The following is a 113,083-nucleotide window of genomic DNA, read 5'->3' as shown; positions in this document are numbered from 1 at the left end:
GTTAAACAAGCGCAGATGATCTCTATTACCTGAGATGCACCATTTCTGGTAAGAGGCGAGTGTTTGTTGCGAAGGGATATAGCAGAACACCATTTTTATCTGGATTGCATTAGGAATAATAATTCATCACAGGTTTTTTTCCATTCACTGGATTGGGTGTTGTCAATTTTGACTCTTTTTAGAAGTCTCTTTGGACCTATGTATGGACACATTTTTATTGAAAGATTATTTTCCTTTTTTCACATTATATATATATATATATATATATATATATATATATATATATATATATATATATATATATATATATATATATATATATATATCATAATGACCAATAGTTTATTCATGTGTGGTTAAGCTAAAATTCATAGATTTTTTGATTATCGCTATTACCATTGTTTTGGTATCAGATTAGCGCACCTATTTTCTAAAATAAAAAAAAAAAGGATTTCCAACTTCCCCTAAATATTTTTCTTAATGTACATTCCAGGAAACCAAATGCGTATTCAGGTGCATATGGCTATGCTGCTGCCTTCAGGAGATTGGCAAACGAGCTGTAAGGACAGCCAAGTGTAAACTCTCCCGTCCCCAGCCCAACTAGGTAGGTAACACAGCAAATGAAAGGCTAACATACCCAACAGGTTAACCGAGTTGCCTGAAAAACCTTACAACTGAAGCTGGTATTAGTTGAGGCCTGAATATCCCCCTGGTAGAACTGAACAAATGTGTGAACAGAGGGCCAGAAGGCAGCCTTGCAAATCCAAAAAAAAGATACTTGATGCAGAAAAAATGCAGTGCATTTGCAGGAACCATTTGATTTCCCTGCAGCTGCATTTTTTGAAAAGGTGCATGCACTTTTTTTTGCAGAAATGAAGGCACAGCAGCCCATTCATTTGAATGGGCTCCTGTACCCACGCAAATGTGGCCCACACGAAGTGCAGAAATGTGAACCTAGAGATTGGCTTGCAAAATAAGTTGGTGGTGGTGGAACATGAAGTCATGGCCTTTTTTTTTTTTCGGGGCAGGAGAGAGATTTGTTAGGATAATGTCCCAATTAAAGGTGGAAGGGAGAAACCACCTTGGGAAGAGAAGCAGTTTTTCCAGAAAACCTTACTCTTGCGTAGCACAAGAAAAGGTTCTTTAACCACTTCCAGCCGAAGGGCATCATATGACGTCCTTGATTTTCAGTGGGGGATATGTGAATGATGCCTGCAGCTACAGAATAATTCAGATATCCTCTTTTTCAGCCGGCAATTCTGTGCGCCATAAGAATGATCATAGTGCCAGTTCTCGCCAGTTGATCTTTCTTACAGGTGACGGGAGGGGACAGGAGGGGACATCGCTCCCTCCTGCCACCATCCGATGCTTCTCCGGGCTTCTACCGTGCCATCTGGGACCCGGAGAAAGAATCGGCTGCCGCCGGATAATGACCATAGTGATTTCCGGCGACCAGATGGTCACCAGTCATCTCTATGACCCTCGGAGAAAGAATCGGCTGCCGCCGGATAATGACCATAGTGATTTCCGGCGACCAGATGGTCACCAGTCATCTCTATGGCATGACGTTATGACGTCACGTCCGGGCCACGATTGTAAACAAAGCCGCAATCGCAGCTGGTAAGCATGATATTGTGAATTTTTTTTTTTTCGATCTCATGCTTTCCAGCCTGGAGGAGAGATGTGGGGTCTTATTGACCCCGCCTCTCTCCATAAAGAGGACCTGTAACGAACAATTCCTATTACAAGGGATGTTTACATTTCTTGTAATAGAATTAAAAGTGATCAAAAAAAACGTTTTTTTAAAAAGTGTAAACATTTTAAAACAAAGTAAAATTAAATAATAATTAAAAAAAAAAATGTAAAAAAAAAAAAAAAAAACTTTAAAAAAGTCAGATATTACCTTTTATGCAAGCACAAAAAAAAAAAAGTGTTTTTGTGTGACCATCTAGAAAACATGCTTGTGTCAAGCATAATGCAAATTAAGTGAGTTGGCAGATTCAAGTAAAGGTAAAATCCAAATCCATTTTTCATTAAGTCTGGCATCATGCCTCAGCAGGGGAGATTTACTGAAACTAAAGCACTCAGAATCTAGTGTAACTGTGTATGGTAGCCAGTTTCAAAGTTCAGCTTGTTCAATTAAAGTGGTTGTAAAGGCTCAAGTCTTTTTTTACCTTCATGAATTCTATAAAACTAATCTGAGCCCCATCTCAGCGATGTGTCCACCAAAGCTTTGGCCCTCTCCCTCCTTTTTGGCTGAAGCAGCAGTGGTAGCCATTGGTTCCCATTACTGTCTATCACAGTCAGTGAGCAAATGAGGAGAGTGGGGGTTGAACCATGCTCTGAGTAAATACACAAAGCAGTGGCTCAGGAGGGAACCTGTACTAAGCAGGAGAGACGGGCCTAGAGCCCCAGCGGGGGACCTGGGAAGAAGAGGAACGGGGCTGCTCGGTGCAAAACCTCAAAATTACACAGGCATGGCTTCAAGTCGCGGTCAAAAACGTGGCAAAACCGCGCGACTTTCAGGTCGCACAAGTGTGAAAGGGGCCTGTTACTTCAAGCTTTGACAATAAAACCTGGAAGCTGATTGCATTCTCCAGTGTTACTAAACCCTCCACTGTGTCCAGTTTTCTTAAAGTGTAATTAAAGTCTGCATTTTGGTGGGTGACTTGCGATTATGTGCAAGCATGCTACTTGTACATTATGGCATACCTGCCTACCAAAGCCCCTCCTCCAATGATGTGACTTTTGCAATCTCATTCATCTCAAATGCTGATAGCTTTGGCAGGTCCCTTCTGGATTTGGCATCTTCGGCCATTTTAATTCCACAGAATAGAATTATGTAATTCCCATGCACGAGCAAGAGAAATGCATCGACCAAGCACCCACTGTATGCAGAGATTGTACACTGAATTGCACATGCACAAACTAGCCGTCAAGTAGAAAATAATCTTATTACAGAGGAGACATATGAAGGGGGGAGGTTACGAGACCTGGAGTAGCTGTGAACAGTAGCCAATCAGCTTTGAAAATAAAGCAGAAGTTGATAGGTTGCCATGTACAGCTGCAAAAATAATTATTTTACCTTAACTGATAATCGTGATACTAAAACAAAAATGACAATACCCATGAAGAGTTAACAAATCATTCAGTGTATTTACTTTTAGCCTCTTTCCAGAACTCAGTTTTATTTTAATTGGAGAAAAAAAAGTAACAAAGATACATAAAACACAAGGCTTTTTATAACGGGTTCCATGGCAAAGTACATTCCTCATTCCTGTAAGTTTATAACAATCCAGGGTTGTTTTGCCAATGGTTCCCTTTTTAAAAACAATTGAAATATTGCACACAGTTCTCATTTATAGTAAAATACAGGTAACTTCTTAGCATGTTTGCTAGGGATCAGGGATTTGCATCAACCCCAGACTGTCCTTTACAACCCACTAGCTCTATGTAGATCAAGCATTGAATGTAATCTCATTATGTGGGAAATAAGTTTGCATTGAGAACCCCATAAGCATGGGAACTTCAGCTTTAGGCGGAGGACAATTACAGCATTTGGCTCATGAAGCTATACTATGAATCTAACAGAAAAATCCACCAGTATGAAGTTTCTTTGTCAACTTGCGGCTCTTTCAGTTCATCCTGCCTTTAATTCATTCTGAATGCCCAAATGTCAAAAGGGCAATCTGCAAGACTGAAAGCAATGCAGTACGAGCAAGCAAGGGAAGCAGATCCAATGAAGAAGTGTAGTGATGTGTTGAGGTGGTGCTTGCTACTAGTAAAAAGTGACACGACACTTCCAAGTGTCCTAATCGCCCTGCAAACGAATCAACTGTTTTGAGTGGCGCTATCGTCTAATGTGCCATTGTTTTTGATGGAGGCAAATGTAAAAACAATGCATTCTTCCTTTTCCCCTGGTCTCTCTAGAAACATCTATGAATATTGTATCTTAGAGTGTGGAGACACAACCAGACTGATATCTTGCATATATCATGTACCGCTTTCAGAAGGTGAAGGTCTTGAATAATACAACATTCAGTTATATAGCCATGGGGCAGTTTGTGTAACAACAGAAAACAGTAATAACAAACTGGAAGAAAAGAGCAGAGAAAGACTTATGCTGAATAGAATTATCAAAACATTTCCGCAAAAAGCACAATGCTTGAAAATAAGATTTCAAGTTTTAGAAAACAATTCTACCCCTACATGCCCCAAAATAAAATCATCTCTTAAAAGCACCCACAGTTTGCAGCAGAAACCACAGATAAATGTATGCCAAAAGCATCATTGTTTTCTAATTATCCTTGAAAATCATGCAGAAATGAAAGAGAAACTTTAGAGGGGTCTCTCTGATACAGAAGTGTAACTCTTCACACGGGAAAACATCAGTGGGGTGTACATCTTATTCATGTCAAATGATGTAACCGACGTCTCTCCAGTGGATCTGTAAGAGAAACGCAATTGAAACCAGAAAACGGACAATAAAATAACATGAACATACTAAGATGACAGTATGCAACTCTGTAAATTTATACTGCACAAAGAATTTATAATTTGTAGCTGCTTTCCCTAAATTCACACAATCCCTGCTATTTCATACATTTGAAGCCATCATACAGGCAATACTTACTGAAGATAAATAGATAGATAGATAGATAGATAGATACCGTATTTATCGGCGTATACCGCGCACTATTTTGCCCTGAAAATCAGGGCAAAATCGTGGGTGCGCAGTATACGCCGATACCCGCTTTCCTGCCATGAGTTTGAATACTGCGCCCGCATATAGCGAGCGCAGTACACTCGTGAATCTTCGGCCAGTCTCGGCGCCTCTCGTACTGACGTCCTGAGCGTACAGGACGTCAGTGCGAGAGGCGCCCGAGCCTGCCCGAAGATTCACGAGTGTACTGCGCTCGCTATATGCGGGCGCAGTATTCAAAGTCGTGGCGGGAAACGAGCGGGAGGACGCCGCCGAAGGACGCCGGACCCGCCGAAGATGGACACCGGACCCGCCGAAGATGGACACCGGACCCGCCGAAGATGGACGCCCGACCCGCCGAAGATGGACGCCCGACCCGCCGAAGATGGACGCCCGACCCGCCGAAGAGGACACCCGACGAGGCCGCAGAAGGACGCCGGACCCGACGAGGCCGCAGATGGACGCCGCGCAAGACATCAAAACTGTAAGTACAAAACAACAAAAAATCTTTTTTTCCCACAGGATTGGGGGCTATATGTAATGTGCTGGGATGTGATCTAAGTGCTGGGATGTGATCTATATGTAATGTGCTGGGATGTGATCTATATGTAATGTGCTGGGATGTGATCTATATGTAATGTGCTTTTTTTCCTAAAACTTCCCTCCTAAAATTAGGGTGCGCGTTATACGCCGGTGCGCGTTATACGCCGATAAATACGGTAGATAGATAGATACATAGATAGATAGATAGATAGATAGAAAAAAGAAGATCCAAATCTATATGTTAGGCAGGCCATACATGGAGCCAATTTCTTTCCTGTAGTCACATGTTGCAGGAATGAAATTCACTTGATTTCCCCATCAACACAAACATTGTTGACAGAGGAATTCCTACCGCCAAGCCATTGTATTCCTCCTGACGGGGACGGGGGGTTGTGAAAGGAGGAAGCTGTCCCCACTGGTAGAACACAGTGATTGTCACTAGCAGCTGGTATAGCCGCTACCAATAATCGTATGTAAATTCCTGCAGGCTGGTTGCACCCAAGTTGATTGAGCAACTTGATACATTCAGGCTGCCTATATACATGGTTTAAAATGTGTCTGGTTTCTGCTGAACCGCCTGAGATTCAAACAGTCTAGGGCTGGCCTTAGGCGTTTGCTCTATCTTCAGCATTCTCTTGTTTTCCCTTCTCACAAAGGAACTGCAGAATATAATGTATTTACTTCAGAGTCTATGCACAAAAAAAAAATATTTTAAATGATACTAAACAAACAGAGAAGTGTTAAAGCTATTGCAAACCTTACATTTTTTTTATCATTAACACAACATACCTTCTCTATGCAATGGTTTTGCACAAAGCAGCCCCCTTTTGTGTCCCCAGGCGGTGATTTTGGTTCCTCCCCCTTGCCAAGTGCCCCCATAGGAAGCGACTCGTGCAGGCTCGCTCCTGAGCCAGGCTGTTTGCATCTGCACAGACACACAGCCCAGCTCCGCCCCAACCCCCCGCTCTTTGTTCACACGTTTTAAATGGGAGCAGCAGGAACCACTGGCTCCTGCTTTCAGCCAAGCCTGTGAGAGAAGGGAGAAGAGCACTGTGACATGCACTGTGCTGGACTAAGATCGGTATAAGGGGAGTATTTAGGGGGGGGGGGGGCAGCTGAATGTTTTAATGCAGAGAATGCTTTAAGGTAAAAAATCTTTTACATTTACAACCATTTTAAGCCTAGGTTCACACGGACAGTGGGAATGAAATTGTGCGAGTTCAGCCAAACTCGCACAATTTCATTCCTGATTTCGGAAGCGATTTCACAACCTGAAGTCACCAAAAGTAGTACAGAAACTACTTTGGTAATCAGTGGGGCATCGATCGGTGCCATTGCCGGCAATCGCTACCGATTTGCCATGGAATTTGAACCAGGGCTTATTGCCATAATTCATTCACATAAAATCATTTGCATCATGCCACTGTATTCATTTTAGTTTTACTTCCCTACAACTAAGAGATTTCAGTTTGTTGTTCAACTGAATTGTACAATTTATAGGTCACATTAAAGGTGGAAAAAGTTATGAAATGATTTATCTTTGTCTCTTTTTTTTACATCACAGAAACCGGACATTAACAGGGGTGTGCAGACTTTTATATCCACTGTATGGTGTAGGCAAAGTGAAAGATGATTAACATTGGCATCTGTATCCAAAGCTTTTTTTTTTTCTACTTTACATGTATTAGCAATTACATTTGATATATTTAATACAGATTTATTTTAAAACTAAGCGTTTGAGTGAATGTAAATCAATCATCATTTTATATCCTGCCCCCATAGTGTTTAGCAATAGGAGAACATGGGGAGTGTCATTTACCACTATGTATACGTCCACATGTGTGACTATAGTCATGTGGGCTGCACAGATAAGAAAAAAAGGAGGAAAAGAAAAAGGGAGGAGGAAATGAAGAGCTTAGAAGTAAACTGAAATTGAGCATGCTCCATAGAGGACACCAGCTGATCCAAACAATATTAACCTGCAGCGGGAACACAGAGAAGATGAGAGGAACATCTGGAGGGGAAACACCCAGGTATATGTCACTTTACACAAAACAAATGCTTTGGTGGCTTTGTGAATATGCACTCTCTAAAAAATAGCATGTAATAAAAGTTTAAAAGTCTGTGTTTAATGACACTTTGATATGCAGATATGAAGAGTCAGTTGTGCAGGGTGTCTAAATATTAATGAACAGCACCAGAATGAGACTCTCTCGCATTCAGCAATCAACTCAAAAGGCACACACAAATCATTTATTTTCCCATGAGCCCTGTTTACACCACAACACTGCATTCAAGTGCAATGTGCTGCATACAAATGCATTGTGTCTACAATTGAAAGTAGAGCAACTCGCTGCACAACAATGTAATGCATTGCACAGGCTTTAATAATGGCTGCACCACAGTGCACATGCATTGAAGTGCCAATAAACCCAGGCATTAAAAAAAACCACAGCTCTCATTACATGCTATATAACAGAGTGTGCATGCGCACAATGCCACAAAAGCATTCATTTTGTGTAGAGTGAAATACAGGTGATACTCGAAAAATGTGAATATTGTACAAAAGTTCATTTATTTCACTAATGCAACTTAAAAGGTGAAACTAATATATGAGAGAGACTCATTACATGCAAAGCAAGATAGTTCAAGCCGTGATTTGTCACAATTGTGATGATTATGGCTTGAACTATCTTGCTTTGCATGTAATGAGTCTATCTCATATATTAGTTTCACCTTTTAAGTTGCATTAGTGAAATAAATGAACTTTTGCACGATATTCTAACTTTTCAAGTATCACATGTATACCTGGTTGATCCAGCTTTCAGCTGTCCCTTCCATCTTCTCTCTGTGTCCCCGTTGCAGCCTGAGATTGTGTAGTCCTTGATGAAGCATGCTCCAATTTCAGATTTCCTAAGCTCTTCATTTCCTACTTTTTCTTATTTGTGCAGCCCACATGACTATAGAGTCACACATGTGAGCTTATATACAGTGGTAAATTACACTCCCCTTCCTCCTCCATGTCCTTTTTATTGCTCAACACTATGGGGGTGGGATATAGCATGCTTATTGATTGCATCAACTCACAAAAGCTTAGTTTTTTTTATAGATTAATATTAAATATATCAAATATAAATTGAAAAATACCTGTAAAGTAAAAAAAAAAAAAAGAAGGAAAATGCAGATGCTGTCTGAACAAAATGAAAGCTAGTGTCAATCATCTTTGACTCACACGTACACATCTGAAGTTTAATAAAGATTTATAGGGAGCGGTCAAACAGTTATTTGATATTTATAATTGCATTTAATTGCTTTTTTTTTTTTAGTTATGCGACTAGCACAGCGCCATTCAGGGCTGGCCAGACTCCGACTGACACTGTGGAGAGCATGCTTTAGAACATTAATAGAAGCCCCTCCCAAAGATCTTTCCCTGCAGATGCCAAACAACAGAGAAAGTTCACTGGACCACACGACAGTGCTGAAGGAATAAGGTACTTGGAGGATTAAAAAAATAATAATACTGTGGCATGATAGATATTATTTACGTGAATGAATTTCAACAAACACTTCTCTGTTTAACATCACTTTAATGAAGTGTCAGTTTGTGACACGTCAATAAAGTAAAAAAAAATAATAATACTAACAATGCTCTGAAGCGTACACCAGTGCGCATAGGCGCCTCTTTAATTAGGCGGTCGCCTAAGGCCTCGCACTCACAGGGATCTCGCTCCTGCCTAATTAATCCAATGCATTACCCCAGTTTTGAGGGACAGGGGACCTTAACACTGCTGTGCTCAGGCAACGTTAATAGCCCTGACTCAGGAGTGGGGCCGCCAGCGTCCCTAACAAGTGAATATCGGTGACACCACCCCTTGTGACGTCAATGACCCAGCATGCCTTCAGTAAATGACATCACAAGGGGGCGTTTTCACCAGGTGACATAACTGGGTGGCCCCTGCCCCTTAGTTATTAAAGAGCAGGATCTGGGGGCCGCCTTGTAAAAGGGGGCTTCCAGTTTCCGATGAGCCCCCTGCCCCCCACAACCACTGGCCAGGGTTGTGGGAAAGAGGCTCTTGTCCTTGAATTATTTTTCCCATCATTGGGTGTGAGTGGGGCCCCATGTCAAGTTTTGCCTAAGGCCTCACAAAGCCTAGAGCCGCTTCTGCCAGTGCACACACATTTTAGTGGTTTGAATGATCCTTAACAGACCTGGCTTAACATACCCCCTCTCCTGCTCTAGAAATCGATTTAAAAAAGGTTGTTTTGATGGGTATGGCTATTATTCTAGTAGAGAACACGGCAAGGTTAGGATAGAAATCTACAAGAAAGGTATTTTAAGGCATTCTGTAGCAAAAAGTAACAATATTTGACCTTTAGAACAGACAATACACTTCCACTGAAGTTTTGTGGCAAGTGCTCACACTCACCACATTCCAAAACTTACTTGTAATTAATATGACAAGAATGATGAATCCAAACCAGCTTGTTAAATTTGTGACGACCACTCGAGCACAGCTGAAGCCCCACATGAAAGCTGTGGTCAGTTTCCTGCACTGGGGCATGGCGGAAGTAACGATATTTTTGGTACTCTGTAGGTTTCTGTATAAAGGATAGGTGTGAAAGGAAAAGGCATGCATGTATATGCTTGTAACCATACATCAGCTCATAATTCTATTATCTCTAATATTGGAAGATCTGGACACCAGACTCTTTTACTACTACTTTTGTGCACCATGCACCACTTTTGGGCTACTGTACAAAATATTTTGCTTTTTACATTTTGAATAAAACTCCCTGGAATTTGACTTCTTGCTAATACATTTTGCAGCCTATGTTTTTGTGACACGCTCCACTTTCATGTGACATCAGTTTGTTTTGCACTGATGGTTATACTCAGTACGCCTATTAGTGTCCTCTGTCAATCTAGACAATGTTCTTTTTTTTTTTAGGGCTGATTTGAACTTGTCCTGATCTGTATTGTACTGTCAAATTCCTTGACATCAATTTTTTAAAAATTTTGGATAGAGAGAGTGGAGAGGGTTTAGAGCACCTATTAGATTAGAAATGTAATAGAGGAGAAATCTTCAAATGGGGGACACTAGTTCTGGTGACCTGGGGGTTCCAAGGGATTCCCCTAATTTGCAGGAATTTCCTCTCACTTCCTGTTTTGGCAATGGGACAGGAAGTGAAGGTAAACTCCCAATGGGATCCAGAGGGTAAAAAAACACACACACACACACACACACACACACACACACACATAATCCTCCTTTACTCTATCCAAGATGAATAGAAAAAAAAAAAAAAAGTGTTGCCTATCGTTATACTTCAAAGCTAAATTTAATCTCCTTAATTTATTACCATAATAAAGGCCACATATACAGTAATAAAGGATTATTTTTTTATCAAGTGCTGCAGCAAGGTTAAAAACAAAACAAAAAACACAACATGTGCTGCCACACGCATAGGAATGTTGGACTGTGGCGCACACACACACACACACGTGGTCTCATATGCCCAGTGAACACTGGTCTAATCAACATTGCTGTCGCTCCTTAACCACTTAAGGACCACCTCCTGCAGGTATACGTCGGCAGAATGGCACGGCTGGGCACAAGCACGTACCTGTACATCCTCTTTAAGTGCCCAGCCGTGGCTCCGTGACCACAGCACCTGCGGACCCGATCGCCGCCGGAGGCCCACCATCGGTCCCCGGAGCTGAAGAACGGGGAGAGCTGTGTGTAAACACAGCTTCCCCGTTCTTCACAGTGGCAGCTTCATTGATCGTGTGTTCCCTAATATAGGGAAACACGATCAATGACGTCACAAGTCCAGCCCCGCCCCCCTACAGTTAGAAAAACATATGAGGTCACACATAACCCCTACAGCGCCACCTAGTGGTTAACTCCCAAACTGCAATTGTCATTTTCACAGTAAACAATGCATTTTTATAGCATTTTTTGAGGTGAAAATGACAATGGTCCCAAAAATGTGTCAAAATTGTCCGATGTGTCTGCCATAATGTCGCAGTCACGAAAAAAAAAAAAATCGCTGATCGCCGCCATTAGTAGTAAAACATTTTTTTTATAAGAATGCAATAAAACTATCTCCTATTTTATAAACGCTATAAATTTTGCGCAAACCAAATCGATAAACGCTTATTGTGATTTTTTTTACCAAAAATAGGTAGAAGAATTTGTATCGGCTAAACTGAGGAAAAAAATTGTTTTTTTTATATCTTTTTGGGGGATATTTATTGTAGCAAAAAGTACAAAATATTGAATTTTTTTCAAAATTGTTGCTCTATTTTTGTTTATAGCGCAAGAATTAAAAACCGCAGAGGTGATCAAATACCACCAAAAGAAAGCTCCATTTGTGGGAAAAAAAGGACGCCAATTTTGTTTGGAAGCCACATCGCACGACCGCACAATTGTCAGTTAAAGCGACGCAGTGCAGAATCGCAAAAACTGGCCAGGTCCTTTACCTGCATAAAGGTCCGGGTCTTAAGTGGTAAAGTGATTGTAAAGTCTTGTTTAAAAAAAAAAAAAAAAATGCTATACTCACCTGCCCTGTGCAGTGGATTTGCATAGGGCAGCTAGCTATGGGGGCACCCGAGACAAGCTGCAGCTCCGTGTGTCCATTCAGACATGGAGCTGCCGTTTGGGCCCACCCCCTCTCTCTCCTTAATGGCTAAATGACTGATTGACAGCCAATGGCACCACTGCTGTTTCTCAGCCAATCAGGAGGGAGAGTCCCGGACTGCCAAGGGATTCGTGGACATCACTGGGGCTCAGGTAAGTATTAGGGGGGCTGGGGAGGCTGCTACACACAGAAGGCTTATCTTAAATGCATTAAGATAACAAAAACCTTCTGCATGTACAACTCTTTTAAATGCGAGCCTCCCATGTGCTGCCAGTAAATTTTTTAACCTTTGCTACAGGTAATAAAAAGTAGAGAGAGACATATTTATTATTGCATAGTCAATGTAGCATGACTGCATTACAGTAATACATTAAAAGGGTTCTAACAAATGTGACACAAACAAGTATAATTTACAGAAAATGTGCAACCCATAGTAAATAACTAGTTTTCATGTTTATAGTGTTTTATTTATACATTATTTACATTTCATGATTAGGCCTAAAAAAAATGTAGTCATGTAAATGTTTGCATGTCACATTGACCAACCATATTAATGATTTCTATCTGTGACCCCTATTGGGGGAGATTTTTTCTCACCTTTGTCCCTCTGGTGCCAGTAGAAATATGAAATAAAGTTTTATATGGGGTTAAATTTAATTAGCTTTTCTGAAAAAGTCTGCTGTTAATAGAGCTCAAAAGCTCAAATTGCATGCACACCTGAATGACGCAGAAAAGGGATTCACCCCCTACTTTCCTAAATTGTACAGACTTAGTGAGACAGTCTGAAAGTACATATTCTGCTATATTCTTTTTAGAAAACCCATAATGCTCTGGAACAGTAGTGCTATAGATATACCATGTGCTAAATCTTTGCAGATGAAATTAAGTCACATGTGCTTTTAGGATTGTCAGTATATGAGAAATTTTACCAGCAACACATACCTCTTCCTTCTTGGTGGTTACAACTGCAAAAACTTTGGTTTGATTATCTGTATCTTGAGTCAGACGATAATGGCCAAGCAGCATAGCATCAATCCTAAGGAACAGCAAATATTTCAAAATAAATAACCACAAGTATTGTTTTCTGTGTGTACATTGTTTTTACTGAAAAACAGTAGCGGCGCTGTTGGCAGGGCATACACCTTACAATTACTGATAACTAGATCCTATAAACCTTAGGGCACATTCACAACAGAAACTGCACAGAACTGTGTGTTTTTGACTGAATGTTTATATGCATTTAAAGCGCATTTGAATACATGTTATGCTGCGCATAGCACTGCATTTTTCTATACGTTTTTTGGGCTTTGCTTTCTTGGTTTAAAGCACATTTTTGTAGCGCGTTCCCTGCATTTGTGGTAGGGAAAAATGCAGCATGATCCAGTTTTTTTTTTAACTGCAGTCAACTGCACTGCAATGATGTGAACTGTGCCTATAAAATTACCTTGGATTTGGGCTATGCAATTCAAAATGCACCCCACTGCATTAGGTGTGAAAGAGCCCTTAAAAAAAAAAAAGAAAATTACATTTAAAAAAAAAAAAAGGGGGAAGAAGAGGGGACTAAAAGAAAGATCAGAAATTCAGAGCTCATTTTTTTTATAGTCGCCAATCAAAATGGGAGGTACCAATAATATGATTTAAAAAGGTGCTTGCAGCTAGGAGTAAGGTAGGGCAAATATACTGTACAAAGCAAAGAACAGAGATCCTGATAATATCATTTTTGCCTTGAGTCATTATCGAGTAAAATATTTAGTTATATTAAAAATGCTTGACAGGGCCCTCTTGAATATCACTTAACAGAATGTAAAGAACAGCCAGCACTCAAAGGAATTCCCTGACAGAGCAGCCTCCTGGAGAAATAAGGATGATGCATCTTCAAGTGCTCATGAAAAATTTGTGATGTGGAAAAATGCAGCATGCTCTCAGTGGGTTAAAAATGAGAGACCCTTTTCATGTGTTTGTCGTTTCTGGTAAATTTACCTCTTTTCGAAAACTGTAATTTTATCTCTTTTGCACTTGAAGATTGACAAATTTCAGGGGATGCACTAGAGTTCCACCGATTAATGCCTAGCATCCCAAGTCCTTCAGCATTGTTAGCTTTTTTTCATCTAAAGGAAAACCTAGCAACATGCCTATGAAAACACATTGCTGGACATGACTTCGTAAAATTAGAAAGTGCTTTACATTTAAAAATTAGTTTGAGAATTAATGCAAAGAATTAACATGGTGATACATACTAAGGATGAAGTCAGGAATTTTTCACCCTGAGAAAGTTTGAGCGTACCAACCCCACTATGTAAAATCCTTTACACTGAATCTGTGGGACAGAGGCAGCACATCACATAATATCGGTCTACAAGTTGAAGTCCAACAGAGATCAAATAATGAACTTCGCCGATTAGAAAATTATAGATAATTTAGAGGGCCTTTGGGTTTTTATCAGATAGATGATATTTTTTGTCTGGGTCTGAAGCTCGTTACAAGAGCAGCTTCGCTGTAAGCATGGCTGCTTGTGTGCACTGGAAGGAACAGTGCCGTTGCGCAGATCATGATGCACCAAGCCATTTTTTTTGCAAACTTTTATTAAATGTCACAAAGTGACATTTTGTTAAATTACATCAGCTGCAATGCAGTGCATTCCAGTTAACCATGATGTGCTGGAAAAAAAAATGGGATTTTAGTACTCACCGTAAAATCCTTTTCTCTGAGTTCATGGACGGACACAGCATCTTATTCTTGACATTAGGGTATTAGCATTCTATTAGGAGAGAACTAGGCAGAAAAGCATGTTAAGTGTTAAACATACATCTAAACTGTACAGTACCGCCCTGGGGGTGGTCCCTCTAGATACAACCCCTCTCCCTCCATCATGCAGCCTCAGTTCGTCATAAAGCAGTACAAACACATAAAAGGAGGGGTGGGTGCTGTGTCCGTCCATGAACTCAGAGAAAAGGATTTTACGGTGAGTACAAAAATCCCATTTTCTCTTCCGTTCATGGACGGACACAGCATCTTATTCTAGACATTAGGGACGTCCCCATGCAGTGTCAAAATAGAGGGGTGGGAACAGCAAATAAACCAACATCACCCCAAACAAACAGAGCTCCTCAACCGAGAAGTTGCAACCTTAAAAACAACCGCCTGCAAACCCTTGCGGCCGAAGCAGGCATCCGCAGACGCATGCTGGTCAACCTAGTAAAACTAAGTGAAAGTGTGAATGGATGACCAGGACGCCACAGTACACACCTGTGAGACCGACGCGTGATGTCGGAAAACCCAGGAGGCACCTATTGCCGTGGGTGAATGCGCCATGACAGGAAAGGGAGGCGCCCGCCCTTTAAGGGCATAGCCCGATTACAATCTGTCTGATCCACCGAGACACGGTGGCCGACGAGACCGCCAGGCCTTCCTATGGGCCAGTCACTGACACAAACAGTGAGTCCGACCTCTGAAAACGGAGTCGTAGCAGACAGATACACCTGTAGAGCTTGTACCAAGTCCAAGGAAAGCAAGCAACCTCTTGGAATGCAACGGCCGAGGACACAAGGATGAAACACAATGTCCACATTTTGATAAAAAGGCCGAAACAAACCTCAGGTAGAGACAAAAGCTGCGAACGCAGCACCGCCTGATCCTTTAGGAAGAGTAAGTAGGGAGACTTGCAAGACAAGGCCGCCACTCAAAGACCCCCTGGTAGAGGCAACATCCACCCGAAAGCTACTTACCAAGAGAGTGCCACCAGCACTTCTGTAAACACCCAGGGTACCAGATTCAATCCACAAGGCAGCAGTGATTGAACCGGAGGGGCACACGTGGAACCCCTTGGACAACGTACCCACCAGTGAATGAGTCGCCAAGGGTCGCAGAAGAACCCAGCCAAGGCTAACATCCGCCCCTCAATGGAGCGAAAAGCAAGTCTTTCAACCACTCCACGCTGTAAAAAACAGCAGGATCCTGGTAGCCGAATATGTACGTAAACGCCACTCCATCTCCACACCTAGAGAAGTAGGCCCTTCAAGTGTGACGAGAATTCATCCGAAAGATAACTTCCGTGCCCTCAGCACGGTGGAAGCACCTAAATGACGGGCAATGGTCACTTAGTATCCGACTGACAACAGCCCTGTCGTGAAGGCCATCAACTGCAAGCAGGATGAAATGTATGACCTTGCGATAAAAGGTCCTATCGCATAGGCAACCGCTAAAGAACATCCGCCACCAGTCGCACCAAGCGGCATACCAGGGACGCGGGAAACAAACTGGGGCAAGAAGAGTACTCGGATGCCCTCGGCCACTACTCTGAGCAGACAAGAAAGTATTTTCAGGAGGAAGTCATACATAGCCGAGACTGTCCCCACAGGACTACAAAAAACGTGTCTGACGTGTCCTCCCAGGAACCTTTGATCCTGGCCACAACCTCAAAACCTTCTGATGGGGATCTCCTGGCTTTTCGATCCAATCAGGGGATCCCCATTTCCAGTAGAGGAGTCGAAACACCTCCGGGTGTAGAGACCATAGTCCATGGCCCAGCAACTGCCGACTCAGGGAGTCCGCCTGCTAGAGCTCTACGCCCAGACTGTATGCGGGTGATAGGGCCAGCACAACCTTGCCCCGCTCTCGCAGGACGTGAGCGGCAGCTTGCAGCAGCCAAGTGACTTATTCCCCCTCGATGGGTGACATATGCCTCTGCCGTAGCATTGTCCAAACGGATCCTGACTGGACGGTAACGCAGCCTCCGTGACCAAGTGGAGGGGCACCGCCTGAACGCTCAAAGAAGCACCCCGATCGGCAGGTGGGGTTCTTCCTGCGTCCAGCGACCCTGTGTCGTCCAACAAAAAAGGCAACGACTTCCCGGACTGAAAGGCTGCAGACCTCGGCCACCGGATCAGGGATCCCAGACTAGCCGGCTTACCCGGCTTTGACAATCCAAGGACAATGGAGCCGCGTTCCATGTCGACAGGATCTCCGTTCTGCAAGACTTGAGAGTGGAATTAAAACACACAGCACCACCTCGAAGGTGGCTACCGGAAAAAAACAGGATATGCATGTAAAAGCGCAGTGACCACCACCAGTGTGATGCCCCCCGCTGTACCGCAGCCTGAAGAGACTGCAACTTGCGAAGGGAGAAAAAAAAAAAACTCTCGCCTTTGAGGAGTCCAGATCGAACCCAGGTATTCCAGGCATGAAGTCGGCACCAACACCGACTTCTGGGGGTTCAGTACCCAACCAAAAACTCCCGAAGAGTCAGACTGGCAAACGCCACATCCACCCCGAATTCCGAGACGGAATCTCCACTCAGACGGAGATTGACCAAAAAGCCCATGATTGCGATCCTTCGCTTCCTCAGCAAGGCCAGGATCGGGGCGAGCACCATGAAGAAACCCCCTGTGCCGACACCAGGCCAAAAGGGGAAAGCCACCATTTAGCTGTGCTCATCCCAGACTGCAAACCGCAGAAAACTCTGATGCCTGACGCAATTGGGGGCTGTCCAAGGAAGGCAGCAAAAAAAAAAAAAATCCCCCGGATGTAGTGCAGTGACCACAAAATAACAAAACTGCCATCCTGAACCTTTGTGCCATCACAAAGCTGTTGAGGGTCTTGAGATCCAGGACCAGACCGACATCTCCCTTCTCTGGAACTACAAACAGATTGTAAATTCCTTGAAAAAAAACTGTTCGGCACCGGCACAGGTACTATCCCCTGCGCGTGAGCAGGTCCTGCACTGCCCCAAACAAGGCAGCCCGGCAAGCCAGAAGGGGATGAAGGTTGGAGGACAAAATAATGTATTTATTTTTTAGTGGAGAAGAGAAGAAAAAACTCCATCTTGTACCCAGAAGCATCTGCGGTAGCCCCACCGCAGATACTGATGGTACTTGACAGCCAGGAAGCTGTATCTAAGACCGCATTGCAGACATATGTAATGCCATGCACCACCTGGTCCGCTATCAAGCAGACCGGGGAAGCCATTTGCAATCCAAATCACGGTGCAGCAAATCTTGTCCATTTAAGACGTATCAGTGACTCCAGGGTCGTGGCCAACAGTGGCCGCCATGCTGACCCCCATACCCTGAACAAGGGCCGGGCCTTGTATACCAGGGGGCCCCATCGGGGGAGATGTTCCTTATCAGGAAACATACTGCAAAAGGGACAACGGACAGCCATGCGATTTATTGAAACGCTGGGGCCGTTCCCATTTTGAGCATGTAAACGTATACAATAAGCTTGTAGGGAAAACCTCCCAGCGTTGTGGGCCAGCTTGTAGGACCCAGAAGGGATTGACACCATAATAGATGCACTCGCCGTAACCCCCATTTTATTGGGGAGCCCGCACGCAGTGATAAGTGCTCCAACGAGCGCATTCTAGCGCTAACCTGGACACGGAAGCAAGCGAGAACGCAGTTCCGTGCAGTCCGAAGGTCCTGGGTTGCATCCTCTGACAGGTCAGAGCAGCGGACATCTGCCACAGCAAGGCCCAAGTCTGAATCAGAACTTTACCCCGAAGATGGTGGGGGAAGGGGGCGTTTTTACCCCCTTGCATCCGCACACCGCTTCTACCCTGGTAATAAAGGGACTCCAGGACCACCGACAAGGCATCCATACGCACCCCAGGTACAGGGCACCGGTTGCCACCACAAAAATATTAGGGAAAGAAAATGCCAGCTTCTGACGCCATGCAACCCGCATTTGCCTGACACCTAAAGGGACTAGGCAAGACAGCAAAAACAAAATCCACCCCCCTGGCTGCTCAGAGTGAGGGACCCCAGGGGACTCACCGCTATGATCCAGGTGCTGCCAGCGCCGCTGTCCGCATATGCCTCCTAACAGGCATGGCCGTGGTGTATTCCAGTGCTTAAGGTGTTCTGCACCGTTCGCGCCACTCAGGAGGGACATTTTCACCGCTAAAGGCAAAAGCCGAGCCGGGACTACAAGAAAATGGCCGCCAGCCGCCCCAATACAAAGCATGCGGTACTACAAAAAAATGGCGCCGGACGCTGCCAAAATGGCTGCCGAGCACTTCTGAGGAAAAGCGAACACGCTAGGCCTCAGCGCGGAGGCCCTCCTATGGAACGACCAAAGCACCCCCCACAGAGAGCACAGCCCCCAGCCAGGACATGGAACCCCCCCCGGAGGACCCCCGGTCAGTACAGCAGGCCCAGCTCCACAGAGCATGGAAAGGGGGAAAGGACAGGGAGAGAGGAAAGGAAGGGTGGGAACCCCCTAATCGACCTCCCCAGGAATGCCCAGCCACACCACCCTGCCGGAGCAGAGGAACTGCTACTTACCCGTCCTGCGACGACCGGCTGACGGCATCCCAGACAGAACCAACGTCCGCGCAGTTACGGCATGGCTGTCGGCCCAGCACACTGTGACACGGACATAGAGCCCGGTCATATGTGTGCCCTGGAGCATATAGCTCACCGGCCACCCCTGGAGCAACGGGGCATGTTGTGGACGGCCCAGCGGGTAGCTAAAAGGCTGGCACACGCTCGATGGCCGAACTGGGGGGACTACAAGGATCGAGGATCCAGCCTGTCACCCAGTCGGCTGTTGATAGTAGATCTCAGGATCAAAAGTGCAGAAAAAATAAAATAAAACATGAAAAATCTTTAAAAATCCCCAGGCCCAAAGGGAGCCATGTCATTCTCCTATGCTAGGCAGAAAAAAACTGAGGCTGCATGATGCAGGGAGAGGGGTTGTACATAGAGGGACCGCCCCCAGGGCGGTACTGTACAGTTTAGATGTATGTTTAACACTTAACATGATTTTCTGCCTAGTCCTCTCCTAATAGAAGGCTAATACCCTAATGTCAAGAATAAGATGCTGTGTCCGTCCATGAACGGAAGAGAAAAGTACTGCATCCTGTGAATTTTTTTCAGCATACACCACAGCGATGTGAACTGGCATGATGGGTAACAAGATCCTTTGCTCAGTCTAGCATTGGGACTGCCCAGCACAGTCCCAATGCACCTAATGTGATTAGGTCCTAAAGCTTTTCTCTGTAAACCTGCATGCTTTCATGTATGTTCTCTATAGATGACTCTAGTGACAGCAAACTATACAAGTTCTGGTATATATATTATATTCAGGGCTCAAAATTTCAAGTTCTAAGCTACTAGCCAGGCCTCAAGGGTTACTCACTACCAGTTGCCCCACCCAGCTCCTAATTCCACCCCTAAGCACACCCTCATAAAATGACACTTAAATGCAGAATTAAGTTATAAAAATAAATATTAACAACAACTGTATCCATACCCACCAATGCAGGCTGCCTGTGCCCACCAATGCAGGCTGCGTGTTCACCAATGCAGCCATGTGCCGCCCACCAATGCAGCAATGTGCCGCCCTCAAAATTTACACTCGCCTGCTCGCATTTTGCGAGTAAATTTGTGTGGGCTGCCTGGGAGCAGGAGGGGCGAGCAAGGAGAGGAGCTGCCGTTGTCTGGTTGTTCAAAGCGCGGGGAACATAACAGCTTTCAATTCAATAGCTGTGTTCCCCGCCGCGCTGTCATATACAGCCCCTCCCCCTTGTCCGGGCACTTTGATAGACAGATCACCCATCCCAGGATTGGACGAGTGATCTGTCTATCAGTTTCCCAGACAAGGGGGGAGGGGCTGTATATGAGGGCTCGCGGCGGGGAACACAGCTATTGAATTGAAAGCTGTTATGTTCCTCGCACTTTGAACAACCAGGTGGTGGCGGCGGCTCCGGCTCCTCTCACCCAGCACAGGTAGGCTGCAATGGGGACACTGGCTGCTATGAGTACAATGGCTGCTATGGGGACACGTGGCTGCACTGGGGACACGTGGCTGCATTGGTAGACATGGACAGGCTGCATTTTTGGGCACAAATAAAGTTGTTGTTAATATTTATTTTTATAACTTAATTCTGCATAAAACATTTAAGTGTAATTTCATGAGATAATTTATGAGGGTGTGTCTAGGGGAGAGATTAGGGGGCGGGAAATGGTAGGGGTTGGGTGGGGCAACTGGTGGCGAGTACGCCTTGAGGCCTGGCTAGTAGCTCAGGACTTGACATTTTGAGCCCTGCTTGTGCCCACCACTGGGATTAGACGGGGAATCTGTCTATCAAAGTCCCGGGACCAGGGGGTGGGGCTGTATCTGACAGCGAGCTTCGGGGAACATGGCTATTGAAATGAAAGCGGTTATCGCTGTGTTCCCTGCTCTGCGCTCTGAACACATGTGTGCGGCTCTCTCTCTCTCATCCATTCCATGACATAATTATAAAACATGTACACAATGACCCAATTAAAGAAAAACTAAAAATAAATAGGTTTGGTACAACTACTTTCCACATTCCAAAGCTTTTAGAGACTTACACCAATTTGACTGTACCAATCATTTTCACTATACAAGTACAATAATATTGTGGCAGATATACTACTTCACCATACTGTAAAACAAGCTCTGATCTCACACCTGTAAGTAAATGCAGTTCATGTACTGAAAAGAAAATGATCTAGATTTTTGTCCTTACAATTGAGACCTTCTGGGATAGTCAACACAATAGCATACCTTGCATTTTTTGACCTTAAACGAGGTACAAATGTTTGAGGCTCTTCTGGGGTAGTCATCATAATAATCTGACCATCAGGAAAGAATCTCATATACCTGTGGTAATTATGAAACAGAAGATTAAGTTGACTGGATACATAAAACAAGAACAAAAAAAACAAAACAAATGCACACTACTTTCAGAATACAGATTACTATTAAGTTGTGCTTGTTTCGTGTCATAAATAATACAGTGATAAGAGCGTTTAAATACCTGTAATATTCCACTTGGTGCCAGGCTCTGTAAAATCCATCCAAAGACTGCTCTCCCTGGCGTATGTATGTAGTCTTGCCAATATACACACCTATAGGACAGCATATACATATAATTACTTCAATATAAAGTACAGATAAAATGGGTGCAAATGCAAAAAAAGGTATAATAAGCCTGCCAAACGTAACCACAAAATAGACGGGACATTTTTACCTGTGTAATACTACTGTCTCTGAACCAATGTACACTGTCTCACTGCTATCCTGACACTCTTTTAGATTATTTACCCTAAACATAGCAGAGTCTTTTGAACTTGTCCTTTTGTGATCAAAGAATCAACCATCTTTTATGACTTTGGCCTGTGTCTGTTCTTGAACAACCCCCCAATTCACGTGCTCCTCATCCGTTCCTAACTGGGTCGTTGAATGATTCCTCATTTGATCATCTCTCTATAAAATTTAGTTCAGCTCATGGGGGAAGTCACAGGCAGAGCATTTTTTCCCAGCATGAGTGATTTTTCCGTAGGAGTGATCAGCAGTTTATCACAAGCAGGATAACAAAGGCAGCAAGAAAATTCCACAAAGAACTCTGTTCCACTCTGGACCCAACTGCAAAACACCATTTTGGAAATCATTTCTTACAATTCCGATAATCGCTTTGCCCTTTAATATGCCCCCTCCTTCTCATACTAGTATTATCTGTTCTTAAATTGTAATTTCTTTACCCCTCTTCTCCACCGCAAAACAAGTACATATCATCCTCACTTTTACCTTCTACCTACTACTGTTCTCATCCCCTCCTGCTAATACTTAACCCACATGCTGACCCAAACACCAGGACAGGGAGGTATGTGCACTCATAATCATCCCACTCACATCTGACTTTCCTTATCCCTCCTTCTCCTAACCTCTGGGGATATCTCCCAGAATCCTGGTCCTCCAGTATCTCACCCACATACCTGACACACTACTTCCTCCAGCATAAGCTGCAATCTACTCCATTTAATCTTGATCCTCCTGCTCCCAAAAATATACCCCCCCATGTGCCCTCTGGAATGCCCACTCTGTCTATGGCCTTTTTGTGTCCCACTCCCTTAACCTATTTGCAATCACAGAAACCTGGCTTCAAGTATAAGGACTTTGCCTCTCCTCAGGGAAGCCTATCTTGCCTTCAGCTAAAAAACGAATGTTCTATTTCTCCCATCAGATCATCCTTCACAGTTATTACTTTTTGTTCCACCAGCCCCTCCCTAATATATTGTAAGCTCAAATGAGTAGGGCCCTCCTAACCCTCTTGTATTGTCTCCCTTTATATTGTAAAGCGTTGCGAAAACTGTCGGCGCTATATAAATCCTGTATTATAATAATAAACAATGTAACAGAAAAATGTACCATCAACACGGACACGGGGCCTCTCGAGAAACATCTGCCTCCAGGTGATGTAAGGTAGCATCTTCACACAGTTTCTGCCCCATACTTTCAGGCATGCTAGGCGCCAGATTTCAGGATCCCTGAAAGTTACATCAATATGCTACAGTTTAAGCTTTGAAGCATTTTAAACCCATGGAACAATACTCAATATAAAAAGGCAATATAGACATGCTCATACACTAAAAGTATAATCTGCAGCAAGTGTAGGAAGCAACTGTTCTGTGGGCAAATTTACCTTTAAAGTGAACTCAAATGCAAAAGTAAAAGGATTGCTGTAGTCTAGTGCAGCCTTTTTCAACCAGGGTGCCTTGAGGGTTCTTCAGGAGGTGCCTTGGCAAAATGCCTAAAAATTGCCCAAAAACTGTATACAAGTCAGCGTGTGGATGAAGCCTGCCTTTTAGTTACATAAAGTTACAGATTTTCATTGTGCACCATTACAAGCTTCTTTCTTCTGGCATCCCAATGACCAATGACATCATCAGTTTATAAGGAGGATGGCAGTTGCCTACAGAGCATCCTTGTTTGACCCTCCCCTGCCCCTTTCCATCAGTGCTGGGGTCACATTAGCTGACTGAGGGAATAGAGAAACTTTGGAATACAAGTCAGTACCAATTTGCAAAAGTGTATTTGCTTTGGAAGAATAAATCACCTCCAACACTTGGTTTTCTACATGTGTGAACATTGTTGCATTATGTAACGCTATTAGAATAGTTTTTACACTTTAGAATAGGGTGCCTTAAAGGGTCACTAAAGGAAAAAAAAATGTTGCCTAAAATTAATGTCTGCAAGGTAGACAGACAGAATAGTGTAATGATTCTGTTAAAAAAACGAGTAAATACCCATTAAATTCCTTCATCTATATCACCTCCGGCATTCTAGTTTCTGTTCTCTCATTCACTTCCTGGTTTGCATTGTTCGTTCATGCAAGAACTACATTTCCCAGTATGCATTGCGGCACGCCCAGTAATTCACACCTCCTTGAAGTCTCTAAGACGTAGAGAGCATCCTGCCACACAGATGTAGTTCCCAGGAGGGGGCGAGCACATCACTGACCACCACAGTAAAGCCTCCCTTCACGGTGGTCAGTAAAATCAGACAAGCAGGAAGTGAACAGAACAGAGAAGAAATAGAGCAACTTCTGAGCAAAAACTACAATGAGGAAGTGAAAAGAGGAATGTCTGCAGGTAAAGGATGCTTATTATTAGAGGTCGACCGATATATCGGTCGATATTTGACCGTTTTTGTGAAATCGGCATCGGCCGATTATTGCGAAAAAATCGGCCGATTCGCGGCTACAATATACGGCCAGCATGGCCGCCTGCCCTGCAATACTGAACGGACCAGCAGTCACCAGTGCCCCCGCTCCCGCACGGCCTCTGCTCCTCACGGCAGGTCCTTGAAAGTCTCTACACGCGCGTACGGCTGGCGAGTAGGGGCGTGACGTCACGTTCCTGCCCCCTGCAGCTCGCTGTCCACTCCTTGCTCGCATTGCTAGTAGGGGCCACGCCTGTCTCCTATGTCACTTGCGTGCCCCGCCCCCTGCTGCTATTGGTTCCTGGTTCTTCTCCTGGCTCTCCTTGCGAGTAGAGGCGTGACGTCCAGTGCGCGCCCCGCCCCCTGCTACTCGTTCCCAGCTTATCTTGCAGCATCCGCCCCTGCATTCGGTATGTGGCATATGCATTTTTAATTAATTGATCACTATTAATGGGCATATATTTATTGTCAACACTAACACTGAGGGGCACTTTTTTATGTTAAGGGGCACTCTGCTGGGTGCATTTTATTTTATTTTAAGGGGCACGCTGATGGGTATATTTTTAATGTGTGCACTGATGAGCATATTTTTTTTTAAGAGGCACACTGATGGACACATTTTGTTTTGCCCATCAGAGTGCCCCTTAATATAAAATATGCCCATTAGCGTACACATTAAAAATATACCCATTAGCGTGCCACTTAAAATAAAATGCGCCCAGCAGAGTGCCCCTTAACATAAAATATGCCCATCAGCGTACACGTTAAAAATATACCCCTTAACATAAAATAATGGTCACCCTGATGGGCACATTTTATGTTAAGGGGCACTCTGATGGGCACAACAAAACATGATCCTTAACATAAAATGTGCCCATCAGAGTGCCCCTTAACATACAATATGCCCATCAGCGTACACATTAAAAATATACCCATTAGCGTTCCCCCTTAACATAAAAGTTTTGTTGTGCCCATCAGAGTGCAGTTTAGCAGAAAATTTGCCCATCAGAGTGTCCCTTAATAACAAAAACTTTTATGTTAAGGGGCACGCTGATGGGTATATTTTTAATGTGTACGCTGATGGGCATATTGTATGTTAAGGGGCACTCTGATGGGCAAATTTTATGATGAGGATCAGGTTTTGTTGTGCCCATCAGAGTGCCCCTTAACATAAAATGTGCCCATCAGCGTGACCCTTATTTTATGTTAAGGGGAACAATGATGAGCACATTTTATGTTAAGGGGCACTGTGATGGGAACACCTGTATAAAGGGGCACTGTGATGGGGACACCTGTGTAAAGGGGCACTGTGATGGGGACACCTGTGTAAAGGGGCACTGTGATGGGGACACCTGTGTAAAGGGGCACTGTGATGGGGACACCTGTATAAAGGGGCACTGTGATGGGGACACCTGTGTAAAGGGGCACTGTGATGGGGACACCTGTGTAAAGGGGCACTGTGGTGGGGACACCTGTGTAAAGGGGCACTGTGATGGGGACACCTGTATAAAGGGGCACTGTGATGGGGACACCTGTATAAAGGGGCACTGTGATGGGGACACCTGTATAAAGGGGCACTGTGATGGGGACACCTGTGTAAAGGGGCACTGTGATGGGGACACCTGTGTAAAGGGGCACTGTGATGGGGACACCTGTGTAAAGGGGCACTGTGATGGGGACACCTGTATAAAGGGGCACTGTGATGGGGACACCTGTGTAAAGGGGCACTGTGATGGGGACACCTGTGTAAAGGGGCACTGTGATGGGGACACCTGTGTAAAGGGGCACTGTGATGGGGACACCTGTGTAAAGGGGCACTGTGATGGGGACACCTGTGTAAAGGGGCACTGTGATGGGGACACCTGTGATGGGGACACCTGTGTAAAGGGGCACTGTGATGGGGACACCTGTGTAAAGGGGCACTGTGATGGGGACACCTGTGTAAGAGGGCACAGTGATGGGGACACCTGTGTAAGAGGGCACAGTGATGGGGACACCTGAAATTTGACAATAAATATGGAGAGGTGGCTGTGGAGCCACCTCACTGTACCCCCCTCCTCCACAGCCACCTCTCTGGCACTAATGTGATGCACTGGTGATATGCGCTGGTGGGCACTGATGGGATGCACTGGTTGGCACTAATGTGATGCACTGGTTGGCACTGATGTGATGCACTGGTGATATGCGCTGGTGGGCAATGATGGGATGCACTGGTGCATTGATGAGGTGGCACTGATGGGCTGCACTGGTGGGCACTGATGAGGTGGCACTGATGGGCTGCACTGGTGGGCACTGACAGGCTGCACCCCACCTCTCCACCCTAAACAATTATTTCCTCTCCACCCTAGGTTTTTTGAGATGAGGGAGAAAAAAAAAATCGGCCTAAAATATCGGCCGCCCCGATTTTCAAATATCGGCATCGGCATCGGCCAGAGAAAAACCCATATCGGTCTACCTCTACTTATTATGTTAAAAAAAAAAGAAATTGCTTTACAACCCCTTTAAGACTATCTATAATTTTGGAGAGTGCCTCAGGATTCGCCATGATTTTTAAAGGGTGCCTTGACTGAAAAATGTTTGGGAAACACTGGTATAGGGAAAATGCAGGAGATATTTATTGTGCCTAAACAGTACCTGAACATTTTCCTTTTTTTACATGAATTCCTCCTGAAAATCAGCAGTGCACTGCCTGGTATGTGAGGGTGCCTACCGCCCCACAGTTGAATACCTGCACTGTGAAATGTAAGGCACGGCTGACTGATTGCTAGTCTCTGGAGATTTGGTCATGTCACTACTGTGTTCAATGTTTTTTTTTTGTTAGAGAATCTGACAATCTGCCCTTACCAAGATGGCCGCCTCCATAGAGAGACACATAGGTAGATTCACGTAGGGGCGCCTAAAATTAAGGTCGGCGTAGCCTAGCGTGTTTACACTACGCCGCCTTAAGTAAGAGAGGAAAGTACATGATTCAGAAAGCACTTACCTCCTTACTTAGGGCAGCGTAGTGTAAACACGGCGGGCGTAAGGGCGCCTAATTCAAATGGGTTGGGGGGGCGTGTTTAATGCCAATGAGGCTTGACCTCACGTTTTTTGATGTTATTTCTCACTGCGCATGCGCCGGGCGCCTACATTTCCCAGGGCGCATTGCGGCTAAGTACGCCGTACGGGCCTATTGATTTTGACGCGGACGTAAACGACGCAACTCCCGATTCGCGGACAACTTATGCAAACGACGTAAAAAATTCGAACCTCGCGGCGGGAACGGCGGCCATACTTTAACATTGTTATTCCACCACATAGGGGCTCGCGTACGTTCGGGAATCGGCGTAAAAAAGAGATTTTTAATACAGCTTACCTGTAAAATCTTTTTCTTGGAGTACATCACGGGACACAGAGCGGCATTCATTACTATATGGGTTATATGGAGTACCTTCAGGTGTTGACACTGGCAATCTCAAACAGGAAATGCCCCTCCCTATATAACCCCCTCCCATAGGAGGAGTACCTCAGTTTTGTAGCAAGCAGTATGCCTCCCAAAATGGTCCCCAAAAGAGGGGTGGGAGCTCTGTGTCCCGTGATGTACTCCAAGAAAAAGATTTTACAGGTAAGCTGTATTAAAAATCTCTTTTTCTTTATCGTTACATCACGGGACACAGAGCGGCATTCATTACTATATGGGATGTCCCAAAGCAATGCTTACAATGAGGGGAGGGAGAACATCTCCAAGACAAAAGGATTTAATTTAGAGATATACTCAAATCATAATAAATCCAACTTAGTTGAGAAAAATAATCTTACATTTTTAAATTTAACTCAAAAAAAAAGAGGAGCCCCCGGAATCCGAGGGTCTCAAACTGCAGCCTGCAGCACTGCCTGCCCAAAGGCTGTATCAGAATTCCTTCTTACGTCCAACTGGTAGAATTTTGTAAACGTGTGGACAGAAGACCAGGTTGCCGCCTTGCAAACTTGAGCCATAGAGATCTGGTGGTGTGCTGCCCAGGAGGCGCCCATGGCCCTAGTAGAATGAGCCTTTATGATACTGGAGGAGGCAACCCCTTCAAGCCGTAGGCCTGAGTGATTAATTGCTTAATCCACCTAGAAATGGTGGACTTTGCAGCTGCCTGCCCCTTCTTGGGCCCATCCGGTAAAATGAACAGCACATCTGTTTTCCGGATCTTCTTTGTAGCTTTAAGATAGGCCTTCATGGCCCTGACAATATCCAAGGTATGCAGCAACCCTTCCTTTCTGGAAGTAGGTTTAGGGAAGAAGGATGGTAATACCAGATCCTGGTTCAAATGAAAACTGGATATAACCTTCGGTAGGAAGGAAGGATGAGGGCGGAGAACGACCCTGTCCTTATGAAAAATAAGATATGGTTCCTTACAGGATAAGGCCGCCAGTTCCGATACTCTTCTTGCGGAAACTATGGCGACCAAAAATACTAACTTCCTTGTCAGTAAAACCAAAGGAATTTCAGCCAACGGCTCAAACGGTTGTTTCTGTAAACTTGACAGAACAAGATTTAAATCCCACGGGCAAAGCGGGGATTTAACTGGAGGTTTAATACGCAAGACCCCTTGAAGGAAGGTCTTAACCAGCGAGTGGGTGGCCAGCGGCCGCTGAAACCACACTGACAGAGCAGAAATCTGTCCCTTGATTGTGCTTAATGCCAATCCTTTATCCACTCCTAGCTGGAGAAAACTTAAAACTCTATCAATGGTGAATTTGCGAGGAAGCCATAGCTTGGACTCACACCAGCCTACATAGGCCTTCCAGACCCTGTAATAAATCACCCTAGAGACCGGTTTCCTGGCTCTGATTAGGGTAGAGATTACTTTCTGAGACAGACCTCTACCCCTGAGAATCAGGGATTCAGCTTCCAGGCCGTCAAATTTAGATGCCGTAAGGCAGGGTGGAGGATCGGACCTTGCGATAGCAGGTCTGGCCGTAGAGGAAGAGTCCAAGGGTCTCCCACTACCATCCTTAAAATTAGTGAGTACCATGCCCTTCTGGGCCATGCTGGAGCTACCAGGATAACTGGTATGTGCTCCAGCCTGATCCTGCGCAGCAGGCGGGGTAGTAACTGGAGCGGGGGAAACGCATAAAGAAGTTTGAACTGATGCCAAGGGCAAACCAGCGCATCGGTTCCGCAGGCCATCGGATCCCTTGAGCGGGACATGAACTTGTCTAGCTTCTTGTTGAGTCTCGATGCCATGATATCCACGTCCGGCACTCCCCATCTTTGGCAGAGTGCTTGAAAGATTTGTGGATGCAGAGACCATTCCCCCGGCCATAGAGTCTGGCGGCTTAAGAAGTCCGCCTGAAAGTTGTCCACTCCGGGAATGAATATTGCCGATATGCAGGGCACATGAACCTCTGCCCATAGGAGAATCAAGCTCACCTCTCTCTGAGCGGCTTGACTCCTGGTTCCCCCTTGGTGATTTATGTATGCCACGGCCGTGGCATTGTCTGATTGAATTCTCACCGGGAACCCCTGCAATTTTGACGTCCAAGCCCTGAGGGCTAGTCGAGCAGCTCTGAGCTCCAAGATGTTGATGGGTAATTGCTTCTCTAGCTTTGCCCAAGTACCTTGGCGAGTGCAACCATCCAAAATTGCTCCCCAGCCTGTCAGGCTGGCGTCTGTGGTCACTATCTTCCAAGCCACTGGGCTGAAAGATCTCCCTTTCAGTAGATTCTGAGGGTCTAACCACCAACACAGACTTTGTCGGACTCTTGATGAGAGCGGCAACGGGATATCCAAGGCCTGTGGCCTTCTGCTCCATGCTGACAGGATGGCTGCCTGCAGGATGCGAGTGTGACTCTGGGCGTATGGTACCGCCTCGAATGTGGCCACCATCTTGCCTAGTAATCTCATACATAGGCGAATAGTCGGTTCCTTTTTGCTTAGAACCAGTAGGATTAATTCCTTGATGGCTTTGACCTTCCTCAGAGGTAGAAACACTCTTTGTTGTTCTGTGTCTAATCTCATGCCGAGATATTCCAACTGCCTTGTGGGCAGGAAAGCTGACTTTTCTCGATTTAGGACCCAGCCGAACTTCTCGAGGTATTGGACCGTGAGGGCCACTGCTCGCTCCAAGCCGGGAGACGAGTGATCTATGACTAGGAGGTCGTCCAGGTATGCTAGGATCGTGACCCCCTGGATCCTTAGTTTGGCTAGGATTGGAGCTAGGACCTTCGTGAACACCCGGGGGGCCGTAGCCAACCCGAAGGGAAGCGCCACGAATTGGAAGTGACGCGAAGCCACCATGAAGCGTAGATATCTTTGATGTGGCTGATAAATTGGAACATGAAGGTAGGCATCCTTTATGTCTATGGATGCCATGAAGTCGTCCTTTTGGAGTGTGGCAGCTGCTGACCGCACGGATTCCATCCGAAATGAGCGGATCTTTAGGTATGCATTTACCATCTTTAGGTCCAAAATTGGCCTGACATCTCCATTGGACTTCGGGATGATGAATAGGTTGGAGTAGAAACCTAGCCCCTGTTCCAGGACTGGTACCTCTACTATTACTTCCTGGGAAAGTAGATGATTTAATGCCGACATTAATGCGGCTCCTTTCTCCGGATCGTTTGGAATCCTCGACTCCTGGAAATGAGGAGGAGGAAACTTTAGGAAATCTAATTTGTAGCCCGTGGCCACGGAAGACCGTACCCACTCGTCGGGAATGCTGGCTTCCCAAACCTCTGAAAAGAGTCGCAGCCTTCCCCCGACCTTCGTGGGTGGGGGCGCCCCTTCATAAGGTTGGCTTGGGGGCTGGTTTTGCTGGTTTGCGAAACCACTGCTTTCTGCCTCTAGCAGCCTGTCCTTGAGACTTGCTGTTGAAGCCGAAGTTTGCTTTCGCAGGAGGCCGTCGATACTGTTTGGCATTAGAGGGCCCCTGCCCAGGGGAGTACTGTCGTTTAAACGCAGGCCCCTGAAACGTCTTCTTAGTTGGCAAGAGAGTACTTTTGCCGTTTGAAATGGTTTGAATGTATTTATCTAGGTCTTCTCCGAAGAGTCGTCCTCCATGGAAGGGGAACCCTACCAGGAGCTTCTTGCATGGGGGCTCGGCCTCCCAGCTTTTTAACCATAAGAGTCTTCTCATATGGATAAGGGATAACGATAAACGTGACGCTTGCTGGACAGAATCCTTAATTGCGTCTACCGTAAAACATATGGCCTTAGGGACATCCGAAAATTCTTCTGCCTGCTGGGCAGGAATAAGTTTAAGCATCTGCTTAATTTGATCCGATAACGCTTGAGCAACCCCAATCGCAGCCACAGCTGGCTGTACTACTGCCCCTGCAGTAGTGAAGGAGTTCTTAAGTAGTGCTTCCAAGCGTTTATCAACTGGATCCTTGAATACCTGTATGTTTTCTACAGGGCATGTTAACGACTTGTTAACACATGAGATGGCTGCGTCCACTGCAGGAGTAGCCCATTTCTTGGAAAATTTTTCTTCCATAGGATATAGGGCAGAGAATCTTTTAGGTGGTAAGAAGATTTTATCTGGCTTGTTCCAATCTTGGAACAAAACTCCCTCTAATAGAGGGTGGATCGGAAACACTGCATTGCTTTGAGGCGCCCTCAGTGAGCCCAAAGCTGAAACCGTAGATACTTGGAGATCTGGTACTGGCAAGTTGAATGCATTATGGACCAAGTCCGTTAAGGCTTGAATCCACCAGCTCTCCCCTTGGGAGACTGCTTCAGACTCCTCTGTATCCGGATCTTCGATCCCTGAACCTACTTGGTCCTTGTCCAAGAGGTCGTCCAATTCCCCTGAGGAAAGGACCTCCTCTTCTGAGGGTCCACGCTCGGGCGACGGAGATCTACTCCGTTTACTGCCCCGCATAGCTGTGGCTATCATTTTTCCCATTCTTTTCTCCATCTCTCTTAAAGAGGTGAGTAATACCTCGTCCGTGACCATCTTAGGGTTGGACTGACCCGCGCCAGCTCCAGCCCCAGATCCCGATGGCCCCAAGGCTCCCTTTGGGGAAAGCAGCGGCATAGCTTTGTCCGAGACCTCAGACTCTCTGGGGGAATCCCCACCTCTTGTACCCTCTGACCCGGATGCCATGGTACAATACCGAGGTACACCTGCCACTTATTGGTACTTGGAACTATAAAAGTTAATTGCCCAAACACCTGTTTGGGGAACAAAAAAATGCTTCCTCTTCCCTAGATGACCTTTTTTTTTTTTTTTTTTTCAATCTTTTTTTGTTCTTGTTTCAAATCCAGGAAAGAAAAAGCCTTCTGTCCCCCTGAGTAGTATTGCAAGAAAAAACTATGAGATGGAAAAGAAACAGCCTATTTCTAGGCTTGAAAACAGTCTTCTGAAGACTGCAATATTCTTTCTGGCCACTGTGTGTCCTCGGCGCCCCGTGCTGCCGCTCTGGTCTTTCCTCCCCAGTTCCAATGTATTGAATGAGCTGTTTGGAACGAAAAAGGAAGGGCCGCCCCTTCCTTAAACCACTGACCCGCCCTTCCCCCCTCAGCTGAACGGCGCGAATAGGGGGGGGGGTTGGGGGGAGGGGAGCCTCTCTGCTCCAGCTGGAACCACGAGGAGGTCAGCGTTCTGCCTGCTTGCAGGCTCTGAGGAGGAAGACTGATGGAGCATCGCCTGGAGGCTTGCAGGTAAGCATAGCTCTCTGACACACACCTACACTTTATATTACACAGGCCCCACTCAATGCTTTTCCAACACTACAAGGGAGGTCACTTCTTATGGGGAAAAAATACACATAGAGCCATCCTATCATTAAGATATGTGACTAGTTTGCCAGATGCAGCGCATAACTTTAGGCATGTCCCCTGTGACCCCCCAGAAAAAACCTGCTAAGAACCAAGTTCCGCAAGTTTTCCCCTCACTTACCTGCTCCATGCCGCAGGACTTTGCCAAGCAAGAGGCCCAATCTTCCCCCATCTCCGTGGGGATGTCTAGACCTTCAGGCCCTGGGTTCCTATGAAGGATCCACTGTCCTGGGCCCATATAGCACTCTGGCAACAGAAAACATTAGGCACCCAAAGGTTTCTAAGTCCTGGGCCCAGGGTCCAGCTCTCTAAAAAGAAAAGCATTATGGGCTATACCCCAAGGGTTTGGGGTCCGGTTACTGACCACTTTAGCGCTGAGGCCTTTGGACAGAACCGGTTAGCTCACCTAATCCCAAGGATGCGGAGGCAAGCTAAACCATGACCAACACCTAAGACACTGGCGTAAAAACTGAGGTACTCCTATGGGAGGGGGTTATATAGGGAGGGGCATTTCCTGTTTGAGATTGCCAGTGTCAACACCTGAAGGTACTCCATATAACCCATATAGTAATGAATGCCGCTCTGTGTCCCGTGATGCAACGATAAAGAAAGCTCATTTACATAATCTACGCCGGCCGCAATGGAAGCGCCACCTAGCGGCCATCCAAAAAATTGCAAGCTAAGATAGAACGGCACAAGCCGGCCTATCTTAGCTTTGTTTAAGCGTATATCTGTTTGAGCATACGCTTAAACAAACGCCGGCGTAGATTCAGAGTTAGGTCGGCTTATCTACTGATAAGCCGGCCTAACTCTTTGTGAATCTACCTAACAGTGTGGAACAATGAATGGTAAAATCAATACTCAGCATATATATTTACAACACATTTTTATCATTTAGGTAAGCCATGTATGTTAATCCAACAGAACAGACTGTAATACCTTGCACAAATATAAAAGCCCTTGCAGACCAAGGACAATTGCTCTAATGATCGTAGATCAAGCTCACTGGAAACCACCCAACGGAAAACATACATCAGCACCTCCATAGGGAGCTCTGAAAAACAGAAAGCAAATATTTCAACTTGAAGCATCTGTTTCCAGATATTTCCTGGATGATCCAAGATTATACCACTGGTGCTTAACTCTGGAATATATATTTCATGACTACAAGTAGACGAATACAAACATTTTTTCCACTGAGGATAATTTTAGTATCTTACAGTAGTTCGTAAACAGAAATTCTTGTCAGGATAGTATTAGCTAATAATAATTGTATGAATGCCAGATTATGACCCCTTGCAGTTCCTTTTTGGTTGACTGGAAGCTTTGTCAGTGACTTTGAAGGTTAGTCAGAGCTGTGTGCGCTCCTTTTCACAGACGTTACTGAATAGATCACTAGTAAAACTCTGTGGTCTATAATGGCTACATGAGTAGCTCATGACATTCAGACATTAATTCTTTTTCCAAATACAAACAAGCAGATATAACATAAGATGTCTTACACATCAGGCTTTTCATTTAGACTTTTCAGGTTCGCCTGAAGTTCTTATTTTAAGAACAAAGGGACAGATTCTGATACATTTACGTTGCTCCACGGCAGCGTAACGTATGCCATTTACGTTACACCGCCACAGGTTTACAGCGTAAGTGCCTGATTCTCAAAGCTCTTACCTGTAAACTTGCGGCGGTGTAACGTAAATCCGATCGGCGCAAGCCCGCCTAATTCAAATGGGGCGGGCACCATTTAAATTAGGCGCATTCCCGCGCCGAACGTACTGCACATGCTCAGTCAGGAAAATTACCCGACGTGCATTGCGCTAAATGACGTCGCACGGACGTAATTTCTTTAGACGTTAACGTAAATGGCATCCAGCGCCATTCACGGACGACTTACGCAAACGACGTTGTTTTTAAAATTTCGACGCGGGAACGACGGCCATACTTAAGGGCTCAGCCCTAATTTTACGCGGCGTATCTTGACGGAAACAACGTAAAGTTAGATCGACGGGCAGCGCGGACGTTCGGGAATCGCCGTAACTAGTCATTTGCATATTCTACAACGACCGCAATGGCCTCGCCACCTAGCGGCCGGCCTAGAATAGCATCCTTAAGATCCGACAGTGTAATTCAATTACACCTGTCGGATCTTAGGGCTAGCTATGCGTAACTGATTCTATGAATCAGTCGCATAGTTAGGACGGCCAGATCACAGAGATACGGCGTCGTATCTCTTTTGTGAATCTGGCCCAAACAACTTATAATGGTTTACCTGGTTTCTAGAACTTGTGAGAACTAAAAAGTGCTATAAGAAAAGTTCTATCCTCAGCATTTTACCTTTTGCACATGATACTCCTGTTTGAGCACCATACTTTTTTTATGTGTTTGCGCGTACATGCTTTCGCGCGCACACACACTCACGTCTTTTCGCACGAATGCGTAAAAACGTATTTTCGCGTTCTTTCTGCGCAATATGCAAATGGGAAGTTGAGTCCATTTGTGTGCATTCGTGCGCATAAGGGCGTAATTTACTGACTCAAAAAGCATATATTTCCATTTTTTTCCCACTGAAGAATGCACGGCGCTTGTTTGCATTACAATCAATGTTAGTTCAGTTAAAAAAAAAAAGAGCTGTACTGAGCCTTTTCAAGCTGCAGTGTGCAAGAGGCCCTTTTCATTACTTTCAATGAGGAATTACTGAATGGTGAAAGTGGATAAAAAATGCTGAAAACATATAGGTTTGTGCAGACACATAGGCCCGGATTCACAAAGCACTTGCGCCGACATAGAACAATATACGCCGACGTAAGTGCAAATGTGCACCGTCGTATCTGTGCGCCGTACCCACAAACTAAGATAAGCCTAAAAACAGGCTTAATCCCGCCGACGTATCTTGCCTACGCCGGCGTAGGGTGGGCGCAAATTTAGGCTGGATGCATGGTGGCGCTTCCATTCATCAGCCATTCAAATATGCAAATGAGGAAAATACGGCGATTCACGAACGTACGTGTGCCGACGCAGGCTACGTGATGTGCGCGTAAGTTGGACGTCCGGCGTTAAGTTAAGCCCCATAAAGGAGGTGCAACCCAGCAGCAGACATGCAAAGGTCTGCACCAAGGAAAACAATCCGGCGTATTTTACGTTGGACGTGAGTCTGGCTGGGCGTAGGATACGTTTATGGCGTAGGCAGTGATCCGGCGTATCTTAGGCAGTTCTTCCGACATGGTTGTGAGCATGCGCATGGGAATGCGTCCATGGCACGATGCATGCGCAGTTCGTTAAATGTACTTGTCTGGCGCTCGGACCATCATTTGCATGGGGGGTCAGGCCTCATTTGCATGGGTCAAACCCACTTCCACCTACGCCGGCCTGCGCCTTCAAAACCTATGCTACGTCGACGCAGCGTGGGGAGCACTGGCTTCCTGAATTCCATGCTTGTCTCTCTGCGGCGTACATTTGTTTGCGGTACGGCGGCGTAATGTGCGCCCGCTCTCTGTGAATCTGGACCATAGTCTTTTATTTACATTTCTAACGTCTGTGTTTTACACACAAAATAGATAAAAACTGAAAGAAATGTACAAGCATACCTGAAATATGAGTCTGAGTAACATCATACTCTGGCTGACACAACTTGAGCGCAGACTCTTGAAATGATAGCTGCTGCTGGAAGTAGGCTAGTAAGTCAGCCATCTTGCTATCATCGTTGGCATCTTCCATACTGCAAGTACAAACAGCTGTTTGTAAATAAAACAGGAACTGCCATCGTTTTCTGCCACCCAGCCACTCAAAACAACATGAAAAACAATTACTTTACAGATAAAGGGTGTTTTTTTAACCAATACATACAACCAACCAATACCAACAGTATAAGAAGTCCAAGCAAATAGACACATGGTAAAGTCCATTATAAGACAACCTTTATGCGTGATTTACCTGTAACATCAAGGTGTCTGTATTGCAAGTGACAGGGTGGGTTGGAAGCAGGGATTTAACAATGAATAATGGGGGCTCCACTGCAAAACAGTTTGCAATGTCAACCTGAGACAATATGTGCCACTGATGTTGACATTAACTATTCCTAAATCAAAGACAGGCACCACAGAGCTGTTAGCACAATGAGCATACTAAATGGGACCAGTATGCATAGATGTGATAGCAATAATAATAATTTCCATAATGAAATCAGCTGTCCCATAAGGTTTTAGCCGAGAAGAAACTGGCACCTTTTGATTGTAGGCATTCATTTTACTCTATAGCAGTTCAGAGTGCAATAAATATACACTGCTAACACAGCAAAGCTAATGCTTTAGACCAGGGGTCTCAAACTGGTGGCCCTCCAGTTGTTGCGGAACTACAAGTCCCATCACGCCTCTGCGTGGGAGTCATGCTTGTGCCTTGCAATGCCTCATGGGAATTGTAGTTTTGCAACAGCTGGAGGGCCGCCAGTTCGAGACCTCTGCTTTAGACAGCGCAGAGGGGATCTGTGATTTGCTGAACATGAGGTCCGACCCCTGTTCTTCTACACTGAGAACTTCACAGTTTCGTTTTCCTTAACCGCCTCTCGCCCTGCCAATACACAAAGGCAGCAGGACGGGACAAGCATAGTTCTGGGAAGACACACCAGTGTGGCCTTGGCTAGTGCTGTTGTCTATGTTTTTTTTTTAATTCCCCAACTTCTCCTTTAAATCACTTTGTAAGACAGAATTACATGTGTTATGAACACAACAGTGTTGAACAGGATATATTTCACTGACACCGGAAAAAACAGCATCATAAAGACTTCATGACAAAAACAGATACAGCTGTGTTCTTGATACATACAAGTTTTTCCCTTCTCCGTCAGGGGACCAGTTGTAATTTATTTTAAACTCAATGTCAGGCACAAGCTGCATGGCTTGGCGGTAAAACTTGATAGCTGTTAAAAAAAAAAAAAAAAAGTTGTGTTAACACATGCCCAAGTCTTACCTTTCTGTATAAAGACTACATTGTGTACAGCAAATACTTCCTGGGAGGTAAAAAAGAGAACTTTGCTCTATCTATAAAAATTAGAGCAGTACAAACACGCCTACAGTCATGTGGTCGCAAATCATGTGATTCATGAAGAATGAACGCCTTAAAAACATCCTTGGAAAGGGTAAGATAGTAATCATATATCTCTATTAGCAGATCACCATTTTTACAGACGGGTGCTGCACTAATGTGGTTTCAGATACCAATAAGAAATTGGTGAATCAGCAGTATAGGTTCCATCTAAAACAAAGAAATCAGTTTTAAAGGGTTAGTTCGCCTTCACTTACTTTTCCCAAAAACCACCAGTTGCATTGGACTGTTCTTATGGTTGTAAAGCTAAAATATATTTACCTTAATGAATTCCCTGCATTAAGATAAAAAGTATTTCATTATGTGCATCACCACCCCCAGTTTACTTACCTGAGCCTGATGTTGATCCAGCACTGTGCCCATCTCCGCTCCCACAAGCCCCGCAAATAGCTGCTGTCAGTCAAATACTGCGACGAGAGAGTTGGGCCAAGTCTCACTGCCTGTGCCTATATACACTAGAGCTGCACGATTCTGGGAAAAATGAGAATCGCGATTCTTTTGCATAAAATGAAGATCACGATTCCCTCAAGATTCTCAATTGTTTTCTATTTAAAGTGGTAGTAAACCCCGTTCTTGTTTTTTTTTTTAAACCTACCTGAAAGGCAAAAGCCATAATGAGCTAGTATGCACCGCATACTAGCTCATTATGAAATACTTACCTTGGAACGAGTCATAGGGAACTTACCTGGTCCACGCCGAGGGAGATGTCATCTTGCCTCGGCGTGTCTTCCGGGTATCGCCGCTCCAGCGCTGTGAGTGGCTGGAGCGTCAATGTCGTCAGGCGCGGGAGACTTCTTGGCGGCTGCCGGGCCTGGAGTGGGCGTGTTGTATGGTAATCTGGTATGACCCCACGTAATTGACGCTTCTTACGAACGACACATGCGCCGTCCGTGGACGTATCCCAGTGCGCATGCGCGAAATCACGTCGCAAATAGTCAATGCTTTCGACGTGAACGTAACTTACGCAAAGCCCTATTCGCGAACGATTTACGCAAACAACGGAAAATTCTACGCTGTCCCTACGTCCATACCTAACATTGCGTACACCTCATAGAGGCAGGGGTAACGTTACGCCGAAAAAAGCCTTACGTAAACAACATAAAAAAATGCGCCGGGCGGACATACGTTTGGGAAACGGCGTATCTAGCTAATTTGCATACTCAACGCGGAAATCAACGGAAGCGCCACCTAGCGGCCAGCGTAAATATGCACCTAAGATTCGACGGCGTACTAAGACGTACGGTAGTCGGATCTAGCCCACATTCAGGCGTATCTTGTTTTGTGGATACAATACAAAGATACGACGGCGCATCGTAGAACTTACGCGGCGTATCAATAGATACGCCGCTGCAAGTTCTTTGTGGATCTGGCCCAGTATATGTAAATCTGACGTACTATTTACATGTTAAATTTTAAAAGCCGCAGCAAACCTGCTGACCTTACATGCTTGCTAATGTAAAAGAACACCTCTGATTTTCACATTTAACTAAATGTGAAAATCAGAGGTATTCTGTCACATTAGCAAGCATGTAAGGTTTGCTGCTGCTTTTAAAATTTAACATGTAAACGGTCTGTCAGATTTTCATATACTTTATTTAAGCATATAAGCTCCGTTTTGTGTTGAAAATAACTGTGAAAGTTATTACTCTGTTGGGTGCAACAAGATGTCCGCTTGCCCCCCTTCTAACTAACATTACAGTACAGGAGCGTGGGGTGGAGCAAGATGACGGCAACGAAACGTCACTTCCTGACGAGACAGCCGCCGCTGGGTGTACCAAGATGGCCACCGCTCCGGAGCTAGGCCGAAGCCGGGGACTTTCCTATGGCCGCACGCGAAAGTCGCGGGTCATCTGGCCTGGAGATCGTCGGAAGGGGGGGGGGGAGGGGTGAATCGAGATCGCGATTAATTTACGATTAATCGTGCAGCTCTAATATACACCGGCAGTGTGGCTCAGGACTGATCCCACAGGTGTGCCACAATGAGGAGAAATTCTCTATGGTGGCATGCTGAGAAGAGGAGGAGCGAGAATCGACAGCGGGGGAACCCAGAAGAGGAGGATCAGGGCCGCTCTTGCACAGAGCAGGCAAGTATAACGTTTTTTTTTTTTTTAAATAAAAAACATCTTGACTTTACAAACTCTTTACATGAACACGCTGTGCTCCATTTTGTAAATAAATGCCTACTTTTTAGGATGCTCATACAATAGTCCACCCCTACCCATTCTGCAGATGGTAGGATGGCAGATTCTGCAGATGGTAGGACATACTCCGCATTACATACTTGGCCCCGGCAACTCAGTAATGAACACTTTGTTCCATACCCACACAGGCACGCTCCACTCTTGCAGCTTAGTGTTTTGCAAGAATGAGACTGCAGAATGCGCATTTGCGAGTAGGGAATAAAGCTAAGTACATTTCTGGGGCTGCACATTCAACTCTGTGTATATCCTGCCATCTGCAGGATGGAAAAGGGCATATACAAAAAGTAAGCATTTATGTACAAAACAGAGCACAGTATGTTCATTTATTAAAAACACTGCAACACATAAGGAGGTAATGGCGAACTAACCCTTAAACAAGAGAACCAGGGAAAAAAATCTCTGCTATCTATAGGAGAATAACTGATCAGATTAGAAATCAGTCTGCTTATTCCTATTGTAAGTAGTGCCTTCAGTGTTCTTAAGTACTGCTCATCTCCTCCCCACACCACCAACAAATTATACATTACATATATATACGGATACACACGCAGTGCTTTGAAAAAGTATTCATACCTCTTGAAATGTTCCACATTTTGTCACGTTGCAACTGAAAACATAAATGTATTTTATGTGATAGACCAACACAAAGTGGGACATAAAATTGTGAAGTGGAAGGAAAATGATGAATGGTTTTTAATTTCTTTTTACAGATAAATATCTGAAATATGTGGCTTGCATTTGTATTCAGCCCCCTTTACTCTGATACTCCAAATCCAGTGGAACCAATTGCCTTCAGAAGTCACCCAATTAGTAGAGTTCACCTGTGTGTAATTTAATCTCAGTATAAATACAGCTGTTCTGTGAAGCCCTCAGAGTTTTTTTTAAGAGAACCTTAGCGAACAAACAGCATCATGAAGGCCAAGAAACACACCAGACATAAAGCTGTGGAGAAGTTTAAAGCAGGGTTAGGTTGCAAGGTTAGGTTATAAAAAAAATATGCCAAGCTTTGAACATCTCACAGAGCACTGTTCAATCCATCATCCGAACATGGAGAGTATGGCACAACTGCAAACTTACCAAGACACGACCATCCCCCTAAACTGACAGGCCGGGCAAGGAGAGCATTAATCAGAGAAGTAGTCAAGAGGCACATGATAACTCTGGAGGAGCTACAGAGATCCACAGCTCAGCTGGGAGAATCTGTCCACAGGACAACTATTAGTCGTTCACTCCACAAATCTGGCCATTATGGAAGAGTGGCAAGAAGAAAACCATTGTTGAAAGAAAGCCATAAGAAGTCATGTTTGCAGTTTGTTAAAAAGCCAGCTCTGGTCAGATTTTACTTTTTGGCCTAAAAGCAAAACGCTATGTGTGGTGGAAAACTAACACTGCACATCACCCTGAACATACCATCCCCAATCGTGAAACATGGTGGTGGCAGCATCATGTTGTGGTGATGCTTTTCCTCAACTGGGAAGCTGGTCAGAGTTGATGGGAAGATGGATGGAGCCAAATACAGGGCAATCTTAAGCCTCGTACACACGATCGGACTTCAAACAAACTTTTCCGTGGATTTTTGTCTGAAGGGAGTTGGCTGGGCACACCCAAAGCATACACACGCTCAGACTTTTCTGCAAACTTTCCCAACATCACATGGTTTTTCTGCTCTTTACCGCCACCCTTTGGTCAACTTCTGCTATTGTTGGTTGATTTTAACATTGGTTCTGTGCATGCGTATTTGTACTTTGTACAAAAGTCCGATGGCTTGCTGTACACACGGTCAGACTAGGCACCATCGGACTTTTGTTGCCGAAAAGTTTGTCCGTTTGCAGAGCGAACTTTTGTCCAATGAAAATTGAAAAAGTTTGTCCGATGGATCGTACACACGGTCGGATTTTTTGGAAAACTTGCTCATTTTGAAGTTTGTTGGCAAAAAGTCCGACCATGTGTATAGGCCTTTAGAAGAAAAGCTGTTAAGATTCTGCAAAAGTCTTTAGACTGGGGTGGAGGTTCACCTTCCAGCAGGAAAACGACCCTAAACATACAGCTAGAGCTACAATTAAATGGTTTAGATCAAAGCATATTCATGTGTTAGAATGGCCCAGTCAAAGTCGAGACCTAAATCCAATTGAGAATCTGTGGCAAGACTTGAAAATTGCTGTTCGCAGATGCTCTCCATCCAATCTGACAGTGCTTGAGCTATTTTGCAAAGAAGAATGGGCAAAAATTTCACTCTCTAGATGTGCAAAGCTGGTAGAGACCCAAAAAGCCTTGCAGCTGTAATTGCAACGAATGGTGGTTCTACAATGTATTGACGCAGGGGGGCGGAATACAAATACACGCCACACACACTTTTCACATATTTATTTGGAAAACCATTTATCATTTTCCTTCTACTTCACAAATATGTACCACTTTGTGTTGGTCTATCACGTAAAATCCCAATAAAATACAATTTAGGTTTTTGGTTGTAATAGGACTAAGGCCCCTTTCACATGTGCGGACCGTATGTCCACTTTTTCATCCGTCCGTTTGCGGATGAAAAAGGGACATACATGGGTCCCCATGTGATTGCGGGTGTCAGCGGATAAACATCCGCTGACACCCGTAATCGTCCGCCTCCGCAAAGATCCGATTTTGCGGACGGAAGAAAACCCTATTTTTTCTTCTGTCTGTGGATCGGATCGGTTGAACACGGACACACGGTCCGTGTTCATCCGATCCCCAATTGGGGAGAGCGGAGAAAAGACAGGGCGGTCCCTGCACAGTGTGCGGGGACCGCCCTGTCAGCCGCCGGCTCAGCGGGGATTTTACGGAGCGATCCCCGCTGAGCTTACGGACACATGGAGGCGGATCATTACTGATCGGCCCCGTGTGAAAGGGCCCTAAATGTGGAAAATTTCAAGGGGTATGAATACTTTTTCAAGGATAGATAGATAAATAATGCTTACAGGGGTTGTAAAGGTTTTTTTTTTTTTTAAATAACAAACATGTTATACTTGCCTCCACTGTGCAGTTCGTTTTGCACAGAGTGGCCCTGATCCTGGTCTCCCTCTGCGGCTGTCTCGGCTCCTCCCCACAAGAGCTAACCCTCTTAATGGGAAGCGCTCACAAGGGGGTTAGGTTGCGGGCGCGTTCCCATGATACAGCCGGTGGCCATAGCCGCCGTCTGTTTTACTGGGCCCCGCCCCAGGCGTGCCGAGTCATTGATTAGATTGACAGCAGTGGGAGCCAATTTCTGCGCTGCTATCAATCTCCAATGAAGAGCCTAGAAGACCGGGACCAGTAGCCAGCGCGTTCATGCCGCGGGACTTTCAAGAGCTCAGGTAAGTAAACCGGAGGGCTGGGGGGCTTGTAAGCATCGGATGTTTTTTCACCTTAATGCATAGGATGCATAGGAAAAAACTTGGAGCTTTACAACCCCTTTAATCATGTTGTAATGTCATGTTTGCAAATCTGTTGGGAGATGGAGATGGTGGTGTACTGAATGTCAATAGACATCCCATAGTTTTTACAAAAGGACAATAGAATTAAGACATTTAAAAACACAGTGGGGAAGATGTATGAGAGCTTGTCTCATTTTCACTGTAACAGCCCCTGCAACATGCAGACATTGACTCAGGATGAATGCAAATACACACAAGTGCATGCTCCACTAGGAGAGCCTAAGTTTCTTCTTTGGTACAGTACTGGATAATATTTATTCGGTCAGCGTGTCACAAAGCTACACTGCACTCTTTTACGGCAAGGCTGTGGCCAGTGTAAAAAAACAGCACAGCACTGCTACAACATGCATAGGAAGTATAGCAAGACCTTCCGCCTCCTACTGTCAGGAATGACCATAGTGTGTCTATCCTAATAATATTACTGCTGTTAATATACTAATAGCAACCAGGCCAAGAATAGCATTTTGCAAAATTTTTAACAATTAAACACCACCTCTCTTTTCTTAAAGTTATAGTAATCTACACAAAAGATGGTTTCTAACCACATTTTTATCAAAGCGAAGTCTCCTTCGTAAAAACCTTTAACCAATAAACTGGTTTAGTGCTGAAGCCATAACAAAAGCCATTACCTTCATAGAGTGCTCCATTTTGCTCCCGCTCTGCAGCTTTAAGAAAAAGCTCTCTGGCCTGTTAAAAATGCACATATTAAGTTTGCTAGTCCATTCAAAATAAAATAAAAACTTCATTGCTATAACAATAATATACAAGAGAACTAAACAGGAGAGACAATTTACACTGCTTTCCTGCATTACACGCTCAATTAATATATTCAGAAAACGCATATTCGAAAGATAGTCATACTTAACATCTCAAACATTTAGTCTGGGTTCACATCACTGCGAATTGGATGCGGGATCCCCTCATCCAATTCGCCAATAGTAGGAGATTTTGGCCGGTTCACATATCTCCATAGCGAGCCTGGTGCGTTTTGCACAAAAACGTGCGTCTTTTGGTCCGTATTCAGCCCAAAATTTTGGTCCGTATTCAGCTCAAAACCTGAAACGGGGAAACCACCCCTCACCGGACCCCTGCTGTGAGCCGCATGCGGCTCATATGTGAACCGAACCTTAAATGAAATCTGCAGCGCAAGTAATACAGAGAGGGTGCCAACCTCCTGAAAATTCTCGTTACCGGTCTCACAATGGTCTCTTCATTTTGAATTAGGGTCCTGGAAAAAAGCATGCGTCTAGTAAAAAGTGAGGCAGGCCACACTAATTTTCCTGCAACTATGGATTCCACTATTAACACAGAATGTGGGGAAGCTCTGCTGACTGGCATCATCCAATCATGTGCAAGCACCCTTTTTTTTTTTCCTTGCATGAGATTGGGTATTCTTTGTAAAGTGAAGCTTTACCTCATTTTCCAAGCTCTGGAGCAACTGCGCTTGCAAAAGTGCAGTTTATTTTCCTTTGGTAAATCAAACTAAAAGTGTCAGTTAGTGCGATTGTCTGCCACAGTCACAATAGAAGACACTGATATTACTAGTAAAAAATAAATAAAAAATTCCAGTACACATACAATCACCATAGTTTGTAGAAGCTATAACCTTAACACAAACCATATTAATATACACTTATTGGTATTTTTTATTTCTTACAAAGATATGAAGCAGGATACATTTTGGCCTAAATTTATGAAGAAATTTTTTTTTTTTTCCCCCCTAAATTTTTCGTTTGTTTATCTAATAAAAAACCCAGTGATCAAATACCACCAAGAGAAAGCTCTATTTGTGTGGGGGAAAAAACCCCCAATATAAATGTAATTTGGGTACAGTGCCGAATAGCAAAAAATGCCCTGGTCATGAAGGGGGTAAAAATCTTCTGGAGGTCAAGTAGTCAATGAGTGCAATTTGTGCTTTTAATCAATAAAATTTGCTTTATGAAGCTTCTGTTTTATTGAGTTGAGCTTTGGTCTGAAGTGAAGTGTACTGTCACCTGCTGCGAGTACCTGCCTATCCATCAGATAGGTACCTGTAGCAGCCATCTTGGATCCTAAATTGTTTTGGGGCTTCATTAGCCCTTGGAGTAAGGGCCAGTATTAGGGTGAGCATTAGGGATGAGCTCGATGTTTAGAGTCGAACGTAAGTTCGACTCGAACATCGGGTGTTCGCCAAATAGCGAACAATTTGCAGTGTTCACGGCAAATTCGAAAGCTGCGGAACACCCTTGAAAAGTCTATAGGAGAAATCAAAAGTGCTATTTTTAAAGGCCTATATGCATGGTATTGTCATAAAAGGTGTTTGGGGACCTGGGTCCTGCCCCAGGGAACATGTATCAATGCAAACAAAAGTACCTGGGAGTGTCTGTAGTATGGCTGTAAAGTGGCGCATTTTTCCCGTGTTTAGAACAGTCTCTGCAGCAAATAATTTGTTGGGTAAGATTCATTAAAAGAAAAAAAAAAACGGCATGGGTTCCCCCACCCCCCAGTCCATTATCAGGCCCTTTGGGTCTGGTATGAATATTAAGGGGAACCCCAAACCAAAATAAAAAAAAAATTGCGTGGGGGGGGGGGGGGGGGCGGGGTTTTCCAGGTCTGGTATGGATTTTAAGGGGAACTCACCCTGCGCAAAAAAAAAAACATCGCTGGAAATTGTTATTTTTATTTTAAAAAAGGACTTGTCCCAAGCTAGCTCTTGTCTTTTTTACAATTTTTGAAGTTTTTTATTTTGGCCCACGGTTCCCCTTAAAATCCATACCAGACCCAAAGGGTCTGGTATGGATTTTGAGGGGGACCCCCACGCAATTGTTTTTTAAATTTTGGTTCGGGGTTCCCCTTAATATTCAGAACCAAAGGGCCTGGTAATGGACTGGAACCCATGCTGTTTTTTTCAATGACTTATCTGTATTGCGGGACTCGACAATTTATTATAGCCACAAGTAGTTTCAAATTACTTTTTCTCCTTTAGAAATGTCATTTTGTTGCAGGACTGTTCTAAAAACGAGAAAAATGTGCCACCTTACAGGCATACTGTAGACATCCCCCAGGTACAAAATTTAAAAGGAATATTTCACTTTTATTGTTTCACTTTAAGCATTATTAAAATCACTGCTTCTGAAAAAACTTCAGTTTTTATAACTTTTTTTTTTAATTGATACATGTCCCAGGTCCCCAAACACTTATGACAATAACTTGCATATTTAAAATTAGCACTTTTGATTTTTCATGTTCGTGTCCCATAGACTTTAATGGTGTTTGCGTATTTGAAGACATTTTTTGCCTGTTCGCAAGTTCTGGTATGAACCGAACCAGAGGGGAGGGATTGCTCGGCTCATCCTTGGTGAGCATATACCCATTAAGGATTCCTGGAGGTGGTCCTTTCTGGGATTATTTGTCCTTGGATTTTGAATTCCAACACTGGCCATGGATATGTTTGAATTGATCATGGGTAACACAAACTCTTATGAACTTGATTTTTAGTATTGTTTATCATTTTTTATTAACAGTCTGTGCACATTAATTGTACTTTTTTCATCAATCATTCACGTATAAGTTCCCATGGATCACAAGTGAATATGATGTTAGATGTTCATTTATTAATGTTTATTAGTTGGCTTGGCATATTGATCATATGGTTTAACACTGATAGTTTTTATATAGTCTTTCTATTGATTGTACTTTGCGTTTGCATGCAATATTTACACATTGGGGTTGATTTGCTAAAGGCAAATAGACTGTGCAGTTCCTTCAGCGCTTAGTAAATGAGGCAAGGCTTCAATTTGCAAAGAATACCCAATCACGTGCAAGACTGGGGAAAACACAAGTTGATTGATCAATTAACTTAGAACATTCAGCCTTCCCATTAATGGTTTGAATCTCGGCCAGTTCCTGCTGAGCCGGCCAAGATTCAAACCGTGTATGGCCAGCCTTAGAGGGAAGTTTAAACTTATTTTATTATTGTTTTGGGTTTGTGGCTTAAAGCGGATGTGCCACGGGAAAATAATATTAAAAGCCAGCAGCTACAAATACTGCAGCTGCTGACTTTTAATATTAGGACACTTACCTGTCCTGGAGTCCAGCGCCGATCGCAGCAGAGCACGAGCGATCGCTCGTCTCTCTGCTGCTCCCCCCGCCATCCACGCTCAGGGAACCAGGAAGTGAAGCGCTGCGGCTTCACTGCCCGGTTCCCTACGGCGCATGCGCGAGTCGTGCTGCGCCCGCCGATTGGCTCACACGCTGTGTGCTGGGAGCCGAGTGTTCCCAGCACACAACGGGCGACAGACGGGATGTGACGGAATGCCCGTCTTTCGCCCGTATCGTAGGGCCAGAAGTGGGTGCAAATACCTGTCTTTAGACAGGTGTCTGCACCCCCCTCCCCCTGAAAGGTGTCAAATGTGACACCGGAGGGGGGGAGGGTTCCGATCAGCGGGACTCCACTTTAGGGTGGAGAACCGCTTTAAAGTCTGTCATAGGATCTATATAAAACAGCTGAGCAATAGATATTTTTCAAAGCAGAGTTCATCAAGGAAAGCTTACTATCATTTTAATATTTTCTTAAAATACTGCTACCCATGTTATCAGACCACTAAAAAAAAACCACAACAATTATTTAAGAGAGAAGTGGGAAATAAGAAAAAAAATATATACTTACCTATATGGAGGCAGCAATCAATCTGGTTTTGCAGCTGACCCCCCCCCCCCCTCTACATGGAGAAGTGAGAGATCAAAGACTGCCAATTGCTCAATTCTTGTGCCCACTCTGAGCACAGAGCAATGACTGTCAGTCACCACTCTCTGCTCTGCCCCTCCAGCGCTCACTGGATCGCTGGACTATAGAGGGTGCGGGAGCGGCAGGCCCAGACTCTCAGGGGGGCACCAAGAAGCTAAGCCAGCTGCCAAACCGGTATCTAGACGGATCCCAACATGGTTAGGATCCTTGCAGAGCCTTGACCTGCTCTGTGGCATAAGCAGACTTTAGCCCGCTGTCAGCTGAATCTGGGTCACAAAAGAGCAGAACTAAGTGCACTCCTGTGACCCACAGGAGCAGGATGAACAAAATAGCTTTGGCCATACTTTTCCTTTAACTCCAAGTTGCCAAAAATGTTGTCAAAATTACCATCTCCTCCTTGGCCAGTTCATGCTTAGATTTGGTATCTGAGACCTTCCCAACAGATCCTCTCAGTACTTTACTGGACTGAGTCTCTGCTCCTGAAGAACTTCCTCCTGGAGTAAGTTCGGACATCCAGCAAGCTCGAAACACTTGCAGCTCCTCCTGTGCAAGTCAAAATCAAAGAGAATGTATTTTAATATACAATATTACAAAAGCACAAAAAATACTGAGCTTAAATAGATACATCTACAACAAGGTGTAATGTACAATAGAGGACATATAGCAATTCTGTCGCAAGGTACAGCAATGCTAAACAGAAGCAGTGAGAAGTATTGTAAGACAGATTCATTACAAGGTTACAACTGGCGTAAAAAAATCCTCCTTTGGGTATCCTAAAGTCCGCACCTGTGACTGCATTAAATCAGACCACTTTTGAAAGCGGAGTTACACCCAAAAGTGGAAGCTCTGCTAATCTGCTTCCTCCCCCCTCCTTTTGGCACCTCTTTCAGGAGACTGCATACGGTGCCGTCCTTCGGAAGTTCATCCTTCCTCCACCGCCGGGCCAGTCAATGACTTCCTGCATGCAAGCTGTTTATTTACATTCCTCAGCACGATGCCCCACACAGAGTACCCTATACAGGCGGTTGCCGGGTTATGAACAAGCTAGGGACTGTAGGTTTGTTCTTAAGTCAAATTAGTTTGTATGTCGGAACAGTACTATTTTTAAGTGCAACTCTGGCTGTGCAATGTGGAGTGTTCCTTGCACGCAGTCCTGTATGTGGGGCGTGCAGTACATGTAGTACTGCAGTGTGTCCTGTTCTGTAAGATTTTGAAAGAATTTAAGGTACACAAACGGTGCCACGTCCTAGATAGTATTTAGAAAGGTTTATTGTTTAAGGAAGGAATGGACTTTCTAGGCACCAGTGGTTAACACAGAATAGATTTTTATTGATACAATCCCAAACACATGGGTGATTGAACTAACATTACAGTACATATAGTAAAAAATACATTAAAAACATGGATTATCACAGAATAATTCTGTGATGCTAAAACAATAAGAATGAAATTTACTAAAACCAATAGGTCCACTAGGGACAGCAACGTAAGTTGATGACCAACGTAATTGTTAGTAGACGTATTTTTGCATGAGCTCTACATGTTTCGCAGTTGAGTGCTTCTTCAGGAGCTATAGATTTTCATCCACGGTAATGCATAGGGTTAAATTTAAGTTTAAATTGCGGTGAAGCAGACTGGATCAGGAGGTAGAATGTCCAGGCATCAAGGACGGTTTAAGTAGATGAATCCAAATATATATCGCAGCAGACAATAGGCTGGTCAAATTTATAAAAAAGTACAAGATTGCAGATGTAACCTGCATACGTAGGGATGAGGGAGACTAGTCCCGTAGGAGTAGGGAAAAAGTCCTTACAAATAGAGACCAGAAAGTCAAAGACGCTGCGGTGAAGTGGAGGGGTATCAAGTCCGAGCCGTCATGCTGTTTGACACGCCATTAGCATTGGCATTACTGTTCTGTAAGATGACTACTCTGCGATTCCTGGGATCAGCGTGGAGCGCAAGTAGCCGGCAGTGACGTCACGCCACCTCCATTCATAAGTAGGAGATGTTCGCAACTCGGATGTTCGTAACTTGGGGACTGCCTGAAATTCTGTAACATCGATGTATCTCACAACATGGTTAATAATGATACAATCCCTAACAGCTAATGGTCACATGACTTTAATTAAAAAAACAAGCAGGCGCTGAAGGTCACTGTGTCTAGCACAGAGAAAGGTGCTTTGACAGAACCTGTTGGCAGGCTGCAGCCATTAAACAAACAACCCCCTTCACTTTTTTTTTTCTTTTATGTTGCAGCCTACTATAGTTGTTTAAAATGGTTCTAAAACCTGAAGATTTCAGAAACTTACCTGAGCCCGATCCAGCGCTGTGCAGGGGAGCAGCGTCTCTCTCTTCATTGAGGGAGCAATTAGTTCCTGTTGCTGGTAATAGCAGCAAGTGAGCATAGAATGGGGGGCAGGGCCAAGCCACGCTGTGTGTGTCTTATTGACACACAGGGCTGACTTAGAAACAAGCATGCATGCTCCCAGAGCAAGCGGCTTGCTTTGGGAGCACTTGGTGGGGGTGAGGGGCCAGGAGCGCCAGCAAGGGACCAGAGAATAGGGGCTTCTTTGTGCAAAACCATGGCACAGAACAGGAAAGTATGATATATTTGGTATTAAAAAAAGAAAACACCCCCACTTTAAAAAAAAAAAAAATGTTTTAATTAAAACTACACTCAGTACTCCATAATGACAAAGTGAAAACAGAATTTTAGAAATGTTTGCAAATGTATGAAAAGGGAAAAACTGAAATATCACATTGGCAGAAGTATTTAGATCTTTTGCAACAACACTTGACATTTAGCTCAGGTGCCTCCCATTTCTCGATCGTTGCCAAGATGTTTATACACCTTGATTGAGTCCACGATTTGGAAAGGTACACACTTCTCTATAAAAGGCCTCACAGCTGGCAACGCATACGGATTTAGAAGAAAAGCCATGAGGTCAAAAAGAAACTTCCTGCAGAGCTCAGAGACACGATTATTGCAAGGCACAGAGCTGGGGAAGGCTACAAAAAAAATGTTGTGCTGCACTGAAGGTTCCCAAGAGCACAGTGGCCTCAAAATTTTCCAAATGGAAAACGTTTGGCAGAACCAGGACTCTTGCAAGAGCTGGACCCCTGAGCAATTGAGGGAGAGGGGCCTTAGTGAAAGAGGTGACCAAGAACCCAATGGGCACTCTGAGCTCCAGAGATCCTATGTGGAAATGCGACAAAGTTCCAGAAAAACAACCATCACTGCAGTTCTCCACCGAACTGGGCTTTATGTTAGAGTGACTAGAAGGAAGCCTCTCCTCAATGCAACACACATGAAAGCCTGCTTGGAGTTTGCAAAAAAGTACCTGAAGCACTCAGACTGTGAGGAAAAGGATTCTCTGGTCTGATGAAACCAAGATTGAACGGTTTGGCCTCAATTGTAAATGTCATGTCTGGAGAAAACCAGGCACCGCTCATCACTTGTCCAATACCATCCCAACAGTGAAGCATGGTGGTGGCAGAATCATTCTGGGGAGGGGTGTTTTTCAGCAGCAGGTACTGGGAGACTGGTGACGGTTGGGGAGAAAGGTGCACGGAGCAAGGTACAGACATATCCTCAATGAAAAATGCATTTATATCCTTGAAAATGCAGTGTAAACACAACAACCTTTGTGTGTAATATTTAACATAATTTAAAACAGCAGTGCTGCCTTCCATAACAATAATTGGCATATTCATAAATAAGTCTACTTAGGCTACATGCACACGGCCATAAGAATTGTACCGATCGTATACAGTGGCAAGAACAAGTATGTGAACCCATTGGAATTAACTTGTTTTCTGCAGTAATTTGCCATAAAATGTGACACGATCTTCAAGCCATAAACAATTGACAAACACAATGGGGGAGGTTTACTAAAACTGGTGCACACAGAATCTGGTACAACTGTGCATAGTACCCAACCAGCCTCTAACCTCAGCTTGTTCAATTAACCACTTAACCTTGGGTGGTTGTCATATGATGTCCTTAGGTTGAAGTGGAGATATCCGAATAATGCTGCAGGCAACATTGATATTTTTTTTCAGCCGGGCTTTACTCACACATAAAAGGAATTTAATTGCTTTTAGAGGCGGAGGGAGGGGAACCCCTCCGGAATACCCCATCCCCCCCACCCCCCCACTGTTGCCGCCCTCTGATGCTTCTCCTGACTCCTCTGTGCGACCGTGGAGCCAGAGAATGGATCGACTATGGTCCCCGGCCATCTCTATGACCCTCAGAGGCCGCAAGCGACATCATGATGTCACTTCCAGCGCCGGCAGAAGTAAACACTGCCGTTATTTTAGCTGGAAAGCCTTTTTTTCCCTATCTTAGGCTTTTTTAGCAGAGGAGAGATGTGGGGACTTCTAGACCCCAGATATTTCCATTAGGAAGACCTGTTATGCCCTATTCCTAATGCAAGGGATGTTTATATTTCTTGAATAAGAATGAGAAAATTGAGTACCGTCTGTTTTTCTTTTTTTTTTCTTCCCCTCTCAGATCTTCTTATAAAAAAAAATCACAAACACATACAAATCAATGGTAATAAAGATAACAGCAGAGTTAGTGGGATAAGACAGAGGGAGAGCTATAGACTTGACGGGGTGCTAGTCACAGAGGGGGGTCATAAAACTGTAGTATAATGGGTAAGGAAACCAATATCTAAATTTAAAACATTGAGGTCTTCTATAGTGTGGTCAGGTTGTGAGAAGTGATGTCCCACAGGTGTGCATAAACTGTCTTATTTATGTTCCTTGATGGTATGTCTGTGTAAATGTATCCTCGCTTGCAACTTCTGTCCTGTTTCACCAACATAAGATCCTTTGCCTCACCTTTTGCATTGGATGAGGTACACAACATTACTTTGACAATTAGCTCTGATTCACACTGCCGCGACTTGACATGTGACTTGAGAGTTCAAAGTCGTATGACAAGTCATGCCCCATTAGCGGCAATAGAACTGCTCTAATAGGAGCGACTTGACTTGCTCCGACTTAGAAAAAGGTTCCTGCACTACTTTTGGTTCAACTGCAATACGACTTGCATGGACTTCTGTTAAAGAAGTCGTATGCAAGCCATGATGAAGTTACGCTGGCATGTTGACTTCGAAGTCGCGGCAGTGTGAACCGGGGCTATAACCTAGAAGCAGATTGGTTACTATGCACAGCTGCAGATTCTGTTTATTCCAATTCTAGTAGATCTCCCCCAATGAGCTTTAGCTAATAACACAAAACAATTCTAAGATTAATTACTATTGACCAATTACTTCAAAGGGGTTGTAAAGGTTTGTTTTTTATTTTCTAAATAGGTTACTTTAAGCTAGTGCAGGGCTCTCCAAACTACGGCCCTCGAACTGCTACGGAACTACACGTCCCATGAGGCATTGTAAAACTCTGACATTCACAGACATGATGGGAATTGTAGTTCCTAAAAAACTGAAGGGCCATAGTTTGGAGATCCCTGAGCTAGTGCATTGGTGGTTCACCAACATTTTCCTTCGATTTCCCTTCTAAATGTATTTTTTTTCATTTGTCTGAATTTCTCACGTCCTGTTCCTCCTCAGTAAGCTTGCCCCCATCATCTGAGCCATTCTGGCTGGGGGTTAGTGAGCCTGCTCGCCCCCTCCCTTGCGGGGAGACACTGTGAATGTAGTCCCAAGGGAAATTGAAGGAAAAGGTAAGTGAACCAACAATGCACTAGCATAAAAGGAACCTATTTAGAAAATAAAAAACAAACCTTTACAACCCCTTTAAGGCTGGAATGGGATGCAAGGCAATATCAAAGCATTTAGTACTGTGGCTACTCTTGTGTAGCCAAGAGGACTACCATGACACGAGTAACAGCTAAAGGTTTGAAGGCATCACTGGATCTGGTAAACATCCCAATTCACGAGTCTACCATACGCAGGTCTATGAATAGACAGGGTGTCTAAGGCAGAACATCACAGGGGAAGCCACTGCTCCACCTTGGCAATACCCAACGCTACTGGAAAAATTTTTTTATTGCACTCAGCACTATGTTTGACGCAAAAAGGGCACAGCTCATCAACAACAAAACATTATCCCAAAGGTGAAGTATGGTGGCAGGAACACCATGATTTGGGCTTGCTTCACTGCCTCGGCCTTGACCACGTTCCATCGAAAGCAAAATCGATCCCCAAGTCTACCAAAATATCCTACAGGATTAATTCAGCATTGCTAGAAATTGGGTGATGCAGCAGGACAATGACCCCAAGCATCGAAGTAAGTCCACCACAGAATGGCTTAAGAAAAAAGAAAACGTGCCTTTTGGAGTGGCCCAGTCAGAGCTCAGTCCTTAACCCCATAGAGATGCTGTGGAATGATCTCAAGAGATCTGTTCACACCATACAGCCTACAAAGGTGTATGAGCTTAAGCTTTATCGTTATGACGTAGATGAGGATCAGATCACATTTGGAGGCAAATTTCTGCAGAAAACCAGTTTATTCCAAGGGCTTCAAATGCTTTTTCTTGCACAAAAGTAAATGCTCAGAAAAATTCTTTAGATACATTTAACTTATGTGATTAAATGAGCAAAATTCTTGTTCTATATTCTCCTGCTCTCTTTTCAATCCCAGAATGCACTTTTTGCATCTATGTATAGGTGTATACATACAATGACAATATGTGTCCTCAGATTTTCTTTTTTTTTGGTTAGGGATCTGAACACAGCACATGTTTATGCACCCGAGTACATGTCCCTACTGAAAACAATACAACTGCATTCAGACCCATAAACAAATTACGCTTTGAATTGCATTTTGTTATGGTCGGGTAAATGTAACCTTATACCTGACATATCAAACTAAAAGGAAAAGGTAAGTGGACCTGAAGATTAGATTCTCCAGATAGTCCATTTTCATCAGCCTTCAGGATGTCAGGGTAACAATCCTCATCACCTTCCGCCTGCAAAATAGATTAGATAATATAATTCAGTTCTAAATGAATGCGCTAGCCCATAACTTTTAAACCCCCCCATTTTTTTTTAATGTTTCACACTTTCACATAAATTTCACTTTTTCTGCTACTGCTAGGACAGAGTGATTGCCGAGACATGGTAGGCACCAGAATCAGCCCAATTCCCCTCTCCTCAGGCTTGCACCAACTGCCATTCCATTAAGGTGCCTCTATCAGATGAGACCCTCTCCACTCTGCTGCATGGATCCTCTTCACAGAGCACTGAAAGTCCTGCTGTGGCCCTCCCTGAACTACAACATACAGGTGAGCCATCAGGCTGTACCCTTTCTACATCTGCATCCTTCATGGTCCAGACACCGATCATGGAGGAATGCTCAGCCCCCCAACATTCCCAAAACCCCAGAGGATCCCTAGATCCAGGGAGTTCAGTGTGACAAGCCCAAAGAGAACACTGGACACATCCCTGCAATATAGCACTCCCCCCCCCCAAAAAAAAAAACCTACCCTGAGCCACCTAGCTCCCTCCATCCCATTGACCATTGAGGGATACAGTTTACACAAATGGGCCACCAAGGTGTACTCAAGTGAAAAAAAGTTTGGGAACCACTGTAGTACAATGATGCTCAAGTGAGTTAAAGTGGTAGTAGACTCCCCAGGACAAGTGATCCGCATGTAAAGCAGTATAAAATGTCAATCAATAGAATGACGTGCCATGTCTCCATCAGCATTACGTTGTAATCCTGTTAGATTGCCAACCATTCACCAGTTCCTAGGTCTAACCTTACTGCTCATTTATGAGATTACTGCGCCGGACAAGAAGAGCAGAAGTTCAGGTGGGAAAGGGAGAGAAAGGATTCCACAAAGATGGCCGTGGCTTCAGACAGAAGGGGCTACAATAATAATAAGCTGCAGAAATAGTAAGAACAATTATATAATGCGTTGGATTATCCCTATGTGTTTGAAAGTGCATTTGTGATTTCAGTGGATCAGTTGTACCGAGTTTACTACCGCTTTAAGAGGGGTGGGATAAAGCACTTTTTTGGGGAATGGGTTGCCATTACCAACCCCTTCCAAGAAATTTTAGTTGAACATCTCCTCAACCAGCTTAAAGCCTAGGCATTTGTACCTTAAACTGGTTGTAGAGTCAGAAGTTTTTTTTTTTATCTTAATGCATCAAGATGAAAAAAAAAAACCTGTATGTAGCAGCCCCCCAATACTTACCCGAGCCCCATCCAGCAATGTTGCAGGAGTGTCTCCGTTACCCGGGACTCTCCCTCCTCATTGGCTAAGACAACAACGCGGCGCCATTGGCTCCCACTGCTGTCAAAGTCAGTGAGCCTATGAGGAGAGAGAGTGGGCAGGGCCAAAACTGCAGTACCGTGTCTGAATGGACACAGCAGCGACTCGGCTTGGGTGCCCCCATAGCAAGCTGCTTGCTGTAGGGGCACTCGGCAGGAGGGAGGGGCCAGGAAAGCTGGTGAGGGAACTGAGAAGAAGAGGATCTGGCCTGCTCTGTGCAAAACCACAGCACAGAGAAGGAAAGTATGACATGTTATTTTTAAAGAACATAAACAGCGACTTTACTAATCACCTTAATGCATTCCTTGCATTATGATAAAAATGTTTAAGTAAAACACAATGGGGGAGATTTACTAAATCTGGTACAGTTGTGCATAGTAACCAATCAGCCTCTAATTTTGGCTTGATAAATTAAGCTTTGACAATCAAACCTAGCTGCTAATTGCTTACTACGCATTGCTGCACCACATTCTGCATGCTCCAGTTCTTGTAAATCTCCCCCATATGCTTAAAGGGGAGGTTCACCCTAAAAACGACTTTCTCTTATTACACTGGCCCCCCACATTACAATACGATTATGCCTATTAGTTTTTTTTTGATGCTGTACATACCTTGGTACAGCTAATTCACCCGTGGCTTCCGGGTTGCGAGTCCCGCGGGAGTGGGCGTTCCTAACATGCTGGTGATTGACGGTTTGACAAAAAACGAGCTCCCCCGGTCGCGTAAGCCGCGTCACGATTGCCGAAAGGAGCCGAACGGCGATGCGCAGTATAGCGCCGACTCGCCGTTCGGCTCCTTTCGCCAATCGTGATGCAGCTTACGCGACGGGAGGAGCTCGTTTTTTGTCAAAACGTCAATCACCAGCATGTTAGGAACGCCCACTCCCGCGGGACTCGCAACCCGGAAGCCACGGGTGAATTAGCTGTACCAAGGTATGTACAGCACAAAAAAAAACTAATAGGCATAATCGTATTGTAATGTGGGGGGGCCAGTGTAATAAGAGAAAGTCGTTTTTAGGGTGAACCTCCCCTTTAAGCTGATAACATACAAAACAAAACAATTCTAAGGCCCCATACACACGAGAGGATTTATCCGCAGATACGGTCCAGCGGACCGTTTTCGCGGATAAATCCTCTCGAGGATTTCAGCAGATTTTAATGCGATGGAGTGTACTCACCATCGCATTGAAATCCGCGCCGAAATCCTCTGGCGATGACGTGTCGCGCCGTCGCCGCGATTATGACGCGGCGACGTGCGCGACGCTGTCATATAAGGAATTCCACGCATGCGTTGAATCATTGCGACGCATGCGGGGGATCCCTTCGGACGGATGGATTCGGTGAGTCTGTACAGACCAGCGGATCCATCCGTTGGGATGGATTCCAGCAGATGGATTTGTTCTGCATGTCAGCGATTATCCGATCTGCTGGAATCCATCCCAGGGGAGATATATCCGCGGATAAAGATCCGCTGGCGTGTACACACCATAGGATCTATCCGCTGAAACCCATTTGCTGGGATTTATCTGCGGATGGATTCTATGGTGTGTATGGGGCCTAAGACTAATTATTTCAAGGCTGGAATGGGATACAAAGCAATATCAAAGTGTTTAGGCATCCATCAGTGGACTGGTAGACAAACGGTCTATGAATGGAGACAGTTTAGTACTGTGGCTACTCTTGCCCAGCCAAGATGTCTCCCATGACACTACGCAGAATTCTCAATGAGGTAAAGAAAAACTCACGAGAAACAGCTAAAGATTAGAAAAAAAACAATATTGCTGCCAGCCTGAAATTTGCCAAAAGGGCACCTTGGCACGCAACAATGCTGCTGGCAAATTGTTTAGTGGGGGGAAAAAAATGGCATTGTTCGGGAAGAATGCTCAGCACTATGTATGGCGCAAAAAGGGCACAGCTTATCAACATCAAAGCATCATCCCAACAATGAGGTATGGCAGCAGGAACATCATAATTTGGGCTTCCTTCACTACCTCAGGGCCTGGACCATTTGCCATCATTGGTTACTGCTGCCGTCACTCAAATCCTGTGACAAAAGAGCAGGGGATGGGGCTGAGATACATTGGCTATGAACCTTCGATTTTTTTAGAAGCGTGTTTAGGTTTGCTTTTTCATGTACTTTTTTTTCAAATTTATTGTTTTTTTCCTTTCCTTTAAATCAGGGGTCTCCAAACTTCCTAAACAAAGGGACAACTTACTGTCCTTCAGTCTTACGGGGGGCTGGACTATGGCCATTGACAGTTGAAAAGGTCCTGACATCAGTGGGAATAAACAGTGCTGCATCTTTGGTGTCAGTGGGAGGAATAGCGTCCCATCATTAATGTCATTGGGAGGAATTTGGCTCCATCTGACAGCGTTGTCTTGCAAAACGAGCAGGATTCAAGCCAAAGCGGTGTGCAGTACCGCCTTAGGCCTGAGGTGGGGGGCACGAGATCTGATCGGCATTGTTTGGAAATGATCGGAAAGACGCAGTTCCCGAGGTCAGCCGAGCTGACCTCGGGCCTTTATATGTGTTCTCGTGGTTCTCCGGCGCTCCCCCACCTCTGGCCGCATGCAGTATTGCATGCCATTGAAGTCAACGCGGAACAAATTATTTTTGTTTCCATTGACTTCAATGGGGAAACTCGCTTTGATATCTGAGTACTTTGGATTACAAGCATTCTCATGGAACGGATTATGCTTGTAATGCGAGGTTCCACTGTACATAGTACAAAACACAATACATGTTGATCAAAACATATATTTATCATTAAGATCCTCATCGGATCACAATACCATTTTCCTATCTGATAAGTAAATTAACATAAAAAAATTATAATGCAGGAAGCCGGACAGTCATAGGCAAATTATTACTCCTTAGGAACTGCCTTATCTTTTTTGTGTCACCACATGTTGAAGAAAAAGCAAAAATCCGTATTCTTGTTATAATCTTCAGTGAGAAAATCCATGATAAACAAATGTTGTCTAATGACAAGAAACATGCATATTGGTCTTTGAATCTTGGTGTGATTTCTGCATTTCTCCAAGATCTGTGCAATAATCCAGTGTGAAACTTTGCCTCTGTGCAGGAGCTTCCTGTAATAAAGACCGATTACTGCTGCTCTCTCCTTGTGCAGGGGGACTGGTCTGGTCTCCTCCCTCTTCTGTAGGCAGCCTGTAGTGGGAGACACCCCTCCCATAGCTCCGCAGAAGAAATTCCCCCATCAACACTGACTATAATCTATGGTCTGCTTTGGATATACTTCACCGCCAGTAAACCCAAGAGGCTTTTGTTTTCTTTACCCTGCAGCAGGATCCTCCAGCAGACCAGCCCTGTAGGCCCCTTTCACACTTCAAGCCCGCTCTGATCCGCCTGTCCATTTATCAGGCGGATCTGGGCGGGCCATCCATTGACTCCTAAGGGGAGACGAATGTCAGCGGAGATGTGTCCGCTCTCACACCTGTCTGCCATCCAACCCGCTAAAATCAGACATATTGTGATACGTTGAGATCTGATGAAAACAGAAATGCTTTCTGTGTTTGTCCGATCTCTCCATAGGAATCGGCGGCGCTCTGACAGGACCCTCCCCGCTCAGTGAGCAGAGACAGACCTGTCATCTGACGAGTCAGCGGGGATTAACGGAGAGATCTCCTGCTGAGCTGGCGGACTCTGCTGAGCGAATGAGGTCTTGCCCTACAAAAAATGAAACTTCCACTGTCTGGATTCCTCCCCCCCTCCGGTGTCACATTTGGCACCTTTCAGGGGGGAGCAGATACCTGTCTGATACAGGTATTTGCTCCCACTTTCAGCGAAAGATCACCACAGTATCCGATCCATGCCATGTCTGTCCCCCCCCCCCCCAGTCTTCTGGGAAACACACAGTCCTCACAATGCGCAGCACGACTTGCGCGTGCGCAGTAGGGAACCAGGCTGTGAAGCCCCAAGGCTTCACTTCCCGATTCCCTTACTAGCAATGCTGGCGCCTCCACCTGGAGCTGAGGGACTTCAATTTTTTGAAGATTAAAGGATCACTAAAGGAATTTTTTTTTTTTTAGCTAAATAGCTTCCTTTACCTTACTGCAGTCCTGGTTTCATGTCCTCGTTGTTCGTTTTTGCTTTGAAGTTGCTGTAATTCTGCTGTGATCTCCACACTTCCTGCTTGTCTGGCTCCTTATGAAAAAACTCATGGCAGATTTTCACTGTGGTCTAAGCTGTGTGTCTAAAACTCCTCAGAACCAATCAGATTCATTTTAAAAACAAAACACTGCCCTGGATTTGTTTGTTTTTGTTCTGTGGGTCGCTTTACTTCACAGAAACATGAAACCAGTTTAAAAGCGAAAGTGAAACTAGAGGCACATTATATGATTGATTTTATCTCTTTTTAATCATTTTTAAAAGGAATCAGTTAACTTTTATGTCTCTATACCCTGTAAACAGTCATTTCAGCAAAAAAAAATGTTTCCTTTAGTGACCCTTTAAGATCCAAGCATAGGACAAAGAAGACAGAAACCCCTTGGTCATCCTTTTAACAAATGGAAAGTCAAATTAGGAATATCATTTTTCCAAATTCTTTTTAATTCATTTTTTTTCTACCATTATTTAAGACAAGTACAAGGTTCAAAGGACGCCTTTAAAACTTCACATGATAGGAGGCTGTATAGATGGACGGATGAGTATGGCAGAGTATGGATGGACGAATGAGTATGGGCACAGTATTGGCATGGCTGGAAAGGGCACTGAGCAGTGCTGTGGGCACTATAGATCCAGCCCACAGCGCTGCTGCAAACGATCTCTCCCCCTCTCCTCTCACACTGTACCAACCGGTAGAGAGGGGAGAGAGGAACTGGCGTCATGACACGACGCCGGTTAGTTTACAAGTGATCGCTCCGATCACGTGGTAAACGGCCGCTATCAGCGGCCATTTACCGTGATCCGCCGGGTCTTCCGGACCCGTCAGTCACGGATATTTCCGGGGGGTGCGCGGGAGCAAGATTCTGGGAGGATGTCCATGGACGCCCTCCCAGAATAAGCCGACTGCGCTGTAGCCGTCTTTCGGGTATAGCCTGGTCGGCATGTGGTTAATGTGGGATCTGGTGTCACAAAGACCTCATATCTTACATTTACACTTAAAAGCAATGAAAAAAAAATGTTTTATAGATAAAAATTGTCCCTTTAAGGCTGGAGGGCAGAAGTGACGTTTAACATCGCTTCGGTCCTCCAAGGGCAGGCATAGAGTCAAGTGGGGGCCATTATGCCATCTCTCGGCTTCCTGCCAATCATGCTATCTGCTGCCATAACAAGGGTATTTAACGTCAGAGTAGCAACATATATCCACGGTGGGCAGTCCAGAAGTGGCTAAAGCAGCATTACACCTAAAAAAAAAAAAGGATTCTACTGCAGCTTGCCAATTCTTAGATGTGGTGATTGCATTAGTTTTCATTATGAGCCTTTTTTTCACCTGGTGACCTGACCAGCAAGTCTCTTATTTTTCAAACTCATGCAGACCAAGTTGTCCAGCCAATGTTACAGTTTGAGGGTTGGGACAAAATGTTTACCACCGACAGGGATGCTTACAGTGGCCAGTTTTTATTTAAAATAAATTGAAGTTTAAAGTATAACTGAAGGCAAAACTTTTCTTTTAGTTTTTGTATAAAATGATGAGGGATTAGAACACCTGTAAGGTTTTTATTACTGTGCTTTCTCGTTAAGGCGCTTCTTCCTATTTTTTCTATTTTCCAGCATCTTCAAAAGTGAAAGAGAACCCCAAATTTTCAGTTGTCTCCAGGAGAGCAACTCTTAGGGCTCTTTCACACGGGCGGCCCGTTCAGGTCCGCCTGACAGTTTTTTAGGCGGACCTGAACGGGCGCTCCGTGCTCCTCTATGGAGCCGCGGATGTCAGCGGTGACATGCCCGCTGACATTCGACCCGCCAAAGTGTGATGGAGGAAAAACCTACTTTTCCATCCGTCTGGCGGATCGGGTGAACACAGACAGACAGTCCGTGTTCATCCGATCCCCCCATAGGGGAGAGCGGAGAAAAGACAGGGCGGTCCCTGCACAGTGTGCGGGGACCGCCCTGTCATCCGCCGGCTCAGCAGGGATCAACGGAGCGATCCCCGCTGAGCAAACGGAGGTTCACGAGGCGGATCATTACTGATCCGCCCCGTGTGAAAGGGGCCTTAATGGGGAGACGGGTTCTGGTAACCAGCAGGTATTTACTTCACTTTGGAGGGATTGTTGCCAACTTCCTGTTTTGGCTAAGGGACAGGAAGTGAAGAGAAATCTAACCATTGGGACACAGAGGGCAAAAAAATAAATAAAAGTGGTGTTAAACCCAAAAATGTAACATATTGCAGCTTAAAAATCATATGTGGTGGCTGCATTCGTTTTTTTTTTCAATTGGTGATCTGGCCAGTAACACGCCTTTGGACAGCAGCATTGCCAGTCTGAGGGGAGGGAGTGTTAGAATGATGCAGATGTAGCATATAGAAGATTTGCTGAAAAACTCAAGTCATTTTGTATGAATGTTCATAAACTACTGCTCCGTGTTTCCCCCTAATAAATATAAGGATTCGGAACAGCCCCCTGGAAGAAAGGGAGGAGTCATTACATGCAGATAACATGCTACCGTCTATTCCGGACCCTTTGCATATTGTCCCTGCAGTTTTTTTTTAACCTAATGCATTCTATGCATTAAAGGGGGTTGTAAAGGTTTGTTTTTTATTTTCTAAATAGGTTCCTTTAAGCTAGTGCCTTGTTGGTTCACTTACCTTTTCCTTCGATTTCCCTTCTAAATGTTTTTTTCTTTGTCTGAATTTCTCACTTCCTGTTTCTCCTCAGTAAGCTTGCCCCTGTCATCCGAGCTGTTCTAGCTGGGGGTTAGTCAGCCAGAACAGCTTACTGAGGAGGAACAGGAAGTGAGAAATTCAGACAAAGAAAAAAAAAATTTAGAAGGGAAATCGAAGGAAAAAGGTAAGTGAACCAACAATGCACTAGCTTAACTGGTTAACGCCCGCCGCATGTACATGTACGTCCACAGAATGGCACGTACAGGCATATGGGCGTACATGTACGTCCCTGGGTTTCCGCGGGTCCGATCGGGACCCCCCCCCCCCCGGTACATGCGGCGGTCGGTAACCCACGGGGAGCGATCCGGGACGAGGGCGCGGCTATTCGTTTCTAGCCGCCCCCTCGCAATCGCTCCCCGGAGCTGAAAAACGGGGAGAGCCGTATGTAAACACGGCTTCCCCGTGCTTCACTGTGGCGGCGCATCGATCGAGTGATCCCTTTTATAGGGAGACTCGATCGATGACGTCAGACCTACAGCCACACCCCCCTACAGTTGTAAACACACACTAAGTGAACACTAACTCCTACAGCGCCCCTTTGTGGTTAACTCCCAAACTGCAACTGTCATTTTCACAGTAAACAATGCAATTTAAATGCATTTTTTGCTGTGAAAATGACAATGGTCCCAAAAATGTGTCAAAATTGTCCGAAGTGTCCGCCAAAATGTCGCAGTCACGAAAAAAATCGCTGATCGCCGCCATTAGTAGTAAAAAAAATAAATTTATAAAACTATCCCCTATTTTGTAAACGCTATAAATGTTGCGCAAACTAACCGATAAACGCTTATTGCGATTTTTTTTTACCAAAAATAGGTAGAAGAATACGTATCGGCCTAAACTGAGGGGGAACAAAAAAATTATATATGTTTTTGGGGGATATTTATTATAGCAAAAACTAAAAAATATTGCATTTTTTCAAAATTGTCGCTCTATTTTTGTTTATAGCGCAAAAAATAAACTGCAGAGCAGTTGAGCTGCCCCTATAGCAAATGGCTTGCTGTGGAGGCACTCAACAGGAGGGAGAGGCCAGGAGTGCCAAAGAGGAACCCGAGAAGAGGAGGATCTGGGCTACCCTGTGCAAATCCGATGTCGCACCGCCGTGGTGAAAGCACACAGGTTTTTTTACACTGGATTGGAGAGGCATGAGAAAGGAACTTTACAGACGCTATTTTTAGCAAATCAGCTTCCTTGTGCAAGGGGTCTAGGTTTGGGGTGAACTTGTACGGAGAAGGGTGGCAATATGAGGTTTCTCATTCCCTGAATATAGTGCGGGGGGTGTGGGACGCACAGCTCTCTGTACATGACAGGTGAGGGGGCGTTGCCCCCACAGACGGGCGTATACTGCACTTCGGCGCCAGCTGATTGGCCCTCCTTCTGTCACGTGACTGCAATGTATTCCGTAAACACGTATTTTCTACTTAATAAACTACAATAACGCGCGGTCATCCTCTGCTGCCCACCCCCTTCCCACCTCAGGGCCCCTCCAAATATTACCATGCTGGGCGCTTGTCGGTTCCTCTGAGCTCAGCACAGTTCTCGGTCGGAATAACGCAGGACGCAGCGGGAGTCTGAGCGAGACCTGCGGGCGGCAGCCATGACTGAGCGGAACACCCGAGGGCCGGGCGTGGTGACTGCACTAGGAGCGGCGACAACACGGCACAACACTGGAGACAGATCACCGGAACCAACGAGAGGGCAAGCTGACGCAAGAGAGATAAGATCACCGGAACAAGCGAGAGCAACTGGTGGCTAGAGGGGAGGGCTGCGCAACAAGAGAGAGGGCAACGTCTGCTAGAGCGGCGGCTCAGTGCTTGGAGAGGCGGGGCCGAATTGTAGTCAGCTTCCCCTGTCACCTCAGCGTACTCCAGGACCGCTCCAAGAGGGAACGTGAGACCGGGGGAGGAATAACGACACACCGGAACCAGCGAGAGCGGGGAGGAGCGTCTCCTCTCCACCAGAGACCAACTTTGCTGCCTTAGGACACTTGGTGAGTGCTGCACTTTACACAGCATTATGTGAGTGCCTTTGTGATTTATTATTGTGTTAGTAAACAAGGTGGCGTGTGCGTGTGTAGGGGTTCTAGTCCAATGTCTCGTGTCTGATATGAGAATTGTGTACATTTCTATAGTCTTACCCCATGGAGTATGAATGTCATGGTGTGATCAAAGAAAATTTAATTTCAGGCTATACTGTCCACACACAGCAACTTTGTTTCCTGTGGATTTGTGGGATTGTGCACACGGGTGACAAATACGCTGTGCTCTGGTCAGTAATGTGCGTGTGTAGTGATACCCCCAGTAGAGAATTGATTTGTGATTTCACTACCCACCTAAAGATGACATGCTTCGCTCACCCGGCACTTCCAGACACACCTTGACACCAGGATTTATTTAAAAAAATGTATTAGACCAAGCATAGCCTAGAACAGGGGTGCCCAACCTTTTGACGGGCGAGGGCCAATTTAAAGCGGTTGTAAACCCGCATATACATTTATTTATTTATTTTTTATTTTATTTTTTTATTTTTTTTAACCCTGCAAGGCAAAAGCCATAATGAGCTAGTATGCACCGCATATTAGTTCATTATGAAATGCTTACCTTGGAACGAGGTAGGGAACTTACCTGGTCCACGCCGAGCGTGTCTTCTGGGTATCGCCGCTCCAGCGCTGTGATTGGCTGGAGCGGCGATGACATCACTCCTGTGCATGCGCGTGGGAGATTTCAATCCGGCATGGGTAGGTGGGGCCGGCCCTTCAGCCGAGGATCCCCCCTGCGCATTGCGAGGGGAATATCTCCTAAACCGTACAGGTTTAGGAGATATTCTTTATACCTACAGGTAAGCCTTATTATAGGCTTACCTGTAGGCAAAAGTAAAAAAAGTGGGTTTACAACCACTTTAAGCGACTTAGTAACCAGTTGTGGGCCACAATGAGTGGAGTGGGCAGTCTACATATGCAAAACAGACACAGCCTAATCTACTCTATGGGCCCTCTGATCCAATCAAATGGAAAGGGAGGGATCCACTTTTTTTAACAGATCGCATTGGAGGTTGGTGGGTGTAAACGAACAAAAGTCTGTTTGCATCTGCCACTCCATATAAGCGAATGGAGGGTCCGATTGGGTTGCACCGATCATGTGAAAGGGGCCTAAGGCTGATTTTACACTGATGGTCTGCGGTCTACCCACACTGTGGGTGTGGCGCAGTGTACTTGAGGTTTTCCCGGTGGTTAGCTGTACTTTGCCATAGACTTCTATTATATCCTGCAGGTGTGGTGCACTTTCTGAAAAGCCACTTGCTTCCTCTACCGCCGGCTTCATTCACAACACTGATGCTCTGGGATGGCAGATCGGCGACCTGCAATCTGGGCTTGCTATCCCAGAGCAGAAGGTCGCGGGCCACATAAGAGGGTTCCGCGGGCCACTGGTTGGGCACCCCTGGCCTAGAAGGAGAAAGGATTAGCAAGTGTACTTATGCAAACAGTCAATAAGACAATAACGTTACTCTGAGAGATATGGTTAAACATCTGCAGCATTCTATCAGAAACAAACAGAACTGAACTGCATTTATCTAGCAACAGTATGTAGCACCCTGCTCCTGTTGAACAGGCACTGCTGTAAATTTAGAGGGGGCATAAGTCCTTATTTGGCTTAGAAAAGTGTTATTGTGGGCAATTTAGCCTCTGTTCCAGTCATGGCTGTGCTGGGAGTAACCACTGTTGTTCGCCTGGGGGTGTTGTTATTATCCCAGGCCAAGGGTGGCAGCAGCTGTGTCAGGGTGTATTGGGTGTCCCCCTCCAGCAGCGAAGCAGTGGTAGTGATCGTTCCGCTGTGCATGCTGGGGAGGGGTACTTAAGGAACAGACGCCATTGGTGTGGGGTGGGTCGTTCCCACACGCCTCATGGTCCGCCTGGCCTGGGGTGCATGTCCTGAATCCTGACTTCGGACCAGGTATTTGATCGCCTGTGCGTTTATTATTATTTTTTTTGGGGCTATAAACAAAAAAAGAGCGTACATTTTGAAAAAAAAAACACTTTTTTACATTTTGCTATAATAAAAATCCAATTTTTTTTTTTTTTTTTGTTTCTCAATTTAGGCCAATACGTATTCTTCTACATATTTTTGGTAAAAAAATAAAATCGCAATAACCGTATAGTGACTGGTTTGCGCAAAAGTTATATTGCCTACAAAATAGGGGACATAATTATGATTTATTTATTTTTTTTACTAGGAATGGCGGCGATCTGCGTTTTTTTTTTTTTTTTTTTTTTTTTTTTTTTTTTTTTTTGGGACTGCGACATTATAGCGGACACATCGGACACCTTTGACACATTTTTGGGACCGTTCACATTTATACAGTGAACAGTGCTATAAATATGCATTGATTACTGTATAAATGTGACTGGCAGGGAAGGGGTTAACCACTAGGGGGCGGGGAAGGGGTTAAATGTGTAGCCTAGTGAGTGTTCGAACTGTAGGGGGAGGGGGGTGACTGGGGGAGGTGACAGATCTGTGTCCCTATGTACAAGGGACACAGCATCGGTCTCCTCTCCCTGACAGGACGTGGATCTCTGTGTTTACACACAGAGATCCACGGTCCTGCTCAGTTACTGGGCCATCGCGGGTGCCTGGCGGCCGCCGGGCACGCGCATTGTGTTCCCAGTAACGCGACGGGTCCTGTCAGAACAATAGGGTATTCCGCCCGCCGTCATTTGACGGCGTGCGGTTGTAAAGCAGTTAAAGGAGGGCAGAGACTGTACTTTAATCCGTGCGCCATTCCAGCTGCTAGGCCAGTGAGAGGGACCTATCCGGGTGAGCAATACAAACTCTGGCTAGAGTGGCAACGAGAACTGTTTGCGGGAAGCAGGAGTGTTTCCTATTTGAGACTATACACCTGAACCTACCTATCCTTCCACCCCTTTAACTTATTTTTCTATCAAGTTCTACAAATAAATCACAGAAAAAGAAGCGCATTGTGTGGACATTGGAATTTCTCGGACTCTTTTATTACCCTGGCCAGCGAGAAGATGGAGGTAACTTGCCACCCGAAATACTCAGCAGCTCCTTCGGGGGTAGTGCGACAAGTATATAAACACTGTCTTTACTTGCTATAACAGTCCCAGCTTTGTCACACGGGCCAGTGATTGATGGGGGGGCATTGGCTGGCAAAGTTGGGGTCCTTGAAGAAAGCGCATCCGTTCCCAGCAGACAATATCTCTCTCCCCGCGCTCCATTACATCAGCCACTCTTCTTCTGGATTAAATCGGACTCACTCAAGGTGGCTGCCCCTGCACTGGAGACTCTCCATAGACAAGCATTTGCTGTACGGTACAGCACATCATCAAGGGAATGGCTGCAAGAACAAGGAACAGACAGCTGTCTCCCGATGGCGGCACGAGACCTGGTAAATGGTACCAGAGCATGAAAGTCCAGGAGAATGACACAGGATTCACTGTGTATGTTTTTACTGGATTACCCAATGTAAAAGGTAAAGTGGGGGAGGTTCCTTTTTAAGGCCCCTTTCACACGGGCAGATCCTTTTGACAGACTCTGCTGAACAGGCGGATGACAGGTCTGTCTCTGCTTACTGTGTAGAGGCGGACCTGTCAGAGTTCTGCTCTCCTCTATGGGGACATCAGATGATAACGGACAGCCTATCTGTTTTCATCCGATCTCCTGGACGGATTGCGAACATATCACCATATATCTGTTTTCAGTGGATTTTGTCAGATCGCGTGTAGGCCAATATCCGCCTCCCCATAGAGGACAATGGGTGGCCCGATCGGGTATGCCTGAAAAACGGAAATGCGGACCCGATTATGTGAAAGGGGCCTAATTTAAAAAAGAAAAGTTGTTGTCATTGTAATACCACTTATCTTTGTTTCTCACACATTTTGCAACTCAAACTCTCGCAATTTAAATGTCATTGCTTTGTGCAGCAATAGAATGACACTGTTGTGTAGTTATCACCCAGGTGCTACACTAAACAAGTACTATATGTTATGTGACCTGCCGTTCTTTAGTATTTCCCTTGTCACAAGATGATTTCTATGTCATGGTATGGGGTCTATTGTTGAATGGGACTTGGTAGCAGAAGACAACACATTGGAGTTTCTCTTCTGTCATGGCTCCTTTTGTTCATCAGGGCTTAGTAGCATATCTCAGATTTCATCTACTGAAAAGTGATTTCACAGCTGATCACACTCACACATTCATGAGTATTCTGTGAGAAACGGTTCATCTAAGGGTTAGGCTTTGCTTGCTGATGCAGCTTGAACAACATTGGGATGGAATCGTGCTGTTATATGGTAGTGGAGACTATCATATATTACCACATGGAACAATGGTCTCCAAACTGTGGCCCGGGGGCCAGATGCTGCCCTTCGCTTGCTTTTATCCGACCCTTGGGGCAATAATTTATCATCTGGTACCAACATTGGGGCATAATCCCCCCCCCCGACACTAATGAAGGGGCACAATTCCTCCCCAGGACACCAATGATGGGACATGATTCTTCCCACCAAATGGCACCACACCAAGAATGGGGCACTATTCCTCTCACGGACACCAGAGAAAGAGATGGGGCATTGTTTACCCTCAATGATGCCGAGACCTTTTCTACTTCCAATGGCCATGGTCCTGCCCCTGTAAAATCTGAAGGACAGTAAATTGGCCCTTTGTTTAAAAAGTTTGGAGACCCCGACTAGAGCTGAACGATTCTGGATAAAATGAGAATCACAATTTTTTTGCTTAGAATAAAGATCACTTTTTTATTTTTTATTTTAAGGATTCACAAACCATGAACATTAGGTTATCAAACCTGATGGCAAATAAATAAGACATAGTACTCTTTGCTTTAATGAAATTTAAAGACATGTAATGAAAAATAATGTATTTAAGGGTCTTTATTTATTTTTTAGTATTCACCGATACCATCACAATTTTTTTTTTTGACACTTTGGCTGTCAGCAATGGTATGAAGCATTGAAAAATTATTTTACAAATGAAATTTATTTTATTTTTGCGCTTTTTTCAAATGGGTGAAACATGTAAAAATATTAATAAAAAGCAAACAAAAAACGTTTTAATTAAGAGTTTATAAAATAAAAGAGAATTAAAAAAAAAAAAAAAAAATGGAGAATGAGTTAAAAAGGCTGATTAGAGTAATTTAAGGGTTAATCAGAGGAACAATTTTAATAAAAACTCCCCAAAAAAATGTTTTACTTGACAAGGTTGCTTTAAACTGACTTTGTTTGCAGACCAAAGAAAGATATACAATGTTTCTGTTTTTTGTCAATGTGGGTTGATAAACATTGCGGGCTTCTTTATATATTTTTTTTCCATCTGTTCGTGGGGAACTGTTGTGCACTTTTTCCATGAATCCTGGAAAAGCTGGATTAAGATCGCGTAAGGGGGGGGCAAATGGAGATCACAATCTTTTACCGATTAATCATGAAGCTCTACCCCTGACATAGAGGAGCTTGAATCAAGGCTTCAGTTGTGATATGATTCGGAGATCCCTTTCCGTGGTTGTGTTCAGTATACAAATCCTCACAGATGCCGGGATTATAGGTATCAGCCGTTGCATCTCCATAAATGTCTGTTTGCATTCCTGACAGAATATAGAAACAATTTTGGGTCAGTGTTTAGGAAGTGTGTTGTGGTGGGGTATAATGCAGATATGTTTAAGTCAGTCCAATCAAGGAGTTAAAAGGTGTTTTTATAAAGACTCTCAGTAATGAGAAAATATGTAGGCTGCTATTTCTGAAAATGCAAGCTGCCTGGCTGTCATGCTGGTCGGAGGGCTTCAATAATTTAAGCTGCTGTCCTGGAACATAACTGCAAATTGGGAGTTCTGACGTTCTCATGACCTTGCTGTAAAATATTGAGGTTGTAGATGACCAGGAAACAAACATTTTTCAGAAGGATGTCAGAAATGGCAGCCCTTTATTTCACCCAGAGAAGATTTCCTTTTGAGCATCCAGGTAAAATCTGCTCACATAGGTAGGCACTAGCAATCAATTTGATTCAGGGGGAACGAGGGCATAAGCTACCCAGCACTGAGTGTTTGTCCAATCGTGCATGGGTATTAGATTCAATTATTTATTTTTTATTTGGTTGTATTTTATTTTGATAAAGCGGGAATATGACAAAAATCAAAACAAGGACGAAGTATGTTATCTAGGCTGTGTTACACAAAACGAAAGGGGCCTGAGGTCTCAAAGGCTAGAATAGCACAAGGATATCCTATTGTAAACAAGGTATGTTACACACACAACATTGACATTTTGTCCATTGAAAAAGTAAAAGGAAAATAAATGACATTTTAAAACTTGAAAACAAGGAAGAATCCAAAGAAGACCGTCAAATTGTTGGCTTACACTGTATAATCTCTGAGGGAGCTGGGAAGTGACCAGTTATCTCAAGCTATCTCTCATCTATCTCTCTATCTCTCATCTCTCAAACTATACTCCCCTCGGCTCCAGCGATGCAGTGTCCCTGAACTCCCCACCTACCCGCTGACATCTTCGGGCAGCTGGCTTCCAGGTCTTGATTGCTGTCCGCGGGCGGGGGTGATGTCTCTGAGAGAACATTGTGGCATAGGTAACGCAGAGGTGTGAACTCTATGGCCCTGAGGGTGTTTTTACCATGGATTAAAAAAAAAAAATTCTAGACCTTCTATTATCCTCATAGGGCATGACCAGCAAAGGTGTATGAAAGACCCCGTTGTGAGCAGTTCTCCAGCAAAAGGGAGTCAAACCTGGATACATTTTAGATCTCTTTGCAGAGGTCCTATACTAGCGTGAAAAAAAACTTGTAACACATTGCTTGCATTTTGGAGCAAATGGAAGAAGCATGCGTCAACTGGGTAATTGGGCAGGAAAGAACCTCCATTCCAATTCCACCTCCCGTTCTCTCACAAAGTAAGGAGTTCACTGGGAGCAACAAGATAATTGTTTATACACTGAGGTGGTAGGACAGTTTTTCTGTGCACAAGGTATTAAAATTCTGCCAAGTATGTTGCGGGTTGCAATTTCAGAGTTAGAAAGGGAGTGTGGCCTGACTGTGTTCATGTTTGATTGGATGATGCCTGCCATTATTCCCAAGTGGGGTGAAGTCATTTCTAGGTGCTGAAGACTCTGGTTCTAGCCATTATCCTTAACAAAGGGGGGAAGGGCAGCTGGCGCCTTCATGGTGGTTCTTTCTAGCAGTGGCTGTCAGGGCGCCACAAGTGGAGAAGCTAATACTACATCTTGGTATCTTCACTGAAGGCTGCAGCACAGGTGGATACGGGGCCCCTAAGCTGGAGGCTACTGTACCTACTTTCACCTGTGTTTGTTCTTAGGTTTTCCCTCCTAGCTTGTAGCTTTTGTTTCTGTTGGATAGGCCTTCATCCGTTAGTTTGTGATCGATTTCTGTAATGTGTGTGTGTGTGTGTGTGTGTGTGTGTGTGTGCGTGTGTGTTTAGAATGCATTTTGCGTTTCTAATACATTGGGTATGCTTGAGATGCTGTAAATGTATTCTTTTCAGATTTACAGTAATGTCTTTTGCTTTATTGACTTTGGCTGATATTCATCCCCAAGGGCATTTTAGTTTTGTCAGTGTACGCGTTGCTAAGTGAGGCAGCTCATAAAGTGCAATGCTTTTTCCAAAGAGATTTGTTAGACAGGAAATGCTCTTTCTAGCGCACTGCTCAATGTTCTTGTTGCTGGTATCACAGATGAGGTCAACTTTGTCATCTCTTATTTTTTTTCCTAATCTAGGAGAGTGGCTAAAACTTATATTGATATTAGTTTATATTATTATCTTTGTGTGTGTGTGTGTGTGTGTGTGTGTGTGTGTGTTTTTATTTTTATATATATATATTTGTGGTATGCACCTGTTCTGCCTTCCTGATTAGATAACATGACTAGAGTATCAGAATAATGTACTAATAGTTATATTATATTGATGGCTGTGACGTCACATGGCTTCTAAAGTTGCATAATGTCTTCAGAATTGGACTGAATCTACTATTGTGGAGATGTTGTAGACTTCCCCGCAATTCCACGCAGCATAAATTTGTTATACAAGGGTTTCACTACTAGACATTTCAGTACCCTAAATCGACAGCAGTAACTCCCAGCAACCAATAAAACATGAATGCACACTAGGCTTAAAGAGTTTGTTAACCCATCCATATAAGACTATGCCAGTCCCTCTGCTAGAGGCGGGCATAGCACACTGTGTCTGTAGTTTTGAAAAAAAAAAAAGTGTTTTAAATACCTAATTTCAGCTGTCTTCAGGCCCGTCGCATCGCTCACAGCTGCTTTTAGAGCTCTAAACTATTGCTTCTGAGGGAGGGGCCGTGATCTACCTCTGACATCAGCCGGGGAGATTACGTGGCCGCTTGTCTCCTCCACAGAAGCCGTGTCTCATAGCTGTAAAGTGGCCGCTAGTCACGTGACCGGCCTGAAGACAGCTGAAATTTAGGTATTTACACTGCTCGTTTTTTTTAAAACTACAGAAACAGTGTGCTCTACTAGCCTCTAATAGAGAGGCTGGCAGTGATAATGTTTTAATTATTATTCTGGGGGGGGGGGTGGGGCCGGTCGGAGACAGACACAGAAGGGGGTGACGGAGAGAGGAGAGCAGAGGGGACAGCGTATGACGGAGGGATGTACTGACCATGGTGATCAGAGCTGAGCTACCCTGGTGATCGTGGTCAGTTTAGAGAGGGCATACAAGAAGTGGCACGTTTGTTTTTGTTTTTTTACAGTTTGGGGGGGAGATTACACAGCACATGTGCTGTGCTGTGCTGTGCTGTGCTGTGTAATCTGCTTTAAGGGACCGGGACCTGCATTTTTTTTGGGGGGGGGGGTGTTTAACAGATACTTTAAAAGAATGGCAGTTCCCTCGACAAGGAAAAAAATAAGCTCAAATAGAGCCTTTTTTTTGTACACCGTTTACAGTGGAAAGTTTGTCATTCTTTCTGCCAGAAAGCTCCAATCAGAAACGCAAACTAGAAAGGTTTCTGAATGTTCAGCTTAGTGACGTTAGCGGACTTGAGCCTGCTGTCTGCTGAAAAAGGGTCACAGGAGTGCAGTGCAAACCGCACTCCTGTCACCTACAGGAGAAGTATAGCCGAGATGACTTTCCATTATTTTCCTTTTAAGTAAAGAATGGAATTATTGGACTTGTCATCAATGCTAGCGATTATAGGGACCCCTTTAGCCAATAGTGATATTGAGCACCATGTAGCTTTTATAATATATTTAAAAATAAAATAAAAATCTGTGCTATACATACAGGCAGTATACATAACCCACAAACATAAATAAAATGTGTAGCATAATATGGTGCAGCAAAAAAAAAAAAAAAAAAAAACGTCCGTTATAACTTAAAAACCTGTATAAAAACAGCAAATCGGTTCCATAGAAAGATGCTCCCGACCCAGGATCGCACAGTGGTGCGACGTCGGCACCAGGAGCTCCGCCCTAACATGTTTCGTCCAAAAGGGCCTTCACAGTGGATTTGATGTCTATACAGGATCTAGCATATTTCTGTGGAAGACTTCTTAGCTAAGCAGTGGTTCCGTATTGGTTCCTGCACGATCAGCATCAAATTCTAGCAACCCATCAGAAGCTCAGTAATAAGTAAAAGCATTTTTCTGATTGGTCCACATTGCATGCCGCTGTTTTGGTAAGGTGTTTATTTTATAAGCCCCTTGGGATCTTGCTCTATGTTTTAACAAGATGTGTTTTTTTTATTTTTTTTTATTCTCAGAATATGACTGCATCTGACTGCCTGTAGCCTCCCTGGCAACTTCCAGACTGTGCTTAGAAGATTCATAGTACTGATAGTGGGATCTCCTCTTACTATTGCAATGTCCCTGCAACCTCTCACCTGCCATCATGAACCGTTATACAACTATGAAACAGCTTGGAGATGGCACATATGGCTCAGTTCTTCTTGCACGAAGCACAGAGTCTGGAGAACTGGTTGCTATTAAAAAGTGAGTACGGTACCTCTACACTGGTTTGGTATAGTACTGGTGTGTGGACCAGAGCAATTTTTATATTTCTGCTATGGGTCTATTATTTAGCAGTAACTTTTGTCAGTACTTAGTGTAATTCCAGTCAAAACCAAACCATGCTAAAATCTACTCCCACATCTATTCTAAGCCTACTCTATCTACCCTGTAAAAGGAAAAAAGTCTATACTTGCCTATTTTGTAGTCTCTCCGGTCCGATCACTTAAACCTCCTTCTCTCAGCCAGGGCATTTAAAACGGGTCATGGATGGGCATTCCAGCATGACAATGACCCAAAACACTCATGGCCAAGGCAACAAAGGAGTTGGTAAAGAAGCACATTAATCACTTCAATACTGGGCACTCCCCCCCCCCCCCTTCCCAACCAGACTAATTTTAAGCTTTCAGCTATGTCACACATTGATAATTGCGTGGTCATGCAACACTCTACCCCCCCCCCCCTCACAAATGGGGCTTTCTTCTGGTGGTAATTGATCACCTCTGGCGTTTTTTATTTTGTGTGCTACAAATAAGAAAAGAACAATTTTTTTTTATTTGTTTCTGTTACAAAGCGTTGTAAATAATGTGCTGATTATGAGCACAGACACCCCCAACCCCCCCCCCCCCCCCCATCAGGAGAGCAGCCGATCGGCTCTCCTCTGGTTGCGCCTGTCAGTGCCAGTGGAGGAAAAGATGATAAACGGCTCTTATTTACTGTGTGATCAGCTATGATTTGACACAGCTGATCACGTGGTAAAGAGCCTACGTCATGGGCTCTTTACCAAGAACAGAGATGAGGTGTGTCAGACTGACACGCCACACCGCGGATCACCAAGCTGTGTGGCCATGCGCTGGTGGCTTATCCTGTGGATGTCGTATGACGCTCAGTCAAGATAAAATAACCACTTTCTGGCTGTCATTCTGCTATATGGTGGGCGGGAAGCCTAGCCAGTCTCCAGACCTTAATCCTATAGAAAATTTGTGTAGGGAGCTGAAGGTTCAAATTGCCAAACATTGGCCTCTAATGACTTAATGTCTTGGAGAGGATCTGCAAAAAAGGAGTGAAACAAAATCCCTCCTTAGATGTGTGCAAACCTTTTGACCAACTACAAGAAATGTCTGACCTCTGTGATTGCCAACAAGGGTTTTGCCACCAAGTACTACTAAGTCATATTTTGCGAGGGGCTGAAAAAATACTTGCTTTACTCCAACTTTAAGCAGCATGGATGAACTAATCTCTCACTGTGGCAACTGCATTCTGACAGGCATAGCTGCTGGTTGTCAGAAAAGACAAACAGGGCCTGCATCTGATTGGATGCAGATGCTCTTTGGCCAAAAGTTTCAAATTCGCTCCTTTTTTGATTTTTCAATCGAAGGATGTTGGGCAATAGAGTGCTGGAAAAAACTTTGATAGGTTCATCAGAAATCAACCAAAATTTGCTGTATGTATGACCAGCCTAAGGCTGAGGTACACACGCAACATTTTTATTCTTTTTTTTTTTTCTTTCAACCCAGCACGCTGAAAAAAAAAAGAGGGGTCGCCATACTAACTAAACGATGTTAAGAGTGGCGATCTCCTCCGCTGCCCCCTTATTTTCTGACGGGGTACTGGTCCCTTGCCAGAACATACTGATCAGCGTTGGCAGCCATCGGCTGCCAGTGCTGATTGGGTGCTGGTTTTCCATATAGGTCTGGTCATATAGGACAGATGTACACACAAGCTGAATGTTGGCTGGTTCCTGTTGAACTGGCAGATACCAGCCGATATTCAGCCGTGTACTTTGCACTGATAATCTGCTGCATTATTGCCTCAGTCTTGCATGAAACCTCTGCACTGATAGCGTGCAGCATGTGATATCCTGTTGCCAGATACAATTCTACTACAGAAGTAGAGTGTTTTACTCTTCCATATTTCTTTCCTGAAATGGTTGTCATGCTCTGAAAAGCTGCTGTTGTACATGCCCTGTAAATAAAGGGGACATTTCATACAACAAAATACTGGGGAGTACTATAGGGTTGATTTACTAAAACTGAAGAGTACAAAATTTGGTGCAGCTCTGCATAGAAACCAATCGGCTTCTAACTTCAGCGTTTTCAATTGAGCTTTGTCAAAAAAACTGGAAGCTGATTGGAGACTGCGAGCCAGGCCTTCTCGTTCACATCAGTGTCTGACCTCACACGTGATCTTCTGGAAGAATGGTCAAACATTCCTACAGACACACTCCTAAACCTTGCGGACAGCCTTCCCCCGGAAAAGTTGAAGCTGTTATAAAGGGTGGGCCAACTCAATATTGAACCCTACGGACTAAGGCTGGGATGCCAGTAAAGTTCATGTGCGTGTAAAGGCAGACATCCCAATACTTTTGGTAATATAGTGTATATGCTCTGGCATGCATTGATCAACGCATGCCAGCGCATCTGGTTCAAATGAACCCTAAGCAAGCTTCCATTATACATCTTCAGCTGCTCTTTGTAGGGAGAAATAATTATTTTCTCTGCAAAACAAACGCCTCATTGTAAACACCTGAACTGGAAAAGAATCTCAAGGTACAGGTGTTGTTTCTAAAATAATAGAAGACTGGTTGGATTAATCCTTAAAACTTGAATTCTTTTGCAGCTGAGAAGTATGCGATTGTGTGTGTGTGTGTGTGTGTGTATGTATGTATGTGTATATATATATATATATATATATATATATATATATATATATATATATATATATATATATATATATATATATACATACATACATACATACATACATACATACATACATACATACATACATACATACATACGTGTTCCCTTTTATTTCTATTTTAAGCTGAATGGGTTGTTTTTTTACGAGGTAAGGGTTTACAATCACTTTAAACTATATCTTATACAGTAATATATATATATATATATATATATATATATATATATATATATATATATATATATATATATATATATATATATATATATATATATATATATATATATATATATATTAGCTGAATACCCGGCGTTGCCCGGTCTTCCTATCTTAACCTTTTGGGGAGGAAAATCATAGTAATATAAATATACACATCTTTTATATAGGGGTGTAGGTAAGGGTTAATTTAACTGTCATATATTTTTATTTGGCATATAAGTAATATGTGTACCAGGTATTATTGAAATATCTCCAGGCGTACAGAAGTTATGTGGGAACATACATTTCCCATTGATTTGCATGGGACTTTAAACAAAAACCCCGACCCTCACAAATGGGGGTAGTTAAGGGATAAATTAACTATCCTATAGTTTAAGTGGACATATAAGTAACATGTGACCAAGTGTTATCGAAATATCTACAGCCGTTTGCAAGTTATGAAGTAACATGTATTTCCCATAGAGTTGAATGGGACTTTAAAGGAAAACCCCGACCATGGCAAATGGGGGTGGGTAAGGGTTAAACCACCTATCCTATGTTTGTTGCTGACATATAAGTAACATGTGTGCCAAGTTTCATGTTAATATCTTTAGCCGTTTGGACGTGATGCTGGAACATACATACATACATACATACATACACACGTTGAGTTTTATATATATATATATATATATATATATATATATATAGATATATAGATTTATTATTATTATATATATATATATTTTTTTAACATTCTTTCTTTAAACAGAATGAAAAGGAAATTTTACTCATGGGAAGAATGCATGAATCTTCGTGAGCTAAAGGTAAGCTTCCTCTGGAGTAGATGACATTTTTGAGAAGTGAAAATCAACCTGAACAATATAGTAGAGATCAAACATTGGTTTGCTAAAAAAAATAAATGAACTAGCAAGGCCCCAACAAAAAGCAGGGAAGAATGAAGAAAAATACAGTAAAACAAATGTCACTGTAAAAGTATAAACTTTGCTTACCTTTTAAAAGTAAGCCTCAAGTCTGGAGAGTAATTGGTGTGATGCAGGAATCCATGCTGAAGGCAGAATGACTTGTGTGTACCACAGGCTTACTTGCTTGACTAGTTTTAGGCCTAGCTGTTTGGTCTGATTTCTGGCCCAACAGGCTGTGTTGAGTTCTGGCCCCAGTGTAAGTGGTATGTAGGGCAGTGTACAGTGGTCAGTAATATGTAGAGCAGTGTACATGGGGCAGTAATATGTAGGGTATTTTTCAAGATGGGGGGGGGGGGAATGTAGGTTGCTATTGCTCTTAAAAAAAAAAAAAAAAAAAAAATTGAAGTAAATGTACAGAGGTTGTGATTGAATGTTTGAGCCCTCCCTTTACTGCTTTTTACATGGTTATGTTTGCAGGCATACTTTGCAATTTATGGTAATAACTGTGAAATGTTATATGCTGACTTTTTTCTAGTCGCTGAGGAAGCTTAATCATCCAAATGTTATTAAACTGAAGGAAGTTATCCGAGAAAATGATCAACTGTACTTTGTATTTGAATACATGAAGGAAAATCTGTACCAGCTAATGAAAGACCGGTATGTGCTTCAGTTACCTGATACAGCCTGTTCTTTAGACACTTGAAAGCCTAGGCTAATGTTTTTCCTACAATCAATACAAATTAAATAAATGTGATAATGTAAGCTTAAAGTGGATGTAAACCCAATTCATGAAACTTGAGCTGGGCACATATATCTGCAGTATTTTATCTCTCTTCAAAGAGCTAAATCCCGAACCCGTTCCTCTGTTATCAACCTGATAACTCCTGACAAATTTTCTGACCCATCAGATAAAAGCAGCCTGACATTTCTGTGAGGGAAGGTTGCTAAAATAGATTAGCAGGCAGCTGGCCCTGTTGCAAAACACCTCCTGAGAGTCTCTGCCTATGGTGAGGGGGTGTGTGCCTTTCCTCCAATCAGCAATTTTAGCTATCTTGGCTGTATGCCCAGACATCACACTCTGTGTTAAAGAGGTAGTAAACCCTGATGGTTTTTACTTCCTTTGTTTCCCTGCAAAGTTAAAGCATAGTAGGCTACTAGGCATCGCATAGGAGATGTGTATATGGGGGTTTTCAATATCATTTTTATTTTTTTATTTTTTTTCAAGCTCACTAACTTTGTAACTATATAACCTTGATTAGGTGGAGGGAGGAATCTGACAACATAAAAACGGCCTGTGGCCAGCTTTAAACTTTCTTTGTTTTTTTTTCCCCCCCTTTTTGTCTTGGCTTAAACAAAAGATCTGCAGCTCTCGAGTAAACCTGTGTTGGTAACTTGGTATTTCTCTGTGCTTCCCCACAGGAATAAACTGTTTCCAGAAACCACTATCAGAAATATCATGTTTCAGATACTTCAAGGGCTTGCTTTTATACACAAATACGGTAAGATGTTTAAACGGCAATGTCCATATTTATTTGATATGGGATCTGCCCCAAAAGATCCTTTTGTTATGCAATTCTTTAGGCAGGGTTTCACAATGGTTTATTCATAAAGTACAAAGATACTACATTCCAAGGCTTGTAGGAATACATTTGTTCTTCACTTATTTGAAATATAAGAGACTGAGGATAAATGGATCATGTGCAGGATTTAGACCTAAATCTAAATTTGTATATTTAATCATAAACTGGTAATCTTGATTGCTATCCCATCCTGGCACAATTGTTCAAGTGTAAGAGTACCCTAATCGCCATAATTCCTGACGTTGGAGAACCTTGCTTCCACTATATACAGTATGCTAGGCTTCTAACCTTTTACAGTTCCCAAAAGAAGCAATGCATCATTTACTGTAAAGCATATTACGGTAACTACTTAAAGTGGAGGTTCACCCAAAAAATAAATTTTTAACATTACATTCAGCCGAGTTGTCCTAATGACAATCGGCTGTATGCAAGAGCATTGGAGGCGGAAAGAGCTGACGCCACCTAGGAGCAAATCTGTAAGGCTGCAATCTGGTCTTTTTTTTTCACTTTCATTCTCTTATTACTGGTTTGACCTGTTAACTTGTCAGCATCAGGTTTTTGGGTGTAATGTCCTCCAAGCCGTGGTCCTTCCCTAAGTTGGTAAATTCTTGGTTATCATCTCATTGACTGTCCTGGAAGATGACTGTGGGGAAAAAGTAGAGTTAGACTTATGGGTAACTCTGTTTCCAGTAGTCTTTGAGGACAGCCGAGTTCCTGCCTTTTTGTTCTATTATGGTATTTTGCTATAGTTTGCAGATCCAGCCTTTTGGTTTTCGGGTTATACTGAAGTGGATGCCTGTAAGACCACCTTTTAAATCCTATAGTGGCAATGTGTTTCCCGTCTCTACGGGGAGGAACTTCACATTTCATGGGCAGTCTTGGAAATCTACTCTAAATGGAGTTTCTGGTTAGTCTAAAGCCTGGTACTCTATAGGTTTTTTGCTGTTCAACCCAGCAGGTTGAATGAAAAAAACTGTCGGCCCTGGTCGGAGTCGCTGTACTCACTATGCAAAGTAAGTACAGCGATCTCCCCCTCTGAGCTGTTGTGTTCTGACAGGTGGCCATTGGCTGAGATTGCTGATCTGCAGTTGGGGTCGGCTGCTGGTTTTCCAGCATGCTCGTCCGACGGACGGACTGACCTACTCACGGGCCAAATGTCAGATTTTTTTTTTTACTTGCAAATGTCTCCAGACATTCGGCCGTGTGTACCCGGCTTAACTCCATTTTTTATTTCTTTCTGTGTGAGGATTGTGTACCACAGAGGGACTTTTTAAATGAGGTGCATGTGTGTTCAGACCAAAACATATAATGGAAGTAAAAACCAATATGTGTTTATTACTATACCAAAAAACGACATAGTGCATCATAGCATAACATACATAGTATAATAGTCAAATTACATCAAAATTTGATTGCATGACACATAACAATGACAAATATGCATGCTGGATATTAGGTAGAATATAGTCTATTGGATACATAAATTGTTAAAATCATATAAAATATCAATATACATTGGATGCATTATGTCGGGCTTGACGCGTTTCGTGAACTGTATCCACTCGTCAGGAGCCATGCATCCATGTTCTAAAAAAGAAAGAGGTGACCATTTAGTCTATATCAACCACCCTAAAGAACTTGGGTTACTGAAAGATTGTTGACCATACCTAAAAGTACTCGCATAAGAACTGAGGCATCCGGTGGTGTGCACCAATGGGAATTCTGGAATATATTCCAGAATTCCCATTAAACCTTCACATGATGCACTCGCTTCCATGGGGAACTGCGGCCGTGCGCCTGGCGTCCCCCATCGGATCCCTTTCTCAGCTCCAGAGGCAGACATAATTGGCTGGCCCTTGGTGCACACCACCGGACGCCTCAGTTCTTATGCGAGTACTTTTTAGGTATGGTTAACAATCTTTCAGTAACCCCAAGTCCTTTATGGTGGTTGATACAATAGACTAAATGGTCACCTATCTTTCTTTTTTAGAACATGGCTCCTGACGAGTGGATACAGTCCACGAAACGCGTCAAGCCCGACATGATGCATCCAATGTATATTGATATTTTATATGATTTTAACAATTTATGTATCCAATAGACTATATTCTTCCTAATATCCAGCATGCATATTTGTCATTGTTATGTGTCATGCAATCAAATTTTGATGCAATTTGACTATTATACTACGTATGTTATGCTATGATGCGCTACGCCATTTTTTTGTTTAGTAATAAACACATATTGGTTTTTACTTCCATGATATGTTTTGGTCTCCCCACACATGCACCTCATTTAAAGCCCCAAAAACTCCCCCCCCCCCCCCCCTTTATATGTTGCTATCAGCACAGGGATAGAGGCGTAAACTTTTCCCTTGCGTCTCATTCAAAGTCCCAAATGTTCCCTCCCCCTTTTTTTATTGTGTATCACAGAGCATCTGGATTTGAGACTTGTCTAGACTATCATACAAAAGCCTTTGGATGTACTTTATGGTCAAATTGTATTGACAATATTACATAACAAATTATTATTGCACATATTGTGAACTGTTCACATTCACTTATAATATTGTTTTTCAGGGTTCTTTCACAGAGACCTAAAACCTGAAAACCTCCTTTGCATGGGTCCAGAGCTTGTTAAAATAGCAGACTTTGGACTAGCACGAGAGACGAGATCAAGACCCCCTTATACAGATTATGTGTCAACTAGATGGTAAGCCCAGTTTAGTCTTCATACCTCCAAACTTTTGAAATTTTTAAATGAGGGACACTTCACGGGATATACTAAAAAGTGGGTGTGGTTAAATTATGGCAGGGTGGTGGCAATTGGGCACCCCCTGGGTGCCTCAACCGATACCCCCTTTAGCTGCAGAGCTAGCACCTGGGGGTATTCAGATGCTGGGCAGCAATGGTTTGCTTCACAGCTGCACCATGACTTATTATACCCTGTTGACTTATTAAAGTGAATGGTGCTGATCTGCAAGCGCCCCTGCAACTGCGTGCAATGTAAACGATTGTGGCATTTTACATTTTTAACAGCCCTGTTAGGGGGCTTTGGTGAAATATAAGGGGTCTAAACAGACCCCTGATGTATCACTTTTGAGAATGAGAAAGGGACTGGGACTGAGATTCCTTAGTTCCTTTTCTCTGCAGCCTCGGCTGCATTGCACGGTGAATGAATGGGAAGTGCTCTGTGCTGAGCGGCTTCCTATTCTTTAACTATAGCATGGTAAACACAGTTTATTGTGCTTCAGTTATGAATGAACACAGGAGCCACCTGTACCCAATCGCTCATTGTGTTCATTCAGGAAAGTAAGGGGATGGTACATATAAAACATTTACAGCCCCCTCGCTCTTCATCCTGAAACTGATTATCCTGTGCCCCACAGCTGCTACAGCCAGCCCTGCTGAGGGATATGGGTGGGGGGGCACATAGGGGGATCAGAGCAGCAGGGGAAGCGCACAGCACCAAAAATTAAAGCAGAGAGGGTGCTGGGTGAAGGCACTGTAGATTGCTCTGCAATGTTACTGGCAGGGGGAGAGGAGGAGAAGCCAGTTGCATTGCAGGGGGGCCAGAGCCAGTTTGGGGCAGGGGGGTTAGCCTGGATCTGTAGGATGTGTCCCAGCACATTCCTGGACAATTGGGAGTTGTGTACACCGTATAAATATAGGATGCACACGTCGATAATGCTGTTGTGCTATGTTTACAGGTACCGAGCTCCTGAAGTACTACTTAGATCTACAAATTATAACTCTCCTATCGATGTTTGGGCTGTTGGCTGCATCATGGCTGAAGTTTATACTCTAAGACCTCTCTTCCCAGGCTCCAGTGAGATCGATACGATATTCAAGATTTGCCAGGTTCTTGGGACACCTAAAAAGGTATGACATGGTTTATGTATTCTTCTAGGTCACTTACTTCAGCTATGTACATTTTAAATATTTACTATGTAAGAACTAAAAACCTCCTGTGGTATATGGCTTAAGAATCGTTCTATTTTTACTTTACAGTGGAACTTTACTCATAACGGTTCAAGAAAAATGAATGTTATTTAACAAAAGAACATACATTCTGCATTAACATTTATGCTACCAAAATTTGTGAATTGAATTGCCTCCAGCATTGCTACTGTTTCTTCTTGCTGGAGACCGCCATTTTGTTGAAGCCCAGAGAAGTCACTTTCTTACTGAAAAACTCTCCCCCACTCCTTAGACTGGCCATAGACACATTGGAATTCAGCCAGTTCAGCAAGAACGTACATCGATCCATCTATATGCAGTCTGGTTTTACTGAAGTCTGTTGATCGGCTTCAGTACAACCAGCCTGTTGGGTTTTTCTTGTGCTTTCAATGCCAGCGGCTATGGTCACCAGCAGTGATCATTGTATTCTGACAGCGGGGATAACTTCAGCTGTCAGAATACAATAGCGCAGTGAGAGAGATTTCCCCATCAACCCTGACTGTGTTGATGGGGAAAACCGACCAATTTTCTTGTTGGTTGAAGGAAAGAAAATTGCATATCCTGTGGCTTGCTGTAGTCTCAAAAATGATGTCACTTTCTGTAATTAAAATGTGTGCATTTCCAGCCTTGATTGTATGTCTTGGCTCAGCTAGAGAGGATCACTGAAAGGAGAGAATAGCATGGAGACAAGACACTATCCTTGTAAGTTTAACTCTTGTAAGTGACTTGCTTATTTAGGCACAGTGCTGAGAATGCAAAACAGATGATTCTGTGCACAGCAGGATGAGACTGTGCATTACAGGATTTTAACCACTTCCTTACTGGGCATTTTATCCCCGTACATACCGTATTTTCACCGGCGCTTCCGGGTATGTCTTCTGCGGGACTGGGCGTTCCTAATTGATTGACAGGCTTCCGACCATCGCATACTGCGCGTCACAAGTTGCCTGACAGAAGCCGAACGTCGGTGCACAACTCGGCTGAATGTAATGTTAAAAAAAAAATTTGGGGGTGAACCCCCGCTTTAATCACTGCTAGGTTTTTATGTTTTGTTAAACAAGATGCTCATTTTGAAAAAAAAAAATCATGTTTCATAGTTTGTTATAAAAAATTTCAAACAGGTAATTTTTCTTCATTGATATGCACTGATAGTCTGCACTGATGGGGACAGATAAGGCGGTGCTGATCGGCGGCACTGGTAGGTGGCACTGATGGGCGGCACTGTTGTGTACTGTTAGGTGGCAGAGATGAACAGGCGGCTGCTCTCCTTGATCGGGACCGTTGTCCCGATGACAGCTACCAGTGATCGGCTTTTTTTTTCTTCTCCTCACGCTATAAGCAAAGTGGTTAAACAATGTAGGCTCCTATTTTAAATGTTTTGCTTAGCCATAAGTGCAAATGGGGCCAGAATGAAGTGATCTATCAGGACCTAATTTTCCATCTATAGTTTCACTTTATGTAAAACAGTACCCCAAAAGTATGGAGCAGGCAACAGCATTGTAATGCTGAGACAATGCTGGGATTCTATAACTTGCACATTTTGCCACATTCTGGTATCAAGAGCACTCCCCCACCCTTTTAGGCTGGGTTCACACCTATGCGAATTGGATTTGGTTTTTACTGCATCCAATTTGCATGACATGATATTGTCACTGGCTCTGTATGGAGCCAGTTCACATATCTCCATTGCGGCTGTGGAGCGGCTTGCACAGGAATGCTGTGTGTCTTTGGCTCCGCTTCAGGGCCGAATTCAGGCAAAAATTCTGCCCTGCTTCGTCCCTGAAACAGAACAGGGACACACTGGACCCCTGCTGCAAACCACAACCTTTGGAGGTGTGAACCCAGCCTTAGGCAGAAGAACCACTTGGGGCATCCAAATATAGGCGCAGTGCGTTCATTGTGGTGCTGTAGCATGTACACCCATTAAGGTTTATAAAGGTTTACTTTTAATATTCTCTTGTATTATTTTAACATTCTATTACTTTGATATTCTAATGCTATCATTCTCTTACTCAGACTGACTGGCCTGAAGGCTACCAGCTTGCCACCGCAATGAATTTTCGTTGGCCCCAGTGTGTTCCTAATAACCTAAAATCATTAATTCCTAATGCAAGTAGTGAAGGAATCCAGATCATGCGAGATATGCTTCAGTGGGACCCTAAGAAACGGCCAACAGCTAGCAAGGTGGGTACTGTAATTCACGGTAGACTAGCTAACTTGAGTAAAACTAGGTTATTAATGGAATTGAGGTTGTAATTATGCTTAAAGGGAATTTCAAGAAAACTGAGAAGTCACTACCTTTCCTGGATTGTCTTCAAGATTGTTCCTTACAAGTGTCTGGGTTTTCTTGGGACAGGGGCTGATAATCACAGAGCTGACATGCACTTATTGCTAATAAAATGTAGTATTGCAGCACAGCATTAAAGAAAAATCTAAATGGCCTTTTTAAGTACATTTATAATACTTGCCAGTACCGATAATAATACAGCTGATCTTTGCTCTCTTGCAGAGCTACAGCCCCCCTAGAAGTCTCCGCATCTCACGCTTCTGGGGGTGTCGAATGCCTGCGTCTTCATGCCATGTAATCTAGCGATGGCCTGCACCCCCGTGCTGTTCCTTCCCATCCTCTGTCATTATGTCACCCTACAGACCACCCTAAAGTCTAAAATTAAGCAATACACAGCCCCATGGAACCCTGCAATATAGCCAAAATTGCAATAAATTGTGTAAAAAGTGTTACATTGTGGAAATGATTTTAAAGGAATTGGACCATTTTTTTTTCTCATGACCCATACTTGTTTCGAAGTCTGTGGCTCACTAAGTAGTGAAGGAAGAATAAGAATAAAGCCCCAGAACTTCCAACTGAATGTATTTGAGATAAAGGCTGTTTAGTGTTGAAGGGGAATTTTGACTTATTATCCTTACACACAACACCTACTAATTAATGGTAGAACACCTTTTTATTCTAAAATGGCTGGGAAAGTGGAACAGCAAAATTCAGAATGTTAAATTGTGTGAAAAAAAAATAACATGGTTGTGTATGCGTGTAGTTATACATGTATAAAAACATCAATTTTTGGATGGTTTTTATATTTTATTTCAGTAAATGTTTTTGTTATATTTAAAGCAACAATTGTATTCTAAATGCTTGCTCTTACGTATTTGTGCTGTTAAGTGTAGAGATCTGTATATTGGATATGAAAGGTAAGCTACTACAATCTCTGCCTGACTCCTTAAAGGGGTGTTCCAGCCTTTTTTTAAGTTTATTAAAAGTCAGCAGCTACAAAGTGTAGCTGCTGGCTTTTAATAAACTGACACTTACCTGCTCCACGGCTCCAGCGACGCGCCGGCCCGGGGCTCCGCTCCTCGCCCCCCCTCGCCGGCCGGCGTCTTCATTCTTAGTGTGGGCACCCGGCAGTGACAGCTTTCGACTTCACGGCCGGGCACCCACTGCGCATGCGCGAGTGTGCATTCGTGAGCGGCGCCGTCCGATTGGACAGGCGCTCGCCTACAGGGAGGGGCTGTGAAAAGGCGATTAAGCTAATCGCCTTTTCAGCCCCTCGGCGGAAGGAGGAAGTGGGACAGGAAGTCCCCTTCTCCTGAAGCCCCCACTCCCCCCCCCAAAAAAATTACATGCCAAATGTGGCATGTAAGGGGGCGAGGAGTGGGTTAAGTGGAGGTCCATTTTTAGGTGGAACTCCTCTTTAAAGGGATAGTTTACCTTTCTGCACTTTTTCCAAAAACTCTACCATGCTTTCCATCAACGCTTAGCACATTGAAAAGCACTGTTCAGATTTTAATGTTGCCCCTTTCCCATTGTGTACCTGAAAAGTCCTGACTGTCTGCAAAAAGTTTTTAGTGGTTGCCCCCCTTTGTCCTTGCCAAACAGAATGGACCAAATACTAAAAGTGTGTCAATAATGGCTGCTCCCGACTCGTTCAAACTCACCCAACACAGATTTGAGTACAATGCTGTTGACAGACTGCATCATATATGTATTTTTTTTTATTTTGCCCACAGTTTCACTTCAAAGCATATATCAAAGCAAAATTTAAAAAAAAAAAACTTTATTTTTTATACTTCTAACTTCTCTACAATACATTTACATTATGACATATTCTATCGCTTTAAACATGCTGGAAGTACAGAAAGATAACTGTTGCTGTGTCAGAAATGGTGTGCTCCTTCCTCTTTTGACTTGACCTGACCTGACAAGCCTTGCCAACTTAATTTATGATGCATTACAAAGAACACAGACCCCTCTTCATCTCAATAATCGCTTCCTGTGCTCTGGAAGAGAGCACAGGAAGTTATCAACTCACAAGGTTTCTGGTAAAATCAACAGGTATTTTTTGACAAAAAACTTCCAACAGTAAATTTAACAAACCAAAAGGGAGAAACTAAAGTTCCTTGTTGAGATTTACATACATTTTAACAGCTTCTGAAATGAGATGTTGGCCACATAGAAAATGATTTGTTTTTAACAAAACAACTTAAGTCTCGTACGCACGGGAATTGTGTGATGACAGGCTGTTGTCGGAAAATCCGACCGTTTGTATGCTACATGGGACAATTGTTGTTGGATTTTCCGCCAACAAATGTGGGATAGCATACTTTAAAATTGTCCGCCAATAAATGTGTGTTGTCGGATTATGCGATTGTGTATACACAAGTCCGTTGGACAAAACTCCAAGCAAGGTACCCTGGGACATGTAGTCCTTAGAAATTGAAAGCAAATAGCAGAGGAGAACCTGCAAAAGGAGGATTAGGGTGCTCTGTGCAAAACCATTGCACAGAGCAGGTAAGTAGAACACTTTAACATCAAGCTGTTTTTGTTATGTGTATTTAAAATGTTATTGTAAGGAGTATATTCAAGGCATGCATACTTATTCATGCATGTGTGAACTACACCTATAAAATACGATTGGCTTTATTATGCATTTTACATTATATAAAATTAATTGCTATGTTTTCAATGGTAGGCACTCAGGCATCCATTTTTTCAAGTGGGTCAAGCTCTTGGAACACCTCAAAGAATTCATGAGTTAACAAAACCACCGAAGGACATCCTGGAGAAGCCAATTCCATTGCATATCAAACCTGTACCACCTGCTCAGCCTCCTCCAAAATTTAATACTAGACTCTCATCCCGAGCCCTCCAGCAAAGCCAGTCAAATGGACATCCTGTTAAAATGAGTACATCTACAACAGATTCTTTATCAAGCTCTCAAGAAAGAGGCTCCATCATCCACCCACTGCTACCAGCAAGAAGCAACCAACCTTCATTTGTAAGTAAAAAGGATTTCCTGACAACTGGGGCAATTGAAAATGTTACCCATAGGATGCAGATTCTGTTTTTTTAAGGCCAATGTTGCTCGTCTATATTGAACACATAATAATATTTAGTAAGCAGTAGTAACATAAATAGTAAGATTTTAAATATAAAGTGATTCATAAGGTTGCATAGCTTTGAATATAGACCTTGCCGTAATTGACCTAGTTCATCTGTATGCTGGCATCAGCCTGGCAGTTAATTACTATGCGTTAACAATATAAAAGTCCTGTCCCTCTGTCATCTTCTGCTCTACGCCAGTCACATCTACAAACATGGGCTCCAAATGCTGCATCAGGCATAGATTGACAATGGATTAAAAAAAAAATCTGGTTGCTGTGGGTCTTTTTAGTAGTGGTTCCATCACTTCTGCACCATACAGCATGTCTTAAAGTGTTGCTAAACCCAGTAAAATTAAAATGGTTAATCCACTCCCCCACAGCGCCCACAGCTTATAAATCTTCTTTTTACATTAAAATACTGCCACTAAATAACTTTTTGGATGATCTGTATACCATGGTTACATGATAAACTGCACAGTTTCTCCAGTGCTGAGAGTTCAGGTAGGAGGATATTTCCACTACAGTCTGTATACACGCCCACATGTTAGCCAGGTCACAGGATTTTGACATCAATCTCTGAGAACAAGTAAATGTTCCCTCCAGCATAAAAGACACAACTGAGCATGTGCAGGTCGGCTACCCTGCCTGTGTTGGCTGGTTTTCCCCAGATAGACAGTGCAGGAGGGGGAGGATCTATGCATACAGGATAAATTCAGCCTTTTTACACAATGCAGAGGATTAACCCCTTTAGTTAACCCCGTAAGTGTAACGAGCATGCTATGCTGCATATACAGACTGGTTTTACTGTTGAGGATTTAGTAACACTTTAAGCAGAACTGCTTCTCTGTACAGGTTTTCACAAAAGGCTTGAAGCATTTACAGTATTATAAACATGTTGAGGCTGTAAGATATTAGGTAAGGTCTGATAACTGCAAGAAAATTTATAGAAACCAAATGTCTTATCGATCTACAGTATATCTAAATATAAATTGGCCCCTGTTTAGGAGTTGTAGCTGCAAATCTCAAAATAAAATGCCATTTTTATTTTCAGAAAGTCACCACCAATACAGAGATAAATAATACAGATTTTAATACAAAGAATAGGAGGAAATGGGGACATATTACAAAAACACTTAAGGTATCTGATGAGTTGGATGACTTGGAAGATCTCGATGGACATTCTTCAGTCACTAAAACTGAATTAAAGAATGAAAAACGCAGACCAAGTGAGGATGATCTTTGTAGGTAAATAGAATTTTTGTCTTATTGTGGTATGAAAATTGGCACAGGACAACATAATACGTTATATGCTCTTTCTGCTGAGAGGAATCCATGTTCGTTGTGTTTTGTGCAGTGCAAAGGTTGCACAGTAGGAACTGCCTCTGGTATGCCAATGCATCGGAAGAAGCATTAATAATAAGATGGAGGGAAAATTCTTTAGAAGAGGTACAAAGTTGGTACAATTGAAACTTTTTCTAGTATTACAATGAATCGGAGGAAGCATCAACGATAAGGAGGAGAAGAGCTTTAGGGGTGGTGCAAAGGTAGTACAGTTGGAGCCTCCTCTGATATTACAAGGCATCAGAGGAAGTATGAATAGTTAGCATGCAATCGATATTGAGTTGTCGGCACCTAAACTGACAGAATCAACAGGTAATTAGTAAATAGTAGCAGGTGCAATAAAACATTAACATAACATGGAGGGGTGATAATTGCTTTTAAACATTCAAAGATGTTCGTAAAATTTTTGCCTAAAGATCACTTTAACACAGCTTAAACTAGAGTGATTATTTTTTTTTTTATAGGTTACAGCATGGTGTTTCTCTTTTTTTTTTATTTATTTTTTGTTTAAAGCCTATTTAATGGGGAAAAAAAACATTTTATATATTTGAATTTTTTTCACCCTTTTATTCTATGTTAAATTTCTTTGAATCAGCATGATTTATAACATTTTTAGCTGGGGCTAAAGGAATTTTGCACTTGTTTAGCTGCTAATTGTTTCAATATTTGTCAAATGCAGCTTTGAACGCATTTTGGACTTGAAGAGAGAAGACCGTGATATACCTAGACCTGTGCAATCCTCATTCTCTAGACAGGACACTACAGCATCCAGGAGATTGTCTGCAAAACAGCATTATTTGAAACACAGCAGATATTTGCCAGGTAAGTTTCGTATTCATTCATTTTGATGTGTTGTTTTTTTTTTTTTTTGCAAATATATATTTTATTGAGAAAGCACGCATGGAGAAATTCCAACATTACAACAAAGACATACATGTCCTTAAAAGAGAAGTACAAAAGGGTTATGTATACATTCCAGCCAACATTGTAAGATGACATTGTATTTAGATAAACTTAAAGATCAGTCATAGCGACATGTATGTTGCAATCTATACCAACATGGATGGCATCAAAGAGCCAGAACCTCCCCGTGCTTAATTTTATCTTAAATAAGAGTAAGAGTGAGATCAGGTGTAGCAGAGAGAAGAAGAGGGAAAAGGGGAAGGAAGAAGGAAAAAAGAAAAGAGGGGGGGGGGATGGAATGGGGGATACAGACAGGGTTGGAAGTAGACGGCACCGCTTCCGACCAACGCGACATCAGGACCCTCGTAGTTTATAGAGACCAGTGCTATTTAACATGGGTTTAGCAGAAGATTAACCTTTTTGTCTCTGTTTCAAATTTATAAAATCCCCAAAATATATTAAAAAATAAAAAGATAAGCAAAGAGGGCTTTGTGATTTTCTGTTTTAAGTGATGAGTTTCAGGACCTCGATGGGCAGACACAGGGTGCTTTTGATATCTGTTTGAGAAGCTTTTGTGGTAAAACATTTATTGCAGGTGCAGCTAACCTGTAGTTGACCAGTATCCTGTCTGCACTTTTCACCCAGCGTCGGGCTCTCACAGTACAGAGACCGTGAGAAAACTCTGAGCATCAGTTTTCTCACATAATGGCTTCTGCCTAGCTGAGAGTAATAACAAGAACACCATGCAAAATCCTGTCAGCCAGTACCTCACATCCCCTCCCTCCTCTGCTCAGACCTATGGAAAGGAGCACATCTTGCCAACATATAGTAGACATGACAGTCCATCAGCATTTCTTTGTTCCCTGCCCTTGCACTGTACAATTTGTCCTGACCATCCACTGTAGAAATAGAGTGGGCTGTAATTGTAATGATCTGGCCAAAAGGTAATACCTCAATGATTCTGGTGTTCACTTTATGGTCACATGCTCCTTTTGCTGAAAACTAACCCCTGCAGAGAGAAACTGTTCAAGAGCAAAGAGATACTACTGAATGTTTACCCCATCATTTCCTGGGACAAGACTGCTCCAAGACCAACATAAAGAGACATTGGTTTGTTTAAGAAATCGACTGAAGTTGGAGGTGGTCAGCATTGGTTACACAATACTACCTTGAAACTTTGAAAAGCTTTTTCTGTCTTCGTTCCATTTCACCATGGTAATCTTGACCCAGTGGCCACAAATTTACTTTCCAAAGTTGCTACCAAAACTAGACCCTGTTTCCTGGGTTAAAGGTACTGATTTTAGCAGAGTAGTTATAAACTCTGGCCTGTGTTTTTGGGCTTGCTGCACATGTTCCTGAACGATGGGTATAAGCAAAACGCAAACAGAAGGCGCTTCTCTGTGCTGTATTGGCAGGAATTCATTGCCTAAAGGATTAAAAACACGTACTAGAGATGCAAAATGTGTAGCCTCATCAAGTCACACAAGTAAGTCTAGCGTTCACTGTCCCAGGAAGATGTCCCAACTTGGGTGGCAGCGCTGTAAGGGGAATCCCAGCTAGCGGTGGGTGACCGCATGGTAAATATCCAAGAGGGGCAAGAGGAGAATTTCTCTTCCATGGTGGCTGGTATCTGTACCTCTCCTCCTCCTGCTGTCCAGACTTCAGATCCCGTTGGTGGATTGGATGTCCCAGACTGCAGGTAGGATCCCACTGCTGGCATCTAGTCCAGGTACCTCCACCAAGATACAGCATCCTCCACTCTGGAACCCGGTATTGTAGCTAAGAATTGTACCCAAAAACTAGACGACACTAGCTTAGGTGAAAACTGGAACTGACTTTATTGTAAGCTCACACAGAATATATACCATAAAAAATCAGGTAAGAGCTTGATCACATTATCTTAAACTATGCAAACTGTAAACAGTAACGGTAATATCGGCACATCTAAGGAACAGCTAATGGTAATCTAATTAACAGTAGGCTAATTTACAACTCTTCATCTAGACAAGCCACACACACTTGCACCAGTTTTAGTAAATCTCCCCTACTGTGCAGTTTGGTAAGCAGTATTATCCTTACGACTTGCTATTGAGGCAGACACGGATGTGAAGGAGCAGAGAGCACTAGCAGGGCACCACGGAAGAGGAGGACGGGGGGCTGCTCTTTGCAATACCATTACACAGAGCAAATAAGTATACAATTTTTTTTTTTTTTTCTTTTCGGTATCCTTTAAGGAAGATTTATCACAATTATTTTACATTATTTGGTTCCTAATGGGACAGAGTACATGGGGTATTTTGTGTAATGTTCCTAGGTGCCCTAAAATACTAGCTACAGCTAAAACTTTAGCAGGGCGACCCCCACCCTCACATTGACTCACTGTTGCTTGACAGGAAATGGTTGCTTTATAGTGCCTATCTCTGTCTCCCAGCACTTGTTTGAGGCAAGTAGCAGCATGAAGGAGAGAGAGAGAGAGAGAGAGAGAGAGAGATTAGGCTGACATGTCTTGCCTCCCTCTACATTACTTGTGCTGGTGTTTGCCTGAATCTTCTTAAAATAGCTGCTGAAAGTGTATATCCTTGTGCCTTTGTGTCAGATGCCTTTGCCCATGTACATACTGTATATGCTTATATACGGCAGATTAACATACTTTGTATCTCTTGCTTCCTTAGGGATCACAATAAAGAGCAATACTGGAATGAATCCAAGCAAAGATATTAATGACTTTGACACGTGGCCAAATATTAAGCAGCCATTTAAACCTGTTTATTTACCTGCAGGTATTTTTTTATTATTATTTTGTTTTATAATGAAATTCTTAAAATTATTTAGATACCTATTCAGGACTTGGTAGTATTTATGGTAATTTGTAAGCTTCTCCTAACCTATTGCTGCTACCGGGGAGTTAGGCTTTACGATCATGTGACTTCTGTGATTGGCTGTCACAGTGGCCACTTGATCAGAAGCCCCCAGATTGCAGGTCTCTATCAGGAGCCACCCATGACAGCTTAGTAACTGTGTTTAGAGCACGGTTTAGCACAGAAAAGCCGTTCCCCATGGAAGCATATATGCGGCAGTTCAACATTAAAGCCAACCCACCCAACTACCACATATAGGCATACAGCCGGTGGGAACAGGGTAAGCTTAGCAAAAACAAGTTCTTTGAAAATACAATTTTATTTTTTATTTTTATGGTAAATTAGGATTGAGGATTTTACTTACTACTTTCACTATTTCTAGGACACTCTGGAGTTAATGGAGCTGCTGGCAGTTACAGTTCATCTTTCTTAAAACAAGAACTAAATTCTATTGGACCAAAGGCACGTCTGCCACCACTTACAGATCCACTACCTAGTAAGTTTCATTTTGACCCATGGATTATTAGGCTCTGAATTACTGGGTGATTTAGGAAACTAAGTTCTTTTGGACCAAAGGCACATCTGCCACCACTTATGGATTGAATGTTTAGTAGATTTCATGTTGATCTGTTGATCACGTGTGCAAGGCTTTCCAGGCTCCTACAAAACAATTGTAAATGCACATTTTTTACCTGCAAAAAAATGTGCCTTTTAATATAAAAAAAGAGGGGGGGAGTGAACTTATCCTTTAAAACAGTAGTAAAGTTGGCTTTGTGATTTTTACCTACCGGTTGGTCTATAATCGGGTTTACCTGTAGGTAAAATTAATTATTTCCTAAACATGCATCAAATAAGTGCGACGGGGGGAAGCACTCACATTTGCCACAAACCCGTAAATTTGGAAAACAGAGAAAATTTCTCAAAGGACGGTAATTAATGGTCGGACTTTAGAGGCAAGACGGGAATATCAAAAAATATAAATTTATTACAAAAAATAAAAAAATAAATTTTTATTTTTTTTACAAAACGGATCGATAAAAGAATACCACATAGGATATATGATAAGTAAAATATCCTCTGCATCGTCTACGCGTTTCGCCTTTGGGCTTCCTCAGGACGAGCAGAAGAATTTAGCAGTAGAAAAATATATTTCATTGTCTGAAAAGAAACATATTATATTGGCATATTATCAAAAAGCAGTTTTAATGGTTTAAAATAAAATAAATTAAACATGTATAGAGAGTCTCTGATAGTACTAAAATGGGTACCAACCATCCAAATTGCCTCAAAATACTCCAAGTCGCATATGCCAATGGTATAGTAAAAGGAGGTTCCAGATATGGTAGGAAAAGTCTCCAAAATCCACTACACAATCATAAATGCAGACAATAAATAAATAGAAGAAAAAGGAAAGAAATTTATGAAATTATGAAAGGGAGATAAAAGAAAAAGGAAATAAAAGAAAATGAGTAAGGAATAGATGTTGTAGAGAGTAACATACCCAGAGAGAGCTCCCTCTGTCTATATTGACGGTTTCGGAGATGCACCATAGGTGTGGAAACCAATTCTATAAATAAATAACAGATTTACCACTACTAGTTTCAACAGAAAAAACAAAATAGGTGCAGAAGTATAGTAAATAGGTTTACATACCTAATAGTTATCAAATGAGCATTAGTTCCAAGGCGGGGAAGATAGGGTGTAGTAAGGATATACACATGTCCAATATACTGCAGCCAGGTTTATAAAGCCTGGATCCAAAAGATGGCCCTCAAAGATCAAACAGCCAGCGGGGTTTAACTGTAGCCACAAAATTCTAAAATGGATAGACAAATCGATAATCAGGCCTGAATGATGAAAGCAGACCACAAAAAGGAATAGGGAGAGTAAAGGTACTTACACAATAATGTGCAGGACGCCGTGTGCCCCAGGGATAGCCTGTGTTACACACCGGGCTGTAAGCAAGGACTGATTTTAAATAGCCCATGAGAAGAGCGTAGGGCATTGACGTGATGACGTCATACATATGCGCTGTGTAGTTCGGACGGTGCATAAACACAAAATGTGTATGGAGATGGAAGGGGGCGGCAGATGCTGCGGATAGGGTGAAGTATTCCGGACCCTCACAGGGTTGGAAACACACACACGAGGGAGGGAAAGGGACGGGCGAAGAAAAAAAGCCGGAACAAACCAACAACCATAGCAAACAAAGCCCACAGCATGATCGCCCACAACGACACGTCGGACACAGAGAGCAGCCCACATAGATGTTTTAACAGCCCGAGCACCGATAATAAAGTGGTAGTATATCTACCCTAGCAAGCCCACGCATATAGGAAAGCAGGAGATGAGGAAGGGGAGAAAAGGAAAAAACTAAAACATTTTGCATTAAATCTAAGGGGCAATCAATAGAACAGCCACAAGATGGCAGACTAGATACATGTGGAATGTATAAGGGACATTATATTGGAGGCTGCTGACACCCAAATGAAACAATTATTTAAAAGAAATATATCGAATAATCTATTCCCTAGCTAACCAATAATCATATAATACAAGAGTAAACACCATATATATGTGTGTGTATATATAGAATACAACCTATGTTTCCTTTCCATACTTGACCCAATTGTACGTACCTATAAAGACATATATTTTAATATTTAGTAAGGGTAACAAGTGATTACATATTCTGCAATATGTAACCTTTACACATATAGCATGGTTTTATTGTAATGGCGATCACATAGCAATTGGACCATACAGAAGGAATCCAATAAAGCAAAAATCGGAAAACAAAGTCACACATTCAGATCTCTAAAAACGGTTTGAAACTGATTGTATCGTTTAGTCCAGGATGGTAGTTTGCTCGTAATTTGTAGATCCACTGCGCTTCACGCTGCAAGACTCTTTGATCAAAATTGCCGCCCCTAGGTTCCTCATGGACACAGTCCAGGGTAGCAAATTTGAACACATACGGTTCATATTTGTGCTTAAACGCCACGTGGTGTCCCATTGTGGTGTTTAATAGGCCACTCGTGGCATAGTACATATGATCCTTTATCAGTTTCCAAAAAGGACGGATAGTCTTCCCCACATAGAAACTTCCGCATTGACAGAAGATTATATATACGACTCCTTTGGTTTGGCAAGTTGCGTGATGTTTCAATATATGGGTTTGGCCATTAGGCAACATAATCGTTGTTCCCTTTTAGTATTCGCTCGCAAAAGTTGCATTGGCCACATTTTAAATAGTCCTGGACGAATAAAAATAATTTTACAAAAAAAAATAGTCCTGGACATTCAGGCGCTTTATTATCTGTTTTGCAATATTTGCTCTGTACCCAACGATCACGAATAGAAGTCACACGTCTGAATGTAATTTCAGGGTTTAGCCCTATATATTTAGCAAGAACAGGGTCGGCTGAAAGTGGATACCAATGCTTTTGAATGATAGAACGGACTTGAACATGTTGATCCGAATAAGTGGTAATGAATCTAATTCCATTGGAAGTGGGTTTCTTTACTGTTTTAGATAATATATCGGTTCTAAGTTTTCCAGCTGCCTTGTTAAAGCAGTTTCTACTGTATCTTCTGGATTTCAGCCATGTGTAAAGATGATCGACTTCCTGTTTTGAATTTCATATCGTCGGAGCAGTTGCGTCTGAGACGCAAATACTGACCGAATGGTATGCTGTGGACCAGCGAGTGAGGGTGGGCACTAGCAGCATGTAAAATGGTATTACCCGCTGTTGGTTTGCGGTACAAAGATGTATTAATTAGGCATTCCTTATTAATATAGATTGTTATATCCAGGAAGGCAATCATGGCTTGACTGGAACAAAAAGGATCATTCTCTTGGACTAGAGAAATGCCTTACTTTGATAGATAACTGGATGACAAACCGTTATCTTAAACTCAACGGGTCGAAAACAGAACTTCTCCTGTTTCACGCCAACCGGAAAAATCACCCCGCGACAACATGGACACCCCCACCCATTCTGGGTAAAACGATCACCCCTAGCACCAAAGTCAAAAGTCTCGGAGTCATCTTCGACACCAACATGACAATGGATGCACAAATAGGGTCAGTAGTCAGCGGATCGCACCATCTGCTGCGCCTACTACGCAGACTCGCCCCCTTTATCCCGAAAGAGGACATAGCAGTCGTGGTGGGAACAATCATCAACTCCAGACTGGACTATGCAAATGCCCTCTATCTCGGACTCCCCAAATACTAAATCACTCGTCTGCAAGTCGTTCAAAATACGGCCGCTCGATTAGTGACCGGCAAAAAAACATGGGAATCCATCTCACCTTCACTGAGATCCCTTCATTGGTTGCCAGTAAAAGACAGAATCACTTTCAAGGCACTTTGCCTAACGCATAAGTGTATTCAAGGCAACGCCCCCCAATATCTATCCCAAAAAATAAAAGCCCATAACCCCAATCGCATTCTGCGATCCACCAATCAAATTCTACTCCAGATACCCAAAGCCAGATACAAGTCCAAAGGAGATCGAAGATTTGCAATCCAGGGACCTCGGCTGTGGAATGCGCTTCCAACCACCATCCGATTGGAGTCGGACCACTTGGCCTTCAGGAGAGATTAAAACCCATCTCTTCTGAGGTCAAGGGGTTTTTACCCAGGGAATGGACACCGCGCCCGATTCAGTTCGCATGTGTTGCGCTATATAAGTTTTTTTTTCACTCACTCATAGTAAATTTAAGGTTGTAATTATTCCGACTGAGCGATTGTATAAATACATGCAAAGTCTTGAGTGATCCTGTCCACAGTAGCAGTATGTCGTCTATGGAACGAAACCATCCTAACACATTAGAAAACAAGTCAGTGAATTCCTCACTTGAGAAAAGTTCACTCTCCCACTGCCCCCCCAGGTACAGGTTCGCATAGGAAGGTGCACAGCACGTACCCATAGCGACTCCCTGTACCTGGAGGAAGTGGGACCCATCAAACGAGAATATATTTTTGGTAAGAATGTGCGCCAGTAATTTTAAAGCAAAGGCATTGAGTTTAAGTGATTTCGTGCCTTTCTCAGCGAGGAATTTAGCAACAACTTCTAGACCTTTCACATAGGTGATGGATAAATATAGATCCTCAACGTCAATTGAGACCAAAAAGCAGCCAGGTGGTACATTCAGACCATCCAATGCCCTCAATAAATCTGGTGTCTTGAATATAGGAGGGCAGTGTGGTAATGTGGGGTCTTAGGTATTCATCTACAAATTTACTGGCTCGCTCAGTTTCCGAACCAACGGCTGAGACTATAGGACGTCCCGGTGGATTGGTTAGGTTTTTGTGTGTCTTAGAGAGTGAGTAAAACGTGGGGGTCTTAGGATACGGGACTTGTATCCCTTTAAAGATGACCTTGGTGATCAAGTCCTCGGAGAGGGCGGATTGTATGGCGTCGTTATACTGTTGGTTATATCTTATAACCTAAACATGCACCGTTTAGGGGATATTCAGCCTACATGTGCTCTGAAGGTCCGGCATACCTTGCCGGAACTTCAGAGCTTAGTCTTGGGACAGAGGGCTCCCGCGCGCATGCGCAGGAGTGACCTCATCGCAGCTCTGGCCAATCACACAGCTGGAGTGCGCGAACCCGGAAGGAAGATGGGGAAAATGTTAGCCCTCTTATCGGTGATGGCACGCAGCAGAGGGCTTAGTTTTAAGGTAAGTATTCCATAATGTGCTAGTATGGAATGTATACTAGCACATTATACAATTGCCTTACAGGTGTGTTTTTTTTTGTTTTTTTTTAAACCGCTGTGGTTTAATACTGCTTTAAAGGACAATGGGAACATAGTGAGTAACCCTCGTTTACCTGCACACTTCTCCCATTAACTTCACAAGCTCCCTTGGACCAGAGATAGCTCACATCCTTCTATAGCCTCTTATTTGTTTTCAGCTTGGTCAGACTCTAGGCGGTCTGTGTTAAAATTTTATCTAAAAATTATTACCTTAAAATTTTAGTATTTTGCTCTCATAGTCTGGAATTTGTTTTCTCAATGCAGGAGAACATTTTGCAGGAACAGTGTTTATATAAAGAACAACAAATAGCACATTGAAATTGGAAATGAATTATTGTGTATTAATGTAATATGTTACATTCTTTTTTTTTATAAGGCAACAATATAAGTCGTTTTTTTTATTTGTTTTTATTTTTAGATTTTGGGTCTCTAAAATCGGGTTTGTATCCAAGACAGTCTACCTTCAGCTCTTCATCCAAAAACTCTCCTGTGATCCCCCCTAGACCACCACCTACATTTCAGCCAGTCCATGGCAGGACAGACTGGATATCCAAATATGGTGGGCAAAGATAGCAAAATAAAGCACTTTATTTTACCGTTCTATTATTGGCTATGCAGTGCCCAGACTTGGACATTTTACGTTGCAAATCTAAAAGGCCAGTTTACGGCTAGCATACTTGTATATAAAAATATAACAATACCTGACAGTACTGGGGTATATGATTAAAGGATAACTAAACACAAGACCAAAAATGTTATATTTTGCAGCTTAAAGTCTTTAGATATGGTGGCTGTGTTTAGTTTGTCCTTTTTTATTTTTTTCCAAGCTAAGCACATCTTTCAGCAAATGCAAAACAAATATGTTTATCTTGCTATAAATGCTGTGTCCCTGTCCCTTCCTGTGAGCTACGCTGAAGAATATATTTCTTCCTAGACATCTTATATAAATTATCAATTGCCCTGCCCTCCATGTAATGGAGATGAAGAGATGTGAACATATGTGTAGTACATGTCAGGAAAGCAGCCCAGGGTGATGACCATTGCTCCCTCCATATATATATATATATATATATATATATATATATATATATATATATATATATATATATATATATATATATATATACACAGTAAAATAGTGATGTAGCCACCCAGGGACAGGAATTGTGGTATTTGCTGGGTTACCAGGTGAAAAAGTCTGCAATATATTAGATTTTTGGTTTAAATGCCATTTTTATCTAATGAAGTCCTAGGAATGCATGCATTATTACAGAAGTGCCAGAAGAATAAATGGCTCCCATTCCCAATAGCATAGGATACATCTCATAGAACTGATTCTAAAGGCTCCTTGAAGTTTAGGTTTACACATGTGCCGAGTCTTTATTTTAGTGGAAACCTTCCATAATGAAGTTTATAATTTCTTTATATGCATTAGACTCCGGCAACATTTTTTTTTTTTTTTGCTCATGTGTTTTTAGGTGTAATCACCTGAGAGCATGTGTCCCTCAATGGACTTTAGTCAGTTTGCTATTTAGTCCTCAATGGAGTCAGTTTGCTATGTACCAACCACCTTTTTAATATCACTTTAATTTCAAGATTATGGCAGCAGTCTGCACTTTTGCAGCAATATTGGCTTTGACAGTTTTTTGCACAGATGCAATTTGGAATTGAAATTGTACATATTTGTTAATAGTAAAGCCTGGTACACATTGGCTGTAAATCAGCAGGTTCAGCAGGAACTGGACATCTTTTGGTCCATGTGTACAGCGGTCTGTTCATGCCTGTTGAACGGGCATTTGGAAAACAAGCATTGGATTAGCGCTTGCAGCAAATGGCTGTGAGCACTGATCAGTGTATTCTGGAGGAAGGGAATCCCTCTGTTGAGATATAATAGCAGAGCGGGAGAGATCCCCACATGAACAGTGCTTGTGTTGATGCAGGGATCCGTCCCCCCCTCAACCCTCTGGTTGAGTGAAAAAAACTGCTTGTGTGTACCCAGCTTAAAAATAATATTTGGAAACATATGTCAAAGCTGGCAAGTTAAAAACTAAACGGTTTAGGGAGTAGAGGGCTAGGCTTTATTCCCCACTGTGCTTTAAAGCTAATCTCCAGGCAGATATAAAATGCAGTTCGTATTTATTATAATAGCTTTACATGTATGAAACTAGTGTGATCACCTGTATTTGTCTTCACCTGCTCCCTGTAATCTGCTGCACATCAGCACTTAGACTGGGAAGAGAAGGGCAGCGCCCGAAGCCAAGCAGGCGCTGCTGCAAACTTACTGAAAGTTCCGGTTTGAAAGTCTTTAGGAACCCCGTGGGGGTAACTTTTATCTATCTTTATCAGAATATGCAAAATTTGCCTTAACCTGTAATGCTACAAGCCCAGCTTAGGTGACTTTGCATGCTGACAGGATTGGGGATCTTCCTACAAGATGGGAGAACATGCTCCCTACACCTTTGCTAAGTTGCAATAGGATCTTGGCTACATAGTTGCCAGCTGCATACATATTTAATTTTGTTGTATATAAGGACATGAAGAATTTTACGTTGTGCCAATGTACTGTATGTGTTAATACATTGTTTTTCTCCATTTCTAAAATATGTTTACGCCATTGTAATGCATTTTCCCCAAAACCTTTTGGTAGCTGCATCAAAAACCATTGGAGGTAAACTGTCATGGTTTATTTTTTGATAGATTAAGTTGATTCACAACAAAAACACAAATTCCCTTTCAGCTTAAAAGTGTGAATTTCATCTGTTCCTTGTCATTTTATCATGTTGAAAGATGTTTACCTATGCATTATCACAATAACTGTTGTACCTTTTATGAAATGTAAGCTCAGTGGACTGACACTTGGCCAGGGTGTCAGTTTTTAGGCACACTGGACACTTTGGCCCTCTCACCTAGACGACTGTCCTCCTGGCAGCAACATTTGTCAGAAAAAAACGCTATATGTTTGTAAATCTTTGTAACACGTTTAGGCACATCAAGTGATTGGGTGTTAGTTAATTTCATTGGCCAAATTAACAATCTATTCTGGCCATTGAAATGAATGAACGCTCAAGGGCTAAATGCACTTTTTTTTTTTTTCTGCCAAAACGCTGCTGCTCCTGGACACACTGGTAGTGGGTTGGTTTTTTTTGCCTCTAAACTCCTCTTTAAAACAAAAAAAGACATGCTGGTAGGTTAATCGAATTCTGTCTAAACTGGCCCTAGTATATGTTTGAATGTGTGTTAGGGACCTTGGGTTGTAAGCTCCTTGAGGGTAGGGACTGATGTGAATGTACAATGTATATGTAAAGCGTTGCCTAAATTGATGGTGCTATATAAGTACCTGAAATAAATACATGCCTAGGTGTGTGTGTGTGTGTGTGTGTGTGTGTGTGTGTGTGTGTGTGTGTGGACACATAGGCTAACATGCAGGGGCATTTAGAGGCAAAAATACATAATGCTAGACGCTCCTTAGTGCAGCGTTAAAAAGATTCATTGTGCATAAGGCCTTACAGTTTTTACAATTAATAGACCTCTTTCAAAAATACCCAGCTTAAAGTGGATGTAAACCATATTTATCATATGTTATGTTTATCATAATATGAGGTGATCCACAGGTCATTGTATATTACCAGGATGTGTTATGTGGGGGAGAGGGTGGATTTCTCACTTTTTATACTGTGGATCATCTCATATTATGATAAAAATAACATAACCTATGATAAACATGTCCAAGCTAGATATGTAAATAACCTGTCACTCAAAGCAAGGAGAGAGGCTTTCGGACTTTTAATTTAGACAGGGTTTTATCTGGAAGTCTAATAATTTTCACTGAACAATAAAAGAGGATTGCTCAGAGCTGGATTAACTCTGTGTGGCAAGACTGGGCACAGATGATAGGAAATCTTATTCTCTACATTGTGACATCAAAAAATAAATAAAACATTTTTGGGTTTATATCCACTGGTTTCCATTTACAGCCAAATCATAGTGAAGTTCTTACACTTGTAGTCTATTGATCGTGACTCCAGCTCCAAAACTGAGGAGTCTGCACTTCTTTATGGACCAGGGGCTGGAGGAAGAGTCTGCAGGAGCCAGAGCATTGCATTAATCCACTGATCGCAATTGTATTGCTTTGTAGGCTCAAATGCAATACAATAAAATAAGTGCCCATCAGCTTACTGGTAGTCTGCTGCATTGCGAATGGGACTTGTAGTTCTTTCAATCATGGATTCCTGTTAATGAATAACGCAGATGTTTGGGCAGAGCCATGCGGTTTTTAAATTGTGACAGCGGGTGCGGGGAGAAGAACCTCCACCCTCTGGTCCATAGTAACTATACCCTAAATACAAGTGCAACATGTTACTAAAGGTGTACTTGGCATTTAAGGTACTTTCTCCCACCCCTTTAAAAACCACATTCTGGAAAGCTGGAATCATATGGGATCTGTGTGCTTGTAATGCTACTGATTGGCTGCTTTTCTTTATCCTCCCCCAACAATGCAGTTAATATTCAGAAACGTACATTTGTGTCGTAATACTCCCAAGATGTTACACATTTAACATAGTGCCGTTTTTTTTTTTTTCTCATTTATATACTTTAAATCATATTTTAATTATTATTCTGTGCCAAATGTTATGTTAGTGCACTGATCATTATTAAATTGTGTATTGTTATAAGAACAATCTTATGAACCAAGGTAACTCGGTTGGTTACTTAGGATTAATGTGACAATTTTAATCTGTACTGTTAAGTTAATACTTTCAATAAAAATCTATTGTTAAAAAATAAATAAATTGTGTTTCCATGTAAATATGAGAAGATACACTATATTTTACCAATATGATTTTATTACAGGAATAACTAATGGCATTGATATTAGTGGGCCAAACTGTATAGAAACACTTCTGCCTTTGTGTTGTACACATTTCTAGGCAATGCTTCTGTTTACATTTTTTATTGTGTTTTGTCACTTTCTACAAATCTAACAATAAATATTTTTTCTTAAATGTGTGCTTTCATTGTGTATGTTTACAAGTGTGTATATATGGGGTTTAACTGTCAGATTTATACACATATTTTGTGTCTGGAATGTGAAATGATAGTAAATGAAACATGTCTAATCTGAATTTAAAGAAAGCAGTGGAAATGGGAATTTTTAAAAAACCTTTTTTCTACTTTTGTATTGTTACAGTGCAGCTTTACCTCTCAAATATACAGTGTGTTTAGAAAAGAATCCCCCCCCCCAAATTGTTTTGCTTTGCAGACAGAAATGAAGACCGACACAGTTTTTGTTTTATCCAGCTGTATTTACTAGTGCAACTTCTAACATCCAAATTAAAGATATACCACCAACATGTCAGAAATGTTTAAAAATAAAAATAGCTGAGTTGGAAAAAAGACTTTGCAATATTTGCCCACTCTTCTTTGTAGAACTGCTCAAGTTCAGTGAAATGTGATTGTGACCATTTGTGGTCTTCAAGTCATTCCACTGATTTTCAACAATTCTTTTCTATACCCACTGTAGTTGTGTGTCTTGTATTCTCTTTTCTCAAAGCCCCCACAGAGGTTGTCCTACCTTCCAGAGTGGCCATATGGATGGGACAAAAAAGACAGTTGAAATAGTATTTTAGGTTGCATGATATCTGTGCAAATGTTTTAAGCAATGTTTTTGGAAAAAAATGCCCTTATATTAATTTGGTGCACATGAACTTAATAGCCAATTTTTTGGTAAAACATGAGGTTGCATCGAGGAAATGGATAATAAAATTATAAAAACCTTAAAACTGCATGCACCCACGAAACGTAGGAAAACTCTGGTACGCAAAACCGGCCATAGGCAACCCATTAAAGCCTTTACAGCAGCTTGTGGAATGACAGCCTGAAATGTATAGTTATGTTTCCAGCGGCCATGTCAAGGTCGCACTCTGGTGGAGTGGCCATGTCAGGGTCGCACTCTGGTGGAGTCTCAATTTGAATGTCACTTTTTGGCGGCGGCTCAATGTGATGATTGACAGGCCTGCCTTGTGAGCCTTGTCTGCAGTAAATACTGCATACATTAAAAAAAAAAAAAATAGATTTAGCACCTTCACCTACATTTAATATATTTTTCTTTGTACATCAAATTATAGAAAAAAAAGTTCAAAACTCTTGTGCCAGAGACCATGAATAAACTCAACATGACAGGGACACAAGGATGACTCTTGTTGGGAAAACTGATGTAAGGAGGGCTCCGCTGATGGGGATACTGATGTAAGGAGGGGCTCCGCTGCCATGTGTACACTGATGTAAGGAGGAGCTCTGCTGATGGGGACACTGATGTAGGGAGGGGCTTCGCTGATGGGGACACTGATGTAAGGAGGGGCCCCCCTGATGGGGACACTGATGTACAGAGGGGCTCCTCTGATGGGGACACTGATGTAGGGAAGGGCTAAACATTTCATGCCTATAACATCTGAGCAGCCCATGTGACTATAAAGTCACACATGTGGGCATATGCACTGTGGTTAATGACAACTCACTCCGTCCTCTTCCATGCACACGAACCAGTTAAACACAATGGGGGCAGGATATTGTATGTAGATTGATGGAGGCTTCACCTCCCTTTTTATTTTAATACACAGGCTGGAAGGGCATTACACAGCCTGTGACTGACAGAAACCTGCCCACACCATGGTATTGCCAAAAAATACTAAATATTTGATTTCAAATATATATTTGTATGGCAATTTTTTAAAACGGGTTGATATTCATTATATATTTACTGTATTCCAAAGGCTATTTTTATTTTGAACATGTGACCAGTAGCAGAGGACTAGAAGCTCCTCCTGCTTATGTTTCCCTGAAGACAGGCTGGGGAAGAGCTGGGTCATGTGACAGATGTATATTGATTAGGAAAAAGGTACTTGGATGTTTTTATCTTATATTATTGTAAATAATTACAGTGCCAGCATTCCTATACACAAATAGAAGGGGCAATGTAAAGTAATCAGTGTGTATTTAGTATCACTTTAAGGTTTGCTTATTCTAAATTGTGAGATTTGTGTAATGATTATATGTAACGTTCACCAATGTGTAAATCCACTCCAGATCCAAAGACAAGATAAGATGGCAGATAATAATAGAGCTCGGCTCCCCTTTTCATCATCCTAAGTAAAATGTGCTTCTGACAAACGTCTATGTATTTGTAAGGTTTGTTAGAGGTTTTATTTTAGGTAAGTGTGCTTTCAACATTCACTGGAATCAAGTTAAAATGGAGACTGGATAAAAGGCAAATCAAAGTCATCTGACCATGCAGAGGTTAATGTTTAGTTCAGTCTGTGCTAACCTTGAATTTTTCTTCATAAGTTTGTCCTTCTGGTCAACCTTTGGACTGCATTCATTGGTGATAATGCTGGTGGTTAGTCTGTTTTACTGTATATTGTTACTATGTTAGAGGATCTCACTCTTTTATAAAGTAGGAGAACATTCACATAGAATGTTTTCAAACAGTTTTCATGCACCATTAAATAAAAAGTGAATGAAATAATTGAATCGAAAATTGTTGTGTCTATGGCTGGCTTTAGATATGATGGAAAATGTGTCCAGCTTCTTTTTGTTTTTCTCCCTCCTTGACTGAACTGTACCAGTAAAAAATCGGATTTCTTCCACTGCCAGACAGGAACTGTGTGGTGTAAAAAAAGTAGGAACTGGGATGACGAAAATTGTTTTAATTCTTTAGCAGGTAAAACATCTTTTATGTATTTCACCTGTGTATTTGGATGTTTGCCTGGATTTCAGATTTAAAAGAAGTATGGGGTTTCTTTTTTTTTTCTCCCCATTTATACTTACCTAGGTGGATGCAGCATGTCCCCCCGACAGCTCTACACTGAGAACTGAGCAATCCAACACTGCCGATCGATCGGTTTTCGGACCTCCGTGAGCAGAGAGCTGCAGACTGTCAGTCGCAGCTCTTTGCTCATCCTCCCTCCGCGCTCATTGGAGCACTGAGCTGTGGAGGGGGTGGAGTGGGCATCTCAGCGGCTTGCTGAGATAGGCTTTAACCTGGTCTGCTGAAAACGGGTCATTAAGGTTTAGCTCCGGCGTGTTTGCAAAGCCTGCGTGCAGAGCCTGTCAGGAAGTCGGCGCTGCGCTAATCACAGGCAGGGAGACATTCCCTGATCTCTCTAGCCTGTGATTAGCAGAGCACAGTCCCATCTTCCTGGCGGGCTCTGCGAACATGCCGGCACGCATCCTTATTAAGGTTCATGTGTGTAAAGGCAGGCTTCCCAATACTTTTGACTATATAGGGCTAGATTCAGAAAGCCTGGCGTATTTTTCTGCTGGCGTAACGTATCTCAGATACGTTACGCCGCCGTAACTTAGAGTGCAAGTTCCGTATTCATAAAGAACTTGCGCCCTAAGTTACGGCGGCGTAGCGTATGAGGTCCGGCGTAAGCCCACCTAATTCAAATGTGGATGATGTGGGCGTGTTTTATTTAAATTTAGTGTGACCCCACGTATTTGAAGTTTTTTACGAACGGCGCATGCTCGAAATTACGCCGTAAATCGTCAATGCTTTAGACGTGAACGTAACTTACGTACAGCCCTATTCGTGAACGACTTACGCAAACGACGTAACATTTTCAAAATTCGACGCGGGAACGACGTCCATACTTAACATTGCGTACACCACATATAGCAGGGGTAACTTTACGCTGGAAAAAGCCTAACTTAAACGACGTAAAAAAAATGCCTCCTAGCGGCCAGCGTAAATATGCAACTAAGATACGACGGCGTAAGAGATTACGCCAGTCGGATCTTAGCCTAATTTCGGCGTATCTTGCTTTCTGAATACAGAAAGAAGATACGCCGGCACAGCTTTGAATTTACACGGTGTATCAATAGATACGCCGGCGTAAATTCTTTCTGAATCTAGCCCATAGTGTATGTACATTTCCCAGTCTGTGGTGTGGTCAAATCTGCAGGAAAACCTAATCCGCAAAAAAATAAATCAAGGCCATCAAGTAGTATGTGCTGGGTTAAAGAGCTCAGGAAAACATTGCTAGATTTTTTTGTTTGCCCTACAGACACCCGTGAATCTAACCTTTTCACAATGTAAAGCTAAAAAAAAAAGAAGGGTAAATTGCACTTTATCCTGATTTCCCTGTGCAGCAGATCTGACTGTGGTAATTAATATGTACTGGTTATGCTGTGTTGTCCAGTGTGATTGTATAAAGTGATGGACACTTCCCCTTTTCCTCTTCTCTGCCAGTATAAAGTAACTGATTGGAGCTCGGCTTCAATTCAATACACTGCAGCTGATGTTTATCCAAAGGGAAGCCTGAATTTGTCAATCTGCTATTTTGTAAGTGCTTATGATTATTATTTTTCTTGCACAGGGTACCAGTGTATAATGCATTGATCCAAGAGCAAACATGAATGTGAATATGTTATTTTCTTAGAAACTGGGTGGAGTAGGGAGGTTTTATGGTGTTGCAAATTTTGAAACATCTAACCTATCTTCCTTTATGTAATTTTTACAGTTTATCGAATAAGCCTCAGTTTGTGCCTATTCGGGAACATTGAGCATAATGCAATAATCCTTGTAGCAGTTCAGCTGTAATGTATTTGGATTCAGTAAACTCAATTGATTGTTCTCTCTGGGATAGACTACCAACAAACATAATGCAAACGGAAGACTTGCTCATCAAACCTGTAGATGACTGCTCCACCGTACAATTTTATGAGAACAACCATTCAGTAAACACAAAGGGCCAGATTCTTAAACGAGATACGACGGCGTATCTTCAGATACGCCGTCGTATCTCTGAGTTGCGCGGTCGTATCTATGTGCCTGATTCTTAGAATCAGTTATGCATAGATTTCCCGGAAATACCAACTGACGTAATTGTGTTACACCGTCGTATCGTAAATGCATATTTACGCTGGCCGCTAGGTGTCGCTTCCATCGAATTCCACGCTGAGTATGCAAATTAGCTAGATACGCGAATTCACGAACGTACGCCCCGGTCGACGCAGTAAATTTACGCCGTTTACGTTAGGCTTTTCCCAGTGTATAGTTACCCCTGCTATATGGTGGAGTAAGTGCGGCGTACCAATGTCAAGTATGGTCGTCGTTCCCGCGAATACATTTGAAAATTTTACGTTGTTTGCGATTGTCCTTATGAGCATTGTTTTATTAAATAAGCTAAACTCATGTAATTCTTTAGACCCCCTTCAAATCTTTGAGATCTTTTATGGTGCATTACCACCACTTTCATTAAAGCTGATCTCTGGGAATTGGACATGGTGTGCTCATGTATTGCCCCCCCCCCCCCCCCATTACTAAGGTTAAATGCTCATTTAGAGCTGTTGTCTTCTACCTGAAGCTCCAGGCTTAATTATGCATTTAAGTTGCACCTAAATGCATTACAGTAACACGTGGTAAAATGTGTGTTTTATCGCAACACCTCAGTCTAAATAGATCCTTTAAAGTGATTGTAAAGTCTTGTGTTTTTTTAAATAACAAACCTGGTATACTTGCCTCCTCTGTGTAGTTGGTTTTGCACAGAGCAGCCTGGATCCTTCTCTTCTCAGGTCCCTCTTTGCTGCTCCTGGCCCCTCCCTCCTATCGAGTGCCCCCACAGTGAGCAGCTTCCTATGGGGGCACTGTAGCCGAGTCAGAGCTCTGTATGTCCATTTAGACACAGAGCCTCGACTCAGTCCAGCCCCCTCTCTCCCCTGATTGACTGACTTTGACAATCAATAGTGCAGCTGCTGTGTCTCAGTCAATCAGGAGGAGTGTCCCAGACATTCGTGGACATCGCTGGATAAAGATGGGGCTCAGGTAAGTATTGGAGGGGCTGCTACACACAATTTTTTTTTTTTTTTTTATTAGAATGCATTAAGTTAAAAAAACCTTCTGCCTTTACAACCACAACTAGTGTTGCACCGATACCTTTTTTTTTATCAGCAAGTAGGAGTACCAATACTTTTTGCCAAGTACTCGCCGATACCTTGCGATGCGATTTGCACTGCAAAGAAACCGCATGCGATTTGAACAGGAATGCAGTGCGATTCCTGTCTGAATTGCATTTTATTTCCCCCACTGCTTGTGTGTGTATATACAAAGGGGTTAAAGCGCCATCAAGTCAGGTTAAACAATGTTAGAACTCACAGTACAGATCTGGTAGCAAATCAGGGCCGCAGGAGGTGCTCACAGGGCTTATGGAGAAGTTCTAGGACCCCGCGGTCCTAGGTATATGGCGGAAGTGATGTCAGCTTGGGGGTGGACCACCTCTGCATCTCCAGCCGTGTAAACCACTCCAGCAGCCCTGATTTGCTACCAGAGATGTACTGTGAGTTCTAACATTGTTTAACCTGACTAGATGGCACTTTAATCCCTTTGTGTACACACACACACACACGGAAATCGCATGTGATTCGGACAGGAATTGCACCGCCTTCCTGTTCAAATCACATGCGATTCTTTGCAGTATGACTTGTGCCTTTTCATTTTTAATTGATGCAAATCGTACTGCAAAGTATCGGTTTTGGTATCTGGAGAATTTGGGCAAGTACCGAAACATGCTCAAATGCTTGGTATTAACACTCATACCGGTATCTGTGCATCCCTAACCAAGCAAACACGAGGCCCATGGTAATCCTGTAGGAGCTGCAGAGATCCACAGCTCATGTAGGAAAATCTGTCCATGGGACAACTATTAGTTGTGCACTCCACAAATCTGGCATTTATGGAGGCGTGGCAAGAAGAAAACCATTGTTAAAAGAAAGCCACACA

The 113,083-nt window shown here is 43.2% G+C and overlaps 2 protein-coding genes across 3 annotated transcripts; one reads left to right on the top strand and one right to left on the bottom strand.

The window, feature by feature from the left end:
• Positions 1 to 3,131: 3,131 nt before the first annotated feature.
• Positions 3,132 to 65,351, bottom strand: FBXO9 (F-box protein 9). Of its 2 annotated transcripts, XM_040349821.1 has the most exons (13): positions 65,164 to 65,351; positions 55,437 to 55,514; positions 48,965 to 49,120; positions 44,481 to 44,538; positions 37,926 to 38,019; positions 36,692 to 36,822; positions 34,047 to 34,161; positions 23,063 to 23,181; positions 21,672 to 21,762; positions 21,419 to 21,514; positions 12,830 to 12,923; positions 9,690 to 9,844; positions 3,132 to 4,447 (listed from the first exon to the last, which is right to left on the bottom strand). In XM_040349821.1, exons 1-13 carry the CDS (start codon positions 65,164 to 65,166, stop codon positions 4,339 to 4,341), a joined length of 1,299 nt encoding a protein of 432 aa, XP_040205755.1. In that variant the 5' UTR covers positions 65,167 to 65,351; the 3' UTR covers positions 3,132 to 4,338. The 2 variants fall into 2 exon arrangements, with proteins under 2 accessions (XP_040205755.1, XP_040205756.1); XM_040349822.1 differs by lacking the exon at positions 55,437 to 55,514 and having other exon boundaries at positions 65,164 to 65,349.
• Positions 65,352 to 65,418: 67 nt separating this feature from the next.
• Positions 65,419 to 101,910, top strand: CILK1 (ciliogenesis associated kinase 1). Its single transcript, XM_040349820.1, has 14 exons — positions 65,419 to 65,656; positions 75,433 to 75,661; positions 79,347 to 79,401; positions 80,036 to 80,157; positions 80,920 to 80,999; positions 83,660 to 83,792; positions 84,790 to 84,961; positions 87,056 to 87,223; positions 90,022 to 90,327; positions 91,485 to 91,678; positions 92,454 to 92,596; positions 95,350 to 95,457; positions 95,918 to 96,031; positions 101,726 to 101,910. The coding sequence occupies exons 2-14, from the start codon at positions 75,561 to 75,563 to the stop codon at positions 101,878 to 101,880; spliced, it is 1,851 nt and encodes a 616-aa protein (XP_040205754.1). The 5' UTR covers positions 65,419 to 65,656; positions 75,433 to 75,560; the 3' UTR covers positions 101,881 to 101,910.
• Positions 101,911 to 113,083: the final 11,173 nt, after the last annotated feature.

This window comes from Rana temporaria, chromosome 4, assembly GCF_905171775.1.
Source record: "Rana temporaria chromosome 4, aRanTem1.1, whole genome shotgun sequence".
Lineage (NCBI taxonomy): Eukaryota > Metazoa > Chordata > Amphibia > Anura > Ranidae > Rana > Rana temporaria.
Note: the sequence above shows the minus strand (reverse complement) of the source record. Positions and strands in the feature narration are given on the sequence as shown.

Excerpts from the sequence above, each read along its gene's own strand:
- FBXO9 (XM_040349821.1), bottom strand. Across the intron at positions 44,539-48,964 it reads AACTGGCCAAGGAGGAGATG|GCCAGAGAGCTTTTTCTTAA; the intron begins GTAATTTTGACA and ends CATTTTTAACAG. Across the intron at positions 9,845-12,829 it reads TAACCACCAAGAAGGAAGAG|AAACCTACAGAGTACCAAAA; the intron begins GTATGTGTTGCT and ends TCCTTTATACAG.
- CILK1 (XM_040349820.1), top strand. The coding sequence starts at position 75,561 with ATGAACCGTTATACAACTATGAAACAGCTTGGAGATGGCACATATGGC. Across the intron at positions 75,662-79,346 it reads GAACTGGTTGCTATTAAAAA|AATGAAAAGGAAATTTTACT; the intron begins GTGAGTACGGTA and ends TTCTTTAAACAG. Across the intron at positions 81,000-83,659 it reads TGCTTTTATACACAAATACG|GGTTCTTTCACAGAGACCTA; the intron begins GTAAGATGTTTA and ends ATTGTTTTTCAG.